The 131344-nt window shown below is 36.3% G+C and overlaps 2 protein-coding genes across 2 annotated transcripts; both read right to left on the minus strand.

Moving 5' to 3' along the window:
• Positions 1–12442: 12442 nt before the first annotated feature.
• Arp3 (Actin-related protein 3) lies at positions 12443–99816 on the minus strand. The gene is made up of 8 exons (XM_081744170.1): positions 99561–99816; positions 79306–79486; positions 75034–75190; positions 58886–59043; positions 49132–49449; positions 40672–40890; positions 25416–25499; positions 12443–13123 (listed from the first exon to the last, which is right to left on the minus strand). Exons 1-8 carry the CDS (start codon positions 99605–99607, stop codon positions 13028–13030), a joined length of 1260 nt encoding a protein of 419 aa, XP_081600296.1. The 5' UTR covers positions 99608–99816; the 3' UTR covers positions 12443–13027.
• A 25058-nt stretch (positions 99817–124874) lies between these two features.
• On the minus strand, positions 124875–125717 carry LOC145674136 (uncharacterized). The gene has a single exon (XM_081743964.1). The coding sequence runs from the start codon at positions 125715–125717 to the stop codon at positions 124875–124877; it is 843 nt and encodes a 280-aa protein (XP_081600090.1).
• Positions 125718–131344: the final 5627 nt, after the last annotated feature.

Here is a 131344-nt window from a genome sequence, read left to right on the forward strand (position 1 = left end):
TGGTATCTGGAGTGTAATTATTAATTTCAGCAACCCCGAAAACTATTGAATAGACACTCATATCTTTCAATTAAGAATTATTAAATTTTCACCCCTCCCATTAAACCTCCATGCCGATAATGCTAAACTTTGATGTGAACGATATAGAAGGTTTCATAATTCATGTACTCAAAAGCTATGGATTTAACATTAATATCGTTTATTTTCGATTATTTTTGCATGTCCCTGTGTCTCCAGGGGCGCCCATTAAGGGAGTAAAAGGGGACGATTGCCCCCTCTAGAGGAAATTATACTTTGCAAGATCGAAAACCCAAAAATTGTTTGAATATTTACCCCAAAATTTGGAACTATATTTGAAATGTCGCTTATACTTGCCCCCTTTGAAAACCACAATATGGGCGCCCTTGTGTGACCCATGATAGAGCTAGAGATGATACGGGTTTCGATTGCCGGCAGGAGTCGTGTGGTTCGGGTTCCACGTTAAGTCGTAGATGCACATCTTGTATAGAGTAAAAGCTGAAAGACACGCTGAACTCTATATCACCTCACCTCGTGAGATATTCTATTTTTGCATAATTTCTAAACCACTTTTCTTTCTTTGAATCTCCTTCTTCCTCTTAGGACACGCATAGGTTCAAACCGAATCTTTCTTCACGGTTGGAGGACGCAAGGCTACTGTAGGCCTACCATACGCGTACAACCCTTATGAGTTGCGCAGTTTGAGTAGCACGCACGAATAAACCACGCTTACATTTATTATATATAATTAATAAAATCTCATATTAGGACTAACTTCGCACACCAAACTTTTAACAATGCGACTTTTTAAATTCTGTTCATCATCTTCTTTATTATTATTATTATTATTATTATTATTATTATTGCAATAGCTATATGAAGCAATTATCTCGGCCAATTTCGTTAATACACACCATTCAGCAACCGGTAGTTGTAGAAATCAGGCTTTTGCAACAGCAATTGTTAGCTCAATCGTTAAGTCTTGCAGGCAGAGTGTACCTTTTAAATGTTTTTATTTTTAGTCGTCTTTGGTTTCTGACTCAATTATTTTCCTTGCCGAAGAAATACCTAAGTATCATACGAAAACACTCAGGGCAACTGCTGTGGCATAATCACTGCCTAAGGGTAAGTCACGAGACTGCGTGTTTATCAAAACGTGATGGTGGCCTTGGCCTTAAAGACATTAAACTTCAGAGCTACTCGCTGCTGATACACCGCGTCTTGCAAACATTATGCTCCTATTCAGAGTCCTTTTCAAGCAAGGCGTTATGTGTACCACTACGTCATATTGAGTTACAAGCTCCCCTGCATATACAACCTTGGATTTCCCTTGTGCCATACCTCAAGGACGTATTTCTTGATATTAGTTACTCGCTTATCGCACGGAGTCACCTTGAAGATCTTTCTGTTAGACAATTATATAATCGTTATCATGCCACCATAATATCGGTTCCCCGTATTGTAGAACATTACCCAATGACAAACTGGGGGAAAATCTGGGCAAACATTCATACTCCGGTATTGTCTCCTGCCATGCAATCTCTTTGGTACAGTGTTGTTCATAATATATATCCTACTAACGGGAGACTTTATGAATTGGGTATCTGTAATGTTTCTTTCTGTGGTACTTGTTATGTTCTCGATACTCTCCAACACCGGCTCGAAAGTTGTTCACGAAACACAGCTATATGGTTTCATTATCAAAAAATCATTGCCCGTATCTGCAGAACAACACCTTCTAATATTCACTGTACGCCATTCATGCTGCTTCCGGATTATCAATTTTATCCCAGCACTAAACATAACGCAATTTTATGGATCACGTCCCAAACTATCGATATTCTTTTATGTAATGATTTTAATAGTAATGTGACTTTGTATGTCAACCAACTGTTGTTCCGTATGCAAACTCTAACACTTTCAATTCGTACACACAAGTTTGCTAATTTTCTAGCAGCAATTTATTGATGTGTCTACTGTACTTCTTCTTTTTTTTTGGTATAATTGGCTGCTCACAGTACAATTTTGTTTGTTAATCTTTTCTGATGTAATTGGCTAATAAGAGTACAATAAAGTATTTAAAAAAAAAAAAAATCGGTAGAACGCAGACTTATGGATTCAAGGGTTACGAGTTCGAATCTAGCCTAAGTCAAAAGATTTTTTTCTGATATAATTCTTGAGATGGAAATGTTTCTCTCTTCACCTCTCTTCACAAACATCTCGTAATTCTGAATAGAGATGTTTGGATGTGAAAGAAAAAAGTATACTAGGATATAAGAAAAGAAAGATAAATTAAATGATACCTTTTGCAATTTTTAACTATATTTTCACCTATCTAGGACGTTTCTAAAAAGTTCAGACTTCTAGACCTCCTTTTCGCTCTCTTACGTGTCCTTTAACTAATTTCTACAATTACTTATTGGGTCTAATTTACTTATAATTACTTATTGAGTAATTATACATATATTACAGATGTCTTATCTCTTTCTCTTTTCTCTACATCATGTCTTGAGATGAATGTTTTGACAATAGGTTACAGACACGATTTTACAAAATAATTCGATCTGCGATATCACTGATACATATTGTGGTGTTTAACTTAACATATAAAACAATAAATAGAAAAACTGAGAATACGAATCTTTTCGTGCACTGATGCTTCAAATCTGTGTCTTTACTCCCTATACCTATGTTAATTCCCTAGTCAAAATAAAAACTCTTCAAAATTAATCAAACATTCTTATACAACCATCCCTTCCTTGGAGTACTGCGCGGTCACATACCCGTCACTGCGATGTAAAGGCACTTATGGCGACGAGGATACAATTGCACATCTACACACGAAGGGTGACCATAATTTCAATAGCTGAAAGCGGCACACATAAAGAAAAAAGAAGAAACAATACAGTGTTTATTATGTAGTTGAAAACATAAAGCAGTAGGAGTTAAGCATGCTTTTGAGCATTGAAGCTAGATAAGACGTGGACCTATAGTTCAAATTTAAATGTTCTCCCGCTAGGAATAGAACACGGAACCAAGAAATAAAGTAGTGTTACATACAGTAATGAAAACATGAATAATATATCACAACGAAACAAATTTAATTATGGTGTTTTGTAATGACAAAATAAACTGTGTTAAATACTGTCATTAGATCATTTTACTTATTGAAAGCGATTTACTTGTGTTTACTCCAAGCATACTTGCTTGAAGCCCTTATTGCATTCAATACGTCAGGTGTAGGCCCCTGCTAACTAAACAACTATGGGAATTAGTATGCTGAACAACGTGACCAAAATGCACTTATGGTCCTAGCAGTGAGTCTACTCCCTTCCACTGTCCATTGTGAAGACATAACACTGAAAAATCTATATTGGCACTCTGTGCTGACAGTGAGAAGTATTGGGTCGATGCATAAGTTCGTGCGGTTCTTATATTTTATTTTTATTCTGCTGTTTAGTTCAAATTCAAATACAAATACAACATAGACATAACATTAGCATATTCTACGAGTGTAACAATACATTGTATACATCATATTCAAAAACTTGCGCCATTTACCGCGTTATTTGACGACGATTCTCATGAAGCAACTCATTCTAGCGACTTTCGTCAAAATCTGAAGATCTTCCAGAGCGTGAAACCTCAGACTAAGTCAAACAGTCCTGCTCGAAACCGTTTCTGTGCAGTTTTTTCAGCAATTGCTTCATTTCCGTACATTGCACAAATTGTTCTCGCAGTTTCTGCTGCACTGGATCCTCGGTTAAACTCGAAGAGTAAAATGTGACGGAAATGACCACTTCTCTCAATTTGACATTCCATATTAGTTTCTTTGAAATATTTACAATCATAACTTGTCTTTCACAACACACAAACTCCAAACAACGGCAAAATAAAGGAATAACGATAAACAATCGCTTCACACCGCATCGTTGCTAACCCAAAAGAAAACCGCACGAACTTATGCATCGGCCCAATATATATTAACGGATTCTATACTGCTTCTATCAAGAGATTTCCAGATATGTGACATACTAGACGAATTTCTGTAGGCGTTGTGTAGTTCGAGCTGAAAAGTTGTTTACTGGTCAACTCTAATTAATCATTGAGCTTAAGATATAAATATTATAGTCCTACATGCTATAATGAAAAAAATCAGGACATAATGTGTGATAATTTTTTTAAAAAAAAGATAATATTTTGTATACTTAAAACTTAACAATACCGTTAATCGAGACGTATGGTTCCCATGCACATATGATGCTCTTTTTGTATGGAATATTCACCGGTCACCCACTGAAACAATCAGTGCCTAAGATAAATGAATACTTGCTTATAAAATACGAATTTGATGCATTAGGAGGCGATTTTGTGAAAAAAAAAAAAGTATGTTTGATACGTAGTCTCTTTCATATTGTTTAACTGCTGGAAGGATTTATATGTCGTTTTATGATGACTGCAATACATCATTATACGCATTAAGAGGAAATCGTGAAAACTTTGGTAAAACTATTGAAAACACTTTTAGCAGTAATTCATTTGCTGCAGATATAGATTCTGGGACCACACTGAATTAATGATATATTTACTTCTTTCTTTAGGAAATGTGCTCTTAGTGCCTTTAACTATTGTTCCTGATCGTAGTAGTTGCATTCCTGGGCGAAGATTCATTTTAGGAATACTTAACCGTTATGGGTATAAAGCCAGCATTTTCTCGGTAAAATGTCATGAAAACGAGTGAGAAAAAGAAAAGAAACTACTGGTTGCCCACTAAAAGCAAGAATTCTTTCTAACGTAAGTAAGGACAGGGCAAAGAGTGGTGGGCCCGAATGCGGCTGTGTCCATATCCATGGGGAGCAGGCGCGTTAGCGGCAGTTGCCATGCTCAAACAAAGATAGCGGAAAAAAATTGCATTGCATATTTATTATGTAAAGTTTTAAAATATAAGATCACATAAGAAAATATGTTCACGTGATTCTTTGTAACAGTTTTGGGACACTACCATTTTTGCCACTCAATATACTCGATTGCTTCGAAATGTCTTACTTGTGGGACAGCTTCAGAGACTTCTATGGTTACGCATCATGAGTTAAGCACAACAGTACCTTTATACATCAGTACAATTCATCATGTTTTCTTCTGGAATATGCAATATTAGAAGCACACACACACACTGCATTACGTTTTCCACCTTCTCACACACGTCGCTATATACATTTTGATTACTTACATATTCCTCTTTTTAAATCAGCATAGATATTTCTTCTGTAAATTTTAGTAATCCATGATCCTACAATCTGCATCATCACTTTTTATTTTTCCTTGTCAAAACTTAAAAAAAGTGCCGTAATTGTGCAAGGCCTCTGACAGATCAAGGGCAAGAAAGAAGTACACTCACAAGATATGCCACTAGCATTCTTAATTCACATACAAATAACTACAGCACCGATAATTTAATTGAATTATAGACATATATTCTATAGCGTCTATTAACAAATCTGAAGTTGCAACGGCCAGACTGTATAAACTACATGTTATATTTAAATTTGATTTGATTCGATTTGCAGTTTAGTGTTCCTTTCAGCAACAAAGCTATATGAGACGTGGACTTACAGCTTAACGTGGGATCCAAAGCGCATGAACTCCTTCAGAGAATCGGACCGAGTCTCCCGCGCCGAAGATGCGTACACTAAACATATAGCCACCGAGAAGCTCTCATCATCATCTGAGAATTCTGATTAGAAAGTATGGAATTTCAATGTTAGTTTTCTGCTTCGTGTAATGGAAGTGAATAATGCAGTCTTATTAGGATATAATGCCTCATTTCATCATAGAAAACATTGATTCAGGCGAGGTCGTGATTGTATAGAAACACTGAAACTAGATTTGAATGATGTTTCTTGGTGATACTGCCAGAAAACCCCAGAAAAGTTCCAATGATTCGCGAAGAACCAGTCAAGAACAAGTGTTTACTTGCGGCAACAGTCAGACCAGACTGAAGCAGAAAGTCGTGGGAAGGACAGGAAACCATCTGTTACTCGAAAACTCTTTCATCTTAGCCGCTTTCACGAGTGAATTCTACGCCAGAAGGTAGAACCGGCCAGACTTTTCTAGCGTATTAAAAATCAGTACAAATATCACAACGGGTCCCATACATTAACGTATTGACATATGCTAAGACTAGTGTATAAAATTTTATGGTCACGTCGGCAAAACAAGGTAGTGTATATTTAGCTTAAGACATCAGGAAATATCTTTTCACTCACAACAGGAATGAATCTCAGAGCCAAAGCAAGGAGAAGGCTGCTTGGTGTCTGTTTAACCCTTTCCAACCACATTTGTCTGTCACCTGTATACTCCCTAACTGATCTTCCCGACGAAGATAACCACGCCAATACAATGCACGGACATCTATTCACATCAAAACACATAATGTACCGAGAAACAGAGCATGTAACTTCTGCTAGTTACTCGACACTACGTAAGACAGAAGGTCGGACAGGCTCCGACAGCGTGCCGAAGAACAAGCATGAAGATGCCAACCTCTGCGGAAGGATATACTTAATAGTTAACTAAATTTTGATCACGACACTCAAACGTTTCCCAATTTCAATGAAAGGGAATCAAAAGCGTAAACTGGGTGTTACGTCACATTACTTATAATTCTTTACAAGTAACAAAAGATTAAGAACATAAATAATTATAATAATAAAATAATAAATAATAATATAATAATAAAATAAAATAATAATAAAATATAATGTTACTGTACCTGACCTAATATAGTAAACTTTGATATACATTTTGCTACAGTCAACTCTTCACGGCTGAACTTGGTCTATGATCACTCTCATAAAGTATCCATTTGAATGAAACTTGGTATTTACCGTAGAATTTTTTTTCACATACGTAACAGAGGGTATAAATCAGCTACAATTACGGAAAATCGTTATCTTCAGAAACGCAAAACGACAAGAAGAAAATGCCGGATGAGATCAAAATATCGAGTCTTGAGAGCACAAATGTCATATGTCTAGTTTTCTAAATTTTTTAGGAGACTGTTCCGAAGTGATAAGTGCGCCCTAGCAAAGCAGAGTATGAGCTTTGCGACAACTGTTCACTGTGTGTTACCAAGTAAATATTTACAGTGGACATATGATATTTGTGCACCTGACATAGAAAGTATAAAACTACCGAAATAATTGACAAAATCAATATTGAGAAAAATTGGACAAATAACATTTGTGCTCTCAAGACTCGATATGATTGGAGAGTATTAAGAAGTGTTGCCAGTGTGCCAGTAGTCATGAATCCAGAGGTGATGTACCTGCAAGATAATCCGACTTTACAAGAGTTGTGTGTCTATTACTACTACTGTTTCAGCAACATGTCAATTGCTTTGCCTGATCCGTATACTGCTTGTCGGGTTTACTGAAAATGAAAGATGCAGACTAGCGACCTCACAACGCATTGGGTTGAAGACAACTGGTATAAAATACTGATCTTCCCAGTTTTTTTTTTCTTTCTTCGTATTATGCACAACAGGAGTGCCCCCTAAACAGGAGCAGAGCGATAATAAACACATCACAGTGGCGGATCTAGCCTGAGGCTCAGGGAGCCTACACCTCCCCAGTTTTTTGAGCAACAAAAATAATGGAAGATGTTATTTACATATTTTTGAAAATGTATAGTAAGCATTGCCTTTCATTCTTTACTGGATAAATTTTTGAAACATTTGATACAGTTTTAGTTGAAGTTTTTCTGTTATGCAATGTGTGAAACAATACTTGAGGCCCACAATGTCAACGTCTAATCTAGCCATAATATTCATCAGGAGAGAGTTAAGGTGGAAACTTCTGCAGGACCCATGAAAAATTGTAAACTAATGATTTACCTATCACAGTCTGGGTTATGGCTGGTCCTCAAAGTTTTTACCTTCTAGATCCAACACTGAAATTTTAGAAGTCCAGAAATAAATAAATGAAATACTAAAACCAGTTATAAACGTAACATTTCTACACAACGTGTATAATTTATAGAAGAAAAATAAGTTTGAACCACAGTTATAGCATTGGAGAACCATTACGACTTATTTTTTTTTTTTTTTTTTTTTTTTTTTTAAGGAAATGCCACAATAATTTAAGGGAAGACGTATAATCAGGAATCATACTGAAATTCTGGCATTGGTTTTCCTGACCACCAACACTGCTAACAGTATCGTTTATAGTTATCTTTAGGAGAAAACCAAATCTGCCTCCACGAACCTCATAGTCATCCAACGGTTCCCTTTGTATTTTTTAAATATAGTAAAGCTTACGTTATTCCTGTAAATACTTGTTATGAGTCAAACTTCCTGCGTTTGGAATACAATACAACACCAGCATCAAACAATAATAATACATTAACGGTATTTTCAACATCTCGGTATTCTGAATCCACTCATAAACATACGAGGTGAGTTCAAGAAAGACCGAACTTTTGAAGTATCACGTCAACCGGCACAGGGAGCGCGCTGCGACTACTGACTGCAACTAACACTAAATTCAGACAACAAACTCCATTTGTCTCGTTCTGCTATGACCGTTACTTGCCGAGCTACAGCCGCTGAAGTGAGCACGTGCACAATCTGTTCGTCGGATTAGTGACAGTGAAAATAAAAGAGGTTAAAGAACAACATTTATGTATGAAATTTTGCTACAAACTGAGCAAAAATTTAACCAAATATACGTAGAGGACTGTGTGAGTCCAACACAGGGCTATAAAGAGTTTAAGCGTTTTGAAACGGGCAGAATGCCGGTCGGTGAGGATCCCAGGCTTGGACGACCTTCCACAACAAAAGATGACAACCATATCGAAAGAGTTCGTGATGTGATTCGTGGAACTTGTCGTTTAACTGTTCAAGAAGTTGCTAACGAAATGGGCATCAGCATAGGACTGTGCCATGAAACTTGGACTGGAAAACTTCAGATGCGTCGTGTCAGTGCAAAATTCGTGCCACGTTTATTGACTGACGATCAGAAACAGAACCGTGTGGAAATCAGTCAGAAACTGCTTGCCACTGCAAATGGCAAAGACAATTTCCTTAAGACTTTCTCCTGTTTCCCGAACTTAAAACTACTTTGAAAGGACAACCTTTCCAAACCATAGGAGATTCAGAACAATGCGACAAGATACCTATGTGCCATTCCAGATAGTGCGTTCCAGAAGGCTTTCCGAAAATGGAAACTTTTTGAACAGCGTATTACCAGTGAGGACTACTTTGAGGGGGCAATGCTCAAAATTTTCTAAATGATCAATACAGATTTTATAGCAAAAGTTAGTTTTTTTTTTTTTTTTTTTTTTTTTTGCACACACCTCGTATAACATAATTTGATCTACTTCTTTCATTATGTTTAACTAATAAACGTAACTGATTTTTTTTCTTCTGTCGTATTTGTCTTAGATTTAATTTATTCTTTTTCTTTGAAAGCTTGAAATTTCAACACGTTTCGGTGTTCCTCAATTTTTTTTTTATTTCTAAACTTAATTTTCTTTTTTCAGTCATTTTCTAATTGACATCTTTCTGGATCTTGCTTATTTCAAGTGTTCTTCATATCTTCTGTGGGTTTCTGAATAAAAAAATCTGTGCCTCTTCTGTGAAATATAGCAGATTTCCTGGACCCACGGCATACTTTGAAGCATTTTCCTAACTTATTTCCCTGACTTTCCAGGTCAGTTTGAAAACTGGCAATGAACGACGAAGGGAGAATGGGCACCATTTTATATACTGCAGCTATTTCTGAAACCAATGAAAGAACTGATGAGCAGCAAGGCACTTTCATGTAGAATATTCTCCACATCTCTAAAACCATTCTCAATGCACTTCAGCAAACGTTTCTCCCATATTTCGGCGACTTCCCTCCACCAAGCAAGGACCTACCAATTCTGAGTATTTTATTTTATTTTTTATTTATTTTTTTTTAATATACTGAAGTATGCGTTTATTGATCTCCCAGGATATGTTACTGATCTTGGCCTCAACTCACATTTGGGGTCATCCCTTCTCTCAAAAAGAAGAATTCTAGACTGCACGAAGTAAACAGTATGTCAGAAATTGGCCAAAATGAAATAAGTCAAAATTTAAGATCTATGTGTTATGCTCCACCTCCGGTTAACTTGGTATAAGTCAATTCTAAACGCGAGTTGAATAATCGCGTCTTGATACTGTTAGTATAAGTGATTCATACTTACGCTTGGTAAAATAAATCGCCTCCTGAAAACCTGTGTTTTTTGACTTTCCTGTTTCTCCCGCGCAGTCTAAAATTATCTTAACTTTGATATCTTTTTTTCTTTGCCAGTGTTAGAACTTACCTGTTATCAGAAAACAATACTGCCACCGGATGCAGACCTTTATGGCCATACTGAAACGAACTAGAACACACGCACCATCAATTCATATCAAAGAAACTGTCAATTCGTTTCTTCACCACATCCTTTTCCTTCCCTTTCTTTTCTACCTACTACCACACCATTTTATCAACACTACCTCTCATAGAATGCCCTAACCAGTTTCTTTCTTTTTGTTATTACCTCTAGTATTATTATTTATTCCCTATTATTTCTAGCACTAATTTCTTATTGGTTTTCTGTCGGAACCAGCTAAATTTCTCCGTTCTTCTTCACACCAATATCCCAAAACTCAATCGCTCTCCAAAAGCAGAAGACCATATCCGCAATTTTGGTAGAAGTTAAATTATTAAGAACACGTAAATCATATGACCACGGACATTAACTGACAACAGCAGAAAACCATACCAGCAATACTAGCAACGTTATTAGAGCCTTACTTATCCGGCTTTTAGGTGAACAAAAAAAATTTGATTTTTCTCAAAACCAGTTTTTCTGCAAATACCGTCCTTTGCCTTTGGACGACAGTTAAGTAATTTCAACCACTTTTGCATAATGTCTATTTTTTAATATTTAGCGTATAAAATTAAAAAAAAAAGAAGTCAATTTCTTAGCTCATTACTTGTAAAAATTTTCTTCGCTCTCCACAAGTAACATGAAAGTTGGAAACAACTCAGCCACCTAAGAAGTAATGCACTTTTATATCACTACATGGAATTGTATGAATGATTAAAAAAAAAAAAAAAAAAGTATTATCTTAGGTTTTTAAATCTTCTTACAAACCAAAGAAGAGCTGCGGTGGCTAGTCGATAAGGCTTCTATCTACCAACTAGGCGGCCCAGATTAGATCCTCGGTGAGAACGGGAAATATTTCTTGCTCAACCATCGTTTCAATACGGCTTACGGGTTCAACCCTTGCTCTGTAAAATGGTATATGGGAGGAAGAGGTGGAGAGTGATGCTGTTAGCATCACCTGTACGTGCCAAAGTGTAGAATGCCCTACCCAACCTTGGGCCTCCTATGACTTGCTCTGTGGTGGTGCCCTTCATATTTACATACCAAAATAATCTACTTTCAGTGATAAGTTCTTTTTTTTTTTTTTTTCTAATATATTGTTCGTAAAGCTAGTATGCACTATGAATGCATGCTTCTAAGTAATATGTGACATGTAAAAAAAAAGAGTATATATATATCTTAAGAAAAATCTTTGCTATACAAAACATGTAAATAGGTACGCAGACATATTTTTAAGTTTAAAGAGATCTGTTTTAAAACATCTTTTACACAAAGTATTTAAAAATGGTGTCACTTTCAGTACAGAGAATCCTTCTGGACATCCTATACAGGGGGGTACGATAACACACTGACAAACTAGAGGGGGTGATAGTAGACATAAAATTAAGCAAAAAAAAAGTCCGATGAGCATGTGTCAAAAGTGATACAATTTCCACGTGAGAAGAGTTCAAAAAGCGGCAAAGATGCTATAATATCTGATATAATACCAAATATCTCATAAACACGGGAATATATCGCTTTCGGGACAAAAGAGTACACAAAGTCGTACCCGACAAATACAACGACGTACAGATGGGAGCGGAGCGGTCGTCGTGCAATGAAATCCTACAGACAGATTGAGAATCCAAACATGCATTCCCCAAGTGTAGAGCTCTCTGTATCGTGATGAACGCTCTGCTCTCATTTGTACATTATTCATTGACGGGTTCGACGTTTTGTGTGATCTTTTGATCCATAGTGACATCTTCCCGTGTTCATGACATATTCAGCACACTAACAGTGGTTTCTCAGTTTTTTCAACACTTCTCACGTGGAAATGTGCCGCTTACGACCATGCTCATTTGGCAATTTTTGCTTAATTTCACGTCTACAAGCACCATCTCTAATTTGTCGGTATATTATCTGACCATACTGTAAATGTAAGTGGTCAAGTTTTTCTGAATTTGACTCAACAGTACCACCATTTGCTTAGTTCTGAAATAGTCATGTCCTGAAAAGAATTTGAAAATCAAGAAAACACAGCTTAATTTTAAACTAACGTCGTATTTTATTATTATCATCATCATTATTATTATACAAAATAACTGGTTTGTTAAATTAAGTGTATTGCTTATGATCAGAACTGAAACACATAACAAAGCTTCACAAAAAGAAAGGAAAAAAAAATGTGTTTGTCAATCGTATAGATTAAAGAATATAATATATATATCTTGGAATTTATAACATTATGCAAAAATTACAATTAAAAAAAATGAAGTAATATAAACGCAGAACTAAGAAACAGAAACAATTATGACATTCAATGATTTAACTCTAAACACCTCTACACGGAATGTCCTTTAATTTTCGGCAAACCTATTTGGAGTCGTTCAAACTTACATTCAAATTTCCCCTAATAACTAGATTTAAAAAAAAAGTAACATTCAAAACACATGATCTAACAAAATGGATGAACTTATAGATTGGAATTTATTCAAGTCTCTTATTTATTCATGCTTTTAAATATATCCAGTTGTCCTGTTTAACCTGTTCTTGTATTCCTCTCAAGGCAACGCGTCCTTCATGTCCTTTGGCACAGTTAGTCACAAAAATGCCTATTTTTTTCTATTTAAGTCATAGTGCCAAAAACGGGATTATGTCGACATATCCTAGGTCCATACTCTTCATATGCTTTCTTCGTGTGACATACGGAATAAAATTCCGGCTGCAATGAAATCGAAAGACCAATTAACAAAATTAAATCAACAGATTTTTCAGTTTATTAGGGTATACTTATACTATAAACCTTGTCCGTAAAAACTTTCGCTCATATGTTTACACGGCTATGCAAATACCAATCTTCTGGTAGTTTAGTCCATATTTAAAGGACATATATCAGGTAACGCAAAAAGGAAGGCATGCGAAATACAGAACAAATGCGAGGGTAAGTCAGGAAGTATGTGCACTTTTGTTTTAGTCGTCTGTAAGTTGTCTGCACGACTTTCTGCGCTCGCAAACCGATACATGAGACCATAGTCTTTGCTTGTGGAATTTTTTTTTTTTTTTTTTTTTTAAGTGTTATCACTTCAGCTTCACTTTGAGCTGCTGGATGCCTCACTGTTCGTTTCCACCAAGAAGAACTTTTAAAATGTTTGAGCAAGTCCGTGACCTGATTCTGAATAAACGAGTGACTACTGATAAGGTGGTAAACCATATGCACATTAGTCATGGTTCCTCAGTGTTGTCACTAGTAGTAGATGTGACTGGATGTCGTACTCTTTCCTCATTCTTCAAGTTTGTTCAACTGGTTTTGAGCTTTTCAATCCACTGTTAAACACTTCGCTGTGATATACACTGCCCCCGTAGTATATCGAAAGTCTTCTCTGCACTTTAGCTCCTTATACACCTCCACACCGCAAAAAATGGATTACGGAATGCTGTTCTTCTGTTGTGTAAACGGACAGTGACGCAACCATGTTTACTTCGTAACAGTGCAAAGCGAACTGAAGTGATAACGCTTGAACTTGCCACAAGCGATGACAATGGTGCCATCTATCAGTTTGCGAGCGCAGAAAGCCAAGGCCAACCTACCGTTAATTACAACAAAATTGTACATGGACTTACCCTTGTAAAACTTTAAACATTCTAAGTTGAATAGAACATTTAGTGGAATTGTTGCAATATGAGCTCAAATAAATGCTCGTTCACTTGTATGGAAAAACAAATTTATAACGGAAATATAATGTAAAAAAAGTGCGAAACTTGCTTATTATTGTTAACACTGAGTGAGAATGCTACAATGTTCGCTATTTGCTCTTCATCTATTTATATACCTTTATATATTGTTACAGAAAAAAAAATGTTTTCTGTTATCTTAAATCAGCGATCTACCACAAAACAAGAGAACTGATAACAGCCTACAGCATACAAGATCTTCTGAATTTCATCACTAGATGTCAGGGAAATAATGTTTTCTTTCAGGTAGGAGTCCAAATAAGCTTTGCACTCTACCAACCTCACTCAGAGAAGGTTTCTAATTGACGAATATTTCTACCCCGAGAAAGACTCAACTACGTGCAGTTGCATTGAAAGCGTATCTCAGAGTCTTGATTGGACTTCGGATCGAGAGTATTAGAGGGAATTTGTGTTAACACTAAAAGAAGAAAAAAAAGAAAGATTGATTGGACTAAAGTGTACTGTTCTTTTTTAGCACCAAGGCTGTATGAGACGCACACCTACAGATTAACCATCATATTACACTCAAGTTACACAGCCCTACCACCGAAAATAAAACGCGTGAACCCCGCGTACCAAACACGCTCACATCTTCAGCTAAACCAATGGTGAAGGTAAGAAAAAAATATTTTTATAATGCATATTACTAATCCTGTATTGAAGTCTAACCTGCTCAATGTGGAAATGTAACCTGAACAGTGGTTGGGATTCTACTTTAAAACAGTGGGTATAGTCCCATATCTTCTCCGTGCTGAAAACAGGAGTCAAACACTAATTAACAAACCATTAGTTGGTTGAATTGGAATCTTAGGTCCCATCGAGCACCGAGGCTATATGAGACGTGGACCTACAACTTAACGTCATATAAGCTCCCACCGGGAATATAACCTGGGTTTACTGTGACAAAAACGCGTACGCTAACCATACAGCCACGAGGGAGCAATGTTGCCAGATTGGGCTACAAGTAGTGGATTGGCGATACGCTACTTTTGGGTTTAGTGTTAATTATCTGCAGGCTATAACTCGTACGAATTCGCTACTTTCTCATTTTCATAGTTTTATATATTACAATAAAAGTTTTGATTGCTGAGTATAAACAACAGTTTTTTTTTAAACTAAAACTAACATAATCGATGCTAGTTCAATTATAGGTTTAGTACGTTTTAATCTCGAGATCTGACAACACTAGACTTTTGTTACGTTTGCTCTGTTGTAGTATCATTGACGTTTTGCTGTTTCAGCTAATGTCTAGGCCTCATAGTTGTACGAAGCTGTGTAAACATAAACATAGCAAATTTAATTGTGTTTATGTATTATCCATATTAACACAATCAGTACGTGGAGTTACAATATATATATATATATATCCAAAATTCATGGCTCCCAGATAGAGAATTTAGCAAATGAATTAAAGAAGTGAGAAATAACAGTGAAAAGACATGTTTTAAACGTTGTAAAGTGTTATTTCAGAGACCACAAACATGTCACCTTCGAAATCCAAAAGGCCGCCTATTTAATACTATCATCGTTTGTTCATTGCACATTGCAGTTCTACTGCTCCTGACTTAGTATAGAATTTGCTCTAATATAAATACTACTGCCAACAGTCCGAAACTCTGCTAGTCATCTGACCGTTGCCAACCCAGAAATCCGATGTATTTCGAATTCCAGGTGTTTTTATTAAACATAATAAGCGTATAGTTGCAAAATAATTAATTTTTATCTTTGGACTACAAATAGCTCAAATCCGCTACTTTTGAAGCTAAACCTCGCTACTTTTAAAATTCAGATTTGGCAACACTGCGAGGGAGCTCAATCAATCATTGATGTTAATACACCACACATATATGTTCAGTTGTGGTATCTTCTCCAAATATACGGAAAATTACCTGTGTTAGTGGCAGCACCAATTTAGGATGGAAAATTAACATTCATAATCCTACCTACAGGTCTAGTGGCTAACACGTACACTCATGTCCAAAATTATTGTCGCATGTCCATAAATATGGGTTAGGAATACAATTTGATGATAAATTCGCCCGGTATTTCTTATAATGTTAGTACGTGTATAATCGGCAAAGACATCTATGTGGTAAATTTCATGTCAAAAGAGCAGTAAATAAGAACAATAAGACGACAATAAAACATTCGTGTCCATTTAGCAACATTTTGTTTTACTCATTCTAATTTTCGTATTTATAATTCTTTTCCTATGAAATTTACCACAAATATACATTTCCCGATTATACACACAGCATCAGTATTCAAAGTACCCTGCAAAATCATTAACAAATTATATTCTTACAAGAAGACAGTTATAGATATGTGACAATCATTTTGGACATGAGTGTACATTTTTGGCACAAATGGACCTGAGTTCGATTCACGGTAGAAGAACACTGAACGCATTAGAGTTGTTGGGCTTCCATCTTAAATTGTAGGGCTATGTGTTGTACAGCCTCGGTGCTACGATTGGACAGTAAACTTCATCCAACAAGAAATTCATGCAAGAAGTCATACGATTAACATTTATTATAGTAAATTTAGGACGTATTCATCTTTTACTTTTAAATAGTGTGTTCTCTTTACCTATTTACTTATATCCATTGTGAGGTACATGTTTTTCTTACATCAGCTTACAGTTAACACCAGGTAATAACCCTTTACTTAAATAAAATAAAATAAATAAATGAGTCAAAATCAGTTTAAAAGCTATTATAGTTTGAATATGAAAATTAAAAGCTTTAGAAACATTTTCAGGAATTCACAATTTCCCAATAAGAGTATCATTTTATAGGAAACAGGAAGCATTAAACTTTCATAATTTCATTCAATCTCATCCATATTAGAATGTATGACCAACCTGCTTTCAAATACTTCACACCTTTTCAGCTTTATAACTGTGATTCCTAGAAGAAAAATAATGACTGGTGTCTGCTTTTTCTATTCACACTCCCACATTTTTTAGATTGCCTTCCTACTGGCTGATTATATTGCTTGTCATTCATTGACTGACCGATTTATACACCGTCCGATAATAATTAAGTAATGAGACTGATTTTATTGTGAACAATGAAACAAAGAGAATGTAACAATACCTGTTCATTATTCAAAGTACATCCCTCCTGCGATAATACAATGAGAGGCACGATCACGCAAGAAGTAGAACGACCTCTGCAACTCAATTTGTGGTATGATCCGTAATATCGTTGTCACAGCGGCTTGGATGTCTTCAACATTATCAAAAGGTCGTCCTTTTATTGAAGTTTAGGGAATAAAAAATAATTGTAGGGGGACGTATCTAAAGAATATTGGGATGGTGCTGCAACACACACACTTGTAATCTTAGTCAAACACACCCAGTGGTCGAAGTAAGATGGTATGCGGTGGTATGCCATACCGCCTCTGGTTTTTCAGTGATCAGGACATACCGTTACTGGAGAGTAGATGCCAAATATCTTTAATAAATCCATTTTTATACGTAGTAATTGACGATATGTGTCGTATTGAATGTTTTTCTTTTTTATGTATGTGTGTATCTTGCCTTAATGCATATGTCGTGTTTTGAGCATGGTCGAATTTAGGGGTTATCTGCTGTGGAAGGTGGATATTCCGGGAGTTTGGAATACCTCTCAGTCAAATCCGGGGTCCGGGAAGTTTTCCTGCAGGAAATTGTCAATATCGAAGCTCGGTTTTTGAGAACTTTCCTTTATAATTCTCTGTAATACAACACAAGGGAATAGTTTTTATTATTATTATTACTTTTTTTTTTTTTTTCAGAAAGTTGGTGGCGGGGATGAAAGTCTCTTCACGTCCCCCACGTAACTACAGAGAAGCTCTTCAATGGTTTTGAGTCATTATGTAAACAGAAATGGAATCTTTTAGGCAATATACCCTCATTGTACTTCAACATTTAGATAGCCGATATGTCGAGTCAAAATCGTAATAAAACATACCGCCTCTGCTTTTCTTTTTCCACTTCGAACACTGAATATACTTGAATAAGTACCGCCTGGTGAAAGGATGCCTTCGTCATGGATAAAGAACCAGCTACCTGGGACTGAGTATTCCGGCCAAACACGACGAGTTCTCTTCACGAAACATTCCAAAACACTTAAATAAAACTATATATTCACTGTGTGACCTTCTGGTACAAATTAATGATGAATAATACCTTTATTGTCGTAGAAACACAGAAGCATTGTCTTCACTTTTGATTTCTGAAGTAGAAATTCCTCCGTATTCCCACATCCCCAACAGTCTTTGTGGCACTTTTACATAGTTTAACAGAGAATTTGGTATTCGCTCTCTGCTTCATGTTGGTAGCGTGATGAGGGCCTGTCAGTGACTGCGGCAATGGCGTCGTATTTCCCGTCCTGCTTTTCATGCGACAACGCGGTGTTGCCAGATTTTAGACGAGGGATTAATCTTTCGAACGCACTTATTGGTTTACGGATTGCATTCACTATTTCGTCACGATAAAATCAATCTCATTACTTAATTGTCGGACGGCGTATTTACGTCTTTTCTCAGCGATGGAGCTGAATAGGAACTGGAAATGGAACCATACTAATGCAATAGATGCTCTGTCACCGGGAATCGACCCCGAGATCTGGTGTACAACAGGCACGAGCTATAGCCATTAAACCATTGAGGTAGAGCTCCTCCGTAGCTAAACGGTTAGCGTAAGCGCCTTTGGCGTGGGAGGCCCGGGTTCGATTCCCGGCGGAGCTCATGTGGTTCGGATTCCACGTTAATCAGTAGGTCCACGTCTCATATAGCCTCGCTGCTGAACGGGACGTTAAACTCAAAATCAACTCAACTCAACTCAACCACTGAGGAGGGCTTTCTACCATTATGGTTGATTGGTTCCCAAGTTCCTGATAAAAGGATAAACAGGAAGTGTATATCTATTTTAGTAGTGACTAACTGGCACGTCCGTTCTTCACATGGGAACAACAGGTTTGTGGGAAAATTTGAAACGTATATTTGAACCCCCTTCCTTTTTCGATATTATCTGAATCGAAGTGAAATTAAGAAAACTCAGCTTAATCCAAGTGCTATGTTCAAAATTGTATTTCAGACAGTGTACGGTAGTTGTTATTCTTTGTGAAAAATTTACAGACCTCTTTTCCCTCTTTAAAATACACATCTCAATTAAAGTGAAGTAATATAAATAAAAGTTAACTCAAGTGCTACGTTCAAAAGTTCAATTTAAGTGGTTCAAACTTTCCCTCAATTTGACCATTTTATGAATATAAAATGGAAAATTTTGATATTTCAGAAAAATTCCCCTTCCCTTCCTCCTAGAAAAGAAATTTTTGAAAAAAAAAAAAAAAAAAAAAAGCTCAAGCACATGACCACTTATTTTTAATGAAATGAAATCTTTAAGCTGTACATCTCATGGTTATGCCGGCTAGGCTAAAGAGGGTGGTGATGATGAGAAATGAATGCTAGATATATTCGGGAGGAAACGGGAGAATCCCGAGAAAACCCACGCACACGGCGTTTGTCTACCACAAAGTTCACTTGGCGCGACTTGTGATCGAATCCATGACCTCATGTACTAGAGGTGAACGCTCTACCACTGAGCCACAGCGGCCCCTCTTATTTTTAATGAGGAGCTTACATATATCGAGTTTCATCTTCCTAAGATAAGGAACTTGTGAGATACTCTATTTTGCCCAATATTTTAACAACCTTTCTCCCCTTAGGATAGGCATTTTAATGAATGTGATCAAAATACCAGGCGTCCGAACCATGTGTTAACTATATTCAAAAATTTATTTCAAACGGTTCAGAAGTTTTTGTTATGTTGGTACAAATTACCGCGATCTCATTTTTATATTTTAAGAGAAATAGAAATTGTTCCATCCCCTTAAAAGTAAAATTTTCAAGAACGCTGGGACATATGTTTGCTATTTTAATGAGGAGTTTATAAATACAGACTTCAATTTCCCTAACTTGACAGGTTCTTTAGATACTCTATTTTTGCGACAAAATTTGACTCCCCTTTAGGTACTATGTTCAAAAATTCATTTCAAACTGTTAAGTCGTTTTTCCGTGATGATCCGACACACAACGTCGATTTTATTTTTATACAGGTCGCTTTATCATTATGGTTGAAAATTGCACTCCGCTGCCCTAGGCTGCAAAACTTATTTTTTCACCACTGATCATGTTCAATAGGAGCACCTTGGCGACGGACAGTCCAAGCTTCCATTGAAGGAGGTTTCTATTCAGTGTATCCTTATCCAGTTTAGCTCACTTGTCCTTGCATACTATCCGAAGTTCCTGTACTGTTGTGGTTCGACGTTTCGTGATATTCCGTTTTAAAAGGCCAAAAGCACAAAAGTCCATGGGTGATGCATTTGGTGATTTAACATGTGTCTAACTGCAATAGCCCTGATCCTATCTCCTGTTTCATACAAGCTAAGTAGGCCACCGTTATTTTGACGGTGTGACTGCTAGCCTTGTCTTAGTGGATGTGGACTTTGGCGGTCCACATTGCCATATAAACCAGGAGCATATAAGATGCCTTATATAGTAAGCAGAATTTATCTTCACATTAGATGCCACTCTCTATATAGGAAGTTTCCCCTTGGTTCAAAAAAGCGTCATTACCATAAAACCTTTGGGGAAAGTTTCCTTGCACCTTTAAAACCACTACGAGTGCTCCTTTCCATCGACAGAACAATAGTAAATTGCACACACCTGCTTTGACCTGCTCAAACAGACCCACGCCTCATCTAGGGTGAAGAAATGACATTTATTACCCGCTAGGTAACACTCATACAAACGGTTGTTTGTAGGGACTTGTTTGCCTTTGTGCTATTAAAACGGGACATCACAAAGCGTTGAGACACAACACTTGAGAGGCTCTGGAAAGTATGCAAGGACGGGTGGGATTTGGGCTATAGTGGATAACGTTGTGCTGAATACAGGTAGAAGCCTAATTTAATGAAAGCTCCGATGTCGTTCAATTTTCATCGCCAGGATCATCATATTCCACGTGATGGGTGGTGGAAAGGGGGCTAGAGCAGGAGAGTGCAATTCACTAGCATACAGATGAAAAACTGAATAGCTGGACCGCGACTCGAACCCGGGATCCTCGGCGTACCATGCCTATGCCAGGTCTGAGTGAGAGAGTGTATGGCTATTCTGGGGGCGAACTGTGTAGCATAGTGGTTAACGCATCGACACAGTACGCCGAAGTTCCCGGGTTCGGGTCTCGGTCCAGACATCCATTTTTTCACTCTTTACGTATTATTGAATTCGCACCTACAGAGGATTTGGTGTGTAAAAATAAGTATTTTATCTATAAAAGTTCAAGAAATTATCAGTTAATATCAACAGCACGCATCTCTGCAAAATTTCTACTAAAATCAAATACTTGTGCTAAAATTGTGCCCTAAGTAACCAAGTTGTAAAATATTCACATCCATTAAAAATCATCAAGTGTGTGGTTAATTAAAATTTATCAACTGCCATGCACGTTTTAACACCTATACGCATCAGAAACCCCATTAACAAATAATTAAAATCATCAAACTAATTAATTAGTTACATATTAGAGCTTATATTTTTTTATACACGCTTAAAATTATCATAGTTTAATTCATGTCATAAAATTTTACTATCAAAAGCATAATAACAAGTTTTTATTACAGAGTATTACAGAAAGAGATTTTAAGTACGGAATACATATATACACAAGAGTATTAATGAAGTAGACCAACAAATTCTAGGGGATGATTCCTCACATCGAAATAAATAAATAAATAAATACAGTTCATATGGACTGTCAGAAAAGTGCAGTTTCAGATCTAGAGCAGTCCAAAAGAGTGAAAAAAAAAAAAAAAAAAAAAAAAAAACTACATGTGTTATTTCCAAGACCAGGAACGGTGGAGTGATGGTCCATCTATATATATAAAAGAGAACGCACAAAATCCTTTGTCCGCTCATCACGCTAATACGGCTGAACCGATTTCTTTCATTTTTGGGGGGTTGTTAGGATTTGGACCCTAGATGGTTTTTATCATATCACTTTAATTTTCAATTACCAGTGTCTTGAGATAATTGACCAATCAGGTGTCAATACGTACAAAAAATCCTTTGTCCGCTCATCACGCTAATACGGGTGAACCGATTTCTTTCATTTTTGGGGGGTTGTTAGGATGTGGACCCTAGATGGTTTTTATCATATCACTTTAATTTTCAATTACCAGTGTCTTGAGATAATTGACCATTCAGGTGTCCATACGTACAAATCCTTTGTTATTAGTTCATCATAGGTATAAAAATAAACGTATTTATATGCAACCCGCATGACCCTGTGACTCGGCGGGTTAACATAACTGACAGGCGCTATAAATCACTTGAAAGCGAAAAAGTAAAAATTATCTAAGTAACAAAGTTTATTGCGTTCCGGGATGACCGCAGCGAAGCGGGGCGGGTTGGGGTGACCGCAGCGAAGCGGGGCGGGTTAACATAAATGACAGGCGATATAATGTTAACATTAGTGCAATCTTCTATGGTTTTTATCATATCACTTGAAAGCGAAAAAGTAAAAATTATCTAAGTAACAAAGTTTATTGCGTTCCGGGGTGACCGCAGCGAAGCGGGGTGAACGCTGCTAGTATCGTATAAAAGAAATCTCACAGACGCGATCCAAAACTATGCATTTTAGGAACGTGCAATCGCTGCGCAAAAGATTCAGCACAGGGCATAAACAATTCCCTGACATGCTCGCACTTTAAGAACGGTGGCACTAAGTTACGCTTTGACAAAAGTGAACATGAAATGCGTCGGGGAGAAGTCGGAAGTGTTAGTGACCGCAAGCTCCACGGTTTCTCGTGTGATGAATAACGCGAGCTGTAATGTATTTTTTCACGCTTTTGGACGACCGAAGCTATGTACTTTTCCCCATAGTTTTATAATACACCACTTTTATTAAAATGCGCATTCTAAGGGCGAGGGAAGGTAAAGAAACCAATATAAATGCCAAAAATGTCATATCTCAAGAGCTTTTCATGTTAGGGAGATGGAACTCAGTATACAAACTCCTTATTAAAAATAAGTGGTCACGTGCCCCAGTCTAAGAAATTTAGTTTCTAAAGGGAGAATGGGACAATTTCTATAATATTTTCAACGTTGCCTGTCTCATTATCACGGAAAAGTAGCGAACCGTTTGAAATAAATGCCCCCTTGGGTCGAATTAGCTTTTATTACGTTGCTTTTATGAAAACGCATATCCTACGCGGGAGTGGGAGAAGGAGGGAGAAATACTTAAATATTTCCCATAAACCTATTCTTCCTTATATATAGTATTAAATCTATGCAATTCTCTTTTCTTTTTAAGCCTGGATTCAAAGCTCATACTATATATTCAATACAGAAGAGATTAGAGAGTATTTTCACTATGAGAAAACAGAATACTTCAGCGTTAAGTCAGAAAGAACTGAGATGGTATCTCGCTTCAATTCAATTCAAAACAAACAAAAAAACTGTCCCGAACAACTGATTCAAACCGTGATGCCTGAGATACGGTTGTTGTTTCCTATTGATGTCACACTGTTTAGGAAATAACCTGCGGTCTACAAACAAAGATAAGTTAACTTGCTGCGCATTTAGAAGGCCTCTGCTTGAGTTTCATTCTATTGTTTCCTCCGTCTATCAATAACTGTCTTCTTCTTCTGAGGGTCCAATTTTTTGATGGGTTTGACACAGCTTTTCACTCTTCTCTATCATGAGCAAGATTTTTCATTTACCAGGTACTTTTTCTTCCCTACATCTTGAATTATCTGGACTGCATATTTCAATGTAAATTTCATACTTCCTTTAGGTACTTTTACGTCTGTCATTTACCTGTATAGCTAATAGCATGATTCCTCCACATCTCATACTGTGTCTAATCAGCCTATTTCTTTTATTCGAAATAATCTTCAGTATACTCCTCTTTTCCTCTACCATTTCCAATACTCTTTCATTTAACATCTTATCCACCCATCTAATTTTCAACATATTTGTAGAGCACCTCATTTCGGAGACTTCCATTCTCAGTCTTTTCTCTTCTAGAACGTATGCCTCATATCCACACAACGCGACACACACAACTTTCAGTTCTATGTTGATGTTTCCGATCAGGAGCATTTGTTTTTGTTCGAATGGCTTCTCCGTCTGAGCTATATGTGCGAGTTGTGATCGAAAAGTAAATACCGAACAAAAAAAAAAAAAAAAAAAAAAAAAAAAAAGTTTGTTCAAGCAAAATTGATTTTTACATGAAAGACCACACCTTACAATTATTTTTCAACATAGCTTCCATCAATGTTCACACTTCACACCGGGTGACAAACCTGTCCAAACCTTACTCAGAGAAACATCCCGTCAGTGTCCGGCTAGTATGCACCGTCTGAACGCTACCGCAGTGCTAGTTTCACTGGTTCATTGCCTCTCCACTCACGCCAGTGCGCTTGAGTTGTAAGTGCACTGTGTCCTGTGATCGTTTACAATCTTTAAAATAATTGCTAAACCCTGACTGTGAGATGCGTTCTGTTATCCGGCTTTTGAATGCAAGGAACGTTAAGCCGGCCGAAATTCATCATAACTTGTAGAAACTTACGGTAAAAATGCAATGAGTGAGGGAATGTTGTGAAAGTGGATGAAGCAGTTCAATGAAGGGTGGACACAAAAAACGCAAAAACTGTGGAGTTATGGTTGTCTTCAAAGGCGGGATGTTTCTTTGAGGAAGGTTTGAACAAGTTGGTCATCTGCTACCATGAGTGTTTGAACATGGGTGAAAGCTACGTCGAAAAATAGTTTAAGATGTCCTCTTTCACGTCAAAATAAAGTTGTCTTGAACAAACCTGTTTTAGTATTTTTTTTTAAGGTATACTTACTTTCCGGACACGCTTCGTACTTTTCATCTTGTCTACATCTATTTTGGATTGTTATTTTACTCCCTGAAAAGAATTCCTGCAGCTCTTCCAACAAATCATCTATTTCCGTATGCGTTTTTTTTCTTCGTTTCTACTACTGTGCACATCATAACTTTTCTTTTGCTCTTCGTTGAACCTGATATTGAATTTGCTGCTAATCACCTGTTACATTCAATTTAAATCAGCCTCTACTTTTTCTCGTTGACAGCCAACAGAGCGACATCGTCTGCCAATCTATGCGTGTGTATTTTCTGTCCATGAACTGTGAGCATCCTTCATCACCTGTGAATTAAGTGAAATTTATATTGGACACGAATATTAAATAAAAATCAATGTCCTACTCACCGTTGATGCTAATAAACTACCTCCAAACCACACTGCGTACCGCTGCATGTGATGGGAGATAACTTGCACATCAATTGGTTTCGGCTGAAAGAAAAGAAATTGTATTCAAGAATTTGTTGCTTAAATTCATGTAATAGAATATCCACTAAGAAAGTAATACAAATTGAAGAATACATATTATTAATATTACTATTATTAATAATAATAATAACAAATCAAGAAATAGGAATGAAACAGAGAATTATATCAGAATTGGTATTATATTACTAATAACAATCAGAAATCACACTAGAAACTAACTCAAATTTTACTGGTACAGAGCAATACTAACAGACAACTAGATTTTTTTTTTTTTTTTTTTTTTTTTTACGATCATCATACTTTCTGCTCTCCTTTCGTCACTCGAAATTAATAATAATAATTATAATAATTGGAGGCCCGTGTATTACTATATCGTCTCTTCAGATAGGGAGTAAATAGTAATAATAAAATAACAAGTACTGTTTTCTAGGAAAAAGATATCGCTACTTGGCTGCTAAGGCAAGCATCAAAATTTAACCAAGAGAAATTAGTAAGTACTGCCATCTAGTGGTCTTTTAAATGCATAAAGTATATTTTAGTGTCACAGCCGATTTAATTTGAAAAATTCATATGAGAAATACAAAAATACAGACCACAAAAAGCAAGGTTAAAGAAATCAAAATTTAATCAATACTAATAATAATAAAAACTTGAACATAAGTAGATATGAGAGTAACAGATAAACTGAAATAAAATCGAGTATTATTTAGATTCTCCACTAAATCATTTGGTAGTGATTATGGTTCGTTATTTGCAACTGTGAAATACACTGTAGACATATGGCATAAAAACTACACTGCATAAAATACGAACCAACTTGTGCTAGATGGCCACTAAACAGCACGAACGCTATCTAACCGAGTTAGGAAAGGAGTGTAGCAGTGGGGCCCAAGCGGTATCGAAGGGATACTTACGTAGGACGCAGACGCGCCAGCGATGGTGGGTATACGCATAAACGAAGTTGTTTACAACGGCTCACTATACGTCACAGTACCGGCTTCGCAGCCGTCAATGGATGTGGGGAAAATACTAAATGCCATCCAAAAAACCCACACACAAATCATCTCAAAAACAGTCAACACCTTGCATGATGAACTGTTTTTTATAGGTTTTGCGAACCGATTCTAGATAAAGTGGATAAAAATGTTTCCTTCTACATCTTCGCTACAGTAGAAATACTACACAACAGGAAAGGACAGCTAATATTTGATTTCACAATCATTTTACTAAGAAAACTACGCTTCTCAACATCCTTTCTTAGAATCGAGAATCGATTGATACAGGTCACGATTTCTAAAAGGCACCACATCAAAGTCAACAGACGGCCAAAAGGTTAAAAGCTCTCAATTAGAATTTCGAACTTATATATCGACTCCCTGTTAATCTGTGCTTCCCACACATGCCTCAAGCACTGATTTTTGTATTTATTTATTTATCTATCCATCACCCTTGGTGTACATAACTGCAAGTGTGAAAGTACGTCGGAGTCGTCAAATACAGAATATATACTCAGAATCCTTATGTTACCACAAACAATATATCATCTAGTACAATGTAATAAATCTGATTTATGCATTCAAGGTTTCTGCACCAATTCGCTCAAATACCTGTCATTTAAAAATTTGTGACAGAGGTCAGGAAGACACCACTCATTCAAAAGTAGCTTAGTTAGGTTATATTTGAGTTGGTTTACCTTCAGTTAGGTTAGAAAATAACGAACAAAGAATACACTAAAAGTATCCAGACAGCATTATCGGTATGAACAGCAAATGTTATAACGAAAAGACAGAATTATGGTATTTTTTTTTTGTTTTTTAGTTTAACGTACCATGCCATGTATTCAGTGATCACAATAATAATGCTAAGTAAATATTTGTAAAACAAACGGCTTCTCTAATTTAACAAGATACATCTAAAATGGGCAGTAGATGTTGCATATAGTCGTTAAAATCAATTATAATCAATCACGCTCAATGCTTTTATAGTTTGTCACACATATTAGATTTACCCCACAAAAAACTTATTTTGCCGAATTTTGTAAAAGCATTATTTTTAAAAGTATGTTTTACCTTTTTTTAAAAATTTAACTTTTAACCAGTTCTTAAAGAAAGTCTATAGTAGTTTCAAAATTAATGTGAAACAAATCTAAACCCTCAAATCTTCTGTACGTTCTACTGTACATGACAACTGAGGAGCATTTGTGATTGCATAATGAAATAGAATTTAATTTTAAAATAGTACGATACAGTACAGCAAAAATTATGTGAAAATATTGTATTGTCATCGAGTTTACACATTTGTACAAAATTTCACATCTCTAGTTAGGGTGGTGAAATTAAAGTTATGGGATTTAAAACTAACAAAAACATGATAGTGACCTAATAAAAAGCACTGTAAAAAGTACACGATGGGGATGGACCGTAAGCCCCGTTTTGTTGTTCATGCTACATAACTTAAGATATAACATCTGTTTTAACAGCAGTATTTATTAAAAGGCAAGAGTCCATTTAAAATTTCAGCAAATCTGAAAAACATTGTGTCCATTGGAACCAGGGTTTGACAAAACCCGGGCTTTTTTGAAAAAGCCCAACCCACCTGAACCCATATGTTTTTTTCGGGTATTTTCGGTTTTTCTTCGTTTTTTTTTTAATATTTCAATGTTTTTGGGGTAAAAGTGTTAAAATGTGGTTTTTATTTCAAGATTATGATTGTCACAACTTGCAACAATTTTCTATTGACTGCTGTTTTGAAAAATGAATGTCATTTTGAAATTTTACATTGGATCGCCGCCAAAATATATACAGCTAATTTAGAGTGTCTTGTGCTTCTACTCTGAAAATTTCAACTTAACAAACTGAAAATTGCGGTGTGGATACCCGCTATTTTGAAAAAAATGGCCGCCATTTTGAAATTTTCGTTGGTATGCCGCCAAAATCTGTACAGGAAATTTAGTGTGTCTCGTGCTTGTACAGTGAAAATTTAAACTTAAAAGACGGAAAGTGGTACCCTGTTGTACGTGTGGTACAGCAGACGAACGAACAAATGTAGATCGAATCATCCCAATACCCTCAGTGACATTCGCCAAATACGAACACCAAATATATTAATTTAAAACAAATGTATTAATTTAATTTAGAACAACTCAATCTATGACTCATCTATATATATAAAAGAGAACGCACAAAATCCTTTGTCCGCTCATCACGCTAATACGGCTGAACCGATTTCTTTCATTTTTGGGGGGTTGTTAGGATTTGGACCCTAGATGGTTTTTATCATATCACTTTAATTTTCAATTACCACTGTCTTGAGATAATTGACCAATCAGGTGTCAATACGTACAAAAAATCCTTTGTCCGCTCATCACGCTAATACGGCTGAACCGATTTCTTTCATTTTTGGGGGGTTGTTAGGATGTGGACCCTAGATGGTTTTTATCATATCACTTTAATTTTCAATTACCAGTGTCTTGAGATAATTGACCATTCAGGTGTCCATACGTACAAATCCTTTGTTATTAGTTCATCATAGGTATAAAAATAAACGTATTTATATGCAACCCGCATGACCCTGTGACTCGGCGGGTTAACATAACTGACAGGCGCTATAAATCACTTGAAAGCGAAAAAGTAAAAATTATCTAAGTAACAAAGTTTATTGCGTTCCGGGATGACCGCAGCGAAGCGGGGCGGGTTGGGGTGACCGCAGCGAAGCGGGGCGGGTTAACATAAATGACAGGCGATATAATGTTAACATTTACTGCAATCTTCTATGGTTTTTATCATATCACTTGAAAGCGAAAAAGTAAAAATTATCTAAGTAACAAAGTTTATTGCGTTCCGGGGTGACCGCAGCGAAGCGGGGTGAACGCTGCTAGTGTTTTATAAACTAAATGTTTCAAAATGTCTTAAATAAAATTAAATATTTTCTACCGTAAAATAAATGGTTTTATTATTGAAGTTCACTTCCGATACTTTGTGCGTTTAATTACGGGAATTTCCCGAGCACTTGTTGCAAGACCGTTCTCCCAGAAAATTAATTTAAAACAATTAACATATATGCAGGGTGTTTCAAAACAACAACGACAACGTTTGGGACTGATTCCTGACACCAAGATAAGACAAAAAGTATAGATCAGCTTAGGCGAACAAATGCTTCCTTTCGGAGTTAAAAGCTGCCGAAAACATGAAAAAGAGGTAGTTGGTGAGTACTTCAAATTATATGCCCGTAGCAAAACTCCCTCTATAAAAATTGTTGCATGAGTACCGCAGGATTCTGACACGTGTATTTTCGGATAGTTCACATCTTAGTTCCTAAGTGAAGTCTCGACCCGATTACGGTAGGTCCCATAGTTTGGCACTATAGACCTTTAATGTTCATCTTTTCATATTTTCAGCAGCCTATAAGTCCAAAAGGAAGCATTTGTGCACCCAGGTTGGTCTATACTTTTTCTTATCTTGGTGTCAGGAACAATCTCCCAAACGTTGTCGGTGTTGTTTTGAAACACCCTGTATAATTCATATTTCATAAAGTAAATTTTTCAATATGTCTTAAATGAAACTAAATATCTTACAGCGTAAGATAAATAGTTTTATTAGGGGCGCGATGGCTCACTGGTAGAGTGTTCATTTCCGGTCCCTAGTTCGCGCCGTGTAGACGTTTTGGTGGACAAACACCGTGCTCGTGGGTTTTCTCGGGGTTCTTCCGTTTCCTCCCACTTTGTTCATTCCACCATTTCATTCATTTCTCATAATCACCGACTCCTTTAGCCTAACAGGCATAACCGTGGGACGTAAAACTGAAAGATTTCATTTCATTTTTTTTCAAATAGTTTTATTGTTGAAGTATTCAGTTCTGATGCTTTGTGCGTTTAATTACGGGAATTTCCCGACACTTCTTTCGCGACGAAGGTTTATTATTATTTTCCGAAAATTCAAGCTTCCTTTACTGTACATCGAAACTCTCACTAGTACGAAGTTTGAATTCAGCACTTGAAATAGTAAGCGTAACGTACTCTTCGAAACTCCGAGCATTAAGATTCTTAAATTTGACAAGAATTTTTACGCTACTGCTGCTGTTGATTCTACAGAAAGCTTATTTGAAAAGTAGCAACAAATATCTAAACTAAACTGTTGTTGGAAAACCAAACTCTACTCAAGAATACTTGTGTTACCATCAAAGATAATAAAAAAAATAATACTAATAGTTTTATTAATACACTACATGTTTACTAATACTACCAGTACGTATGGCCCTAAACCCACAGATGTATGAGGGATAATGTCCTTCGGCGTCGCCGAGTGGGCGAGCACACTATTCACGGAGTATTTTCTAAAATATAAAATTGCATATTTTACTTTAAATAGGCTATAAGCACAACCCATACATTAATTTGTTCTATAATTATCTCAATCTAAGGTACGGCGTTTTTAATGCATTCGGAACTTTATAAAGGTCTTACGTTGAATGTTGTATACCTTAACATGAAAGCACCTAATTTGCCTAAGGAAAGTCCAAAATCTGATAAAAATCACTTCCAATGTGATCACCTTAATTGCACCAATAATATACTAACGAAAAGCTCAAAAACCCATGTGGGTTTTAAGGTTTTTTTTTTTTTCAGGTGGGTCCAACCCGAAATACCGGTGGTTTTTTTCGGCCTGGGCCCACTTGAGCAAACCCTGATTGGAACTGTGTCCATAGGATCTTACACAAACACAAATAGCATCTATTCAAAGTGCAATTGCAACATCTGGCAGATGACAACTTACATCGTAGGGTTCACTTCTGGAATGACTAGACTTCCATCTGTGAGAATACTTAAAGACAGTTGCGTATTCTGTGAAAATTCGTAATGTGACCCATCTGGAACGACGATTTATTGAGGCCTGTGCAACTGTCACACCGGAGATACTGCACTGTGTTCATGCCCATTTTATGCAATGTTGTATAAATGTGTTTAAGTGCAAGCACACCACGTGGACTACATTCTGTAACTGCTTACGATGTTCTGCACCATCGTGTAAGTGCAATACTTTATCTACTAGTACCGTACACTCGTTGTATGGCAACATACGTTACTTGAAATCATTAAACACAAGAAACCTATCATAGCTATTGCGAAATTGATTTCACCAGCCTATTTCTGAGCGGATTCTAGGCCTAGATCATATACCACGTACGTTAATTCAATTTTCATAGCCCTTAACTAATGCCATTTGCACTATATTTTGCTCAGTCATAATTTTTGAGACACCGTATACTTTCAATCGCATGTTTAAGGAAAAAAGAAGGTACATCTGTTCCGTAGAATTTCACATAATGAGGATAAACGACCTTCCAAACGAATGAAAATGCAAAAATCCGTCCCGAACGAAATTATAAACACGCACGAGTACAGAAAAGACATAGTGTCAAAGATATTCATCAATGCAATGTCAGGTTCAAGTATGGACAGTCTTAATAAAACTCATTACGTACCCCTATTATTAACTTTCTTGTATACGTCTCAACTATCTGTTTGTTATCAGCCTCGTTACGTGTTATTAAAATTTTTACGTTGATTCGTAAACTCACATTACCGGTAAATTTTTGTCCGTTACGCTAACACCAAACACAACTCTTGAGTTCACTATATATATCTTAAATTTGAAGGGTTGATGTGCTTCAGTACCACACAATGTTACGTTTCTGGTTAAATAATTCGGGGATGAGGAAATAACTTATTTCTGATATGTCTTAATGACAATGTTATAGAGATGAAGATAGAGCTTAAATACTACAATATTCCACAGTATTAATAAACCAAAACTGACTAAAGCCCAAGTATATATTAATAATACTTGTGTAATAGTTACACAAGTACTGTTAATATACATTTGATGCTTTGGTCACTTTTGGTTTATTAATACTGTGGAATATTTCCAATGCTATACTGAACACGATACAAAATTCAGTGCCATAAAGACAAACGTACTTCACAAATCTCGTATTGGTAAGTCTTTTCGCGGAAATGAACTGCTTAACAAAGAAGTTATGTTTTATATCTGAATTTAATAGACTTTCGGTGAACATTCAGGAAATGTAGAATATTTGCTGTAGTGTCGTGAATTTTCGTATGCAAGGAACAAATTTCTCTCTCGCTAACCCGCTGTTGATGATACAGATGGTTTCTTTCTTATGAACTTGGGAACATCTCATCCCTATATATCGATGAATGAGACTAAAGGTAAAGCCCAGTGGATTCACTACTTATCCAGTAGAACTTAGAATGAGGTTAGAAAGGTTAAGGTGTTGGTCTGCTGGTTACGAGCGACTAGAGACCAAATCCATGAAACTAGAAAGTCCTCATTTTATATAAACGGAAAAGATAGCACTGAAACGTGGAAAAGTACTATGTGTGATGCCTCTAATTCAAAATCTCGAAGTCTGCAGAAAAGTGTCAGTTTACGAGAAATACGTGATCAACATAATGTAACTATGAAGTTCTTACAGTTTGTTACAATTTGTGGAATATACAGGTTTACCTAACACGGAAGTTATACAAATGAAATGAAATCTTTCAGTTTTACGTTCCAAGTTTATGCCGGCCAGGCTAAAGGAGAGAGGGTGATGATGGTAAATGAATTGAATGGTGGAATGAAGAAAGTTGGAGGAAACGGGAGACGGGAAACGGGAGGAAACGGTGTTTAGCCCACACACCAGAGGTGAGCGCTCTACCTCTGAGCCACCGCGGTCCCATGGAAGTTATACAATGGAGCTAAACAACATAATTCACATTTGTAGACACAACGTTATTCTTTTACGCCTTGTCTGGACGATTTAACAAGCGGATGGAAAAAACAGAAGTAACGAATTCATGTCCATGAAATACACCTAAAGATGAAGATAAAATTTAAAAAAAAATACCGATTTTCATCTTTGGTTTCTAAGTTCACATTATTTTAAATCTGCGCCCATAAACAAAAGGCTTACCTGGGCCAAAGTTTAAAAAATAACAGAATAGTTGAAATAGCTACTTAATGTATATCCTCTGAACTGCGGTGTACGTTATCAGATGATATGATACTTATTTAAAAAAAAAAAACTTGCGCTCACTAATTTCAACGGTAGCTGCTAAACATAAACATTTTTCTTTTTTTAAAAACGTTACTCAATGTGTTTTTCATGGAAATAAAAACAAACCCGCTGGTTCTTAAACAGGTCATTTATTCCCTATATCCTCAACTTTTATCTTTTCTTGAAAAACAAATGCGAGTCAATGAACCAACGTACAAGAAAGAAAAAAAAAAGAAAAAAAAAAACAACCTTAATAAACAAGTACCGAGAATGACAACTAGCAGTCGTTGAAACGCACATCAACAAGATATAAGGGTACTTAAGTGAGGTTACTATTATTATTTTACTACTAAATATGCACCTTATGAGTTTATTAAGATGAATAGTCTTGTTCAATCAAAATTGGGCACTCTTCTCTCTTTAAAAATGCCTGTATCATTACCAACAGATGGAACTAGTATAGAGAATGTGTATCTTTTCTGACCAATTGAAATGATACGTACAGTTTGTATAAAGGTAACCAAGAAAGTTCTGTCACTGTTTCATCCACCATCTTCGATTCATCCACCATTGATATGTCACGTAAGACATACCTGGAAGACCAAAAATAGTTCTCATCAACATCGACAACTTTCTGGCAACGTTCTGGAAGGCCACGGATTCCATCCGGTAGAACTTGGTGGGCCGTGATGCGAAGAAAGTATCAAGTGCATTTTGCACCTCTACTAGGGATTTGAACTGTCATCCTCTAAGGTGATTGCTCAAGGAATGGAAGATTTGATAATCGGACGGTGCAATGTCCGAGAAGTATGGCGGATGCAATAGTGTTTTCCATCCAAGGCATATATAAGTGTACCGGACCATTCTAGCCACGTGGGGCTTATCGTTGTCCTGTAACACGAGGATCCCTTTGCGATTCAGAAGTGCTGGCTCCAGAGTTTTGAGTTTTTCTTGAACACAGCTAGCTCTACTGCTGACAGCACACAGTTACATTGATGCCCTGACCAGCTGGTAGCAGTTCCCGATGCACGATACCGCGAGTGGTCCACCAAACACACACAAGACCTTCTTCGGGTGCAATGCTTGTTTCGGCTGTTTTGGAACGGGTTCATGGGATGTTAACCAATGATGCCGGCACCGTCGAGCTTCGTACAGGACCCACTTCTCATCGCATGTCAACACCCTGTCCAGAAACGGCTCCTTCCTCAGATGAGATAGGCAAAGAAACACCGGTACGTGCTCGCGTTTCTTTCTGGCCCGGATTCAAATCATGTGGGACCCACCGACTCAACTTGTAGTGCTTCCCAAGTTGATGGAGGTGCTGCCGAATGGCTTCTAAACTCACACTGAATTGTAGTCCCAGTTCCTCGTATGTCTGGCCACTGTTCGTCTCAATTGCAGCCTGAAGATCATTTTGTGCATGTGTTGGTCTTCCGGCACGTGATGCGCCTTCGAGTGTTTCGTCACCGTCCGTAAACTTGTTAAACCACCGCTGCACTATCCGCGTAGTCACTACACCCTCACCGAAGTTCTGGCATATCTTCTGCCCCGCTGCAGCGGCGTTTGACCCCAGTTTGGATTCGTACAGCATATACGCCCTTAGACGCTCTGTGGAGGTTCCACGTTCACTGCGTCCTTACGCAAGCTCATGGTGTAACTGAACCGCTACAACCAGGTAGTATGCTGGATATACCCACATCAACAACTACCCTTCGTCTTATCTCCATTCAAATTCAACTCACGGTGTGAGGGCCAATTGAACACAGACCTCCACAAAAAGCGGCAGAACTTTCTTGGTTACTTTTATAGAATATGTTTCTGCAAAGAGAGATGAACTGCCAGATCTTTTAGAACAAGATTGTACAAAATCATTTATAACCTCTACAAAACCAAGCCCGTTTCGCAAAGTAAGGCCCTAGATATCATTTTCTTCTCCTTTCTTTCGAATGTATGTTTAGTTAAATCAGTCTGTTCCACAATTACTCTCATGAAACTTATCTTATTTTGATGAAGCTTAGTGTGCGTTTCACTTGAAGGAATAACCATATAGTTTAGAGTTGCAATCCATCAAAAATAACGGAGATTAAATCCCCACATGTTGCAAGTTAGCAAATGTACACACTTAGATCGACAACTTAGCAAAGGTTTGTACCATAAAAAAAAATTAAAACGGTTAATCTGTGAAGAATTAATTGTGTTAATTTGTTTACATGGATGTTTTCACTGAAGCAAACAATATCGCATAGGCTATATCGCAATTTATATTTACCGATATAATAACGATAATTAAGTATTATGTTAATTACTTCTGTTCTCATTAGCACTACATTAGTTCGACGTGCTATAATATTTATTATTGACAACTAAGGATACGGTAAAGATATACAATATGATCCCGCTAGAAACTTATTACATACTAGCTGAATACACCCATTCTTCGCACGGTCAGATAAAATGTCTATGTAAACAAACTGAAGAACGAAAAAAAAAAAATATCGGTCATTTCTACTACTTTCACATATCCCGGTAAAAGCCTCCTCAGAACCTCTGATTCGAAATTTGAAAAAACTCTGGTCCCCAGTAGATAGGGGCTGTATTTTGAAGTCAGTGCCTATGGGAGTATCACCATTCAACTCAGAAACCGTGAAAATGATGGATCACTAATATCGGTCATTTTGGATTATTTTTACGTCTCGATGGCCTCTATGGTCCCCGTTCCTTAACTAATGGCGGCTAAATTTCGAAGTTAACGCGATCTTGAGTTTCAACATTGAGCTCAGTGACCCCTCCCCCGCTGCATATGAATCCCGGCCGCATACAATGGTAGCTGAATTTGCAAGTCATCGCTAATGGAAGTGTCACCATTGATCTCTGCGACCGTGAAAACTACGGATTTGACATTAATATAGGTCATTCTGGGTAATTTTTACATGTCTCGGTCCCCCCCCCCCCCTTCGGTGACCCCTGGCCCGCACCCGAATTGAGTGAATGCGATCGGAGTTTCACCGTTGATCTTCGCGACCGCGAATTCAACGCTAATATGGGTAATTTTCTACTACTTTTATATGTCATGGTAAACGTCCTCCCCCCCAGACCCTTCTTGCTCGAATTAAAAAAACGCTTCGTCTTGATTTGGGGCCTGCACCATAGTACCCCTGAACAAAATTTGGTAACTCTCGGTTGTCCTGTCTGGTCCCCAGGCCACAGACAGACAAACATACAAACGAACTCTATTTTATTTATATTATTAGATATTTTGAATTTTTGATATAATTTACTCTTAGTGCTTTCACTCATCGTATTCTATAGGTGGCGTTCCATTGTTCGGTGCTGGTTAACGTTAGGAGGGCATAACCATTATAGTTATAAATACGTACAGCATTTTGTACGTTAGTGCGAAAAACTCGCGCCAGCCTGCACTAGGTAGTCATTAAGAGTAAGATTTCTATATATTCCGGTTTGGATTAGGGAGAACCTGTTGAGCCCCTCCCGATTTAACATAAAACATAAAATATTTAATTGAAAAAAAAAAAATAATAAGCTTCTACAATGCACAGTATGACTAGTTATTTTTCAAATATCAATAGCTTATTCCCTAGTCGGTCTAGTCACATCAACAAGCACGATACGCAAAATAGCAGAACAGATCCAAGATTAAAAGGGTATAACCTATGCCCACTGAAAAAAACGTTGCTTAGGAGAAGGGGCGTGGAAATAGGAGCATATGAATAATTTCACGAAAACAATGGGATTTGCTTCCGTAGCCCTGTCACCTGTAAAAGCAGATATACAAACATGGAACGAAACAATGCGTCTCCTCTCAAAAAAATTTATTTACCAATTAGAAAACAATCTATATTATGAATTTTCTTTCTCAACAGACGAAGAAGCCATTCCCGTTCTCCTAATATTTAAACTTTTTTTTTTTTTTTTTTTTTCACAAACTACAAAAACGTAGGTCTGTATTAACTAGCAACTGAGAACGATAAAACACTTTCAAAGATAAATATGACTAATACCGGCAGAAAACCCCATTTTTTGCACGGAAAGAATAAGATGAAACACACATCGAAACTAGAAATTTGAATAATGCAGAAACTGCATTCCTTCCCCCCTCCAAAAGCGGAATTTTTGAAAACACTGAAACACGTATATCTCTATTTTAATGATTTTATGGGCCGAGTTTCAAGTAATTTCTGGGATTCGTAAGATATTCAATTCTTAGTAGAAAAGTTGACCTTCCCTCACTCCCCTTAGGGTATGTATTTCCAAAAATTTTCTTATCTCTTGTCGCAACAAAATGAAATTTCTGTCCAAATTTAACGCTTCTACCTATAGTAGTATGGGCTAAGCAATGACGAATAAGTTACTTTTACTCGTTCGTATAATAGGTATACATTTAGATGAGATGGCCTATAATGATTCACTACAGGTCAGGGCAAAACAAGAACCACTTATTGACCCATTTTTTTGCATCTTGAACTTCCTCGGTTAATGTCTTAGCGTACACGCCTTTGGTGTGGGAGATTCCTGGCGGGATCTGATGTGGTTCGTATCCCACGTTAAGCTGTAGGTCCACATCTCACATAGCCTAGTTGCTGAAAGGGACGCTAAACTCAAAATCAAATCCAATCAAATCTTTGCTTCCTACTCCCCCCCCCCCCCAGAGGCGTCGGTTCACTGAATGTGGTTCTATTTTGCGTTTTCCCCTCTTTTGTTTTTCTTTCATGTACCTAGACCAATTACGGCCTGAGCTACGAACATTTGGAAGTAACTAAGAAATTTGCATTTTTCTAATAAAACAGGAGGCCCGCAGCAACAATCTTATCTTGCAATATGGGTTGGGTAACTAAAAGTTAATGAAAATGTTATCACAGTTAATGTCAATCTCTATCCAAGTATATTATAATGGACAACCACAAACTTCGTGTTAAGCAAAGGAACACATTACTTTTTTTTTATTATTATTATTACTTGTACTTGTGAGCCATTATTTGTCCATCACTGATTGAGACTAGTGGTTTCCACCTTGTTTATCTGGCGCCCCCTTTGTAAGGTCTGCATACTACAAGCTCTATTCTTTACCGCTCGTTGGTCATACGTGCTCTTCCTATGACCCCTTCTTACGATTTAAGATGGAGTATTAAATGCTCGAACTTTAATAATAACAATATTATTATTATTATTATTATTATTATTAAATGACTGCCACAACATGCGTAATATTTATGATTTTTCAGTTTGTTTATGTAAGTAGCTTGAGCCTCCTTGCTTTCTTTTCACGGTCCCCAGGTTGGAAACCACTAATTTAGATCAAAGAAAGAATATACGCGGTCTGACAATTAACTTTGCAAACTTGCTAATGTGTGTGCCTGAGGGCAGCAATATACAAACAGTTTTGTATTTTTTTCAGAGACCTAGAGCCTGTCTATTTCACCTGTGCCTTCGGAAAATATGTGAAACATACTTCGGCCCCACTCCCATCACCCTCTAACGGAGGAAACCCTCTCTTTGCTTAGAGAAAAGAGGTGAACCTCAGGTGTCAGCTTTGTTGCCAATTTGTCATTCAGTCGTTTGGTCTTGACGACTGAAGATCGTAGGCTAACAAGACAGAGCACAGCAAAGTTCATGAAATAATTAATTGTGGCAACCTTTCCACATCCAACAATTGAAAGATCTCGGCCGCACCAAGTTGTCCACGGAGGTACGGGAAATCACATATCGACAGCAGCACCAGAAGATGTACAGTTGAAATAGAAAGGCCCTATTATTTCAGTGTCTCACAGCAGTGTCTACGTTATGCTTGACGGCTTCCTGTTTGGCGTGCAATATTGTTTGTACTTGTGCGTGTGGTTTGTCGTGAAGATGTTTGAACCGGAATTGGAGCAACAAACAAACTGGAAATTTTTTGGTGAAATTTGGAAAGAAGGACAGTGAAATATAAGAAACGTTAGAACAGGTGTACGACGAGATCGTCATCAAGAAAGCAGTGTACAAATCGGTTAAATGATTTTCGGACGGGAGGGAACAAGTGACTGATGATGTAAGTGTAGGGCAGTCTGTAACAAATCAAATGGAAGAAAACATTGCTAAAGTTCGTCAAGATGTGCATGCAAATCAGCGACTGACTGAGATTCACAGCAGACGAAGTGAACATAGCTAGTAAAACCATGCGAAAACTTTTAACTGAAGACCTTCTCATTCGCAAAGTGTATGCCAAAATGGTTTCAAAAGACCTCACCAATTAACACAAGCAAAGGAGTGTGGATGCGTGGATAGATTTGTTGTAGAATCAAAACGAAATATTGGGCCAAATAATCACAGGCGATAAAACCAGGGTCTTCGCGTATGATCCTGAAACAAAGCTACAAAGTGCCCAATGAAAGACAGCTGACTACCCGCGATCGCAAAAGTTCCGGCAATGAAAATCACAGATCAAAACGCTGCTGATAATATTTTTTGATATCCATGGGATCGTACACCATAAGTTCGTACCACGAGGTCAAACAGTCAACTAAGTGTGTACTATTTCGGAGTGCTACAAAGATTGCGTGAGGGAAACGCAAACCACCAGAAATGAAATGAAATCTTTGAGTTTTACGTCCCACGGCAAACCACCAGAAATTTCGCACGAAACTCATGGCTTTTCCATCATGACAATGCACCTGAACACACAGTACTGTCCATACACAAGTTGTTGACCAGAAAAAGTGATAGAAGATCTCCCGTACCCGCAATGACTTTTTTTTTTTTATTGTAGGATCACACAGTGCTTTAAAAAAAAAAAAAAAAGTGATATTAAGGCTAATAACGACGGCAGCTCTGAAGGCCATTTAAGTAATAGCTCTAAAAATGCTTCAGCTAGAGTAGAAGCTAGCATCAGTTAATACTTTGAAGGTGATCACACTAGTATGCAGCAATAAGTTATGTAGCACATTTTATGCACCGGATTCGCAAAATTAACTGTCGGACCTCGTAGTGTTACTTGGTATCTACAACTTTACCTGAAAGTAATACTTTTGTGAGTTATTTCAGAGTTTAGAAGTTAAACCTCCTATCGTATTATAATATTTAAGATCTATAAAATACTCATCAGCCAAATCAATTAAAAACTCACCTTAATTCTTCCACCACTAAGTTGTTCACTTAGCCGTAACCGAGCATCCACAACTCTCTTCATGTCTCTTTGTAACCGGCGGCCAAAATCTCGAAACATTGTCGATCCACCTGACAGAACAATATTATTATACATTGGTCGGCGGACATCAATAGGACAATTTTGTATCACGGTGTCCACAATCTCTGACAGGGGAGTGTTGAAGTCTGGATTTGCAAACTAAGAGAGACAACACCATATTATTAAATCATAATATTAAAAATGAGTTAATATTTGCTTCAATAAACTTATATAAACTAGCAATTGAAGAGATTAGAGCAGAGGTGGGGAACATTCTTTGTTTTAAAGGCTACGTTCACAATGCCAATTTTCCAAGAAGGCTCATACGATACTTTTGAAGAGACCTAATTTTAGTGGTTATTTTAAAGTTATTTGTTAGGTATATCAATAATGTACATGAAAATGTATAAAACTATATTATAACACTATATTATTAAATATATGTAACTTCAAAACTATATTTTTCTCATATTTCACATTTCTTATACAATTTAGCATATTAATATTTTACAACAGACCCAGAAGGCCGCACTTTATGACTCTGAAGGCCACAGGTTTCCCACTCCTGGATTTGGGAATGGTCGTGATATGTAACAATTTGTACACTTCAAAAAAATTGAGCTCACCAGTTTGTCTGGGTAACATATACTTTTCAACGTTTCTGAACCTCTTCATCCAGACAAGGAGTCACTTACATGAGAAATTATGCACAAAGAATAAGAAGTAACACGCTCATCCTGCTCCCCTTCCCTCCAGAACTCATCTTTTCGAAAATTGCAACATTACTCCTTCATCTTCTAACCCCTTTAATTAATATTCAAGTATTATTTTGCTCGTTGAACTAAGTGAGCATGAAAGTTGAGCTCTAGTATGCAACAATGAGCATATGTTTATATTTAAAGAATATATTCGGACAAAAAAGAGAAACGAACTGTGAATGGAAATTACACAGCAGAATTTGAGTTCTACTACTCGAATGGGCTCGGAACTACGGTTCGAGCAGTAACAGGCTGCACAGATAATCATCCAAGATCAATAATGTTGTTGTTGGTTGTTTTCGATGGTGTAAGCGGCACTGTATGTCGAGGTGTAAGGAACTATTTTTGTGGGGTACACTTGTTATGATGTAGTGGCAGGAGAGGCAGTGTTGAAATGGTGGGTGAGTATGTTGTATTGTTTAAGGAAAGGAAACCCTCGAAACTATTGTACACGATTTTCTATTCGAAAAGTTTACACATCTCTGTTTTGAAGGTGACTTCTAGCTCATCCTAACCTAAATTAATCTAATCTAATCTACCCTAATTTAGTACATTTTGCTACTTTTTTTTTTTTTTTTTTAATTTTCGTGTGGTCCGGTGACACAGCAGAAATGCAAACATTAATACAACCACCTTAGTGTCCAATTACAATGTCTTGTATATGTCATTTATATTACGTACGAAGCATTCCAGGCAGCGCGAGCGAATTTAAAGTGAGTTTTATTATTATTTTACACAAAAGAACTGATCTGAAGCAACAAGAGCTAGAGAAAAGCAACGGCTTGAAAAAAAATCTCAAAAAAACGGCTCAATTTTTTGTCAGAAATTTTGGTTTTCTTTCAAAGTTTCAGTTTTCACGAATAAATATGAGTACTTCCACCTTTTCTTTACCCTTCAACGTAAAGAATATTGAATTACTGTATTCTTTATATATATATATATATATATATATATATATATATATATATATAATCAAGAATCGAAGAAAATCGATCATTCGGGACAATCAATATACAAAGTGGGTTCTCCAGTTCAAATCAAATTGTTTGTAGAGCTCATAACGTGATATACGAGGAGCAATCAAAAAGTTTCCCGATTTTCTTGTAGCTCTCTATTATCACAATATAAGTACACATTTACTTAATCGCCCTCAAAGTCGATACCTTCGGAATATACATACTTGCTCCATCAATCGCTGGAAACACGGAGGAAGTGTCACTTTTGGTAGCTTCTGAAGTTCAACCGTCGCGTTGGTTTTGATCTCTTCTACGGTGGCGAGGTTCATTTTGAGGCTACAAATCCGATGATGCTAAACTGTTTTTTAGACCATCAACGCCTCTGAAGCAGATTTCCCCAATTTGCACACGAACTTGTGACGTCGCGTCAACTGATCACCACACATTCCTACGTTCCGCTACACTACTCGTACAGTGGCTGGGGCCGTGGTGGCTCAGTGGTAGACCATTCACCTCTGGTGCGTGGAGTCCCTAGTTCGATTTCAGCTCGCGCCAATTGGGCTTTGTGGTGGACAAATACCGTGTGCGTGGGTTTTCTAGGGGTTCTCCCACTTTCTTCATTCCATCATTTCATTCATTTCTCATCATCACACTCTCCTTTAACCTGCATGGCATAACCATTGAATGTAAACCTGAAAGATTTCATTTCATCTTCGTACACTGCCTGTTATGATCTGTTCACACATATCAAATTCATAATTAGGCAACCTAAGGACTGTACTGTGCAAGATTCATTGTAGTTGCATCATAAATGCCAAAGAATAACAACATTCTGGGTACTTTCTGACTGCTCGTCGTAAGTATAATTTTTATACAGAAGTGTTGCTTTGATAGCTGTTTCTTTGCTAATGCTAATATTTTCTTCTCTGTTCGTTTACGCAACTCACGAAACACGAATGACAAAATGATAACTTTCAGGGACTCGTAATACACGTAGTATGATCAGGCAAACAATGCGATGCCAGTTCAAAAACAATGAATTAAAAATAGGACAAGTCAATCAATGCTATGCTGACTGAGTGGTTGAGGGGAAGAATGAGGACATCAGCATCGACGCCATTTTTTCGTCAGCATGAACATTACTGACCAAGTTTGCATGCAGCATGATAGAGGTCTGCACGGGCCGGAATTTTTAGCCCGGCCCGACCCGAGCTTGTGTGATAATCAATGAGCCCGAATTACAGAAACTTAATAGTTAACGCACATTGTGTTTTTATTTACAGTAATTAGAGGTTTAATTTTGCAGTTGTGCTTTAAAAGTTTTTCAGAAAGAATATGGTGCAATAAATATCATTGTACAATATATTTACAAAATTAGGCCCGAAAAAGCCCCAGAAATATGGTTGTATATTTAAAAATCTACGCCCCCGAGCTCGAAGTGATGTATGCTTTGTAGGCCCAAGTCCGCCCCGCGGGTCGAGTCGGGCTTAAGCCTGAGGACTCGGCCCGAGCCCGTGCAGACCTCCACAGCATGAACTGCCACATGTGGACAAATCTCACACTACATTTTGAATGCAAATAAAAATCGCATCATCATGATAAAAATGTACAGAGACGCAGCATAATAAAAAATAAAAAATGAGAAAAAAAGTTAAAAGAAGTGAAGATAAAACGTAATAAAAATAACTACATACGACAATAAGATAAAATAAGAATAATTCAAACAATTACAAGCGAAAAAAAGAAATAAAAGAAATACACACAAGATATAAGAAGGCTCAGAGCACTTGAGTAAAGTCAGCAGTATGAAAAAATTCGATCAACAGAAACTAGTGCGCCCCCAACGCACGCCCAAGAATACTGGGCAATCCGATCCATTCTCTGAGGTCCTAGTTTTCAGAACATTCTATAAGGAAGTTCCGAATACTTAGGAGGAGGATACATTTCATAACATGGACGGCTGACAACGCATAAAAATAAGAATAGATAAAATGACAGTTGGTGGAATGATGTGAGAGAAAACGGGAGTACCCCGAGAAAACCCACGGACACATGTTGTCCATCACACACTTACCTGGACGGAGATCGAACCAGAGACCCCATGCAACAGAGGTGAGTGCTCTACAACTGAGCAACCGTGCTCCGTCAAGGAAGAATAAAGAAAAGACACTCTTCACCCCACCCCATCGCACTTACAACTCCTTTTTTTTATTTACATCTCTAGCTCGTGCTCGTATGTGTATCTTGTTAAAGTCTCTGGTTTCTCCCATAGAAATGACCGTTTCCAAAATAAAGGATGATAACTGCTTTTACAGCAGAACCAAGAAAAAAATTCAATACATCTTAAAGGAGGAAGATATTGTACGATTTACAAAGGCATAACGGATGCGCTGGAGGGAGCATGTACAGAGGATGGAAGAAGGACGGATGGCAAAGAAGATATTAAATGTATATAAATTTTCCAGCAGACGAAGAGAGAGAGCAAAACAAAGACAACAGGAGGATGTAAACAGCGATCTGAAAATAATGAAAGTGAAGAACTGGAAAGAAAAACCAAAGAACGGGGAAGAACTGAAGCGCCTAGTAAATGAAGCCGAAGTCTACCCAGGGCTATAGAGCTGTATGTTAAGGTAAGGTAAGACTTGCTTCTACGAGATTACTCCGGAAACAATCCTATGTTGAATTCGCCTTTACCACTCAGAACACCTCATACTCGTTATTCTAATTACTAATGAGCATGTGAAAGCTTCCGTAATATCCAAGTCTCTGAACCATACAGCACAATACTCCATATACAGTATTTGATCAGCTTCTTCGTTAGTCCAATACTAAGTCTGCTAGTTAAGAGTGATCTTTTCTTGTTGATTGCGTGTTAGGTAAGGCCAATCCTTGATCTTACCTCTTTGGTGCAGTAAGCGTCTCTCGTCAGAATGACAAGTCTACCTCTTCAAATTCTCTTTGTCCTATTCTGACCAGTAAGGGTGAGCTTCAACGGGATATTCTCATGACTTTCGCTTTTTCAATATTGATTTCCATTCATATCATTTCCCCAGTGTCAATTATTTTATCCACCACATGTAATCCTTTCGTTTTTGCTATACTAAGCGTATCGTCTGTATATCTGACCTTGTTCGTGATCTTCCCTCCAATCTTCAAATCCCGAATTTCTATTAATGCTTCTTTCATTAAACATTCATTGTAAATCAATAATTGAGGTGACATACTACATCCTTGTCTGACTCCTCTTCCAATTTCAACACTATTGGTTTCTCCTTCATTCAAAGAAACTTCACTAGTTGTCCTATGTACAGGTTGCAAATGAGTCATTGGTCCCTCCAGCTGTCCCCAATTTCTTTACGTATTTTCAGAAGTTTGGTCCAACTGAGCCGGTCGAAAGCTTTTTGCCAGTCGATGAAGCACAGTCACAACTCTTACTTTATGTCAAGAACTCATTCGGATATAATTCTCATCAACCGAATAGCATCTCCGGGCCCTTTACTTTTCGGAATCCAAACTGATCTTCCTCCAACATCTCTTCTCTCTTACTTTCCAGCTGCCTGTTCAGTATGCGAGCAATAACCTTTCCAGTGTGAGAAATAAGGCTAATGGTTCTGTGACCACTTCTGTTCTTTGCTTTCTTTCTCTTGGATAATGCAACCACTATAACATCAAGAAAAACCTTTGGTCATTCTCACTCTGGTAGCTCTTATTAATAAGTGAAGTCAGCACTTTCAATATATTGTCTCCTAATCTCTTGAGCAAATCCGCTGCTATGTCATAATCTCCAATGGCCTTAAAACTCTTTAATCCAACAGGCAGAACACCTAATAATAACAATACGAAAGCTTATATATAGGATTTGTTTTGCTAATATATTGAATAATCTACCATATAAAATTTTGATACTGCACTATTATAGGAACTACAAAGAGGGTTTGAGTAATCCACCTTTCTTTCCTTAGTAAAATATTCCGAAATTTCTTCTGGGTTTACCCATCGAAAAATGCAAAAAATGTCCCGAAATTAGTTCTGGACAGCCAGTTCCAACGTTTAATAATTTACGTAAGAATAACAAGTCCACGAACTATCACTTATTATTGATGTTCAAACACACAAACTCATATAAGGAACATAACACGGGTGATAACCAGTTTTCCTATATTCAAGCATTTCTAAATGTTCTGTGATGTCTATTACTTCAAACCAGGCGTTTCCCTCGACGTCTTCGGCTTGTTGTAGGTTAAAATTGTGCTTAATTAAAAGTTCTAATTATTTATATTTATTTAAAAAAAAAATATATATATATATATATATTCATTTGTTTTAGTTTCCCCAACTAACCTGCTGTTACATACATATTAATGCTCAATTCTAAATATGGTTATGGGCTATTAATGGTAGGATGCTTTTTTTTTTTTTTTTTTTAATATGCATATTGCACTGTCTTAAAGATAAGCGGTAACAACTGTGTAGTGTATATACTGTGCTATTGTCGCTTAGTTACTGAATTATGTTGTGCTTGACATGAAATAAGTACTTGTGGATTTTATACTGCAAAGATCCATATAGCCACGCGTTTTCACTACAAACAAGCCATAGTAGACGACAGAAGAAGACTACACCTCCAAGAAGAAAAGAAGGGGATTCGGAGAACTACGATGAAAGCCGATAACCCCTCTACAGGCCCTCCCTCTCCAAGAAAATGGTTAAAAATAACGACGCCGGAACCAAGTTGTTATCAGTGCCAATACTGATCGCTCACCTACCAAATCCTTCTCCCGAGGCCGCCATCTCCTTCTCTGTTGGCAACAATGCATATAAATATTCTAACTTCGGTCTCACGTAATGGAAATACAATTTTGTAAGGACTGGCTCCTCGTAAGGAAAAGGAAAAAAAAAAAATCCTATTCTATAAATATAGTCTAGATTTGTGTGTGCACTGCCTATTACTGGGTCAACATACAGCTGAAGATTATGGATCGAAATTATTAAACTGGAGTTTACAACAATGTCGTGGGGATAATTTAATCCCAGACAAGGGCCAACATTTGCATACAAATCGAACAGGAAACCTTTTACATACTTTGCAGAGTTTCCGTGGAGATAATATATTATCAACAAAGATGTTTGTTCTGATGTTCTTAAATAATTTTAAACCTTTTCTGTCTTGTTTCGGTATAGTAACCAGAAAGGAATAATAATAGTGATACCCAAAACCGCCTCACCATAACATTTTGTTTGTAGAAATTAGTTGAAAACAAGTTTCTGTACACAAAACGGGAACACACATGCACATATACTTCAGTAGCATGCAACACAATTAATGCATACGAGAACTATATTGACAGTAATAACAAATAAGATTCGGTACCTCGAACTCTTTAATACCGTACCCTATTTTATTTTGACATTTTTGCTCTGAGTCGGTGTGCTAAAATGACTTGATACACCAACACAATTAACGGACAATAAACGTTACTCCGTAAGCACACAACACAGAAGATGTACAGTTAGCTTTGCAGTTTATTCAGATGAGAAGCTAAGCAAAGAATACTAAAATATTCTAAAATACAATCAGTATGAAGTAAATACAACTGACAGCTTACTAAAACAAACAACGTAGAACATGGAAAAGAGAACAGAAGAAGAAACAAACACAGTAGAAATGGAAATGTTTCATCAATAATAATAATAATAATAATAATAATAAATGCAGATAAATACAATGAATGCATAAAATAAGATACCAGAAATGTTGTTCCATTTCGTTCTTTACTGTAAGATTCCCTTCTGCTATACTTAATGTTCAGAAAATACACTTAACCAAATTTGTTAGTTGCTTAAAATTTAATATAACATGTTACTTTGTTCTATCCATATTCTTATTTAATGTGTGAGGTTGGGTGTTTTATTTATTTTTTTTTTATTTGGTCCCTGTTTATTTATTTATTTTTAAATGAACTATACTATTAACGTATCTAACATTCCTCTACTTAGAGAAGGGCTGCTCATACATTTCATGGACCTCCAGATAAATTTTCTGTGAGGTCCCCGAAACTCTTGAAAGCCCTCTCTCTTCCCAGCCATTATTACTACTGTTAACTTCATTTTTATCAAAAATAGCCAAATAACAATTTAGGACTTGCTACATTCATGTATTATCAATGGAATAAACTTTATTTTTGTCAACAAAAGGTGTTTAGAAAGTCGCTAACGTCGTATTTTTTTTTTTTTTTTTTTTTAAATACAATTTTCTTTACTTTAATGTTTAGAAAACTTACGGTTATTTCGTCATTGCTGGAAACGTCTAACTTAAGAAATCACAACTGAATGAGAGGGAAAAAAAAAAAAAAAAAAATATTATTTTCGCGTACTACTTGGAATTTATCGATGTTGCCTCCTCCGCACTTACGAAAAAAAAAAAAAATCAAATCTTTCCTTTTATGTCCCTATAAGCTCAAAGAGGAGGGTATTAATGAACATTAATTATTATAGAACTGTTGAAATGTGAGTGTGAGGGGAACAGAAGTCCCGATAAAATTCGCAAACAAGATCTTGTCCGCATAAGTTCACATGATACAAGGTCGGACCAAGGGTCCTAGTACACGATAAACGCTATAGCACTGAGACCCTTTTTGTGTAATAAAATAAATAAATAAATATGTACAGTAGTAAGAAATACATACCTCTGGATGAAAGAAAATTTCTGGTCCAAGGAATCTTTCATATCCAACATCCACTACAAAAGGCTGCTTTGTAACAGAATTTACGCCCTCATATTTTTTCACCCACTTCGAAGAATCTGCATCGTATTTTGCAAACTCCTTCGCTATATCCGGGCAGATATAGCAAAAGCGTTCCTTGATTGCTTTGGCTGTTTCGAGGGATTGTTCCGGCGGTATGCCAATCTCCCTTTCTCGCAATAATGACTGAATAAATGATGTGATATTTCTCCCTGCTATTGGTATATGCTTGATGCAGCTTCCAATCACGTAGCCTTCAGCCTAGAAATGAAACAATATATTTAGGAAGTGCTTGATTCGTATACAGATAAGCAGACTACATAATATTTCACATGTGTCTAAAATATGAGTTTCTTATAAAGACTGAAATACGTGGGTCAGTCAGAAAGTTAGTTGCACTCCTTTGTAAATATTTTCGGTCAAAGGCTATTTTGATGGAACTGTGTGACAACACTGCAGACATAGAGCTGTATTGTGTCACGTAGCGGCTTTCACGAGGCAAGTGGAGTTGTTCTGATAATCAGTCGTAAACATGTCTCGACAGCTGCAAGTGGCGTTCAAATTGGAAATGTGTGCAGTGATTCGTTTTTTGTGGGCGAAAAGGTTGTCACTGCAGTGAAATTTATCGGCAGTTGCATGAAGTGTATGGTGAAAATGCAATGTCACGTCATGCTATCGCAAAGTGGTGCAACATGTTTGAGACCGGACGTACAGATATTGACGATGCTGAGTGCGAGGGAAATAAAACGCAGCTCCTTCGAGTGGAAACATTCAACTTGGTCGACTGGAAAAACGTGTCGAACAGTTCCATCTGCGGGAAGGGTGATGACGACGCTGTTTTTCGACAGAAAAGGTTTGGTATATACAGAGTTCATGCGAAAGGTGCCACAATTAATGCATCTTCTTATTGTGAAACACAAACAATTGCGCAAAGCATTTAAAAATCGACGGTCAAGTAAACTGTCCAAGGGCACTGTGCTCCTGCATGATAATGCAGGACCGATTGCAGCTCAACAAACGTGCGAACTTGTGACAAAGTTTAAGTGGGAAGTGTGGAATCATCCTCCTTATAGCCCAGACGTTTCACCGTGTGACTTCCATGTGTTTGGTCCTATGAGAGACGAACTTTCAAAGCGACGATACCACTTGCATGACGAGGTGAAAGCTGCAGCCCAAAACTGGTTATCGAGAATTGGACCGGATTTCTCTGCAGAAGGCATAGAAAAACTTGTACCACGCCTCGACAAATGCTTAGATAACGGAGGTAATTACGTTGTACAGTAGACTGTGAATGGAACTTTACGATATAAATAAAGTTATTGTAAAACTGCTATTCTGTTTTATTTTCTTAAGCAGTGCAACTAGCTTTTGGACTGACCCTCGTAAATAACAGAAACCTTCGATACTAATTAAATGTCATGTTTGCAAGACCCTGATTTAACAGATGGTGGCCTTGAAACAGATACTTCAACTATGGATTTTTAACATACGGAAAGATTACGATTCGAGGCATAATAAGACAGTACCCGTTGCTTTGGATTCTAATACAGTGAAACTTGCATATAAAAGCTACAATATTATGATAATTGTAGTTCTGCTGAATAACGTTTTCAGTACTAAACATTGTAACCGGAACCAAAAGACCTTATTAGCTTACACTGAAAAATTTTAAAATAAAAACTCAGGATTATCTTGATATTAACTGAAAAAGACATTATAATAATTCAAAAGATAAGAACACATAATGAGAGGAATGCAAAGAATACTTAAGAAATAAGAAACAATAATAATAATACATCAGTGCGTAGAAAGTTGTTCAGCTGTTAATAATGTTTTCACCCGAATGGCAGTACTGAGTCCTTTTAGGCTGATTCTATTAGGATCTATAAGGGTTTATAAGGAGAGAAAAGCCCTTTCTAAATCAAATCTCAAATGGGTCTCTAAAATTTAACTACCTATTAAACTATGAGTTTAATCTTGAATAAGGTAAGTCGAGAGTGATCAACTGCACTATAGAACTTCTCTATTTGTGTTCTTTAGCAGAGAACTCCTCAAATGGTAGGAGCATTACCCAAAGTAATGGTTATTTAGATATTACGGTTTCAGTCAGAGTGGGCATAGACCGAATAACCAGAAGAACGAAAAGTGTCGATATATTGGTGTAAAATGTAATTAGTGGTATTACATTAGAAGTGACGTGTAGTGAAAAATAGGCTTGTATAATTGAAGTTCAAAGTTTAGAATACTCTAAACGTTTACCTGCAGTTTGCTGGGAATTATTTATTTATTTATTTTGTTTCCACCTACTTAAAAGTTGTACAATATTTACGTGCCGTTGGACTTCAAAACTACAATTATTCTTTTCGTAACTTTTGGTGTTTATAATTAACTAGAAATTTATTATTAAAGTTACAACTTGCTAAGCTATTTGAAATTCAATTACGAAATGCAAAATTGTGGAAATTAAGCAGTAGTATAAAGACTACACATATTGGACCTGGAAAACTGTTTAAATCTGAGTCACTTTTTCCGAAAATAATTTACATTTAGGAAACATTCAGAATAGTTAGTGTTCGTTAATGTATTTAATAGTTTTTAGTTATCGTAACGAATTGTGCTTGCTTTCACAAGTTTTCTGTGTCACTCCAAATGCTACACACGCCAAGAAAGATACTGTAACACCTCTTCTAACATCAGTGTAAGCTGCACAAGTGGAAGTGCGGCTACAAGGGACGCCAAAGATATCAATCAAGCAGTGTCAAGATTACTATCGAAAGACTTAAATGACACTAATCTTTCGATTAAAGAAATAAACATATTACATAAAACTTCATGACTTGTAAAAAGATCTGTATACGAGTCATTTTTATCAGGAAGAAAGAATTAAAATTGAATTCGAACAAAGGTAATCTAGATAGACAACGGAACCTAATACTCAGGAACTGAGACTCCAATTAACTAAGTACGCACAGAGATATCCGCAAAAAAGAACATTTAGTAATTCGCTTAAGCTTTTAAAATTGTTCACACATTAAAGTATGTCGACACTGCAGACTAGTGGGAATATTATGGCAGTTACTCACTGTAAACAATTAGTATGTAAAAACGTGATCTCCCTAAACTTTTGATTTTTTTAGGGACCTCTGGTGCATGAGGTCCTTGGTTCGATTCCTACTCGCACCAAGAGAACTTTGTGGTGGACAACCACCACCATGTGCGTGCGTTTTCTCAGAGATCTCATGTTTCCTCCATCTTTCTTCATTCCACCATTTCATTCGTTTCTCACCATCACAGTCTCCTTTAGCCTAGCCAGCATAACTTTGGGACGTAAAACTTGATTTCGTTTCATTTCATTTTATATTATATTAGTACTATTTGGTGATTCATAAAATCAAGACAATTTAGAAAGTTCGGTCAAAAAGTAATGCATAATTCACTATAGATTGGTAATGGTAGAAAATTTGAGAAATGAAATTATATTGGTAGAAGCATTGGCCCTTTACCACTTAACCTTATAGATATATTTATTTCCTGTTGTTGCAGATAAGCTACTATGGATGGTAAACGTGAACACCCTACTACAGCAACGTGCAGGGGTCGAGTTCATATACCAATCCGGGAATAACTCAGCAACATCTATTCACAGTAAGCTAATGGTAGTGTATTGGAACAACATAAAATATATAGGTAATGTGCGCTGATGGCTTCAGGAGGTTTCAGCATGGTGACTACAGCATACAGAACTAGCCAAGGCCAGGCACACCGTCAACTGTCACAAGCGATAAAAATCCATCAGTCATTGAAGAACTTATCCAAAAGGGTAGATGCATCACCAGGAGACATACGAAGTACATAGGAATGGCAAAAGGATTTGTTTTCAAGCTAATCCAGCGACTGAAATAAGAAAAATTTGTATTAGGTGTGTTACACGGCTCTTGAGAAGGGAGATTATGCAAGTCAGGAAACGAGTGTGATTATCTGTTGCAAAGTTTTCCAGAGATTGTTCAAAATACTCTCAAGGAAACCATGACATGTATGAGAAAGTGATGTGATGGCCAATCTCAAGAATTTTACGAACGTACATTCATGTCATGAAAACGAGGACGATTGTGGTGCAGTGAAGCAAATAGAACACACATTGAGTGACATTTAAAAAGGGGAAAAAAATCTTTAAGTTTTACGTCCCACGGTTATACTAGCTAGGCTAAAGGAGACGGTGATGATGAGAAATGAATGAAAATGAGTGATGAAAGTGAGATGAAACGGGAGAACCCCGAGAAAACCCACGCACCGCCACAAAGCTCACTTGACGCGAGTTGGGATCGAATCAAGGAACCCATGCACCAGAGGTGAACGCTCTACCACTGAGCCAACAATTATCGACCCACAGTGGATTGTGCGCTCCCTTTTGACAGGCCTTTCTATAATTCAAATTAAGATGACATGAAACGGGATAGAATAAAGTAACAATTGAATAACACTCTTGAAGAATCAGCTCTAGAAAGTTAAGCTATTTAGGTACAATTGTTTCCAGATTTAACTTAATTGGCAAGAAATAGGGATGTTTAGTTTATAGCGTCAAAGCTATCGGGAACTCAAATTCCTAAATTATATAAAAAAAATCTTGAAAATAACTTGTAGTTTATTTAACAGTACTTCAGAATTGCATAACCTCTTTCCAAAATGTTAATACTGTTTATTGTCATTGAGTTATTATTCTAGATACAAATTTTTGTAATTCCTGATTATTATTTGTACCTCGGAGCTTTTGACACTCGCCTGAGTCTTGGTCACGGAGGATAAAAACAGAAAAAAAAAACATCATTAGGGAATAAAATGGAACGAACCTGCCAAGGGAAGAGTGGTGCTGGAACATACTTTGTTGAGTTTATTGATCACATATTAAATGGCGGTGATACAAATTGCAATAGACGAAGTCAATTTCTTGTGTATTTACTCAATGGAAGTGCAGTTCGGCAAAGTCTTTGAAGTTCCCATGTTGAATTTTATAACAGTATCCCTTCCTCCCTCCATCCCTCTTTTGACAGCATTTGCAGGATCCCAACCCAATACTATGGCCAATATGAAACAGATGTAAGGCAATGTAAAAAAAAAAAAAACTTTGAGTTTTACGTCCCACGCTTATGCCGGTTAGGCTAAAGGAGACGGTGATTATGAGAAATGAATGAAGAAAGTGAGAGGAAACGGGAGAACCCCGAGAAAACCCACGCACACGGTGTTTGTCCACCACAAAGTTCACTTGGCGGGGGCTGGGATCGAACCCGGGACCCCAAGCACCAGAGGTGAACGCTCTACCACTGAGCCACCGCGGCCCAATGTAAAAACAAGGAAGCTGGTTTTGAGAACAGGGAATTGAGCACTAACTTAAAGGATAACATTTGGAACTGTGGCAGACTCTATGTGGAGCTGACAAGCAACTGTCAATTATTTCAAATGAGGGTTCTGATTGGTCATTTAGTTATCGAGGGCGTCTTCCACAAGATCCTTCGGACGAAGACTTATTTATGGCACGAAGCACCACAAGTAGAAAGCGGCATTATTTATATACACACTATACTTCCGAGTGAAGAAACAAACTATATGCGACTTTTTGTTCTTTAGTGAAAAATTACTAGCTCGTGCTGGTATTTTCGTTATTACCCCAATGCTGTGCGAATTTTGTAATTACTGCTTCTCACTTCACTTAACAATCCCTTGTCTACGTTTGTTTTATTTATTTATTTTTTTTTTTTCTAATGGATAAATGAATTTTCACTTACGAGTCTCTGCAATTCATTTATCGCCCCCCAGTAAAAATTTTGAATCTTCTACTTGTGTTGTGTTTCTTTTAAAGGATCCGACAGACCTGACACTGGGCTTCCCGCTTTTAAATCCGTAATATGCCCCTTTACTCGCACTTTTAGATTGCTTTTGGTTTTGCCTATGTAACTGCCATGGGAACTGCATTTTATAGAAGGAAAAAAAAAAATCCGTGAGCGTGGTTTTACACTGTCATTGAGTTATTAAAACACTACGTAGGTAGTTTCGTTTCACAGTGTGAGACTACGGTAGACTTCCAAACTATGTAAATTCAACAATGAAACCGGAAGTAGTAGACGTGAAAGCTACCGGATGCTGCAGAAGGATGAGGTCAGAAATGGAACCTATACTTCGGACGCTAAATCCGTATAAACAACTGCTCATCCTCTGTGTTACCATTTTACCTTTACAACAATCAAACGTTAAAAACAGAAACAGTCTATTTCTATAATATTTTTCATTGTTCAAGCTTTGCTTTTAGTATACGTAAATCGGATTTAAACTACTCGCTTAACAAAATAATGCGTTTACTGTAAAAATTATTAACGTGTAACAGTTACGCCAATTATCCATTTTGGCTTCATCAGACACTAGGAATGCACAGGTAGAATTAATATATAAGAGACAGTGAAAAAATCTTCGAATCCTGATTGGTCACTCAAATCTGCAACAGCCAATCTCCTTACACCACGCACCAACAAATACAAAACAGAAACAAAACAGGATGGGAAAGGAAATAACGACTTTTGTTTCTGAGCGTTACACGTTAAATTTTTACAATAAACGTACTGTTTTGCTCAGCGAAAGCACAGTCACATGTCTCGGTAGTGGTGGAAAGTGAAGTTGAGACCCTTTAAAATACATCTGCACAACTACGAAAAGAAAAAAGCAGTAAGATTTATAGATACAGACAACTGAAATATCCATAGCCAAAATAAATAAATAAATAAATCGTCTTTCATTTGATTCTTTTCTGTCCAAAACTGACCTTTAATTGCTATATAAACAGCACTTATTACATTTTCATTATGTTCAAGGTATTGATTCAGAGCCCTGTGCATAACTTAGCAACCAACAGCCCGCACATCCAGTATAGGTGGTCAAAATCTACCGCCATACTAAGTTTGATCTAACTGGATAACTTCAGTTGATCGCTCGCTCAACCGCTCCTAACTCAGAAACAGAAAGGATGCACAAAATAATATTTCACATTCATTTATAACAAATCAAGGTCTGCGAACATGCTAAGTACGATCCCGATCGGCTGAGTTTGGGTGAACTCGTAGAATATACATTGCCCTTCGTATTCCAGCCAAAATTCAAATGAAGAACGAAAAGGCCATGGTAAAAAGAGAGAAAGCTAATGTGACAAACGAGGTAATGTTTCAATCGCTTATAGTAAGTTTATTAATTACATTTCTCAAACGATGCTATTTGAGGAGTACTCGACGAAAAGTAGGGCCTACATGGTTAAAATGCAGAAAACAATCTTTGGGTTTAACGTCCCACGACTATACCCTTTAGGCTGAGACGACGATTAAAGCAAGTAAATGATGATGGAAGGACTGGTGGAATGAAAAAGTGGGAGGAAACGGGAGCACCGCAACAAAACCTAAGGACACAATGTTGTCCACCACAAATTTACTTGGTCGGAGATCGAACCAGGGACCCCACTCTCCTGAGGTAAGCGCTCTACCACTGAGCGGTGCCCACGTCGAGAAAAAAGTGATCGTGTAAAATGCAGTTAAACGTGGTTGTGTATGAATATCACTGAACGCATATGTTAAGGACGGAGCAGGCTTATTAAATAATGCGTTAAAAAAAACGAACGATTAATCAGTTAAAACTTTTGATTAGTTTTAATTTAATAAATTTTGCAATGGTTAATTTTTAATTGATAATCGTTAAAAAAAGTCGTAACGATTAGAAAATAAATCATCGTTTCTTCCCGAAAACCATGTGAAACAGATATTCTACATGAGCTTGTGTGTAGCTTATTTCAAAAACTGCAAGGGTGGCTTCACTACAGAAGAGGATTAACACAGGCCCTTCTTCCCAAATTAATCCCAACTTGCCATGAAGTCTGGGTCACGTTCTCACGGACTTTGTAAAGATGAAATCACAATCACTGAAGGTTATTATAGTGTGCTGCAATAGAAAACCCCGCCAAGTGCGAGGTGCGAGCTGTTATACGTTTCCTTACGGCAAAACAATATTTGGCAACAGCAATTCATCGTGAACTTTGTGCCATATATGAACGAAGTGCTATGAGTGAAGTTGTTGTTCGTGAATGGGTTCGTTCATTTAAAAGTGGATGAACAAACATTCATGCCGAAGAGAGGAGTGGCAGGTCATCAGTGGTCACTGACGAACTCGTTCAACAAATTGATCGAAAAGTTCTTGAAAATCGACGTTTCACAATCTCGGAGCTTTCCGATGAATTTCCACAAAGTGGCTTGAATTTCAGTGATTTGCTGATGATGAGCTGAAAGATGTGGTCACAGGCTGGCTCAAAGCACAGGCGGGAGATTTTCATGCTGATGCAATTTCTAAGCTAGTGCAGAAAAATAATAAGTGCTTGAATGTTTATGGAAAATATGTTCAAAATAGATCAAAGTAGTAGTTTTCAGATGTATGTAACAAATTCTTCTTATTTACTTTGGTGTTTCTGTTTTAACCGATCAGAGATTACTTTCCGAACGGCCCTCGTATGTAACAACTTAAGGAATAGTGACGCATGATTACAAATATTCACTAGAAAATCTTGGTATACGTCTGCTCTTTAGTAGTTGCTGAAATTTTCAATGGGAATTCCCACCTTCCTCAGTGGCTCTTTCTTAAAACATCTACAAAATCTTTCAGTTTTACGTCCCACGGATATGCCGGCTAGGCTAAAGGAGATGATGATGACAAATGAATGCAATGGGGGAATGAATAAAGTGGTAGGAAATGGGCAAACCCCGAAGAAATCCACGAATACGGTGTTCGTACGCCACAAAGCCCACTTTTAAAATATCTACAATAAATTTATCACATTACATTAGTGGTGTAGGGAAGTGGAGAGTCCAGGGAGGCCTGTCCCCCACAAAGAGTTCCGATAATGAATCTTGTCATAGTTCCATTTTAGTTCTTGTTTTTTTCAATTCTCATTCTCTATTGCAACAACTCGGAATCTGGAAAACCTTTATCTACTTTTGGGCCATTTATTACTAGTGAATACTTAGGCGCAATCATTGGTCATTGTTTATTATGTTCCAATTCATTTATCAAAACCAGAGTTTTGGATTTCTTTCGTGGTTGTTTCTGTTACCCGTTAAATGCAGTTTAACATTTTATATGAATTCATTATATCAAGTAACTTATTATATTTTGTTTTATTACTAGTTTATCCTAAATGCATCTCTTGACAATATATATATATATATATATATATATATATATATATAAAACAACGCCATCCACCAAAGACCCTGGCTACGCTACTGCATTACGTGGTATCAATCGTTGAGCTACTGAGTTAACAAAACGTTTAGGAAAACATGTTGTTCGATACCAAATATACCCCTTTACAATTTACAAAATGACGTCGATGTAATATGGCACATTTCAAGATGGTGGCCATGGTCAGAAGTATAACAGACTATAGGTCTCCTAGTTTAGTTTGCATAAATGAAGACAGATTCGTTCTTAACATCTATTTGTAAGGAAGAAGACGTGTCTCGGGACTTATGAATCACCCGCAGAGGGGGTGAAAACGAAATAATTCAGAGAACTCACAGACACGATGTTATTCATCAGAAGTTAGAAATCTATAATTAAATCACCGTGCCTCTCCTATTTCACTCCATATGATCCTATTTTAGAAATTGATACCTACCACAGGAATAACATGAGTGACTCCATCGCCGCTGTCCACAACGATTCCTGTTAGGGTTCGTTCTGAAATTGGTCTTGAAGCCCATGATGCCGCTAACGCCAACACTGCTTGTACAGCGATGTAGAGTCCCGGTACATTGAAGGATTCGAACATTATTTCTGAAACAGAAAACATACACAATTATAAAAACTCGCTACAAAGCTGGTGAAATCCATGTACTGTAAAAAAAGTATAGTTATTTCAAATATCAATAAAGATTACGATTTATGCCCAATTATTTTCAATAATTATCAAAAAGGTCGGAAATTTATATGCACTGAGAAACTTGTAAATATTGTAAAGATTTTTGCCTTTTTAGGGTAGAGCTAAAGATGATACACGGGGGTTTGGACTTTCCCAACCACCTTTCATTATAAAAGTTTCCTCTTGTACACAATACACATTACAAATAAGTTTCTCTAATTATTTGGAGCTTTGTTGATCAAATTACAGAAGCCCAATGACAATGCGTCTTAGGGTTTGTTGGACAGGTTCCTCTCAGTAACCATACGTCTTAGAGAGGGTGGTAAAGGAATGCTTAATGACCAGGCGTCTTAGAGAGTTGGTGGTTTGATCAACCGGCCAAAATTTATGTCTTCTGTGGTTTCCTGTCTCTTTTTATGCAGACATGTTGCTGACTGCTCGAATCTTCGTCACTTGCAGAACGCTGGCGATGGTGGACGGACTAAATATTCTTCGTGGTTGTCGTCTGAGGAGTGTTTAGATCTAGCACGTGGTGTAGAAACACGTAAAACCTTACAATATGCACTCAAGAAAAAGCTTGAAAAGCTTGTTCACTTCAGATTCACTTGTTAACAATGTTTACTGTGGTGCTGACTGAATTTTCACATTTCATTATAAGCCCCGCCTGTCTGAAATGTGTTGCTCTAATAAAAAGCTTCGACTACACTTCCCCTTCGGCATGTTTACAAAGTACTTTTAGAGTACAAATTCTGAATTCATACATAGCCAAACTGGTACACTTTATAAGCATCTATTAAACTGAATAATTCCCCAGATATACAGATTTTGCATAAACGTGACTGGTCGGAACTCCTTCCACGTGTCACCCTAATAGTCTGTATGGTAGTTATGAGAACTTGAATCCCTCACGAGAGTTCTTTTTGTTTGAAAAGCATGATAGGATAGCATACTCACGTTACTTATACAGTTGTGACCGTGAGAACGGTTCTGTTGTCTTAAAGACATGTTAGAAAAGAGCATTCCCACTCAGAGGGTGCAAAAACTACTTTCTTAAAGAATATCCAATACACACAAAATTATCGATTAGGACCTTAAGAATATTAAAGTGCTTCGTAAATTTAAATATTTGAAGAAATATGCGAATATCCATAGAATGTTCACTAACCTTCAAAATATACAGCGCAAATCAAAATCATGGATCCGATTTCAGAAATGTATTCTGTCAAATTTTATAACCGTATGTTATTGTGGGACATGTGCTTCGAAAAGTTAACTTTTAAAGTTTAGTTTACACGCAGTGTTTCCATTTTCTACCGCTAAGAGTCAGCAGGTAGCAGTTAAAAAAAAAAAAATGACGACTGGAGAACAGATATCTTTACATGTGCTTGGTTATCATGTAAACAACTATGTGATTAGTTTGAACATGACTTGATTTCATGTGATTTAATGTATCGTTTCGTAATGGATTGTGTTTACGTACCACTACATCCAACAACACTGGACGACTTGCGTGCCTGCATTACAACCACCATTGCTGGTATTGACTGTAACATATTGGAAAAGGTTTGGCAGGAGATAGACTATTGGCTTGATGTGTGCCGTGTTACGCGAAGTACTCACATAGAACATTTGTGAATATGTTTCAAGAAAACTTTGACTGTTTACCTTTCTTAGCACGTTTCATAATTACATATGTTTATTAGATTTCACACAATTAATTTCTGAAATCGGATCCATCACTTTGACTTACCCTATGCATCTGCATAGACACATACGGATTTTTTTTTAAAAAATCCGGGTCTAAGTTCAATAAAGTAAATGAGACAGACATAAAATCTAATGCACTGATATTTCAATAACGGAAACAAATGGGACATGAGTATTTTCCGTAAGTGAGAGATTACATAAATTTATACTTCACGCCTCATGCGGTAATTATATGCACTATACAGTACAAAGATTAGTAATAAATGTAAATATAAGCTAATAATCAAATACTATACTCAGTGCTCGAAACACTGAGGAGACAGAAATAGCCTCTAAAGAAGCAAGAGTATCACTGCGGGGTGTAACTGAAATCAAGGGTATTATTTAGTTTCTCCCCAAATCACTTGGTACTGATTACGGTTCGTTATTTCTAAATGTGATGAGTATAAATATAATGTGGACGTATGGCATAAAAACTACAGTGCATAAAACACGAACCAACTTGTGCTAGATGGCCACTTAAAAAGGACGAATGTTATCTAACCAAGTCGGGGCAGGAGCACAGCAGGGGGGTAGAGCGTTAGCGAAGGGGTGCGTATGTAGAGAGCAGGCGCGTCAGCGATGGTGAGTACACGCGTACACAAGGTCGTTTGCAACGGCTCACTATAAGTCACAGTACTGGTTCCGGAACCGTCGATGGTTTTGGGGGAAATACTAAATGCTATCCGAAATTATTTTCTAGTTTAACGTCCTACGATTACGCACAAGGCTAAAGGACACGGTGATGAAAGTGAATGAAATGGTAGAATAAAGAAAATGAAACGAAAAGGGACAATCCACGCACACGGTGTTTGTTCACCATAAAGCCCACCTGGCGCAAGCTGGAATCGAACCAGGGATCCCACGTACCAGAGGTGAGCGCTCTATCACTGAGCCCTCGCTGGGAGATGTGTTTATATGGGTGTGTACTGTAAAATATAGAACATGTGTAATACTTTTCTTCTGAAGTATTTTGTCAACCATTCTGTAAAAACCCCTTAATTCGCATTCTGTGTGTACTAAAAATACGACTGAAAATAATAAAAACTTACATTATTAAATATTGAAAATGTAAACAGAATTCTCAAACAATAACGGTTTATGAAATTCTTGGGAAAATGTTTGCAAATGTTGTCTACAGTGCACATTCTGCGGACATTAGTTTCTGTTTGAAATCCGCTGTACTGTATCGTAGATTTATTTCAAATTTTAGGAAGTATTTTCTGTCCTAACACACATGAACTGGGAATAACTCCTGTCTGTATCTAAAAATGCCCGTGAGTGTTCTACCCCGTAATAATACATAAACATTTGCCGGGATAAAATATATATCTGTGCGTATTGTGTGAGCGTACGTTAAGGGAAGTTTCATTGTATTTTTTTCTTTTTCTTTTTAACAAAACATTCTTCACCTTTCTGAATACCTTTAAATTGACTCTAAGGCACCATTAAAATAAATAAATTAAAAAAAATAAAAAGAAAAAAATGACTATATCTTGTAGCTCACAGAAAACGAACGGTACATATTAATTAATGTTGATGGTAGAGTTCGTGGAATGAGAAAGAACTGTGATAAAGCTCATTAACGTAACTTGTACAATAAGCAGAGACCCTTTAAACCAGGGGTCAAAGTTCTACTACTAACCTACTGCACTCCCCACCCCCGTTCCTTAAGCCTCCACGTATGAGTTTTCAGCGTGTTTATTGTTGCTTCTCCTATGATCAAGTGCTTTCTTGTAACAATTAAACAATGCCAAAAATTCATTACGGAAGATTAATACCAGAGACTGAAAATACGTGATTCACAAATTTGAGAAAGTCACAAAACCAGAAAATATCACGAGGAATAAGTGTGACACTTACCATACAGTGGAAATTATTTTTGTTTCTTCTAGCCTCAAAATACCAAAAATTGTCAGATTTTGATGCAGTTCTAGAATTTTTACCACCACCCCACGAAGTTCTAATAATTTTTAGAAGTTACACACACAAATAAGTCAGAAAAATCGTAAAAAGAAAAACCGGTAGAACGTAAAAAGATTCACAAGCAAATTCTCTATTTAGTAATTTCCTCTATGTAACAGCACTTCAAGTTCTGAATTGCAAGTGTTAATTTTAACGTTTGAAAGTTAACTACGTTAAATAAAAAAGGAAGTTTTGCATTCTACGGTTATGCCGGCCAGGATAAATGGGACGGTGATGATAAGAGAGAATGAAATGATGAAAGTGGTAGGAAACGGGATGAACCTCGACGAAACCCACGCACACGCTGATTGTTCACCACAAAGTCCACTTCGCGCAAGCTGGGATCGAACCAAGGACCCTGTGCACAAGAGGTGTAACTACGTTCAGATTCTTGTGAAGATACGGATATTCCTTCTCAAGTAAATGTGGAAAATACAATAACTAACGTTTACCTATAATGTGCCCTGGGAATTCTAAAAGGAATTTCATATTTCTAATGTAATTTCGGCAACCAATTTTGCTGCCTTTAATAGCTAGTAAGTAATGAAGAGCTTCGGTTTCACAAATATTTCAGCCAATGAAATCGCAACGAAGTCTGAGAATTACTGGATTTCCTTTCCGTAAAAGCCTGAATTGTCATCCAGTCTGAACAAGGTTGTAGAAAGAGGAAGTGGGTTAAGTTCGGCGTTTTTTTTTTCGCCTACAATTGCCATAAAGAGCAAGTGTCCATAAGAATCAGTGTACCGAATGGAGTTTAAGGATTAAACGTTACATCTCTGTAAGATGTATATGAAAAATATTGTAGCAATTCACATAAAGAACCCCACAAGCACACCCTGATTGTTGATATTCTGCCAGTTTAGAAGTTTCGTCAAATTTACAGCAATAATTTTAGTAAATTGCTTCATGAACCACACTCCTCGAATGTTTGTTGATAAATTTATTAGCTCTAGTCTTCACGAAAACAAGGAGTATAATGATTGATGAAGCGCCTCAAACTAAAGTTGCTGCACCAAGTTCGAAAAAACGTTTGAAATTGCAGTGTCCATCAACCATGCTTGGTTTGCGGGGTTCTTTTTGTGACTTCATACAATGTTTCACCTCCTTCTTACACAGCTGTAACGTTCAATGCCTGCCTGAACTTCATATTCATATCATATACTGGCCTCTACGAACAGTTACTTTTTATCACTATCATAGGTGAAAAAAGGCTGATCTTTACCCATCTCTTTTGGGTTTCAGGTTAGCTGCAAATCACCCACAAACGTTTCTCCGATTACAAAAAAGTAAACAACACTGTATATGCCAGTGTTTACCACGCTATTTCTCAGTGTGACAGATCTTACATTGGTTTGAGTGAAAGGAATATGGGAACTAAAATGGAAAATCACAGAAGGGACGCTAAAGATAAGGATTCTGTGGATCTTGGCTTATCAAAACATCTAGGTATTACGGAACACAAATCAGGTTAAAGTTATTAAAAAAACGTCATCAGTAGAAAGAAATGTTTTCGAGTCACATTACAAAAGCACCAACATTACATTTAGAGAAAGGAAACATCGACAAGAATTACGATTTAATTATAAGCAGCTTCATTCAAACGTAATCCTTTGTAACTTCAAACTGTATAGGGGTCGCAATTTTTCAGATTTGTACATAAGTAAATTTGAATAAATTGATATAAAGTTAAAGAAGAAAACGAAGAAGAACAACAAAACAAATGAATTGTTTTATATTATATGAAATGCGTGTCAAGAATACATTGTAGATTATCTTTATACCGATACTTCTAGTTCTGAGTTAGTGTGTGTAGTGATCATTAAATTTTTAATAACTGTGATGATTTGGAGTTTGGGGTTTCGGGAGCCCGTTCAGCAACGAGGCTATATGAAACGTGGGCCTACAGCTTGCCGTGGAACTCGAACGAATTACTGTTGATTTTAGGGTGTTGTGTGCAGTGGCGTACGCAGAAGTTAATCTGTGGGGATTTAAGCTTCCAAGTTCATATAATTTGAAGTTTCTGTAGTCAGAAACAATATTAAGTATAGGTTGAAGCTATCGTTTCTTATACTTCCAAGTTATATTTAATACTATTTCTGACTGTACACGTATCTAAATATGATACATAATTATTTTTGCATAATATTTTCCTCAAGGGTGGTAAAATTTCGACTCTTCTTGAGTGAAAAAAGAACAGAGTTCAATAAAATGTAAACAATACTGGTATGTAAAACTTAAGGATGAAAGTAAGTTTCGCATGCTGTGTAACTCCCAAGTGCCAAATATCGGTAAAACTTGAACCATACGTAGAAAGTAGTGCTACTATGACACAGGAAACAACGGGAAGAAACACGTGATTAGAACAAAAATAGTATTTTTCTACACAAACAATAACTTACACTGAAATCAATGCAACTCATGATGGCCCCCTTACATTACAGGAGTGAAATGGTCTCTAGAAGCGAATGTGATCACTACGGACAGCCGTGCATGGTCTGCACCGTGCATCAATGCTGCTCCAAGGTTGATAATGAGTTATTGTGATATGGAGTTAAATTATTCCACCAACACCGTTGATAACTGGTGGATAGTTCTTGGCAGATGTGGATGTACTACAAGATGTCTGTCTATAGCATGCCACACGTGTTCTAAGGGATTCAAGTCAGGGGAACGGGCAGAACGAAATCCTCCGCTAACGCTACTACCTGTGCTGTTGGATGCGGTCGCTTATTATCATTCATAAAGATTAATTTGGGGTTTGTTGTAGCTCTGAAAAGACGCACCTGGGGTAGGAGTACAGTGTCACATAACATTTACTTGGGAATGTACCATGTTCAAAAGTTTGTAGGTCGGTGTGCCCATGCAGACTAAAGCCTCTCCACACAGTAACACCTGAACCTCCAAAATGATAATGTTTGACAATGTTCCTGGGTTCCCTGCGTGTTCCCACTTCTCGTCAGATGAGTATGTCCAGAATCATCACTGAAACTGAGTCTGCTCTTATCTGAAAAGAGAGCGACACCCCTTTCACCTCGCTTCAGTCCTGATGCTCTTGGTACCACCGCAAACGGTGCCACCGATATGCGGGTGTCAACGAAATACAACGTAAAGGAACCACATCCATACATGTGAAACAATGCAGCAGGCAATACCAAACTTCTGGGTCACTTTCTTACACTTCATCCTCTCACTTTCTCGATGACTCTTCTCTGTGTGAAGTCATCCAAATGTTTCTGGGCCAATTCACCAAATGAATGATGATTTGCACTGCATTTACTTGTGGTCAAATGAAAATGGGTTAGCCATAAATCCGCTTAAATCGAAGTGCATTTGTCTCTCCTCTAAACGACTTATACAAATGCACCGTTCAAATATACCAACAGTACAGATAAATGGAATAGTTTTTCCATTTTCTGAAATTGTTACAAATCTCGGGGTGGTAATAGATCAATTTCTTGAGTGGAAACCTCATATTAACGCTGTATATAAAAAGCGTTCTGGTCTTTGCATTCACTCACTAGACTAAAGAAAATTCTACCCACTGAAACAAAGCTACTACTTGTAAAATCTCTTAATATTTCCTCACCTTGAATATTGTGATGCAACTCTATCAGACTTAAATGAAGAATTAGCATATAATTTGCAACGTATCCAAAATGCCTGCATACGGTTTGCTTATAATCTCAAACGATCAAATAATTTAAATCCATACTACAGAAAATTGGGCCTTTTGAAACTTGTCGATTGACGTTATTTGCTTCGACTCATACTTCTCTTTAAGATTTTCCGCTTTTAACAACCTTCCTACTTATTTCGACGTTTGCAAGCACTAAATGCTCACCACGATCACAATACAAGATTTGGTGTAAATAAAATAATTTCTTTTCGCCTACATTCGTCAAAATTTTACTCGAATGCGTTCTTTGCATCCACTATCCGTGCACGGAATGACCTTCCATCCAACGTGAGACTATCTCAGTCAATCAATATATTTAAGAAGTCGGTTGAGCAGACTCTCCATAAGTCTATCAAGGCTTACTAACATCTGACAAAAATGCTGATTTTTATTCTTCTTATCTTTTACTCACTAAACGTATGTGAATATATTATATAGTTATTTGTAGTAATCTATGTGTGTATGTAATGTGAGGTGTGTATGTGTGATTGTGTTTTATATTTTATACATAATGGATTATTATTATTGTAATATCAATCATAATCATTGCATGAACAAGTGGAAGACAAGGCGTGATTGGCCTTAACTTTACCAAGTAAAATAAGACTAATAAATAAATGTTATGAGTAACACCACCAGAATGCGTCATAACAGCTCTTTGACTGACACACTGTCTCGTCTCTGTATTCAACAGATTCGTGTTGAGGGAGCAGATACATTAGAAGCTGCAGTCACAATGATGTCACGCCACGTATCATTGAATTGAAATCTGAGTTTTACATCCCATGGTTATGCCGGTTAGGGTAAAGGAGACGGTGATGATGAGTAATGAATGAAATGGTGGAATGAAAAAAGTGGGAGGAAACGGGAGAACCCCGAGAAAACCCACGCACACGGTGTTTGTCTACCACAAAGTTCACTTGGCGGGGCTGGGATCGAACCCGGAACCCCAAGCACCATAGATGAACGCGCTACCACTGAGCCAGCGCGGCCCCTGCATCATTGTACGTCTCTCTGGCGGGCTTTCATTCATTTCCACCGACTATGCAATATTTTGTGCTACTTTACGTATCTTGCCCTGAGCTTTTGCAGACCAATGTATTTCTAAAACCGAAGCACTTTGTAACTGACTAACAATCGAAGGCAACTGGATTGGTTGCCGAAATTATACTAGAAATGAATCTCAGAGCACATTATAGATGAGTGTTACTTAATCTTAACAAAATACAGGGTATTTCAAAACGAATATCGGGGTTTTAAGATTTTGTAGTATTTATTGCAATTAACTTACAATTACAAATAATACATCAAATGATAGAGCAGCTCAGTTTTGTATGCACGCATGTGCATGTACTGTTTCCTCTATCTGTCGTTAGAAAGCGTTAGTATAGTACGTGACAGAACATAACCAATTCTTTCCTCGAAGGTCAAGATCTAAGGGTTTGCTTGTCCCTGCCATAAATCCTTCTTTGTAACTAGATTCCGACGTTGCCGCTCCAACTCAGGTAGAACTCTATTCAGCTCTCAGTATGGCTAACCCCATTACGGTTATCATAGTAGCACCGTACAGCGTCTGTTCCGTCTGGCACCCGTAGCTTTTACAGCGTGATTGAAGAATGTACATTTCGGCTGCTAGGCTTTGCAATCAGCCCACGTCATGTGACAATATGTTTAAGGTAATCTATTTTCTTCAAATTAAAACACAAATTACTTTGATGTAAATCATGTCCTGAAGATGTAAATGTTATCGAATAGAGCAAAACTTCTCTACCCCCGATGCATTATGTTTTTTCCATAAATGACGTAAAGGTAATGCTCTAAAATAGAAGAGGGGGAGTATGCGGGGTATACTTCCTTAGATCTTCCACCTCGAGCACTGTGTAAAGGAATAGCAACACAGTTTAAAAACCGAGATCTTCGTATCTCGAATATTTTCAGTGCGTAGTTGATGCTTGTTGTATTGCGACATTGGGCAGGCACAGCCCCTCATGGACCGTAGCTCCAGGGAGTTAATTTAGTACTTATCTACATTTCTTAGTTATTATATTCACTATTTCAATGTGCATTTATTATTTTATTGCCAACGTCCTAACCACACTGGAATATTACTCCCCGTGAAATCAGCGAAGTCAAGCAGTCCTGGGTCTGGTCAGAGGAAAGATAGGTGTGACCATTCGTACTCACCAGACGGTGTTGTTGCGGCGACCACGCAGCGTCGTCAAGACAATTGGGAAGCTACTTGAAAGAAAAAGTAGCCAACTGCAGTCTAGCCGATCTGCTGGCAACACATCACCCCACACGAATGAGTGCCGGAAGTCCAGGCCTCAATAAGAGCTGTTGCGCCAGGAATTTAGTTATTATTATTATTATTATTGCTAATACTAATAGGCTTAGTAGTATTAGTAGCTATTAGTAATAGGCTTAATAAAGATTCTGTCTGTTTGTCTGCTCTGCTCGTAAGTACATTATTCCTAATTTTATAATATAGTTAGGCAGGTCAGTAATTGGTCAATTTATTTCTAATGTGGTTCATCACGTGTATAAAAACTGGACAAGCCACAAATTAGGCTACTACACACAGGAAATTAATAATGATAGCGTTATTCCTCAGATATTAACCTGCATACACTAATAAATATGAGGATCTAGGTACTTAGTAAAATGCTTTTTAACCATTTCTTTTTTATACAGAAAACTTTTAAATTGTCATTATAGTAGAATAATAATAATAATAATAATGCTATTTATAAGACTGACATTAGTACTTCACGCTAACTGATAACAGTAAATCACGTTCACTGCAATAATTTAGATTTGAGCATTTATATTTACGTAACCTCAAATTCGTTATTCAGCAAACTAAAAAAAGCAAAGAATTAGAACTCGTAATTAATTATGATTTTAAACTATAATTAGTCCATTAACTTTTCCGGTAAACAGGTACACGCCCAATACCCGCTGCGTTTGATTTACTCGACCCTTAGATCTAAAAAAACCGTTTGGCCTGTTTGTACCGTTTGACCCGAAAGACTCGTTACGAGTTCGTACATGATAATTAGAACAATTTGTGTTACGATAATAAAGCGAAACAACACACCATTTACAATCATGACAGCTTGTTTTCATAAAAACGGGGTTATCAGGTCAACCCTATTCATACGAATAAAAATACAATACCGGCCCAACGCTCGGTCCAAGATCGATGCTATTTTCCGCATTACAGAAAGTGCACAGTAGCCCGAAACAGCTCGGGCGTAAAAACTACCATATTATTATTATTCTCTCCTATTATGATTAATACGAGAGAAAATTACTTCGTTGAATGACCTGTACGTATTTTATTCCTATTCTGAATGGTTTTTCTTGTTTTATTTATCTGCTTATTGGTTTGCAACACTCAGTACAGAGAATAGATCTAGCCTTCATTGTTTACCCTGGCGACAGGGAGAGTGGCTAAGCTTTTGTAATACCGGCAACATCCAACTGGCTGACAAACCGCACGTGGACGCCAATAACCATTTGACAGTTTTACTGCTGATAAGAAAACTTAGTTTAGCTTTGGAAACAACTATAGCAAAAATGGCGACTAGTTGCTGCATGAAGATGAAGATTTTTTTTTTTTGGGGGGGGGGGGGGGATTGTATTGTTTTCAGTGATGAACTGACATTTCACCTAAGTGGCGATCACGAGATGGTGTAGTTGCAACGATACTCCCTTAAATTGAATGTGTTTTGTGTTATATCCCGGCAGAAAGTTATAGGCCTTGTTTAGCATGGCCCAACGTTCACCAGATCTGACGCCATGCGATTTTTACCTTTGGGGATTCATAAATGATCATATATATATATATATATATATATATATATATATATATATATATATATATATATATATATATGCCTTGGCTACCAGCTGACTTACCTGACTTAAGAAAGAGAATTGAAACAGTTGTTTGAAAGATTACTCCAAAACACACTGATCAAGGTTTGGCAAGAACTCGGCTATCAACTCGATGTGTGTCGTGTGAGAAATGATGCTCGCATTGAACACTTGTAGCAAAAATTGTGAGTTGCTCTTTCATTTGATTTGTCATTTATAACTACGTTTAATTATAATAAATACTACAAACTCTTAAAACCCTGATATTAATTTTGAAACACCCTTTATGATAATATCTGTGTTCAAGTCTACAATACATACTCTGATGTTTGATATGAAAAAAGCGACTAGTTCTTAGTACACCTAAGAACATAAACGTTCATTTTTTGACAGAACCTTAGATTTTGTTCTAAGAAACACAGAAAAATTTATGGTATCTGTACAATTATCTTATTATATAATAATTTGGCTGGAATGAGTCCATAAAGACTGGTACACATAATACATGTCATATAAAACAAACCATCTAAAATGAACACTTAGACATCTTTAAGAAGCATAGTTAACCAGAATATTTAGGAATTGTTTGTGGTTCTCACCATCAACTATTAAAATATTTTAGCTCTTGAGTCTTTCACAGACGAGAAGCATTGCAACTAATAATTTTATATTAAATTACTAACCCATATGTGCATCAAAGTGAATTAAAAATTGTCCACACTTTTATTACGATAACAGGGCTCATAGTGGTTTGGTCTCTTCTAAATAGTTGAAAAGTGACCAAATCTCATCAAAAACTAACTTTAAACCTTGAAGTCAAACTTGGGCATAAATTGAATTTTACATTTTTTATTCTTTTTTCCCAAGCAAAATAGGGCCGGCTGGATCATAGCTGAAATACGCAATGTTTTAACATGTTAAGATTAAAAATTATTTGACTTAAGTTTGTCAGCTAATAAAAGAAAATGGATTACTTGTGTTTAGAGGTGCATTATTAATTACATAATTTGCACGGTTTTGTACTACAACTTTTATCTGGATGGGGTAAGGCCAAATTTCGAAGTTTTCATTATCTCAAATAATACAAAATTAAAGTAATTAATACATAGCATCTAAATTACCATTAATTGATAATAAACTTTTGTCTTGTACGATTGGTTTGTTACAAATTTTGTCTTGGTATCACATGATTGGTAACATAGGTATGGCTTCTACCAACATTTTGTATACAACGAAAAGTAAACTGTAAACTGGTAATATGTCCTACTCTTTTAACACAATAAGTTCAAAGCAAATAATGTGAATTATATTTATACCCTTATTCTAAACTTTTAAAATAAATTACAAATGTTAACTAAAAATGCAGTTGCATACAAAATGAAATAAAAAGTACTAACAAGAACTATGCTAGAAAATGCCAATGCAAAACATAAATCACAAGAAAAAATGATTTTACCACCCAAAAAAGTAACTTTTAGTGACCACCTTGAAAAAAAAGTAACTTTTAGTTAAAAACAGTGAATCGCTATGAGCCCTGGGATAAGAATTTTTATGGGCGTTTCTTTAGTATGTCAAAACTCAGGTTTTATGTCAAAACGAATATAAATTTTATTTTCTGTCATTCAATACTTCAGTTTCTAAGACATAACCCAAAATTAAAAATAAAAAGTTTCGTGGTGGACATAAACTACCTTCCCTTGGTGTAACGTGTTACCATAATGTACACCAAGTTATTTCCAGTTCAAGATTCTGAAACTACATGTCGCTACGGGTACAGATGACGCAAAGTGTCGTACACGTAAACGGAAAAGTCCTGCTGATTTCAGAGTTATGATATTGAAAGTGGAAATCCTATGTACACCAATAGGTTACGCGTAACACCGCACATCAAGGGAGGGTTAAAAATATCTACAATATACATTATTATTTTGTATCCCAGAAAATGTAATATTCTTCTCTATTTTTACCAGCTATAAACTAAGACAACTGAAGGCACAAAATAGAGTAAAATATTACATTTTCTGGGATAGAAAATAATAATTTATGTTGTAGACATTTTTAACCCTCCCTTGATGTGTGGTGTTACGCGTAACCCCTCGGTGGACGTAGGGTTAATGGAGCCTTTGATAACGGTGCATTCTTAGAAAAAGTGTAATTTAAAACAAAACCTAGTAATATAGAAACACATCTGCTAATACGAGAAACACCGAGATGTCTCTTACGAAAAACTCCCCTATATATTGGGTTAGTCCTACTTCCAATAATGAGGTACAAAAGTGTAATCAATTAATTTTGTGTTCACATTTGGGTAATATTTCAAATCAAGAAAAATACATATAGTCTTTTTTTTTTTTTTTTTTTTTTTTTTTTTTTTTTAAAGTAACACAAAATATATATATCTTTAAATTTTAGATTCATTATGAATTTGCATTGTTTGGGGCACACGTATTTAGATTTTGGGCTCCAATTTAAACGAACTGAATGTATGATTCGTAGAATTTATGTAAGTGGAGGGAGTATTCCTTGTTAAAACTAAATAAAAGCACGCTTTCTTTTGTACAGGTATGAATTGAAAGCGGTAACAATAGACAATATAACAATCAAAAACAAATTTAAAAAATGAAATGAAATCTTTAAGTTTTACGTCCCACGGCTATGCCGGTTAGGCTAAAGGAGACGGTGATTATGAGAAATGAATGAAATGGTGGAAAGAAGAAAGTGGGAAGAAACGGGAGAACCCCGACAAAACCCACGAGCGCGGTGTCTGCCCACCACAAAGTCCACACGGCGCGAGCTGGGATCGAACCTGGGACCCCAAGCAACGGAGGTGAACGCTCTACCACTGAGCCACCGCCCCAACTCCCCCCCCCCAAAAAAAAAATTAATTAGGAAATTTCGTAACAACCGCAACGGCTTCAAGAAACTTAGTACTTTCGTGGAACACAGTCATCCTCAACTTCCTTAAGTTTTAAATATATATATATATATATATATATATATATATATAGCTAAAAATATGTGGGAAGGTAAAAAGGATTTTAAAAAATGGACGTAGAAATACTTAAGGTCAAGAACTAAACTATGGCCCATAAACCTCACATCACTATAAATGAAAACATATAAGTGAAAACAATATGAGGTAACTAGCTTCATAGTGCAGCGTGAATGCTCATGTGTCATAGTTTAGTTTTTCACGTGAAGTGTGTCTACTTTCAATTTTTTTTATCCGTTTTATCTTCCCACGTTTTTACCTTTATAATCTTTTTTTTTTTTTTTTTTTTTTTTTTATCTGTTCTAAGTAAGCTGACGAAGGGGGCCGTGTTCCTCGAAAGTATTACTATGTTTTATTTTTCCGGTCCTTTACAGTGAATATATAGCTTTCCAATTTATTTGTATTTGCTATATTGACATTTTCTTTTATTTCTACTAGTCGTGAAGTTTAGCCGTGTATTCACAATTTTCTGCCTTGTACTGGCGACTTGTTGCCATTTCTACGGAGCAAAAAATCTTAATATTCAAATATGAATAACGACAGAGTACTCCAAATTCATCCTAAAAAGAAACATTTTTTAATTATTATTATTTGATTTTATTTCAGTTTAGCATCCCTTTCAGCTGCGAGGTTATATGAGACGTGAACCTACAGATTAACGAGGAATCCGAACCACATGAACTCCCGTCGGTAATCGAACCTGGGACTCCGACGGACCACTTTAAAAAAAAAAAGTAACAGTCATTACGCATAATCAATCTTACACTTAGAATTATGCACAGTTAGAAATTAGAGAGACTTATAAACTTACAACTGCTGAAAAGTAAGTCTACCATGCTGATCAGTGCTTACGTTAACGGCTATCTTCGTAAGATTGGATCCTTTTTTTTTTCAGCGTAACTGCACTATAATTGAAATGGTTTTAAGATCAAGTGTCCGCGAATTGTTCCATTACACGTTTCTATTCATTAAACAAAACAAAACAAAACAAAACAAAAAAAAAAAAAAAAAAAATCCAGCAACTACACAGGTACAACCAACATAAGAAATCAACTGGGGTCTATTTCTCAAAGCTGTAATACTAGTGCAAAACTTTTCAAAATCAAATATTTTAGAATTGCGTATACCATACAATCATGACAAATGATAGATACCAACATTAATATTTGGAAACGACTTCTACTTGTATTCTAGTATTTCTACTGTACGATATTTTATGACTTATTAAAATGATATTACAAGACCAGCGATTTTGAGGAACAGATCCTTGGTCACCAAATTAAAAAGCACAATTGTACCTGGCATAGGTGCAACTGCTTCATCTTCTTACATACAAAATAATGTTCATATCTTCCTACAATAAATACATGAATTCGATAATAACGCTGACAGCGGATAGATGTCACTCTTTCTAAATGTAAAGAAAAGTTAGTGAGTTAGATTTGAGTTTAGTGTCTCGTTCAGCACTGAGGTTATATGAGACGTGGACTTACATCTTAATGTAGGGTCCGAGCCACGTAAGCTCCAGCCGTAAACCGAACTCGGGTCTCGCGCGTCAAAGGCGCGTAAGCTATCCAGAAAATAATAATAATGGAAAAGAAGGCACTTTCGATTAACCTAAATATACATATTTAATATAGTACCTACCCGCAGTATATTCTCGGTTTTCTGGTGTATTTAACGGAGGTTCTGTCAGGAGAAAGTAATGATCTTCTGGCTCAGCGCGGAGATAGCGGAAGATACACTGTTCGAGAAACCTCTCCATAAGGTCCCAGTCCTCCACAAGGCCATGTCGAATTGGATACTAGAAGAAAAGACATTACTAAAACAAAAGACACTTACACTACAAGAAGTTCGATACACCATTCTTTCTTAAACAAAATACCTGAATGATATATGAATAACTGAATGAATAAGTGATTATAAATGTAATATATATATATATATATATATATACATATATATAATTTTTTTTAGAAGAATTCCTGACCAACATAAATGGCACCTCGACAAAAGTATTGAAAGAAAACCAAAGTCATTAGAGGTCTTGACAAGGAGACTGTCTGTGCATCCAGGCATCGAAAAATTTTCTTCTGATCTATGATGTCAGTTCTGAAAATAAATCAGGCGCCACAGTAATAAAAATCGAATTGTATACAGTTTACAATTTTTAACTTATAGTTACTGGTATAAAGTATACAGGGTATCCCTCGAAGATAACAGCAATTGAAGGCGATATAAGTGAAGTTTTACAAAGTAACAATGTGTGTTTTATGCAAATGTACGTGTCTTATACTATACGCAGTGAAATACAAATTGTCCATTTATGTGGATGAATAAAAATCCTCTACTCATGGGATGAGGATTAAGGTACGTAAATTAGAACTTTGAACTTTATGACATTATTATTATTATTTAATTCGTCGAAGTACATGAAAAGCAGAACCACTGACTACAGCTGAAAAGAAATACTAACGTCAAAAAAGCTACGCACCAGACTCGTGTTTCCAGTCGCCATGGCGACCTGGTGCCCAGGATTTTTCGAGCCCAGCGAGTCTCCTAAATCAAACCTATAGTTACTTTTTTTATTTCAATATGTAGACTAAAAGTGATTTTACCTTCCTAAGATTGAATAACACCGTAATGAAATCCTGAGCAAAAATGATCAAACATATCAAAGTAAAACACTAACAAAAAACTGAAAGGGTTAACAAGATTTAACATTATTGTTACTTGTTGACAATATCGAAACTCTGATACTATTTTTTGTCAGTAGTTATCGATACCCATATACAAATGATCCTATCGATTTCAGTAAATATGGCATCCTGTGAGTGAATATATTGTAGGTTACAAACCCATGTATTGTAGAACAGAATATATTTTATTTGAATATATTGTAGGTTACAAACCCATGATACATAATACTATATATTCCGATTCCGATAATTCCGATCACCACCTTTACTACTTTTTTTATTCTTTCTTTCTTCTCTATTTACATTCTAAGTTACAGAACTATCTGTTTCTTTTGGAGCAACTGGTGACTACTCTCTTTCTAATTTGACAATTTCTCTTTTGCCCTTTTCAAAAGTTGCATTCAGTTGTGCTGTTAAGGTTCTCAATTCCTCCTTACCTTTCGTATTTAGTATTTCCGTAACCGCTTTCTCTGTTTTAGATGCGCATTTTTGCATCAATTAATCTTTACGTATTTCATCATATCTTGTACATCTAAACAGAATGTAATGCTTGTTTTCTTCTTCCCCACACAGGACACATCTTTGCACATCATCTTTGTGAATTTCCCATTTTCACGTGCCTAGCCTAAATGTGGCTAAATTCTCTTGTTTTCCCTATTTAAATCCAGGTACATTTCCCCCTTCTATTTTTTTTTTCTCCAATTCTGTACATTGTATCTTTGGCTTTTACCTCTTGGACTAGTGTCCTACAGGAGATTTCTAGTATACCCAGTTCAATCTGCTGTGTTTTATACTTATGGTTTAATCTATTAGCTTATCTAGTCCCATCTCTCTTAAGATTTCATTTATCTCTTGCAGTCAGGTGTTGCTATTTCGGTCTTTCATTTTGCAACTCTTTCTTATTTTACGTCATTAGTTTCAGCCAGTATTTTATTTATTTATTTATTATTATTATTTTTTTTTTTTTAGATCATGTTTATCGGCAGCCTGCCGAAGTCCAACATTACCCCCCTATTCAAGGCTGATTCAGCCACCCCAACAGTATTTTATAAAGTTTATGTGGTTTATTCATTTTCCAAGCATTCTGTGTGACATATCTTATTACCGTAAGTTATTTTAGGCTGGAGCATATCGTCGAGTATGCGTGTCCCTATAGCAAGCCCTGAGCGCTAAGAACATTCCCTTTTCTGCTCCCGCTACTCCCAGTGTTTGACGTTGTTTCACGCCCCATTATGCGCTAATGTCACGCAAAGATATATATATAAATGTGTTCACTGTCTCTACGTCCATTCCCTTATATCTGTTAGCATCCTTTAGTTCTCACGCTCATTATGTTTCAGTTCCTTTTTTAACTTTTGTTTTTGCGGTGCTTACTCTTAGTCTCCAATCACAATACTTACTTTGCGTGTCTAGAGTTCGTTATGGCCCTACTTTTGTCTTCGGCAATAATAACTAAATGCTAAATAGAATTGGCGATAGTCGGCATCTTTGTGTTACATCTACATTAAATGGGACCGGCTTTATTATTTCACTGCTCCCAAATTTCACACAAAATTATAAAATTTTATATACATAGTTGGAAACATTACTGGAAGAAATTAAGGGATTAAAATTTAAAATTAAGGCTTTGAAAAAATAACTGATTAAATGAAGAATTAACTTTTATACAACGGGCAGGATTTGAACGAAATCGTAGACTCTCACGTTGGGGGCCCTGGTGACCCCGCTAATTATCACAGAGTCATGATTCATACATTGTTGGAAAACTTATAGAACACTGATTTCAATGAGGTAAAACTTGTGCAAGTACCGCCCTATTCGCACAACAACAAGAAAAAAGTCCTAAAATAAATATGAAAACAAATATAATTTGGGAGACCCTGGCAACCTTTACAGTCATTCTACGCTCACAAAATGAAGCTAACGTGTAGACAATACACTTGTGACAATAACATAAAGAAATGCTGTAATACAAAGCGAGATAAAAATTCGGAACAAAATTCCTATAAAAACATCCAGTATATCATTTTCGAAGGACTGTTGTAGACCTTCACGTTGTCACCCCACCCAACCCGCACATAATACCACGTTATATGCACGCCATTTTTTCATTGTTGTCCGTAGAAAATACAGAAACAACAATTATGCTTCTACACCAATCCATAAATAATAATAAGTTATAAACTTTTCCAATATTTGCTCACGGCTAATATACCTACGTCGTGAAACAAAATGCTATCTAAACTGGTCCAAATACATTAGTCCAGTTTATGATACAAAAGAATATACTTACTTAGATATTAAAAAGTAGGTTTAAAAAAAAAATGCTGTACAATATACACTTGGATAGTAAATTTAAAATTTTTTTTAGAAATGTGGAAATCTAAATATATATGTAACAGTGATGGCCAAATAATAATCCACTGCAGGCCACAACAAAATAAGAACCATATTTGGAGTCAATTTTTCACCTTCCTTGCCCCCATCACTGAGGCGATAGTTCGTTGACTGTGCATAAGTCATACATTTTCTGATTTTATTTCTATTTTTCATTTTACTTTGCGTATCCTCCTACTTGTTTCATGTGTCGAGATCAAGTAGGATCTGAGCTACGAACATCAGAAAGTAACTATGAACTCTGCGTTTTCTAAAAAGGGCTCAATACCAACAGCAGAATGAGCTTAGTAACGAAAAATTGCTTTCACAAGCAAAAATCAAGTGTTTTTTCACGTATATTATAATGCCCAAGCACACTCTTCCTATTGCACATGGAGTGAAAATAAATAAATAAATGTTTTTAAAAGTATCTCTTATTTTTCATTTTCATTCGCGGGCCAGATGAAACAAGTCCGTAGACCGGATGCTGCCTGCGGGTCGATATTTAGCTTCACTGATAAAGAAACATTTGGAGAAAATTTACAAGAGGAACGGATGTCTTTCTTCAAATAGTATTTCGAAGGGTGTAAAAGGTGAAGGAAGAAAGAAAATCAGCAGAATGACTATAAATGAAAGCGAAAGTCGCAGAAAATACTTGTTACGTCCACAGAAAGAAGTAAACGGATGGCCGTTATACAGGTAGATTCTAAAGCATCTTTCCTCATCTACATTTTTAGTCATTAAGCGGAGTTAATCAAACAAAAGCTTATTCTTTACATTATCAAAGTACTTATATGTAAGAAACTTCCAATTGGTAAAAATAATATGACAACTTCTAGCTTACTTTAACAGCGTAGCCTGTTGCTTCAAACGCCTCGTCTCCAATGAAAAAATCGAGGTCCTCCACTCCTTTCGTTAGCCGACGTATCGCCTGGTCGCCGACTTTCGCAGTTTCCTTTATTGCAATCGCAGAAGGGATTATAAATTGAGGTTCCTTATTGCTGGCAAACCCCAATTTTGTATACCTGAAACGGAAATACATAATTGAAACAACAGCAAAACTCTGAATGTTGTATTAAATGACTCAGTCAGACTATGAAATGATAGCTACCTATATTTCACCTTCAAATGTAAAGCAAACAGGCAATAAAATGCTGGCAGCTCTGCCAACACGTGGGAAATTACAGCGCCTCTATTTCTAGCAACAGACATATACTCTCTCCTGCTACACGTACAGACGTAGAAGTAGGCAGGACCAGAATTCGTTAGTGGTCTCTATTCTTCAGGGTTCCTACTGATCTGGAGAAATCTATTCCCCAGACTTTCCCTGACCTTTCGCACGAAATTCCCTGACTCTGATGACAGGTATCGGATGATGTTGACATATAAATAAGGAATAAATAATGATGAAGATATATATACAGAGCCGGATCCAGTATTCTCTGAGGGTGCACCAATAACTACCAGTGCATTTTAATTAAATTTGAGTTTTTTAAATGCCCTTATGTATCTGTAATGTGAATGAGGAATTCCTTTGGAAATGCTAAGTGTTTACTCTCGATGAATTCTTTCCCTTCAACCTTCAGAAAAATGACTTAAACTATATTGATTTTGCAAAATTCACTGCTAACTTTTCACTTTAGGTAGTGTATATTTACAACGAAGGGCCCTGTATATAAAATTTATTCTATAGAGACAAATGGTAATCAATTGCTCAAACGTACATTCCACTTATCTTCCCAAAAATTGTATTATAATGGTTGGCTAAGTTGGAATTGGTGTATGATTAATGTCCGAAAAAATACATATTTTAAAATTTCCCTGACTTTCCAGTCTTTTTCCCTTAATTTCCATGGCTTGCACCATTTTCCCTGACCAGTAGAATCCCTGTTCTTTTAGCTTAACGTCTCACAATTATGTTTCGAGGCTAAAGTAAACAGTGATGATGAAATCGATGATAAAGAAGGAAACAGAAGAACGCCGAGAAAATTCACGCACACTGTGCTTGTTTACAACACACATTTGCGGGAAGCTGGGATACAGCCATGGAACCAACTCACAATAGGTACGTGCTGTATCACTAAGACACCACGGTTCCCTTTTTATTTGAAATGAATGGGGATTCTTGAATGGTTGATATTGCTTATTTATTCTTCCAGCGTATTTGAATGTTTCTTGGTTTCTAAAAACGAATTTGTATTATAGAGAAATGTCACTTAAATTTTAATTTACAAGGATTAAATTATGAGTCATAAAAATTAATTTTCAAAAAATAATATACACTATAATTAAACAGACTTTAAGAATAAACCATTTGAGAATGCTCGAAGAGCACTGCCAGAACGAACTTAAAAATAATGATTTTATTTCGATTTATATGAAATTGTATATTAAATTTATTTGATTAAATTCGATAGACAATACATTTACATATTTGGAACCTACGTATTAGGGAATCTATTGAATTACTCCAACTCAACTAACCCTGTGCTGCCATATTTTCGGGGCACTTCTGCCACCTTTGTGTGTGGACGTATATCGTATATTTTCTTTTTGTTTTCTCTTTCTTTCTGCGGAAATTAAGCAATAAATTGCAACACTAGTAAAAAAGGAAAAGGAAGGTTATTCGTAACCATAAACCTTGAAAAATTAACAAGATAAAAGGGAACCATGTTCCTATCCGAGTATCCGTGTTAGAAGAAAATGAGCTCTGAAAATCTATAAAAAATCTATTTATAGACGGTTTCAGAACAAGAGAGCCTCGATTCCTGAAAATACACACACATCCACACGTCTGAAAATAACACCCACACGTCCCTGTTCCTTGCCAACATGCCATAAATCTAAAAAAACAATAGGCGACCCTTGGTTAGAAACAGAAGTTTCGAAACGTCTCCTTTTCTACGTTTCTTATTTAATTTATCAATAAAAGTAATAGCATTATGACATTATTTTTCACTTGTTTTCCTTTCCTACTTTCTTTTTTGTTTCTTTTACTACCTAATGACATCGGACATCTGGCAATATTCACCAACCATCGTCCTAACAAGGACTGGGTTGCCATTTTGGTAGTGGTGTGAGACAAGGCTCTTATGTTTTGAAACGGACAATATATTGAAGTTTCACTTACATCGAAAAGCGTCTAACACAAACCAAGGTTGAAAGACATAATGACGGATAGACGACTGATGGATGGAAAAGCTGGTTACTGACATCATTTGGGTGCAGATTTGTAGTTACGAGAGCACGGGATAGAAGCCCTTACCGGTTCTGAAACAGCACACGAAAAAAATTCTAAACTTTTCTTTCTTTCTTTTTTTTTAACGTCTCATTTACACTGAGGCCAAAGGAGACAATGATGAGGATATTGGACGTAATTGTGGAATAAGTGGAAGGAAACGAGATAATTCATGCAACAAGACTGGTGTTCCATTGCGTCACTGCGACCATAAAACGGTCTTAACTACAGAAGGATACAAAAGCATGTAAGACACAAGAAAAATCCGAATGCAACCATTTCGGTACCTTCATCCGAATGCAACAGAGGCGTGTAAACTTTTCCAATTTCGAGCAGAACACCGTATCGTTGATGCAATTTTAACAACTGACGCTCCTTATTTTTGTACAATTCGATAAAACTCAAATACGAGATGCCACAACCTTACCGCCTAAATCATAACAAGTGTACCTCTCCGCCAAATAGTCCCTTCCGCCTAAACATAAAGTGCCGCTTACAACATGAAAAATAACCAACAACAAGAACTACCTTCTTAACTTCCAACTATTTCCCTCACTATAGGAGACTAGGAAATTCAACCGGTAAATTTCCCAAATTTGGTCCAGCGATACAGCAGTTAACCCAAGATTCCTATAAAATAATTGTAATTTTCGAAACAGTTCTATAGAGAAAACTTGGACAACGTTTGACACTCGTTACTTGCTGCTGTTGTGCTTGATGATTGTTCCGAACACCAAACTTCCTTCACTTATAATACTAGCTTACTGCCACTGTTTGATAGATGCCAAGTGCGAAAGTCCACCCATCTTTAGCCTAAGCCTACCGTAGAAGACTATCGTTTGTTTCTTCTGTATCAATTAGTTATAACTTGTTATATACGTGATATTACTCTTCATGCTTTGGCCTCATCTGTACGAATGATAGCTACTATTATGACTGAAATATATTGTAATAATTTTCTAACTCTGGGAAAGCAAAAATATAACTTTGTACTTTTTCATTTTAACGAAATTACAGAATGGTATATTGCACCTTACTCTGGAATTAATAAAAATGTTTTATTATAATACCTAATCTGGTTATAATACTGTTACAAAGTTCCAAAGGCAGCAATATACTGTTGGCTGTGAGGCGTATGAACGAACCTGAAGCTGGAATGTACAACGACTCAGTGTAAGTGCTGCTGTAGAAAGATACATATTTCTACACGTAATACTACAGGAAGAACGGAATGGATAATTACGAAAAGCGGATAGCAACGACAGTACTTTACAAAGTTGGTAAAACCAGCAAGAGTCATTTTTAACTCGCTAAAAAAAAAAAAAAAAAAAAAAAAAAAAAAAAAAAAAAAAAAACTGAAAATCTTTATTTCTCTTGTGCATAAAAATATACACATAATTGCAGTACTGTATTGAAATGAAATCCTTAAGTCCCATGGTTATGCCAGCTAGGCTAAAGGAAACGGGACAACCCTTAGAAAACCCACGCACACGGTGTTTGTCGGCCACAAAGTTCACTCGGCGTGTAGTAGTGTATTGTGCACCTGTTTGGACAAAGTTGTAGCACTCTGAATGGTATGCATTTCAGGCTTTGATAGGTTATGTTTAGTGACATAACGTTTTTCACTAAACCTCCAAACACATCATATGGTCCTTTTCCATGTTCACTTGTACTAAGAATCTATTCTGGAGAAGTTGCTAATATTGAAAGTTCATAGAGCTGAAAGCTGTTTTTAAAATGACTAGCAATCCTTCTCAGATTATGCTAGTTCTGCTTGATTTAACACAAGGTTTTCTTTGGTCTTCTGAAGTGCCAGTAAATAATGACAAGAATCCCGTCCTGTGTCATCACTTACAATTGTAAAACTGCTTTTCAGTGCTATTGTTGAAGTCGGTTATTATTATTTTTTTAAAAAGAAGTTTTTATACTTTTCCTTTTTAGTGCGTTTTCGAAGCCAGTTACTTTTCTTTCAAGTTTATTAAATTTTTCCGATTTTTGTTCCCCAGGAGTTAAGTTAGATACCTAAACTAAATATAGAACACATTAGTTTAGGTATAACAGTAACTTCATTCACTTCTGTTGTGGGTCCAGGTAAATGACAACGTTGCATTTCCGGAATCAGAAATTTTACTTTCGGAAATTTTCCCGAAATCCGGATTTTTTTCCGATTTTACTTTCCGGATCTTGAAAAGTAAAAATTCCGAAATTGGACATCCTTAATATTATATATATATATATATATATATATATATATATATATATATATATATATATATATATATATATATATATATATATATATATATATATATACAGTAAAACCTGTCTTCAACGGACCCTTTATTAAACGGAAAACTGTCTTAAACGGAAATATTTCACGGTCCCATGAATTTTGGAGAACAAAACATATAAAAAGTCCCTTCATTAAGCGGAAATTGTGTTACGCGGACAACGGAAAGAAAAATAAACACTTAACGGAAAATTCTGAGTTCCGGACTACAGCGTTTAGAAGATGTTTAGACATTTTGTGAGACATATACATTACACTGTTTGCGATAAAATGTTCGTTCTTTTGTTAAATATTTCTGAACAGTGTTTACCTTCCCCAACCACTACTGATATTCACCCCCACAAATTGTCCTTAATCCCCGCAACTTAATCAAGAATCATCGGAATGTCGGAAAGAAGAAAACAAGATAGAGGAAGAAGAGGAATACGATACCGAGTTCGAAGAAGAGTGTAGAATAAATACATATCAAGATGCTCTCAGAAGTTTAAAGGAACTGCAAAAATTTGCCTTACGGAAAAATGATTCTGATTCACTTAGTATAATTTCTCAGGTTAAAGTGTATGCGGAGTCAAGCAGCAATGTACACAGAAAACCCTGCTTGGCTAATAGAAAAATAAAGCAAACGTGTGCATAGTATATTTTGTATTCATTTTAATTTTTTGTGTATTTATTCGTAGAAGAAAGACGTACTGTAATCGAACAATGTACGTACAGCAATATATTTACTCAGTATGCCCCTTTATAAGCATGTATCTTTTTTTTTTTTTGTTCTAAAAAGAAAGGAAAGGTCTACCTCCACTAAGCGGAAACCTGACTTTAACTGAAATTTTTGCAAGTCCCGCTCGATTCCGCTAAAGACAGGTTTCACTGTATATATATATATATATATATATATTTGAATCGGCTTACTCGATACAGAACTCTGCGTAAGGGTAAGTGAAATTTATTTATTCCACTATTTTGTAAGCAAGCTCTCGCTAAGTTGAAGCATCTAACAGCAGTGGACACTAAGAAATTACAGAATTTAAGACAACATTTATCTGCACAAAAACTCGGAAGTGGTGAACAGAATTTACAGAGTATACAGTGGAATACTTAGTGCCGATTTTTCTATTTACAGGTTTTGAAGTAATATAATAATTAACTATATATAAAACTACATGAGCTGACATAAATTATTGAGCACTTCCTGTAGGGCTACATTGATTAAATTTGACATGATTGTAGGTTTTCGGGACAAACCCACAGGAAAATTGCCAATAGTGAATATTTTTAATTTTTACAGGGTCTAAAGAGGGGATGAAGAATTTCCCCATGTTATTTAAATGGGACTTTTTTTGGACTTATAATCTTATATTTTAGGTACTTAGAGTTGGAATAAAAACTTGAAATTCGGTATGCTTGTACGTTTCTGTTAGCGTTACTTAAGTGAATCATCAGAAATAAAAATTTCCAACCATAGAGTAGTTTTATGGGGAACTGAAAAATCTTTCCTATGTTATTTATGGGATGTCTTTTACACCCCAAAATGTTTAGGCATTTTCGGCAGATTAGAATCATGAAATTTAGTATGGTTGTAGCCTTCCAGGACTAACCAACAGGAAAACTGAAAAAACTGAATATTTTTAATTTTTTAGGGTTCTAAAGGGGATGAAGAAATTCCCATGCTTGCTATTTAAATGGACATTTTCTTGGGATACAAAATTTTATCCTTTAGACAGTTGCAATAGGAAAAGAAACAACAGAATTGTGGGTTCAAGAGGTGCGAGGTTGTAGGCCGAGCAAAGACAGTGTGTGAGAGCGAAGCCCCCGGATAGGCAGATTCAGGAAATATGAAGGGCAAGTTCACGAAATTCAAAGGCCAATAGGTAAGAAATGCGAGGCCGTAGGCCGAGCGAACTCGGGGGCGGAGCTAGTCAAAGGCTAGTCTATATATATATAAAATTGAAAATCACTATGTTTGTGACTCAATCTCCTGAAGTGCACGACCGATCTCGATCAAATTTGTAACATGGATGAGGTTCGAGGCTGGGCTGGTTTTAGGCTATTCACTTTGATGGTAGAACTGAGGGGGGAGGGGTCATTAACAAAATAAAACTTAATAATTCCTGAACCACTCGACCGATCTTGATCAAATTTTCAACATAGATGAGGTTCAGGCCTGGCATAGTTTTTATGATTTAAATTTGACGGAGCAACGTAGGGGAAAAGAAGGAGGGGGAGATATATAAAAATCAATTTATACAAGACTGAAAGTGACTATTTTTGTAACTTAATAACTCTTGAACTATCCGACCGATCTCAATCAAATTTTCAAGATACATCAGGTTCGGATCTGGAAACATTTTTGTAATTCCATTTTAACTGTAGATCCTAGGGGAGGGGGGCGTATAAATAAAAACTAACAAAACCTAATAACTTTTGAACCACCCAATCAATCTCGATCAAATTTTCAACATATATGAGGGTCGGCCTTGCGTATTATTTATCGTTTACGAGGCAACCTAAGGGAGGGAGAGGGGGAGATATACATAAAAAAATAAAATTAAAATGACTGCCTTTGTGACTTCATCACTCTTGAACCACCCGACCGATCTCAATCAAATTTTCAACATACATGAGTTTAGGGACAGGGATTACTTTAGACTATTCACTTAGAAGATGCAATGTAGAGGAGGAGGAGGGGGGAGAGAGATTCAAAAATGATGAAGAGTGACTGATATTAGTGTTGAATCCACAGTTTCCGGGGTCGAGACAAAGAGTGACACTTCTGATGCTGTTTCAATTTAAGTTCAGCCCTGATTGTTGTTGAGGGGGAGGATACAACGTAGGGGAGGGGGACAAACATTTAAAAATGATCAAAACTGACTAATATTAGTGGGGAATCCATAGTTTTCGGGATCATTCAGAAGAACAGTGACATTTCCGATCCGGTTTAAATCCAAAATCAGTCCCGCCACTTGGATCGAAAATGGTCACTATCAGTGTCGAATCTATAGTTTTCTGGGTCGCTTAGGTGAACAGTGATACTTTCGATCTTGTTTAAATTCAAATTCAACCCCGCAACTCGGGGAAACGGGATGAAGAGGGATTAAAAATGATCGAAAATGACCGATATTAGTGCTGAATCCACATTTTTTGAGGGTCGTTGAGATGAACGGAGACTTCCGATGTCATGGCCCACAACATGGGGGACGGGGATATATATATATATATATATATATATATATATATATATATATATATATATATATATATATATATATATATATATAAATGATCGAAAATGACCAATATTAGTGTCGAAACCATGATTTTTTGGGTCGTCGAGATGATTAATGATCTTCCGGAGCTGTTTATATTGGTGCCATTAAAAACGAAAACAGCATATTTCACGGACAGTAAACACATGAGATACAGAGTTGTGCTTTTAAATTTTCACTTCAATCCAGCGAAGCGGGTAATATATGCTAGTGTAATCTAAAAGTAGTTTCCCGCTAGCATCACGTCCCCAATTAAGAATGATTCCAGGGAGGATCAACTTATTGTGAGGCTGATGATTTAAACACGAATGGAAGTTAGGTATACAAGCTAACGTTTGGAGTTTTAAACTACGTATCCAAGAGCCCAGTTTAGTGACTTGACTGACAGGTGCTCTAGAGAACCGGACTAGGAAGAACCTGCTAAATTCAAGTCCTATGAACCTTTTATTTTATTTATTTATTTTAAAGAAATGTCCCTAGGCAGAGCTTTAAGGAGTACCGTTAATTACCTTCTGCCTTATATTTACATTGTGTTTAATCACTCTAAGTAAATATTCATTCTATAATTTAATGAGTATGTTTATTACCTGATTAGATCAAAAGTGATGCCGAACCATCACAGATGGGACAGCATCTGAAAAAGCACGTTGATGGACACTAATTTTCATTAGATTATACAGCAACAGCTAAGGAGATCTAGGACTTTCACGATGGATAATAATCATTCTTTCGGTTTAATGTCCCACGATTATGCTCTTTAGGCTAAGGAAGAAGGATGATTAAGGGAAGTGAATGATGATGGAGAATTGGTGGAACGAAACGTGGCAGGAAATGGGAGTACACAGAGAAAACACACGGACGCGATGTTATCCACCCCAAATTTACTTGGCCAGGAAGCGAACCAGGGATCCCACGCACCAGAGGTAAGCGCTCTACTACTGAGCCACCGTACCCCTGATGCACGATGGACAAGTACGAACATTAGTATGAAGCAGGGCCGTACTGGAATCTAGGCGCCCACTGTTAAGATACTTTCTAGGGGGCCACTCACATGTACGTACTGCCCCCTCGCCCGACAATAAAAGGGAGTCCGGGAATGTCACTTCGATCGAGTTTTCATTTTTTTGATCCAGGACTCCGTAACAAAGGGGGGCCTCAAAATTTCAAAAATTTCTGAAAACATTTTCACCAGAAAAGTTAATAAAACATGACATTATAGCTCATGGACCCTTTTGAACATGTTGAGAGAGGGCCCATCATAGATGTTTTTGATGGGGCCCCTTTGTATTTTCCCGCTCCAGGGCTCTGAAAATGGTCATAATCTGGCCTTGTATATGTTCTATAGGGAAAACAAGGTGCTGTAAAATGTAAATTATTATTTAGTTTAAAATTATGGCATCATTTGAGATTTCAATTTTGCTGAATACTTCAATATTAACAAAATTATAAAGCATAGTGGGAAATCAGGAACCTTTCAAGGGTTAAATTACAAAAAAAAAAAAAAAAAAAAAAAAAAAAAAAAAAAAAAAATTGCTTTCGCAACATCATGGGCTGGTAACGCTGATCTGGGATTTACTGATTGCATTCCCGGTAATCGTCCTCCGTTCCGTTACTCCCATATGCAAAGAGTGCGTAACGTGTGTCTTTCATTACATATACGGCTACTTATGACACGAGGCGGAGGGCCCACTAAAGAATTCCCCATCTTAGGCCCACCGGGAAATTTCCCGGTTTCCCACCTGGCCAGTGCGGCCCTGGTATGAAGGGAAACTACTACTATGTTCGTGAACACAAACTTGACCGGAGATGCGTGTATGCCTATGTTCTGTACTTCATTCCGTGAACTTTTCAAATAATCCTTGAACAAAATTCCTTTGGAATTGTTATGGATAGCCTTGTACCATCTTTCATAGCTAATATTGTATTACATCAATTAGAAACAAAATATTTTGCCTCTCCTAATCTGCATTACACTAGGTATTTCTAGTATGTGGGTAGCATATATAATGCTTCTGTTCGAGTCTTCGTCACTCCAGAAGGCAATATTTTTAACGTTATTTCTATGTTGACAGAAGAAATCAAATTGTTCAGTTTACGTCCCACGTCTATAACCTTTAGGCTAAGGGAGACGATGATTAAGGCAAGTGAATGATAATGGAAGAAGTGGTGGAATGAGAAAGTGGGAGGAAAAGGGAGTAACCAAGAAAACTGACGGACACGATACTGTCCACCACATTTACTTGGCTGGAGATTGAACCAGGGACCACATGCACCAGAGATAAACGCCCTACCACTGAGCTACCGTGAACTCCATGTTGACAAAAGAGAATCGAATTTACCTTTAAGTATAACGTCTACTTTGTTACAAAAATATTAAATTACAAATGCTCGTTGTTTTTATCTCAAACAGAAAACAACTAATCATTTCTATACGTTAATTTCTAGTGGTTCATTCTGACTGTTAAACGCAACATCCTTCTGCTACAACATATCTTAAAGTATCTAGTGAGCGCTTCTGCTCAACGCTTAGAAAACTTTCACTTAGAGAAGTGCATATTTCGTTTTAAATTACAACAAGCCAAATATACACATAAGTTAGGAAGAATAAATTGCACTTTGGTGCAGCACCAAACGTCATATGAGCAATACTGAGAAACAGTACAATGTTTTTGTTTGGTCATGCAATGTAATTAAAGTTTACACTAAGAGTTCAAAAACCGCCAAAGCAAACAATAAGACTTAATGAATCCTGATCAGTCTTTTGAGCTAAAAAGTAATATAAGACCCGGTCTTATTTTCAAGGAAACATTGTCTAGGCAAATAAATTTTAAGTAGTAATAACAAAATAGCAGTGTAATTTGGTCTTAATGAACTTGATATATATATTCCAAAGATCACAAGCGGGCATCCAAATAGTAAATTCGAATCAGTTACAAGTATTTGAGTTTCATTTCTATTACATCTTACATTATTACTACTTGGATACTGGTAAAATATGAGCCGGTAGACCCGAATATAGCAGTTACAAGAATTACAGTGAAACAATCATAACGTGGTAACGCACTGAATACATAGAATGAAATGAAATGAAATCTTTCAGTTCTACGTCCAACGTTTATTCCGTGTAGGCTAAAGGGGACAGTGATGATGAGAATGAACGAAATGGTGGAATGATGAAACAGAGGAAACGAGAGATTCCCATGGAAACCCACGTACATGGTATTTGTCCTGCAAAAAAACCCACTGGCGCTGAGGTGGAATCGAACCACGGAACCTACGCAGAATATGTAATATGGCAGGTAAACTATTTTTTTTTACCTTGATACCTTCTACATTGTCTCACAGACATCAGTAGTTCGCCTATTTTCGAAGATTATTTCGAACTATTTCGTAGACTAGGATCGGAATAGGTGTATTGTTTCTGTTTCTCATTCTGAGTATATTGTAGTGATTTGTCAAAATGGGTAAAGAAAGGAAATGCAGTACTGTTAATTGAAAAATATGGTCTAGATGTTAATTTAAAAAGAAGTTATTAACACGATATTAATATACTGTACTCTTTAAAGACGTATAAGCCACAATCAAGAAAAAATGTCATGGTAAGCTTTATTCTATACTAGCAGAATACTCTTTCTTCGCACGGGGATACTATGTTTCATTTTCGACAGAAAGTACTAATGGGGGCTGAATTGGGATTTAAGCGGCAGCGGAAGTGTCACTGCTCATCTCACCGACCCCAAAAACTATGGATTCGACACACTAATATCGGTCATTTTCGATCATTTTTATATATCTCCTCCCTCTCCCAAGTTGCGTGGTTGAATTTGAAGTAAGAGGCATCGGAAGAGTCACTGTTCACCTCAGCGACCCGGAAATCTATGGATACGACACCAGTATCGATCATCTTTATAAATCTCTCCCCATACCTATGTTGCACCGTCAAAGTGAAGTGATAAAAACTATTCCAGGCCCGAACCTCATCTATATTGAAAATTCGATCGACATTAGTCTTGTCCTTCAAGAGTAATTAAGTTTTATTTATTTTCATATACGTCCCCTCTCCCCCTCACTATGTTGTACCGTCAAAGTGAAAAAGATAGCATGACTCCCAGGCCCAAACCTCATCTATGTTGAAAACTTGATCAAGATAAGTCTGGTGGTTCAAGAGTTATTATTTATAAGTCACAAACGTAGTGACTTTCATTTTTAATAAATAGTCTTATTCACGCTTGAAACATCAGTTTCCAGGTCAATACATTAACAGTCACACTTTCGGACTACTAGATACAAATGCATTTATCTTACTTTCAAATTAACACCTAATAAACTAATAATTTGCCACTTTATACTCACTATACTATACGATGAAATACAAATTCATATTACAACACAGGCTAGTGCCTACTCCTACATGATTAGCGATTCCCTCCGAAGTACTTCTTATCCATATCCACACTACCTTTTCCCATCTACGAGTACAAATAGGTGTACAGAGGCACAGCTCACTCATCTATAGCGCTAATAAGTATGTCACTATGTCACTCCTGCGAATAATAACTGCTCGCTCGAAGAAATTATTATTCGTCTCTCCGTAACGGTGACACTCAGATTACTTGTAAAACATCTACCCACAGTGAATAAAGTTAAAGAAACAATTACAGAAAATTTGCAAGGGGCGTGTTTAGATAAAGGGGCCAGAAGTAGGAAAAAAAAAAAAAAAAAGGAACATGATTTACAGGAGAAACGAGTTGAACTTAAAAAACATACAAAGAGTGAAAGAATGATTGGACTGGATTGGGACTTAAATCTGGGTTATCCGGCATACCGTCCGGGCTGCCAAAGCGTTAAACATTACGTCATCCAGTCCGTTTCCCAGAACAGTCGAACATTCTGTCATTCCTGCAGTCGGTGCTCTCCACTCAGACCCAGATGGAGTCCCGCTCCAGTCACGCACTTTTTTACTCCTTGAGTATTATTGGATTTGCACCTACAAAGGATTTGGTGTGTAAAAATAACTTTAAATCGGTTGCTTCCTCCTTTCATTAATAAAAGGAAAACGTAACTGATTCGTATCTCATTTAATAGTGAAATAGAAGTACACGTTGTAGGAATGAGAAATGCTGTACAGAATATACGTACACACGTAAGGGAATATGAACACAATGATGTAATAGTTACCCCTAACCTAACCTAATATAACCTGAAGCTAGCGAAACTGTAATATGTTTTCGAAAACAAAAGGTAACTTCCCCCTTCAACTAAACACAGCCCATTTACAGTAACAAAAACTAGTGATTACAGTACGCTATTAAAATAATAATAATAATTATTATTATTATCGTTCCACGGTTCTGTTTTTCAGGCTAAAGACTGCAATGAGAAATAAACGATGATGATAAACTGAGTGCTGAAGGGAAGTAGCACATTCATGTTCTGAACTGGGATTCAAATCCGCAGCAGACAGGTCTTGCGATCGACTGCTTAATGCCTCACTGAAAATCATTGATGAAGATGTGAGCAAGCGTCGAAAGTTTGAAGAATTTATTTTAAACAAGAAATGATTTTTAAGTTATTCAATATGTACCCTAAACCAAATATCTATACTGTAAATGCCACATATAGGTGTCATCTCTCTCCACACAATCTCTCGCATGTTACCTAAGTGAAATACGCGTAGTAGAAAAAAAAATATTTTTATCACTTTTTCACGATTGATCTTTATTTGCTATTTAAACGTTATTTATTGCGTTTCTATTATGAACTGATTTACAAATCTGATTGTACATAACTTAGGAAACAGAAGTCTGCACATTACATGTCACGCGACTGTATCGAACATCACGCCATACCAAGTTTAATTCCAACCGGATGAACTCTGCTGATTTTTTGTTCGAAAATGTGGTGCAAATTTTTGCTCGTGCTCGCGAACTAAAAGCTTGAACAGCACAATACTTTACACGTTTATATAACCAATCATGGTTCATTAACGTACCAGGTTTGTTCTCCGTCGGTTGATTTTGTTTGAAAATATGAATCAAAATTTGACTGCCCGTAACTCACGAACCGGAAGCCTGCACAGCGTATTATCTTGATATTGAAGTTAAATTTTTAAATCTTTATTTTTATTTTTAGTTCAAATTTGTTTATATTGTGTCGATTTATTGTACGGAAAACGGGAGGCGAAACTAAAAACAGCGAAATTTGCGTGTCCACAGTCTCGTAACTATCTCCGTGTGAATGACACACTTCCTTTTAACATATGGTATACGGTTTGCACTAACCAGAGAGCAGGTGAAAAATCATTTAATTATTCTACAGCGTTAACTTAAACTCAGGAATGCGCACAATATCAATTAATGTAGAAATTTTCAATGGGCTTACAGACAAAGCTTTTTACTCAATAAGCACCCACAGGTAACTATGGCAGTGCCTACCGTAGACGTTTCAACGACGAGTTGCTGTCTTCATCAACAGAAATTCTTTAAGAAAATAACGCTGCTACAACAATTACGTTATCAGTAAATTCCGTTCATCTATAAACACATCAAAACTAAAGTGATCCTCTTAAATCATGTCCTTTCACTGTGGAAATAAAGATCTGAAGGGGTTAATAAAACACAGATCTAGGTACCCTTCGTCCTATATTCGTGCTACTTCCTCTTTGTGTGTTGAAACTCGCTGAAAAGGCAGCAACTAACACACTGTATATCTATGCTCAACTACTCAACGGCTACCAGAATAATGAATATTTGATTTCACTCACCGTATTATTTCTTCTACCGGTAATTAAAATTATTTCTGTTTTCACTAAAAACATTGACAGATTTAATTTTAACACAGAGTACCAAAACATATCTATGCTTTAGGAGCTTATGAGAGTAAGAACCCTTGCGTGTGTTAATATCCATTCTGTTAAAAATAAGTAATTTCAATTTATTTTTATATAAACACACATTACTATTTTTGAGTTTCTAAAACTGTAGATGAGGAAAATGTCTATTACCAAAACTAAGTAAAAAATGTATAGCTACACTTTCCAGGGGTAGACCCTTTCGCTTTTCAAGCAGGATATAAGTTGTTTAATACAATTTAATTATAAGTCTTCACTAAGAATAGATTCAGTTTGCTTACAACAGAGTAACTGCTAGTAATTCCCATTATTATCTAAAGAATCAAGTTGTTCTACAAATTCGAAGAGCAGTTCAAATATACACTTAACTGTAACTTAATACGAAAATTAATTATAATGATGGAATGACGAAAGTGGAAGGAAACGAAAGAATCTCGAAAAAAACCTATGCGCACAGTGCTTGTCCACCACAAAACTAACTTGGCGAGATTTGAGATCGCCCATTGCGCCAGAGGTGTGCGCTCTACCACTGAGAATAACAATAACTATCAATAAACTATAATAGGAAATTTTTGAAGGAAGTGTATTTAAAGTACTGATTTCAAGGAATGAAAACTTTTCAGATATTAACTGTGGCAGCACGCACATTTTACTGGAATAAAATGGGACTTATATCTTTAATATCACACGTTGATGCATCGAGACTGATGGAAACGGTGACGAATGATAATGGTAGAATCAAGAAAGTGCAAGGACACGTAAGAACACCGTGTAAATCCATACACACAGTGTTTGTCCACCACAAAAGCCCACTTCGTGCGGACTGGGATCGAACCAGGGACCCCACGCACCAGAAGCGTAACTCTACTACTGAACAACCACGCCCCCGAAACCGGAAATGTAAATCTAGATTACTTTAAGTTTACCATTGAACGAAAGTAGCTGCACTATGCGACTCAACTAGCGTATCCTCTTATAAATATAAAGGGCCATATGCAGAGTCGTTTCGACGTATAATTAGCGTCATACTAAAGGCCTGAGTACTGCAGGGAACATACGTTAGTCAAATTTTTTAGTATGACATTAATCATGCGTCAGAACGTCTTTGGATAAGCCCCGTAACGTTTAGTAGAAAGCTAAAGCGCTTACCCACCATTATAATTTTATTTACTAATAATTTCGAAACAAACTTACCAATTTGTTTTCACCACAATCATTATTATTATTATTATTAATTGACGAAGAAAGAATGTAATTATGTATACACTGTCGGAAACCTTATAAAACCAATCACTTCGTTCCAAAGTTATCTAAAAATCTTCGAAATGCATTTACTTACTATAGGTTAGCCACCTTTGAACAGTGGTCACAACTTCAGTGTATCTATATTTTATCAACTTTTTAAATGACAAATTTATTTGAAAACGGAAAAGAAGATGATGTATTCAAAACACGACAATAAGCTTTTCCTTCAGAAAGAGAAAACAAACTTATATATGCAAAATAAAACATCACGCAAAAATATCCCTTTTTAAGGAAATCTATTGGACAGTTCCTTCTCTGCATTTCTGAACTTTAAATAATACTGTTCAAATTACAGGACCGAAATAAAAAAAATGCAAATACTGTGGCTACCTAATCAAAAGTCTATGAATACAGAGGTCTACTACAGAAGGTGTACTGAAGTGTGTATCTTTCAATCCTATTAAACGGATTACTTATTATGGAACAAGGAAAGCAGTGCACGAATCAAACAAAGAAATTACATTGCTATTTCATTAATAGGATGAACATTCAGTATATATTAAAACTATACTTACCCCAAGGAATCTTAATTCCAATTTAACTGAGAATGTTTTGGCAAAACCTTTTGCCATCCTCGCTAAAGATCATGTCAGATAACAAACGTTGCTTATAGATCTTCGACTCAGTGATTACCTTCAACTGCATAACGTATGCAATTCCTATAGCTTTCCAACGCAATTTTCCCTGTACTTATATACTTTCCTTTCTGTGCACTAACCGGTATCGTATTAAAGTGACAAATTGATATTAATTAAACACTGCTTCGAAGTCTAATTTCACTTTAGCGGTAAACTTAGCTGGAGTACTATTTAGTTTCTCCCTCAAATCATTGGTAGTGACTCCGGCTCAAGTACCAACTCCGGAACCGTCGATGACGGTGTGGACCAGAATTTCTCCGTGCAGATTAACTTTAGGAGGACCTCAATGTCTGTACGTGGTAATAACTACTGTGAAAAACACACTAACCAACTTCTTAGGTGGCCACTACAAAGCACGAGTGCTATCTAACAGAGTCAACGCAGGAGCGCAGTGGGGCAGCAGCGAGGGAGTGCGTCCGTAGAGAACAGGCGTGTCAGCGACGGTGGGTATACACATAAACGACAATCGCGCAAAACACAACATATTGTATCAAACATTTACCTTATACAGTACATGGATTTGGGGGAGATACTAAATGCCATCCCTTAGATGATCGAAGGAAACGAAACTAGTGAAACCTCAAAGTAATGTTTCATTAATTATCAATCGCCAGCGTTCTTCAATATCGGTTAGTGCACAGAAAGAGAAATATAAAGAAGACGGAAGGAAAATTTCACTGACAGGCTCCACGAATTACGTGTGTTCTGGTATGCAGAAGGTACTCAACGAGACGTAGTTACGCAAGGAACATTAGATTTCTGAAGAGATCTACGCTCAGGATCGTAAGAAATTTAACGAAACCCTCAGTCGAGTTATTTTGATGTTTCTGGTTAAGTACAATTGCACTATAAACATTCAACAGTCCCTGTCTCAAGAACATAAATCCTATTCTCTAAGGGTAAGACTTGGTTAATTTACAGGACAACTGATGCTTAATTTTCCTTTTAAAATATAGTACATTGTTTACGTAATAACAGATAAGGAAATCAGATTTTGCTTGTGTTACTTTGAGAACTGCTAAACTCTAAGATTCGTTACATAATTTGTGTGTCATAGCTGGGTAAGATCGTATCGACTTGCTACTGTGTACTACATTACGTAAGGCATTAATTCAGTCCGTATGTCAGCAATTAGTTTCAAACTAATAAGCTGTACAACTGCCTTAATTACCATATGGGTTCATCTCTGATATGTGAGTACTTTTGTTCAAGTTGGTGGAAAGTATCAATGTATTTGTACCTCTTCACGACGCTCTACTATTTACCCCCACAACGACTGAACTTATATTTCTTACTTTTATTCTTCAGCCTAAGGGAAATAATGGTTATTTAAACTACTGTAAAACATTCAAAATGAAAGGAAGAAGCGTAGAAAACAAAACTTCGTAGAGATTAAGAATTGGGAAATCGAATTTATGCAACAATTAAACTCATACTTGCGGGCGGAAATACCAACAAAATGCCCTCCACGTCTGCAATAGTAATTTAGTTGGCGCTTCGACATATATCGCACTGGGCACAGGTAAATTTGAGGACTGCTACAAAAAATAATAGTTCAAAAATTAAAATCCTTTGATTAGATATATCCTAATGCCTTCTACACTCTTCATCCCATGACACGTACCCAAATCCTGGGGACAGTTTTATTATATGCCTGCAAGGGTATATGCCATAAATAATACCCCTGCGAACTTAAATGGCATAAAAACAAATGACGAACATGCATCAACCTATGGTAGGTGCTCACTACAAGCTGTTTGCGTAGGCCTACACACAGGGTCAGCGCAGGGCAAAGCTGCTGCACCTCCGTGTGGATGTATTCGGAGAAGCAGGCTCGTTAGTAACAGTTAATATGCACGTAAAGCAACACACAAATGTGATAAACACATACAAACTTATTTTAGATGGTCCCTACAAGCTAGCTTTGCTATACAACTGCATACTAATGATCCATAATTTATTTAACGTTGTTTCTATGTTTACGTATGACGTGCATGTTTGCCACCAGTATAAATAAAGGGGTATGTCTAGTACAAGGGGTCCAAAAGCACGTAAAAAACACAAAATTTACAGGAGAAATGGATGATGCAAGTACTTAGACGTAACATAACGTAAACAAATCTAATCTAACCTAACCTAACATAAACTAACGTAAGCTAACCTGAACTAACCTAAACTAACGTAATATTAGTAGAAATAAGCGACATTCTATCATTTTTTGGAATATTATGCGGGACTCCTACGCTAATATAACATAAACTAACCTAACGTAACCTAAACTAGCCTAACCTTACTTAAACTAACCAACTCTACCCTAAACTAACCGAATGTGAACAGAAATTGCCACAATTGTATCATTTTTTAGAGAAAGGATCTGGACCCCTTCTGCTAAACATAGGCCTAAATAAATTCATTGGCTGATATTTTGTATCTTCTCCAATCTTGCACATATAAGATCTTAAGTGTTACTTATTTCACAAAATATAGACTAACCAGCGAGGTTATAGTTAAGGAGACGTACTTCCCATTTAGGGAAGGACGAGAAACGCCATACTTTCAGGAATTATTCATTGACTATCTAGGATGTTAAAAAGTAGGTAATATACTGAGTTCTTGCCCTTGTACTTAGGGTGTTTAGGTAGTGCAACAGTAAGATGTATCCTCCTGCACGGGAGATGAGAAGTAGCTGTTCTTAACTATTACCACGAGCGAAATGGGTTAAAGAAGCCCACCAGGGCTCACTGTTTTCAACATTTATCACAATTAAACAAACACAAGGTACTCGGTTCTGGAGCCATGAAACGAGTTGGGGGAGATATTAAATGCCATCCAAATTCATTAAATGGCAAAAGTGCACTTTGAGCAGAACATTCATAGGAACCGATAGGCCTACCTAGTCTTACCTAACCTATTACGTAAAATAACAGTGATTCTATTCCTCCAATGCCACATTATGTGACAAAAGTAACTTGTTCTGTTCAAAGTGCACTCCTACACATTAAATAGTCCTACCCCTACATGAATTCATAAAAGTTACGGTGTAGTTTTACTATACGGACACACAGATTGTAAAATTTACGGAAAGCTTGAGTAAGTTTCAATTTGCCCATTTTATGACGAGAACAAAACCCAACGAACCCCTGTGGGACCTCTAACTCGTTCCTACTAGTACTACTTATACTATGGATCCGTATAATAAAACTGCACGGAAGTTACCAGCCAATTTTCAAAAAAGCTCACATTCTCAATCTACATTGAAACTTTGTTTAGGAAACCATTTCTTTCCAGTGCTACAAATTCTATTCAGTACATTTTAATATATCGTGCACGTAAATTTTCCCAGTATGCCAGTACTATTCCTGTAACAAAAAACCCTTGTATCTAATGAAATAACTCAAGGAGCAAATTTAAGAATGTTCCATGCTTTGATACGTATTGCATTTGTAATCATATTTTAAACAAATACACTTAATTTTAAACTGCTGACAGATAACACCAAAGCGAAAGCTACCTACCCGGTGCCAACATCAATAACACATGCTGGCAGTCTTCCCGTCATCATATGCGGACTCTTCTGCTTTTAACAAAGTCAAATTTGTTACTCTTCATACAAACAAACCGTACGCACTCCTTCCTTCAACGACTAGTAGTTTTATTTTCACATCAATCAATTCTCACTTCATACACTCCCATGTAACTTTTCCAAAACTCACACCTTAAACAAATATGGTCGACGGATGTGACCTATGAGCATCCGGTTAGTAATCGCAGTGATTCAACAACAGGACCCTTATCTTTGCACTCACTGACTCAAACAAATTCTCCCTTTTTAGAACTATTGAACATGTAACCACGCTGGTCTCATTCGATATTCAGTGTTGAAGCAAGGAAATATATAGGCGTTACGTATATATTTTCAAGGTGTCATCCTGTTTTATAGCGTAAATTTGTAAAATGTGTGGAAGTAAATAAGTTACTTAATTTCATAATAGAATTGTACAAATAATCAAAATATATTTAGGTTTTGTATCTCATCTGCATAGCATGGCAGAAATGTGAAATGCAATTTACCACGTCGTACTTAATAAAGGAAAGATATGAAGTTAATGCTATGTGCAGGCAGTATACAAACAGAAGTGTCCCAAATATATGTCACACGAAAATCCTGTTTTTTTATGCTGCATGAAGTGTTCTTCCCAGTGGCGTATTTAGGGGAGGGCTTCCGGGCTTAAGCCTCTCCCGAAATCTTACTTACTATAGTAAAGTATATGAAATATCTTGCAGAATTATCACATTTTCAGGCAAAGCCCTCCCCGAAAGTTAGCAAAGCACCCCCCGAAACAAAATCGTAAATACGCCACTGGTTCTTCCACTACATTCGTTTAAGAGTACACCCAATTTCGCTTACGCGTAGGTCCCTACGGATGCCCCCCCACGCGGTTCCCACTACTTCGCCCCTGTCCAGACTCGGTTCAGTAACATTCGTATTTTTTCACATAGCACAAGTTGATTTGTGCTTGTAAGCAAATTCATATTTTATACGTAGTTGCTATGACAAGTGCCTACACGTTTTACTTACATTAAGTCCTCCTAAAGTCAACCTGAAACAATCAATGCAACTCCTCCCCTACGATGCACTTTCTAAGGAAGTATCAGTGCAGTTCCTGAAAACAAAGTTCATATTTCATGAATTTAGGTATGCCTCATAAAAGTGAATACTAACATTGTCAAAAGTATTACATGTTCTTGAGCCTCATTTCGTAACGGTCTTGAAAAATATCCTGGCTGCAAGGCAACACAAATAATTAAATAAATAATGTAAAATTATTACTGCAATGTCAACTATCGCAAAAGAAAACGCAACTTTTGTGACAATACGACTTAATGGACATAACATTCATGACTATTTTCGTAAGTTTTGCATTGCGTAACGTTTCCTGACTTTTGCTAAGGCTGATACGGTATAAGGCCCCTTGTAACAAATCGATTTCTTGTAATGAGTAATGACAATATCTTGAGTAAATTTCTATGCAACTAAAGAAATGAGCTATGCAGATTAAAGATAACCCAAATAGCATTTTGGGTTGGCAAGTGGTTAGTCCAACTGACCATGTTGGTTGGCCAACAGTGGTTTTGACGGTGCTGCAAATCGTTATGGCAACAATCATTTGGAATGGGCCAACAGTAGTTTGTGTACAGTTGGCCAACCAACCAATAGACGACAGTGTATCAACCATGAAGGAGTTGGACCAATGAAATGCGAACAAAATATCTACGAGAAAATCACAGTTGGCCAATGAATATTATCCTACAATCTACCAACGATACAATAAGTTGGCCCAACGAAGTACTTACGAAATGCCAATGTGAAAATTACGGTTGGCCAACCGTTATTATACTACAATTATACAACGGTGGCCCAACAGTTTGCAAAACAAAGCGCCAACAATATGCTAATGCGCAAGGCACAGTTGACCAACAATCATGACACTACAATGGGCCAACGATCATTAATTGCTCCTCATACTCACCCACCCCGTCTCCTCTCGCTCTTTTGCCATGCATTTCAGGCGCTTCTGTAATGCTGTACAGTACTCTTTTAGTTGTGCCTCATATTTTCAGTGTCCCCAGTAGATATATGGATGGTTATACGCTCGTCGCCTTGTAATCAAGAGGTCCCGGGTTCGATTCCCGGTGGGGACACAAGTGGTTCGGATCCCAAATTAAACTGCAGTAGGTCCCTTCGATCACCCCATGGAAGACAATGGCAAAAAAGCATGGGTTCACCTTGCTCAGACACCCTCGGACAGAATACCCGATGAATCATGTTTGTGATCTTCGGTGTAGCTAATTAATTTCAATTCAGTAACATGGCAGGAAAAGTGTTTCCTTGAGTATTATGTGTTACTGAAATGAAATTAATTAGCTACACCGCAGATCACAAACACGAAGGTCTCTGAGCAAGGTGAACCCATGGTTGTTTGCCATTATCTTGCATGGGATGATGGAAGGGACCTACTGCAGTTTAATGTGGGATCCGAACCACTTGCGTCCCGACCGGGAGTCGAACCCGGGACCCGTTGATTACAAGGCAACGAGCGTAACCACTAATATTCACCGGGGACACTTACAAAATTCACTGGGGATACACATATTCACTGGGGACACCGGAGGCACACCTAAAAGAGTACTGTACAGCATTATATAAGCTCCTGAAATGCATGGCAAATGAGCCAGAGCAGACGGGGTGGGTGAGTATGAGGGGCAATTAATGATCGTTGGCTCATTATGGTGTCTTGATTGTTGGCCAGTAATAGCTTAGAAGCTATGAGGTAGAACGTAAAGAGAACGATACAGCAATGCTTTTGGCAAAATAACGGAAAAATAAGGGTGGGTGGAAGTGAAGGAGAAATTATCATCATGCGATAAATTATCATCATACGATAATAACAAATAAAAGCAAAGATTCTGACAGGCTGTACAATCGTACAATGACTGCACAGTAGGCCGAAAACTACATTTAAAAAGAAGAAAAAACACTGGATAATACTGCGTTTAATTAAAAAAAAACCGCTAAACTTGTTCCTCTATAGAACTAGATTGCTTTCAATATGGTGTATTCATAACATAACGTCTGTGATTACAAAACATAAAACTATGATTAAAAGATCTAAACATTTATTTCAAAAGAAGTATTGCTTCCAAGAATTCGGAGAAGTATAAATTTATACCGTACTCATCAATTTACAGGACCAACGCTTTAAGTAAAATAATATTTATTTTCAGTAACCTTTTCGGCTGCATTCACAACCATCCTCAGGTGACGTTTAAGTCAACTGCAAACGAACTTCTCAATATTGATTTGCTTTCTTTCGAAAATTGCTCCTAATTATACACTTACTTAAAATCAAAATTGTCTAGAAACGTCACCTGAGGGTGACTGTGTGTAAATCCTGCAGAAATTTTAACGAAAGAAATATTCCTTTACTTACTCCAGTAAATATTTACAATTTGTTCTTTGGTCAGTTTCTCATAAACGAAAGCAGATAATGAACTGTAGATTAACATGATCGTAGTAATAGACCATACGAAACTTGTTTGAATCATCAGTAGTATTGATTTAAGAAGGACCGCCAGTTGTTTACTTTTGATAAGAGATAACAGTAATCTGGTGTGGATAAGGCTGATACGTGGTATGTTTCACAACCAGGAAGCTGATGCAAGAGGCTGATGAAATTGAGTTAGGTTTTTTTTCCTGGTGGTAGTTGAATGACCTCCAGGTCCCTTCCCTCCTTTGCAGGGCCACACCGGATGACCCCAAGGCCCCATGACCCCCAGCTTATGTAATTGTTTAAAATATGGTCCCCAGGACCCATACGAACAATATGTGAGAAGTGAAAAATATAGCAAGCTATACTCATACACTATGTGTTTGAGCAGATAAAAGAAAATGGCCCCTGCCCCACCTATATAGAGGAATTATATTTTTTTGTATTTTTTCAATATTTTGGTTCATTAAATTATTTTTCTCATAATTATTTGAACAATATGTGAAAAGCTAAAAATATGGCAAGCCATACTCCTTGTTAAAATATGGCCCCTGATCCAGGGGACCCTCCATGGACCACAACTATTACCCATACAAAGGAATCTATGATTCTGATGTACTAAAAGCTTGAACACAAGGTGTGAACCATTAAAAATTATTCCCTTATAATGATTATGAAAATATTAAAATGGCAACCCATATATGGACACAGGAATTGAACCCGGAGTTCGGTGTATAGGGAAAGGATTGGTCGGGGAGAAAAAGGAATAGGTGTATTTCATTTATTTATTCATTAACATTATTAAAAGCTCTTCGAGCAACTTTCATTTCATTGTTTTATTAAATTATTTCCCTCATAATTATTCGTACACTTTGTGTGAACTGATGAAGAGTTCCGAGACATTTAAATGTTGTTATATTACAGAGTAAAATGCTGGCACATCCATCACCGAAGAACTCAAGACATGAACTGAAGTTTTCGCGCGCTTTTGGAACCCGGATGAAATGACCTTAGTACCATTAGATAAACTTGTTGACCGTTGATACTTGACTAAACAACATGTAACTACGCCACGATGTCTAATTATCAAAGGAAAGCCGTCGACGCATAAGTAAATAAGATTGCTTGGGTATTGACCTTAGTATGACCGTTGATACATGACTAAATAACTTGTGACCTCGCCACGGTGAGTAATTCTGACCGTTGACACATCAGTAAACATCATATGACCATTAGAGAAATTTGTTGATTTTACATGATGTGAACACGTGATGGGTTTGAAAATACTTTAAATACAGGTTATAAGAGACAAATATATAAAGATACATCATGCAGTCGTATGAGAAGAAGGAACACTGCGATAGAAATATTGAAACATCATCATCTGATGCTGAAACAGAATTATATGAATCATCATCATCAGATGAAGAATTTGATATTGACGCAATAGATTCACCAGTGCTAACAATTTCAGAAACTCCGGCATCATCACCATCATCATCAAGATTTTGGAGTTTAGACTGTTCTTGTAATAGCCAAAATGTGGACCGAGAATGTATAAAGAAAGCTATTGAAAAATGGGAATTCAATGACACGTTAATATGAGATGGCTGTAGAGAAGGAGCGTACCATGTTTATGCTTATGATTGTATGAATGTACAGCCAAAATCATTGGAAATTCGTGGCTGGAATGTTATAGCAAGCCCCAGTGTTGAAGAAGATGTGTTCTATTTGTATGCGAACACCCACATTATGGAATATTAACAAGAGAAAAATTTTATGAAGCATATTTGGAATTATTAAATGATACAGACTATCACCCGGATTTACTAGAGGTTCTATTAAGAAAAGATAAACGGAAATCGGACATTGCAGAGTGAAAAAATGTATCCGAATAGTGCTAGTGTTTCATGTGTGTTATATCATGCTGAAAATATTAATGTGAATTGTGTATTAAAAACAATAAAGGTATACTTACGTGGTAATAATCCAGTTGAATGTATGGAATGCACATTAGATATTCTTCATGATTGTACTCGTCTTCATAATACTGGATCATTTGCAGCGAAGTATTTATCTCTTGATAAAACTCTTGTTGAACTTTTTGAAGTTTATGAACAGGAACATAGTGAAATCTCATTTATATGCTTTATGCGTAAAACTTGTGATCTTTTAAAAATACAGAATTTGTAGGTCAAATTATACCATTATTCATTCAGCGCACAAATGAAACTTCACCATGCGTAAGTCAATATATTATTGATATTCAAGATTTTAAAATGTCTGATAACGAATTTGTTATTCGTGAGTTTTGTCTAGGCGCATGTGATGATACAGTAAATTTCTATTGCTTGGTAAAATCGCCAATAGAATATAATTTATTGTCATTAGGTTGCCAAAAACAAATTGATTGGTTAACGTTAAATTTACATTTTTGGAACTGGGATAACAAAACTGGGTATACTGTATAATTCATACGCAACCTTGTATATCAATTATGCTTAAAGAAATCAACCTTTTATTGTAAAGGTTTAGAGAAATCTCTTTGGATTAAGAGAATATTTGCATTAGATAATGTTATTGATTTAGAAACAAAACATTGTCCAGCATTAAATGATTTGTGTGGAAATGAATATTGTTCTTTTTACAGAAATATTGTAAAGAAATCAGGATGTGCATATCGTAACGCACAACAATTGAATTACTGGTGGAAATACGAAAGATCAACAGCATTAACTAATGCATTATCAAGATTGTAATGAGGAATTATAAATTAAATGCTTGAATATAGTTAAAATTATTGTAAAAATAATAATGATAAAAATTATATACAATAATAAAAATATAAAAAATTACATGTGTTTTCTTTTTAAAATTTTGTTTACATGTTTATAAACAATATCATCATTCTTTTTCAAATTTTTGTTAAACAATTTTAAACACTTCAAATGATTGAGTGCGAATAATATGATGCAAAAAATATAAAACAAAATATCCACATAACACAGAATTATCGTCCTGATATTGTTCACTGTTTCTAAAATATATTTTAGTATTTTTTGATTAAATGTTTTTTTTATTTCCTTGGGAATGTCCATAGCAAGACTCTCAAAGTAGAAACCATGTTTTTTCTCATTAATGCACACTGCGACCCTGTGGGAACCACTTCAATCGGATGTATCAAGATTAATTAAAAGTGCTGCAGGTGGTTCTACCACTACGGGAAGTTTGTCAATAGGATAAATTCCAGTAACACTTGCACCAGTCACTTTATCAATCACTAACACTTTTAACAATTCGTCACTATACATGATTATTATTTTTTCTTAATTATAGTAGGTATGTAATTACCACTGTTTTTCACATGTAAAACATAATCATACACTTTTACATATTCACTATATAGTAATGCTTCATGAACACTGCACCTATATTGTCCAAAACGATGTTTATTATGTGCACACTTGTGAACGTGAAAACTTAATGCGGTATACTTCGGACAGTCTCTTTCTTCCAAATTTGTAACATTTCTTTGCAGAATTTCTTCAAGAAAACACTTTCTAGTTATTCCATACTTGTAAATACTGGTAGTATTTGAACAATATGATTGAAGTATCTCCTTTAGAAGTGTATACTCTACATCGCCTTCGTGCCAGGTAATATCATATACATTTTCACTTAGATATTTGTTTGTATTTATGATTGGCTCAGACAAATTATTTAATGGATACGGTGGTTTAAATATCCAATTTTGTAAAAGCGGAACGTCAGGATTCACAATTGCTAGTTCCTTTACAATAAATTCATCATCATTATTATGGAATGCGGCGAAGTGTACAACAACCCTCATTCTTCTCAACTGAATAAATTAGAAGGTGTTATCAATATAAATATTTCTATCTTTGTTCACTTGTGCTAATGCATCAAATTGAGCATAGACAATACATGTAAGCGGTTCAGTTAAAGTTTCTGAAAATAATACTTTTAAATTTACAGGAGAATCACGAACTACATCCCAAGTGTTATCATCTAAAGTTCCAGTTGGAGATAGAATAAAAGCATATAGAGCATATCCATTAGGATATTCTTCAAGAGTAACAATATGTGAATAATTTTGATAATATATACCAGTACCTGATATCAGAGTATAGTAACTTAGAATGTATAAATCAACATTAAAATCAGGAGTAAGGGGGTTGGGAGGGAATGATTTTGAGCCAACATGTAATTGAAGTTTGTTAACGTTAAAGTTCCGGAACTCATAGGGATTAAGATGTGATTTCCCATTGAAGGCTGTGTTGGAAATGAAACCAATAACCAGGCCTTTAGGAACATTACCCAGAAAGAGATTATCAAGGTTGTATGACTTGACTTGTGCAGGAAGAGCATAAGATCTTGTTTCTACTCTTGTGAGAGGTAACTTGGCCGTTTCTGAAACCATTCGCGTATTTAATTGCATAGCTAAATCTGCAGCGACATCAATGCGTCGTACATGAAGAATAACTTCTTCAAGTGGAACTTTATAACTTGTATTTTCACGAGACATTAAACAAAAGTTATCTTTACTACGATGTAATTTTACACTTAAACTCACCTTATTAGGAAGCATACGATCTAAACTCACAATATCAGTATGAAGGCGTCCGTACATTTCAAAAGATTTACTATTTTTTATTTTAATGGCACGCTTTTGAAAACCAGCATTATTATTATAAAATTTATTAAAATGTTTTGCAGTATCTTTATGCCACATGGTACATGCTAAATGCGTTTGAGAAGCATCATAAGAATAAATTAATAAAGTTTCAATGTATGCACGATAAGGATAGGATCCTGTGAAGAAGTAATTAATTTATCAATTAACGAAATATTAATCTGACTAAATAATGAATGTAAGAAATTATTTACCGGTGCAACAATATCATCATTAACAAAATTTGTACCATCAGCTTTTGTAATTTTAGAACGTACATAAAGATATAGATATGCAGGATGAATAAATTCTCCTGTTTCTCCAGGAATAACAAATTCAATAGGTCCTTCTGATGTTAATGTAGAAATAGGTCGATATTCAGCATTCATAGTTGCTTAAATAGCTGTTTGTGTCATTGGTATCGAAAAGAAATCAAATTCATTGGTACAGCATTCAGAACTATCGGAATTTAGGAGCGACATTATAAAAGAATATCGCTTATATGTTTACGTTTTGTTGGTGGTCCAAAATTTACAATTGCAGGAGCCTTCCTTTTGCGTGACCGTCTCTTACCACTACCAGTTAGCAACTATCCAGCTTTATTAATAGCTTTTGTCTTTAAACTATCACCAGCTTCTTTTACACGTGCACGAATCGCTTCTTTAAATGGTATATTTTCCAATACATCACCCGCAACTTGTACTCCGGTTTGTAATGCTTGACGCCCTACAGTTTTTGAACCTTGTTTAAGAAATGGTAAAGGAAATAGAAATAAGCCTTTAAAGAAACTCCGTATACCATGTCCCCTTTGATATACAGGACCTGAAAAATATGGTATTCCACGTCCACAATGTAAAGTAACACGTCTAGATCTCATCTTTATTATTATTTAACAGATGCAGGAGAGCGTTTAAAATGAAGTGTTACGGTCAGTGTCCCAGATCGGAATGGCAAATTTCGCCCTACATGATCTTTTAATAGTATTTCAATTGTGTTAAAACAAAATTTTGCAAGAGGCATATAATGAATATCTTCAAAGGTAATTGTTTGAACTTTTCCTTATTTAATATCAGAGATTGTTGCTATACGCACTAATGGCTCTTTTGTATTACGTAAAAATTGATATTGTATAATATCTGTATAAATACAAATTTCATGTGGATATTCAATATCTACGTATGGTTGTTTGAATCCACAACGTTCTTTTACAAGATCTGATTTTTCAGAAAAACCTAATTGTAGAGCTAATGTAGGTGACAATGTAACAGATTCATCGCATTCAACACGTACAATATTTGAAAAGCTAAATCGTATAAATCTTGATAATGTGTTTAATTCATCTATTAAATGATGAATGGATGGATAATATCCAACAAAAACTTTACTTTTCATAGGGTCTGCATTTTTAAATTTGTACCATACATTTTCACCAACAGTAACGTTATAACATGTTAATGGAATATGTATTTCACTTAACCCTACATACCAACCGGATTCTGATAATCATATATTATTTTTTAACTGATTAATAAAATGTGTTGGACTATTTGTATAATATACATTTGTACTAGCGTTTGAAACTAATGTAATGTAAAAACTATCATCGATACTTTCAGAAATAATTTTCGCTCAAAGTGAAGTGTCAAGTTTGAAGTCCCGAAACGAAATGGTAATTTTAAACCGTGTTCATCTTTTAAGTTTGCCTCTATTGTATCAAAATATTTCTTTTCAAATTTAACATAATGCGGTGTATGAAACACAAAAGATTTTACATGACCGTGTTGTACGTTATATACACTAAGTTTTCGAACTATCGGCCCAATATTTTTTTGCTGTTTTACAATATCAACACATACATTAATTGTATTGGGAATATTATAATCTAAATTACATGGAAATTTACCACGTGTTAATATTAAATCAACATTTCTAACTTTTGTGTATACTACATTTTTAATATCATGTGTATTTTCATTAATAAATCCAAAAATATGTTGTAATCCCGGTGTAATACCAATCATACATTGATCTTTTTTTTAAAGAATGTTTAATTACAGTTTGATTTTTATTTGGTAAATATTGTAACATACGAACATTTTCAGGAATTAACTGAAGAATAGATTCAATAGAGGAATAATATCCCGGTGTTACTCGAACATAATGACGTTCAACTTTATCATCGATAACAGTAGTAATTATTATTTCTTCATTTTCGCCAACATTAAAAAACTCCACGGAATATTAATTTGTGTTAATGCAACACCCCATTCCCCATCACTTAAATCAATAGGTTGTGCTAATTTAACGCAAATGAGGGTGTTGTATTATTATCAAAAAGTTAACTACTGACATTTGAAGGAAGAGTAACGTAAAAGTAATGTGCAAGGTTTGAATTCATCTTGCAGACTGAATAGAATCCGATCTAATCCATGAATTCATACTTGACGGATATCCCAACCATTTTACACACATCCACCCATTTTTACGTTTTAATACTTTTTCAATTAAATAAGTTTTCTTTGAATTTATAATTACTTTTTGTAATTCTTGTGCATAAAATATTCCTTTAATTTCTTCTCCATTTTAATCTTTTAATTTATAAGTCACAGGATTGGATTTAATACATTTATCTACAATAAATATTTCTTCTGACCATTTAGGTAAATATCCTTTTTCCAATATATGTTTATACTTACTAACACGAACATAATCACCCGGACTAAATTTACAACATGTATTCTTTTACTTACTGTATTTCCGTATAATGTTTCCCACACTAGATTCACATTGGATTCATTTACTTCTGCAGGCACCATTTTAATACTTGAATGATATGAATGATTATAATTATTGACAATTTGATCTAAGACATTAATATAACGATAAGTATTCTTTGCAGTAAAGTAACGATACAATTTTTCTTTTAATGATCTTATCAAACGTTCTGCTAAAGCACATTTAATTTCAGAATGAACACTATAATTATTAATTTCATATTCTTTAAACAATTGTTTTACATGGCGATTATAAAATTCTGTACCTAAATCGGTTTGTACATTAAACACGGGTAACTTGAAATTAGAAAAAAATTCTTATTGCTTTTGCCATTACAGGACCTTTCTTTGTTTTTAAAGGGACACAATAAGCATAACGTGAAAAAATATCAATACAACATAATATATACTTATAATTATTATTATACTTTGCAATATTTTGCATATCTGCCAAATCCATTTGTAATGTTCCATTTGGTGCACTAACATAATACTTTTTCGTTGAAAAACTTTCCGAAATGGTGCATGCAATGTATATGCATCTTGAGAAGCTAACCAATTTTTAACTTCCTTTTTAGATTATTTTGTTTTACGGTGTAATGTTTGTATACTCGATAAAGAATTAGGATTTGAATAATCATAATATATTTTTGATAATTTTGTCATTTTACATACTATATTTTTTCCAATGTTTAAATAAATTAGATACTGCTTTAGGACTGGTTGATTTTCTTATTTTACGAATACATTGTCTTTTACTAGTACTACCACTACTAATATTCAGTTTTGGTGCTGGTGTGCCAATAAATTCTTTAGGAACATTGATATCTTCTAATAAATTTTTAAAATCATGAATACCTATAGGATTTCTTGAATATTTTCTTGTACGAACAACATCATTTACTAAATCTATAATATTTGAACCAGGTATTGTTTTTCCTTGGATACGTACTATACCAGACTTATCCAACTGAATTTTATCAGAATTTGTCAACTGCTATAATAATAGATCTGTTTTCCTACGTAGTGTTTTCGGTACTGATTGTAAAATGTCTGATACAAATGGTGAAATAGAAGTAGTCTTATCATGTTGCAAAGCAGATGATAATTTTTCTTCTTGTTCATCCTGAATAACAGGTAATGTAATATGCTTATGTAAAGAATAAGATGTATATTGTAAATATCGATGCAAAGCTTGTTGATATAATTTCCATTTTTGTTGTACACAAAGATCATGACGTTTTAAAATATTATTCACTTCTTCATCTATACGTGATTGATGTGAATCTATAGATTTAAGATTGGATCGAATTTCATGTATTGCATTTTCAGGAACTAAATCATTTCACGTAATTCTGACATGATTATCGACTAAAAATACTACTGCCTACTGCTGCTAGAAGTGGTCCCAAAATTAATGGTAGAAGCGCGCCACCTTTTTGTAGTAACAACTTCTTTTTCTTCAATGCAGTACGCTGCTTAGATAAAGCGCGCAAGATCTTTTATGTCTTTTGCTTCTGGCCCGAATTTAAAGGGATGTTTCCTTTTATTGTGTTTTTAGATACTTGAGAAATTGTTTTTATTAAATCCCCTGAAGCATTTTTGTAAAATTTGTTTGCGTTTTGTATTCTTGCATTTGCACAGAGCACGGAGCGTGTTGTAGTGTTATTTCACCTTCAACATCTTGATACCGACTAAATAAAAAATTCTGTATGTATGTCTTTTATGTTAGCGTATACATGCATGATTTCATTAGGGGAAATATTTGTACGTATATGTACGTGTACGTTGTAATGTATCGTTTGTTTTTTGGGTTAAGTCAAATAATAAATAAGTGTGAGGCTCACGTGTTACCTCGTCGAATACATTTACGATTTCCTTACTATATCGAGGCATAATTTGCCTTGCTAAATATTGTATTTGTTTTTTATCATGCGGATTTTGAAATACTATAATATAATGTGCATTTAAACTAATATCACATGCATGTTTTACTTTTGGAAATAAATTTTGAATAATAAATAGTACAGTCAACTTTTTATGATGTGTATACTTTGTAAATAAATTAGCAACACCACCATTAGTTTCTGACATTAAATCATCAAGTATTAATAAATAATTTTCTTTAATTTCAAAGTTTTTCATGTCAGGTATCCCTTCTACAAAACGTATTTTTGCATGTGCGTCCAAGTTTGGTATTACTGCGCCATAACACCAGACAATTTCATTAAATTTTGTATATCAATCACGTTCATTAAGTAATCGATTTACAAAACAAGTTTTCCCTGCCCTTGATGGACCCGCAATTAAAATGGTAGAGGGATGTTGAAATTTTAACATGTTGTACTCAAATAAATGCATGCAATAGAGCTTTTGCTTTATATACACTCACGCACACACACACACACACACATTTAACAACGAGTGTTATTATAAATAACACGCACAACAAAATAACCACACTCATAGAGTGTTCTTACGAGTTTCTATAAGAAACGAACGAACAAATGAAAAACATAAATTAAAAATAAAAAGATTAAAGCTTTTGAGTTAAAATAAATAATTAACGACTTTCCACGGGAAAGGAGAAGTTAAGAAAGAAAAAAAGAACCATTCACACAAGTCACATTTACTCGTTCGTGGGCCTATAACCGTAAGGTACAGTTGCACGCTTTGTTATATGTATATCATCAGTCACGTCACTATCGTCAACAAGTTTACGTTTTTTATTGACCTCACGGTGTGTCTTAATCTCTGTACAGCTAAAGATACGGAACCCTGGTTTACACACTATACTATTTGGATTTTCTATTGCTGTAGACTAATTGTCCGGACACTAATTTATAGAAACTCTCAAAGTTAATTTTCTGACAGATTCTATCGTTTAGTGTTATTCCCCTAATTTTGAGTATGTGCCAAACATCCCCTTTGGCATTAATTTGCCTATAAGCATAGTTTTTGGCGCATAAACCATAGAAGGTTGTAAACTTCCAACCTTCTGGAATTTCAGCTGTTAGATCACCCAAATTGTTTGCAAGTGGTAACAAAGGTTCCTCATCTTTTTTGTGTATATACATAATACTGTCAATGTCACAGTTCGTGGCTCTGTCTGGTCCTACAGTCGTCAGTAGTTTGTATAGTTCAAGTCTAGCCCACGAAGTAATAAAAGCGGCTAGTATAACATTGGGAAACTCAAGAGGTGTGTTTTCAGTTTCAATGTCTCTGTAAGTGATAAATAAATGATCATCATTAATTGGGACCACACTTTGAATTTCATACCGTGCCGTTGTTAAATAAGTAAGAAATGTGACTTCGTCACTAACTTTTACAGTATGTGACATATAAGTGCGCTGTCCATTTGCCATATAATGAGTTGAGGTAAAGTTTTGCACATTGCCTCAAACCCGGGTTCGTCCTGATGTTATAATAACTTAGCTGCATGCCTTCATGAGCATAATAGTCCTCGATATATTTTTGCTTGTTTTCTTCAGTTTTACAATAAGCAGGAAAACCAGAGGCTTACTGGTTCATCTGAAGGAAGGAATTCACCAAACCACCTGAATTCCCCTCTTCAGGATCCATGAGTTCGAATTCCCGTATTTCATGTATATCGAATATTTTGTATCCTTTTTGAAGAGCCAGGTGTAACTCTGGAGTACAAAATGTCCCTGTAAGAGCACACTCATCGTCACTATGAGTACAATCGTTAGTGTTTTCCTCTTCCATACATGTACGGCAGAGACCGAAAAGTAATCGACCTCCCGCAACGTACGGAATAATTTGAAAATATAAGTCTTTCGGGGGCAAGATAGTGCATTCTACAACACCATGAATACTTTCCACATCTGGAAAGTCCGGCCCCATATGTATCTTAGGCGATTTAACAGGCATAGGTTACGTGACATTACGAACGGGTACAACGAGGTAATATCGGCGTAAGCAATTTGCTCATTACCCGTACAATTGACGTAAGATTTGAACACTTCAGTGCGTCCGCCATTGTAACAGTTCTTGGGAATAAGGAAATCCGACAGGTTACTACAACGTTCTTTAATGAACCTTTGTACGTCCTTATCCGTCTTTACTTTCTCATCCCAAGAACATTCCCAGATTTCATATAGGTTTATACCTAAACTTTTCAGGTACTTCCGGCGGAGCATTGTTTGTTCATATCTTTTTTCCATCGTATTGTACGAGTCTTGCGCATCATGCAAAACAGAGTCACGGTTGTAAGGGTATCAACGTGGGCACGAATGCCAGTAACAGCCCATGAATTCGAAGGCAACGTTGAGTCCTTCATGCCATCCATCGACTTGGTACCTACCAATATACTTTTCCCCACCTCTCCTAGCTTGCTGGATTTCTATCCCTAATTCTTTTTCCATATACATAAGCCATTGCATAGCTCTTGTACTATACTTTGTCTTATGATGGAAACCCAACGCGGGAATTACGGGAATATTATTCTCAGGTAAGTACAAAGTACGATATGTACGCATCGCAAGACTTGCAATGGTGGATAATGTGATGAAACATTGCAAACCATTCGTTTTCTCTTCAATAATGTCACTAAATTTGATGATCGCTTCTGCTAGAATTCTAACATCATTTTCGCAATAAGGAAGCATTTCCTTTTCGAATTTAAACTGCTCGCCACTTAGCACACGTTCTTGGTGCCAGGCAATTAATTCTTGTTTTTCTTCGGTGCTTCGCCCTTCAGGGTCATTAAATAAAATTGGGGGATAGGGACCAACATAATTTTGATTTTCTTCGGTATTAAATAAGTATGGGAAATCTCCCTTTCGTAAATTTCCCCGCAAGCCTAAAGTTTTGGGGAGTCTGCTTAGTTTACAGCCAAGGAACAAAATGAATCTTAAAATAATACGATTTTCATTGTTAATATTAAAAATTTTCTGACCTTGAATAAGCACATTAGGAATAATATGCTGCTCTTCTATTAGATTTCTAAGCCAGAAAAGACAGTCAAACCTGCTACCATTTTGCACCACACAAATTATACGTCTAAAGTCAGGTCGGTCTACAAGTACGTGATTAATAAAGTCAGTCATTGTCTTAAAAGAAAACGATTTCCATTATTATCACCCCATTTCTTACAGGGCTCATCAATGCCTTTACTCATGCAGTTGTAACAAATATGCTTACAGCATACCAGCATTGCTTCATGCTCCCTTTCACCGCGCGCATTTGGTACCTTTAACATCGTTTCTATATCATAAACAATGTACATAAACCTGTTAGTATGTACAGGGATTTGTCGTTGCACAAAACATGTATGGGTGATATCTACATGCTTACGACATGTTGAACAAAAATGTTCACCACATACATGATCTGATTTTCGACGCCTGTTATCAAAGATGATACCGCAATTATTGCAGACCTTAACATTATCACAAACAGACCTATTCGCTTTATTACGCTTCACATGATTCTCAAAACAAACACCCTCAGCAAACTCTCTATTGCATGCATCACCTTTAATTTTCTTACTCGTATAATCTCGCACGTGTTTGAATTCGGAACGAGAACACTGAGTTTCACACTTATGTTTATATGGTAACCCATTATAACCTTGCAAACAATGATAGCAATACTTCAATTTACAAAGAAAACTTTTAATATTACGAATGGGTTCAAAATGACCAACACTGTCACCTCTCTTATAGTAAATAAAAATCTTATTTTCTTCATACTCTCCTGGGGAACGTACTATATATTCCCGGTTATTTTTTCAATTTCCTCATAAACCACAATTTGATATTCGCCAATCAAATATGATTGGATCAAATCCAGGTCTTTAAAATCACAACTCTCCCTTCGCCTTAACGTCAACTCCTGCCTTCTCGCAGAGAACTTCTGCTCTAACAACCCATGATATGTTGTTATTTCTTTTTAAGTTATATAAATCGTGTTTTGTACCGCGAAGCTTTACTTGCCACCAAACAATAGCGATGAGAAGACAATACATATTATTGTTTTCCATGCGTTTTAAACACTTTTCCAAATAATCTTGATATTTAGAATATTTTTCAACAGCATTTGCTGCATTTCTTCCTTTTCCATGCATACTCTCTGCCAAGTGGAACCGGAAAAGTAGTTCTTGCCCCAAAATGAAATCCTCATTTGAATTTAAAACTCGTTCAATTGAGGAAAGGACAGTTCGAGCAGAAAAATCGTGTTTTCTTCTTAATGGGACATACACAGATTTATTATTTCTATTATTACTACTATCTATGTATAGTCCAATATAATCTGTGGGGCGAGCGTCAGATAACACATGTTGTAACGCAAAATTAAATAAACTTTCAATGTAGGCCTCTGGATTATAAATTCGTCTTTCATTATCCACAGGTCTAACCACGATTTCATGGCCCGTAAGATGAAACTTACACTTTTTCTGCTTTCTCTTACATCTTCGAAATTACTAGTGCTTTGATTTTCCCCGTCATTATTATCACTATTACTACCATTTGTTTTACTACTACTATTACCACTACGTTTAGTACTATTTGTACTATTATCGTTATTGCTCCGATATCCAACCAATATTGAATCGGGGCGTGTGAGGGTCCAGGTTGAGGTGTAAATTGTCTCCCATAACCACGATTATCCTGTACACAAAGATTAGGCTGGGGTTGTATACAGGATATTGTCCCTGAACCTCTTGCGTGGGTATAACCACAGCATTGTTCGTATTTTCAGCCAATTTCCTCACTTCTTCTTCTTCAACGGAATTTAGATTTACCCCATCTAAAAATGCCAAGTCTTCATTACTAAATAAATGTAAATTATTATTATTATTATCACTCAAGTTATGACTTTCTTGAGGGGTCACGGTTATGAGTGTTTCAGATGGAGTTAACATTCATTCGAAATAAACCGCGAGCCAAAAAAGTTGGAGAGCTCGGCATATTTTATTCCATCTATCTGTTCTTCTCCGCATGCCATTAATTATATAAATCTGTTTTGAGCACAATCATAAGATTCTTTAGTATGGAAGAATCCAAACACAAACAATTCTAAAATGTCGGCACTGCTTACGCAGTGCTGCAATAATAAAATGTCATTACCTTCAAAGGCACGAAGAGCCTTAGCCACTCTTCAGAAAATTAAATTCCAAAATCGGGAAAGATGGTTGGCACGCCTCTCTAGTTTTTATTCTGACACTGCAGGTTTTATTCTGACTCGCCCAAATTAGCACACTGTAAAACAGGAATAATATATTTAGACTTTTCACTAAATTCCATGCTTTCGATTCAGTACTAGTACTAATAATATTTATTTTAAAATAAGTCAAGGATAAACAACACTTGTATTCAACACGTTACGTATAACGGCGTACAATAAAATGATTTCAAAACCGCGTAGTGTGTTCATATATAGCATGCATTGCGTCTTAATTACCGACAAGTTCATACATGTTTTCACGCAACCCTCTAGTAAGTGCTGCCCCATAACGGTCAATTGCAAAAATACTCAGTACACTCTAGCACATGTAGGAAATGGTTCATGTCCTGCGTTGTCCTCATTCCATAAGGGTTTTAATATTGTAGTCTGTATGCGCCCCCTACAATAAGTAATTTTTCTCAGACTAAAGATTTATGTTTTGCGTTCTTCTCATTCCATAACGGTTTTAAAATTGTATGTGCCCCACAACAAATGATTTATTCTCACACTAAAGGTTTATGCGTTGCGTTCTCCTCATTTCATAAGGGTTTTAATATTATAGTGTGTATGCTCCCCCTACAACAAGTAATTTATTATATTCAAAATATGTCAAAAGATTCCTCTAACTTGTCTATGACTAATCTATATTTAATAAATCTTGCTTAGTAAGGTGCTAGTATAAAGCTAACTTGTCTGTGACTAAGCGATAATTAATAATCTTGCTTAGTAAAGTACTAGTATATCGCTAAATTGTCTGTGATTAAGTCATAATTAAGATGGGTTGCATTATAGTTGGCGTAGATAGACCTAAATTCCTATAGGTTACATTTCAGGTTGCGTAAACCGATCTAAATATTCTTGAGGCTACATTAGAAATTTGCGTAAAGCATACTAAATCTAAAGCTTTTGCATTGTAAACTTGCGTAGATAAACCTAAACTCCTAAAGGTTACATTTCAATTTGGCTAAACCGGCGCATATTCCTACAGGCTACATTACAAATTTACGTAAAGCATTTTCATTTATTTTTATTTTACAAACTAGGCAAGACATTGACTTTTTCTTCACTTGTAATTAAAGCATACCAAAAACCATTCCCAGTCCATAATAATTTCTTATTTATTATTCTCTCTGAATTAAAAAATTCTTCCATTATCATTCTCTTAACTAGACACAGAATATCAAGATTTACTAACACTGCTATCCCTCTAGCGGGTAAAATTGTAAACTAATTTGTGACTCAAGCCGCGTAAGTATAATTTATGTTCCTTTGCAATGTGCATATTAGTTTTTATTAAGTACTTTTAATTGTAGTGTGTTGCACAAAAAGGAAGGGAAGAAATAATAACGGTGAGTACAATATTTTTTTACCAATAATGAAATAAAGCGCATCTGTGTTTTGTACATTTCCGCTTTAAGGTTTCACTAGCGTTAAAATTAAGCGAATTAATTCCGTCTCAGATTACGGGTTTAGTTCAATTTTTTGCATGGTTTCGGTACTTAAGTCTTAAATCATTCCTTGATCGCAGCCTGTATGTGTATTATAAGATTACCAATAACCCGTACATCGTGAAATAGTTCAAATTACTGATTTTTTAAAATTATGCATCCACTATTATTTCATACTTTTTAATCAACTTAAAACGTTAAAATCCTCAGTCAAATACATGTTGCAAACTTTTCAATATTAACAACGAACGTATTTATTATTTTCGAAATTATTTGTAGGTTCACATTTTTAATATGTTCGCAAATACAATTTGTTCCGAGTAATTTATTAGGAGTATATAAAAATAAGAAGCGTAGTAATTAAAATTGCTGACCGAGCGTGCAGAAATATGTGCGTGCTACCATTTAAATTGTACAGTATTTCGAGTCCGCGCGAGTAAATGAATTTAATTTAATCAATAAGTGACATAAAGTTAGGTTAGGTTAGCTTAGCTCTTCTTAGGTGCATGGTCTGGCATGCGATCCGTAAAAATATATTGCTTACCAAGGGACCCATTAAAATAATAATATAATTTCGATCCTGAGCGAGTAAAGGCACTTAATTTAATCAGTATTTCGTTAAGGTTTCAGTAAGTGATTGGAATTTAGGTTAGGATAGCTTAGCTCTTCTTGGGACCATGCTCTGGCATGCGATCCGTAAAATAAGTTGCTTACCAAGGAAGCCATTAAAAATAAGATACGATCTGTAAAAAAACAACTTGTGTTACTCAATCCTGTCAATTTATTTGGCAGTATTCCCGGAGGCGCGGTAGTGACTGACGGTACGCGAGTGTCTTGCCAAACAAAACAATAAATTATTTCCGCATAGTAAAAAAGCTCGCCGCTTAGCTGTTCCTAGGAGTATGTTCTGACATACGATTCAAGTAAAGTTAACATCGCGCTTAGTATTTTCGAAATTATTTGTAGGTTTACAGCATAGCTGCTCTTACGACTTTCCCTGGGAAAGGAGAATATAAAAATATGAAGCGTACCATCAAAAAATGCAAATGAATCAATTTAAGATAAAGAGCACGAAAGAATAAAATAATTACAAATAAATTTATAATTATTATTATTATTATAGTTGTCTTTACTATTGAAAACCTAGTTTTAATTCCCACAGTAAACTCATGTGGTTAGGATCCCACCCCCAAATGCAGGTTTACGTCTTACACGACCTCACTGTTAAAAGACGCGGTAAATTCTGAATCACATATATAATTATTATTATTATAGTTTTCTTTACTGTTGGAAAGTTAGTTTTCATTCCCGCAGTGACCTTATGTGGTTTGGATCCCACCCCCAACTGTAGGTTCACGTCTTACATAGCCTTACTGTTAAAAGACGCGGTAAATAGTCAATCAAATATATATTATTATTATTATTATTATTATTATTATTATTATTATTATTATTATTATTATTATTATGCTTTTCTTTACTGTTGGAAAGTTCGTTTTCATTCCCGCAGTGAACTTATGTTTTTCGAATCCCATCCCCAACTGTAGGTTCACGTCTTACATAGCCTTAATGTTAAAAGATGCGGTAGATAGTCAATCAAATATATTTTATAATAATAATAAAAATAATAATAATAATTATTATTATTATTATTATTATTATTATTAGAAATAACTTACGTTTTCTTCAATGTAGAAACTCGCAAAATTTTAGAACACACACACACTAATACAGTAATAATAATAATAGGGTAGGGAGTTCAAGGGTTTTATATATATATATATATCTTTATTTTAATATGGGCGGGCAATTTTTTTCTACGTATAGCAATGCACTTTTAACTTTGGCTTAGTTAAGAAATCATTTATTGTACTAAGGGAATTTAAATTAGGTTTAATCAAAAACATTAAATATTTTATCCGCTTACACACATATTGTCAACATTTAATTATCTCCCCTATACATAGACCATGCTTGCAACAGTGAGCATATATATTTTTAAGTGCATTAATCTCTGTGCGTAAACCAGAGATGTTTAGTATAATTTATTTACAACGGCCAATACATCATTTCATTCGGTCATCAAAAGTTGCAAAATGTTTTTTCGTTCGTGATCTGTTGTAAAGTTTCGTGTACCAGAGGACAGCGACCTTATTTTTCAATTTCAGTATCTGTATTCAGTAAATCAGATTTATCTTTGAGTAAGAATTTATCATCTGTGTGCGTCAGCTTATCGCTGTGTTTAATCATCATAATTCCAACTTCTAAGGAAAACATGCAAATACATGATATCGGTCAGGCAAATAAAAGCAACAGTCATATGTACATGATTTGATCCTCTCGTGATCATCTGTGTATCAAGCCTTCGTCATCAATCCGATTAGATATCACCAGCCCTAGTACAAAGACCGTGTAACGTCAGTATGTCGTGAGTCCAGCTCTTTCTTTAAAATCATTTCAACTCGTTTAGTCAATGCGGAAGGATGTCTGTGCACAGTTGTCCATAGACGCTAAAACTGCAGTTCATGTCTTGAGTTCTTCGGTGATGCATGTACCAGCATTTTACTCTGTAATATAACAACATTTAAATGTCTCGGAACTCTTCAGCAGTTCACACAAAGTGTACAAATAATTAGGAGTGAAATAATTTAATAAAACGATGAAATAAAAGTTCCTCGAAGAGCTTTTAATAATGTTAATGAATAAATAAATGAAATACACCTATTCCTTTTTCTCCCCTACCAATCCTTTTCCTATACACCGAACTCCGGATTCCATTTTTACAAATAGTATAGCTTGCCATATTTTTCACTTCTCACACATTGTTCGTATGGTTCCCAGGTTCGATTCCATGCTTTGCCAATCAATCATTTCAATATGGGGTTATTGTTGTGGTTCAGGGGCTATTTTATTTTATCTGCTCACACACATATTGTATGAATATGTTACAATATAATTTCATTCAGTAGTAGGAGAGGGTGAGTCATTGGCAGGGGCCATATTTTAAAATTCTCACATGCTGTTCGTATGGGCCCTGGGGGCTAGGGGTCATCCGGTGTGTCCCTGCAAAGCAGGGAAGGGTCAGGGGCTATTTTAGATTTCTCACATATATAGTGAATAAGTATGTTACAATACAATTTCATTCAGGAGGAGAAGGGGGTGGGTCATTGGCAGGTTCCATTTTGTTTTATCTGCTCACACACATAGTGTATGACTATAGCTTGCTATATTTTTCACTTCTCACACATTGTTCGTATGGGTCTTGGGGACCATATTTTAAACAATTACATAAGCTGGGGGTGATGGGGCCTGGGGGTCATGCGGTGTGGCCCTGCAAAGCAGGGAAGGGGCCTGGAGGTCATTCAACTACCACCAGGAAAAAAACCTAACTCAATTTCATCAGCCTCTTGCATCAGCTTCCTGGTTGTGAAACATACCACGTATCAACCTTATCCACACCAGATTACTGTTATCTCTTATCAAAAGAAAACAACTGGCGGTCCTTTTTACGACCTTTCTAAATCAATACTACTATCATCTTCAGTGTTGCCATCTTTAGAAATTCGCAGTGTTGCCAGAATGCTAAAATCACAAAACTCTCAGTTAAGACAGACAATCTCGGATAGAACAATGAACTTAATAGCATATAATTAAAATTATATTGAGTTCCAACGCTGCGAACTACTTTTTAAATAATATTTTTCTCTCAGTTGCAATAAACATAATTGTGTTTTTTTCGTGTCATTCTGTATTATGTTGCTTACTACAAAAGAAATAAAAATATATAAAAAGTGTTCGCAGCGTTGGAAGTCAATATAATTTGCCCTTAAATGCCATTGAATTCATTGTTCTATCTACTCTCTTAACAGAATTTTTTCGGATTTAAATATTCTAAAAAAACACTGCTAATTTATAAAGGTGGCAACATTGAAGATGATTTAAACTAGTTGCGTCTGGTAAGTTACATGTCATTCTCTGTTTTCGTTAATCAGAAACTGACAAAAGAACCAAAGGTCCAGTCCGCTTTTAAGGTGTGGATCGTGTAAACTGGTGAGTAGGATGTTAATCCACGCAGCATGTGAAATATGTTGATGGCCAAGTCATATTTAAAAATATTTGATCTTTTTAAAAGTATTTTGATGAAAATTAACTGACTTCTCCATATCGGTGGAAACTCGTTCAAGAATAAGCAAGAAATGAATACAACAAATGCACTCAAACTAATACTAACATGTTGCAGAAAAAAGATTTTAAAAAATCCGAACTAATCCTTGGTCCCTCTAGGAAATAGGGCAATAATAGCACTCACAAATAGAATTAGTTTTCTTTTTGTGAGTGTTATTATCGTCGTATTTTCTTAGAGGGGCCAAGGATTAGTTCGGAAATTCTTAACCTTTTTCTGCAGCATGATTTAAATGTAAATACTTCTTAAACTTTTTAAAAGCATTGTTTCCTTCATCCTGATTGCGGGATATTTGGTTTAGAATCTTAAAATTATTGCTAAAGTGAAGTGATTTCTGCTTGTCCTACTACTACTAAAAATTACCATGGTTCGAATTATTTCTTTATTCCTAAAAATAGGCACTGATATATTTGAACGCTTGAAAGCAGTACTTATGTTACTATCTAGTCACTAGTGTAGAACAAATTGAGGTTATACAGAAACTTACACCACATCAATATATATACTTCGTGATACTACAAATATAGCTGAACTGCTTGTTTCTTGTTATCATTTTTAGCAATCAAAAAAAGGTTTCCATATTACAATATGGAATACAAATAAAAGATTTGTTACAAAATGGAATAGGTAACTTGACACATTTTTTATACAGATCTGAAGAGTAAATAACGATTTATCTTATCTTAGTTGAGTTTACTTTAAAGATACATAGCTTGCTACTTTTCAAAGGCAATGTGTAAAAATCTGTCTTCTCAAAAAGAACATCACATTCAAGAGTAAAAAGCGGAGAGTAGGGAATATCAGAAATAATTTTTACTATTACAATGTCATTATTTTTCAGCATGAAACATGAATCTGCAGAATTTACGTTAACGACACGCTGACTGTTATTTGGAAATGGTATGGACTGAACCCTGCCATTCAATGTGCGTATTACATGCTTATTTACTTTTGATGTATCTTCACACTGGTCAGTTTCATGTAACCGTTTAGCAACCTGTTGTAAAGGTTTATTTCCTGAGCGAACCAACCGTTTTAGTTTTGCCATAAAATTTTCAAACGGAAATACGGAAAACACATCAAGGCTACCGAAGTTTGCAACATCACTAGCTACATGCAAAAGATTGTGGAAATTATAAATTATAAGCTCTTTGGTATACACTGCGGAAATATTTTGAACAAAATAGTGCAACAACTCATTCGCATAATTCCTCCAATATTCTTCTCCAGCAAGGGTACTCGCCAAAATATATACAGCACAATGAAGAACTAAGAAATGTTCAAAAAAAATATTCGGTAACACACCACACAGAACAACTGGACCCAAGGAAAACCGAAAGAATCTTAGCTCTGTTGCTTTCCAGTACTTAAATAGTATTAAGGAACGTGGACGTCGAGAGAACTCTTTTGGATAATGTTGACGTTTCATTTCATCCAATTTTTCTGATATTACATTTACGTTGCGTGCACTGAGTTTACATTGTTTGGGTCCCGTTAAGCTACCCCGAGACAAATAAGATGCATGTATTCAGTGGGTATTTGGGTCACCAAACCGATATTTAATTCACTTAATACTGTTTTTGTAACTTGATGGTCTTCGTATTCTTGTTCTTTAAACGATAAATCAGCTTTTACTGTAAAATTCTTTCTATATTGCCACGTTGTTCTACCTATATGCGTGCCCTCCTGCGTGCATTTCTCACACATAAACAACGAATTGTGTGATACTACTCCTTTAATACACGATCTAGCGGGGACATCGGCCACAATACAGCTTAGTCGGAAGAAGTATAACTTTTCATTTACTAAAATGCCTGTCTTCTCAAGACGAATACATTCATTAACGAATGACCGAAGGAAAAGGTTAGCATAACTTGGTTTGGATTCTCCGCAATAAAGACCTACCACGAATGGTTCGCGATTTTGAGCTTGGTCTAAACGTCCTAGAATTGGTCCAAAACACTTTGTTGTGCTTCCATGCAAGGGTAGTCCATCCACGTTGATGGTGACTGTTAATAACTCGTTTAAACTACACCCAATGTTATCTGCTACACGTGAAACTAATGGGTAATACGAGGGGGTCAAACCAGATAATGCTCTACGAATCACGTTCTCTTCAAGTCCAAAGTATATAAAGGAATGTTGTGTGTCAATAGATACCGATGTTGGGGTGTGCTTTAGCGTCCTTGAATCAATAGAAAGTTCAGGATGAAATGGCTTTAGAATATGTAAAAGGTCCGTTGTCGCTGAATGTGGAATATTATGTGTCCTTGCCCACGAACACAATTGTAGAGTTAGAACCTTGCTCCGAGTTATTTCCTGCATAAAGTTGATCATTTTCGCAACAATTTGTGTCAGTTTATTTAGTAATTACTCCTAGATGAGTTTTACATTTACTGTTTATGAAATCTTCTGCAGTTGCTGTCTTTTTACATGTTAATAGTTCATCTAATATTTGTTATTTGGTGGTAGCAAGTTTGCGTTCTTTGGTCCTCTTGAGTGAGCCACTATACTGTTGAATGCTTTTCCGTTTCTTGGTGTCCCGCACCACTTGACCTTAGCTGGGCTCGTTCGCCTTCGCGGTCTCTAGTGAAACGGAACCGGTTCGCAACGACCTGCTGGATTTCATCATCGGTAGAGTGCGTTGTGTACGTATTTCGACGAACAGCACCTACAAGAGAAACATAAGTATTTGTACTTATTAGAAGTCATATTAGATATCGGGAAAATTATAAAATACAATTTGAAATCAATCTGGTAATAAGGGAAAATACCTAAGACGTTGGGATTATTATTGACACCTCGGATTTGGAGGCTCTAAGTTCAGCATCATATGTACTGGCCTCAGTAGGAAGAGAGTGACATGTAACAATAAAAAAGGTCGGTATTAGTTACTAATACATGAGATGAATAGTGATACAGTTGATGCTTTTTAAGTCCAAATTCATCCCCGATGTATGCCCTAAAAGCAGGATAAAATTCAGTCACTTTTCCGTGCAAGGGACAGACATTTCTGACGTCCAAATTATAACTGGAATTTATTTTTTTCTGTTACACAGAGAAGCCAACATGAGGATCAATTACTGTTCTTTTTCAGGATACTCCCCATGTACACGCACACACTTGTCCCATCAGTGTGGGAATGCTCTATCCCTGCGGCATTGAATTCTTTGAGACGAACTTTCAGCCATTTCAGCACACAGGTTTTGAGTTGGTCTCCGTTGTGGAATTTTTGGCCATCCAAGTGCTCCTTGAGGGGACCAAAAAGATGGAAGTTGCAAGGCAACAGATCGGGGCTGTACAGGGGATGGTCTAGGCTGTCCCAACCAAGTTTGGTGATAGATGTGAACGTTGTCGTGGTTGTATGAAGATGCTCGTTGTCATGCAGGATGATGACCCTATACTTCACTGTCTATAGCTTTTTATTCTCAAATCCTCTTTGACTTTGGTCCGGAGGAAGTTGCTGTAGTACGTAGTACGTGTAAGAGGAAATCAGTGCATATCACTCCATCTTTATCTCAGAATATTATCAGCATCACTTTGCCAGCGAACACCTGTGCCTTGATTTTTTTCGGATGAGTCCATACCATACAAAAGTGATTTGACTTTGGAGAGTAATGATGCACCCAGCTCCAATCACAGGTCATTATCTTTGCAAGGAAGCTTTGACCTTCTCTCTGAAATTGCTGCAGATGCTGAGATGAGACGTTTTCCCTATACTACTTCTGGTCGAACCTTAGCATTTTTGGGATTCAACTTTGCTGTGATTTTCCTGAAGTGCAGGTGTTTGTTGATGATCGTTTACACACTTCCCACGCTGATGTCTGTTTTCGCACACAAATGTCTCACACTGATGTGTCGATTACTCAAAATGAGCTGCTCTATCCGATAAATGTTGGTTGCGTTGACTGCAGTAGCTCGACGTGGAGTACGGGCAACGTTGTGAACGGATTCTCTACCAACCTTGAAATTTGAACACCACTCGTACACTTGCGATTCAGAGAGATTTTCTTCGCAATATTGTGCACTTGATCTGCAGAAGATTTCAGCACTTTTAGCACATTCCTTCAGGAGTAACTTGATGCTGGAGCACTGCTCCACTAAAGTCTTCAGCTCCACACTGCCAGGTTTGTTGCTATCGTCCATGCCCACTCTCTTAAACTCAATCTCCTCAATTGCACTTTGTTGCAGAATAGTGTCAGGACTACCCTATCACGGGATGGGACACGGACGCAAAGCTGCGCACAGCAACACCTAAAAAAAATGCGGTTATAAATTGAACGTTTCTTACACACACACACACACACACACACACACACATATATATATATATATATATATATATATATATATATATATATATATATATCGGGTGTCATAATATTGACACCCACGGACCATAGAGAGTACTATTCTACAAGCAAAATATAACAAATCTATAAAGAACCATAGATTAGATCTAGCAATCCATCAATTAACACCATTGATTCTTGCCAGATAACAGTTAAAATAGATATACGTTGACACTTGCAGCACTTATTTCCTTAACCCGTAAGTGCTCGCATGGGGGTCTCCTGGACCCCCAGCAAGTTTCCTTAGTGATTTTCTTGAAAATGGAGTTGGTTATATTGCTGCTACTTACAGCACCTTCCTGAGAAACATCAATATTTTGCCTTTTATTAATCACTGAGTCGAAAAAAAAGGTTATAAGGAATGTCTCTAGCAATTCTCACCGCAATATTTTAATTAACAGGTAAAAAAAACGACAAAAAATATGGGGGTCTGTGGCACCCCCACGCGAGTATTTACGTTACCAAAAATGGCGCGACTACTTACGGGTTAACAATCGATGTAACTGTTTGATGGATTTCTAGAGCAGTGCTCAAGGTTGCAAGTTAGTATGTCATGTTGTCATATAGTGAAATTTTAATTCTCCATAGTGGCTGATGGAGGTCCCGGAGGGCATTCCATCATATCATATTTTCCTTTTATTTTGACCTGTAAAATAATGTGGTCCGTGGGCACCATTTTTAGAACATCTTATAGATAGACAGATATATATAGATATAAATATATACACGGTGTCCCATAAGTCAGTTTACATAGGCCTTTGAAGACACTATTGAAGACACGAAAAAAAAAAATAAGAGAGCAGTGTTATTGAACAGTATACGTTTCAATCTAAAATGTTTGAATTTTCGAAATTGGACCAACTGTTTGAGCTCTACACTGCTATAGCGCCCAAGGGTAAAGAAAAATGCATTGTTGACAGGTTTTTGTTGGACAACAATGAAGGTAAGTGCGTGTGGTTTGAAGTATCCTGGACCAAGGAGAATGGAAGGGACAGCCACAATGAAGGATATGAAGAAGAATCACACGCAACGTCAATCCAAGGCAGTGGTGTCACCATTAAAAGGGGAGTGGCAGGTACGAAAAGAAATTGAATTGGATTTATTTACGGTAAACTAGTATTAATTGCTTAGTGATGTCAACGAGATAAGACAAGAGGACAAATGAATAAAATTAGAAAGGGCCTAAGTGCCAAAACTCAAAAAAAGGAAAAATCTCTAAACATGAGTTATCGCAATACAAGTTATACGTTAACTGAACTTGAGTGCTTTATAAGAGAAGCAACAACTTTTAAGTTATAATCTGCTTACAAACATATTCTGCTTGGTACTAAGACAACTTTAAACGATACAATTGAATTCTACTTATTGCGGCACTTAGATTATGTCTCATTATTCAATTGTTGTCTTGTCTAGAAACAGAAGCGCGAGTTTTCAGTCGAGTTCAAACGTGACAGATTAATTATCTCTTACCTAGTCTCCTTGCCACACGGCATTTGGGTAGGTCGAACTTGGCACGAAACTGTTCTGACGGCAATACTGACTCAGGTTTCTCCTGGTTTTCGTCGGTCCCCTCGGGTGTATGCTGGTATGGTCCCTTCTCTCAGGCCGGGGCCGGTTCCTTCTCCAGTCCTAGAGTTACCTACAGCGAACTGTATAGGAACTGGTAAAGAGTCAAGATGAAATAAATGAAGAAAGGAAAATAAAAGCCTGAATTGGGATACAGTGACTGTTCGAATGTACGCTATTTGATGGGAAATTCCTTTGAAGGTATGGGGGGCATATTGAAAGTCGTGAGCAACATTTTTTTTTTCACAACCGCAATCTTTATTTGTAACTGAAACCAAATATATAATCTTAATCTACAGACCTTTTCCCCATCGTTCTGCAAGTTTGAAAATACTCTTGCTATAGAATTTCGTTCCAACTGCCCTAGACACTGACGCACTGCTTGCCAAATATCGTCCAGTGTCTCGTAGCGATGGCCTTGCATCTATTCCTTCACAAAACCGAAAAGATGGTAGTAGGAGGGTGCCACGTTGTGGTTATAAAGATGATGTAGAACTGTTACTCTCCCAAATCTCCTGATCTGTTCTAAAGTGGTACGTGTAGTATGCGAACGCGCATTATCCTGTTGAAGATGATCTTTCAAGGATGTTTATCATGCAAGGCACGAGGGAGCTTCAAAAGTGTCTGAATGTTGCGGGTAGAACTTACGGTTTGTCCAGGCTCAGAAATGTCAACCAGAATGTAGCCCTGTGCATCCCAGCAGACGCTCCCCATAACTTTCCCTACCGATTACACTGTCTTCGCTTTCTTCTTCTGCAGCGAATTCAAGTGATGCCATTCCATACCCTGACGTTTTGATTCACCCGCTTTCATCCCCATCCACAATACTCGTCAAAAAGTCACCACTTTCATGTCAAAATTTCTGAAGAAGGGTTTGGGCAATGGCCCTCAGTTAATAAACCTTGGACCCAACGGGCACAAACTTCCCGACAAACTAAGCTGTGAATCGTTTCTTGCACCTCACTATGTCCAGCCCCAATTTTTGCAGCGATTTAATTCACAGTGATACACCTACCTCCCGTAATCAGCTCATCAACCATTACCTTGTTGCGTTCCGTAGAGGCAGTTCGAGAGCGCCCACTGCGAGGATCATTTTCCCTACTCATGTTTCCATCCTTAAAATGTTTCACCCAACTCCTAACACTGATGGCACCCATGCCACATTTACATAGGCACGCTGCAGTCTGCGGTGAATTTCAGAAGCCGATTGGTCCTCTTTAACCAGGAATTCAATCACAGCACGCTGTCGAAACGAAACATTGCTGCCCGCCATTTTGGAAATCCTACCTGTGGTCAAGTGCTAGCAACAGACAGCATCAATGTCTGGAAAGGAAGAAAGAGAAGTTTGTAGATTGAGGTGATATACTTGGCTTCGCCTACAACTAAAGATCGCGGTTGTGAAAACATGTTGCTCACGACTTTCAGTATGTCTCTCGTAGACAGAAGCAGGAGGGGAGGAAATCGTCAAATATTGCAGAAAGCACCGCTGAGCGATTTTCTTAAATGAACATAGTGCCATGATACTCCTATTTTGCCCGAGTCGAAGTGTCTCACGTAATCAAGCACGAGAAACACACTACTCATCTTTCACTCCCCGTTTAGTTCGGTTTGTGCCGTCGTGTGTTGAATTGGTGTTGAATTGTGTTCGCATTCAAGTGATGTGTTGAATTGGCGTCCGTACGTCTCCGTGTGTATGAAGAATAGTGACTATGAATTTCGCCTGCCAAGAAAGCGGAATGGCCTTTCACGCATCCATTTTGAGTTTAAGTGAAGTTGCGGAATAGTTTCATCACCGCCATCCACAGATCCCATTGTCATGACATACAATGATTGGCAAGTTATTGACATGCTTCAAGGATACTGGCAGTGTCTTGGTCCGACCTTGCTCTGGCAGACGATGGCACAATCGTTGACATTCTGGCTAAAGGTATGTGCAGTCCAACGTGATCGATACGAAAGGAGGCAATACTAGCTTAATGTCTGTCCAAAGAATTCTGCACAAGCATAATTTTTATCCCTTGAAGATACATTTCGTGCAGGAGTTGC

The sequence above is a fragment of the Thermobia domestica genome, chromosome 17, assembly GCF_964235325.1.
Source record: "Thermobia domestica chromosome 17, izTheDome1.hap1.1, whole genome shotgun sequence".
Taxonomy (NCBI): Eukaryota; Metazoa; Arthropoda; class Insecta; order Zygentoma; family Lepismatidae; genus Thermobia; species Thermobia domestica.

Bases quoted from the DNA above. Each gene is read 5' to 3' on its own strand.
- LOC145674136 (XM_081743964.1), bottom strand. From the start codon at position 125,717: ATGATCAACTTTATGCAGGAAATAACTCGGAGCAAGGTTCTAACTCTA.
- Arp3 (XM_081744170.1), bottom strand. From the start codon at position 99,607: ATGATGACGGGAAGACTGCCAGCATGTGTTATTGATGTTGGCACCGG. The intron at 79,487-99,560 runs GTAGGTAGCTTT...TTTCCGTTTCAG, and splicing joins GTTATTGATGTTGGCACCGG to GTATACAAAATTGGGGTTTG. The intron at 40,891-49,131 runs GTATGTATTTCT...TGTCTCTCTTAG, and splicing joins AAATTTTCTTTCATCCAGAG to TTTGCAAATCCAGACTTCAA.